This window comes from Ovis aries, chromosome X (genome assembly GCF_016772045.2).
Source record: "Ovis aries strain OAR_USU_Benz2616 breed Rambouillet chromosome X, ARS-UI_Ramb_v3.0, whole genome shotgun sequence".
NCBI lineage: Eukaryota > Metazoa > Chordata > Mammalia > Artiodactyla > Bovidae > Ovis > Ovis aries.
In genome coordinates this window covers 129,799,785-129,943,963 of record NC_056080.1, presented here as the reverse complement: position 1 = coordinate 129,943,963, position 144,179 = coordinate 129,799,785, and the positions used below count along the sequence as shown (strand labels likewise).

The following is a 144,179-nucleotide window of genomic DNA, read 5'->3' as shown; positions in this document are numbered from 1 at the left end:
TATGGAAGTGAGAGTTGGACAATAAAGAAGGCTGAACATCCAAGAATTGATGCTTTTGAACTGTGGTGTTGGAGAAGACTCTTGAGAGTCCCTTGGACTGCAAGGAGATCAAATTAGTCAATCCTAAAGGAAATTAACCCTGAATATTCTTTGGAAGGACTGATGCTGAAGCTGAGGCTCCAATACTTTGGCCACCTGATGCAAAGATCTGACTCATTGGAAAACACCCTGATGCTGGGAAAGATTGAAGGCAGGAGGAGAAGGGGATGACAGAGGATGAGATGGTTGGATAGTATCACCAATTACTCTGGGAGATGGTAAAGGACAGAGAAGCCTGACATGTTGCAGTCCATGGGGTCGAAAAGAATCAGACATGAATGAGCAACTGAACAACAACTGGTGGTCCAGTGGGTAAGACTCCACACTCTGAATTCAGGGGGCCCAGGTTTGATCCCTGGTCAGGGAACTAGATCCCACTTGCTACAACTAAAGTTTGTGCATGCTGAAACGAAAAGAAAAAAAAAAAAAAAAAAAGATCCTGCATACCAGAACTAAAAGATCCTACATGCTGCATCTAAAACCTGGATCAGCCAAATAAATAAATAAACATAAATAATTATTTTTTAAATACTACATTTAGCTACAGATATCAACCCATATTATATCCCCAATAATGTCATATGTATTCAGATATTATCACATATTTATAAGTATATACCTGTATTTTTATCTTGTCTTTTTCATTTAATATTACTTCAGATACAAATGCCCACATTTCAATATAGTCACCATGTTTGTCATTTTTAATAGCCCTAAGGCATTCCATATCATTGACATACATGATTTTGTTCAACCATTTACCTCTTACTAATTAATTGTTTCCAGTTTTTGATGGTTATCATAGAACTCCCATGAACAACTGTTCAAATTACTTTCCTTTGTTTTAAGGTTACAAATTGATTTCTTTTGTCTTAAGATTATTTCAGTTGAGATGTTTTGAGTATATTTCAGATTTTTAAGTCTAATTTATACCCTGCTGCTGCTACTGCTAAGTCGCTTCAGTCATGTCCGACTCTGTGCGACCCCATAGATGGCAGACCAGCAGGCTCCCCCGTCCCTGGGATTCTCCAGGCAAAAACAGTGGAGTGGGTTGCCATTTCCTTCTCCAATGCATGAAAGCGAAAAGGGAAAGTGAAGTCGCTCAGTCATGTCCGACTCTTAGCGACCCCATGGACTGCAGCCTACCAGGGTCCTCTGTCCATGGGATTTTCCAGGCAAGAGTACTGGAGTGGGGTGCCATTGCCTTCTCTGAATTTATACCCTACCTACATCTAAAGAGGTTCTAGATGGCTTACAATAAACGCACATATACAACTCAAGGAAATAAGTACATGGACACTAATAGGACAATTAAAATAGAGATAAAAAGATAACTAAAGGAAAAAAGATACACACGCCCGAATGTTCCTTGCAGCACTATTATAACAGCCGGATGTGGAAGCAACCTAAATATCCATCAACAGGGGAATGGATAACTAATATGTGATACATATATGCAATGGAATACTAGCCATAAAAAAAGAACAAAATACTGTCATTTGCAGCAACATAGATGGACCCGGAGATCATCCTACTGAGTGCAGTAAGTCTGACACAGAAAGAGAAATAGCATATGATATTGCTTATATGTGGAATCTCAAAAAAGCGTGCAAATGAACTTATTTATAAAACAGGAGTCACAGTCATAGAAAAAATGGATTTATGGTTACCAAAGGGGAAAGGAGGGAAGGGATAAATTAGTAGTTTGGGATTAACATATACACACTGCTATGTCTAAAATAGATAACGAACAAGGACCTACTTCACAGGGAATTCTGTTCAATATCTCATAATAACCTATGATAGAAATTAATCTGAAAAAGAATATACATACATATGTAAGAATGTGGATATTCTTGTATGCTCAGTCACTCAGTTGTGTCCGACTCTTTGCAGCCCTGTGAACTGTAGCCTTCCAGGCTCCTCTGTCCATGCAATCTTTCAGGCAAAAATACTGGAGCAGGTTGCCATTTCCTTCTCCAGGGGATCTTCCTGACCTAGGGATAGAATCCAGGGCTCCTGCTGCATCTCCTGCACTGCAGGTGGATCCTTTACCATTAGTGCTACCTGGGAAGCCCCAGGATATGTTTTTATATATAATATAGGGCTTTCCTGGTGGCTCACACGGTAAAGCGTCTGTCTGCAATGCAGGAGATCTGGGTTCGATCCCTGGGTTGGGAAGATCCCCTGGAGAAGGCAATGGCAGCCCACTCCAGTATTCTTGCCTGGAAAATCCCATGGATGGCAGAGCCTGGTAAGCTACTGTCCATGGGGTCACAAAGAGTTGGACGCAACTGAGCGACTTCACTTCACTTCATATATAATATAAATAAATATATATGTATAAATGAATCACTATGCTGTATACCTAAAACTAACACAATATTGTAAATCAACTATACTTCAAGTGAAAAAAAAAAACATAACTAAAAGGGTTTATAGGACTTCCCAGGAAGACCTAGTGGTAAAGAATCTGCCTGCTAATGCTGGGTTGGGAAGATCCCCAGGAAGAGGAAATGGCACCCCACTCAAGTATCCCCACTGGAAGAATCCCATGGACAGAGAAGCCATGGGGTCACAAAGAGTCAGCGTCAGTCAAGACTGAGCATCAGAGCAAAAGGGTTTACGTGAGGGCAACAGAATCTAAACCACACAATTCATGTTTTAAGATGGAATAATGATGCCCATGAGTTTAGACTTCTTAGTTTCTTCTTCCTTTGGTGGTATTCGTTTCTGCCCTACAGAGAACTTTTCCATGCCAAAAAATAATCCTTCTCTACTCTGTCATTTAAGGAAACAGAATATGACAGTGACTTGCTACCTGTGTATCTTTGAACAAGTCACTGAACTTCTCAGTGTTCCTCAGTTTTCTCATATGTAAAATGAGGATAATAGCTTCACCTATATCATGAGGCTGTTATGAGAAATAAATGGAGTACAACCTTTAAAAATTGTGAATTGCTATATTGTACACCTGTAACCTATATTAAAAAAAAGATTTCTATACATAGTCTTGGCTAGTTAGCACCATTATTGAGAGGATTCTATGAATTGCCTAGTATAATCATATTCTCTGTACTTTCCAAGGGCCTTTTAGAGAAACCCACAATAAAAGTTTAGCACCAATATTTCTTTTTATAAAAGAAGTAAATTAGTTAATATTTTCAAATCACTTAAAGTGGTGCCTCAGTTCAGTTCAATTCAGTCACTCAGTCATGTCCGGCACTGTTTCCACTGTTTCCCCATCTATTTCCCATGAAGTGATGGGACCAGATGCCATGAGCTTTGTTTTCTGAATGTTGAGCTTTAAGCCAACTCTTTCACTCTCCTCTTTCACTTTCATCAAGAGGCTCTTTAGTTCCTCTTCACTTTCTGCCATAAGGGTGGTGTCATCTGCATATCTGAGGTTATTGATATTTCTCCTGGCAATCTTGATTCCAGCTTGTGCTTCTTCCAGTCCAGCGTTTTTCATGATGTACTCTGCACATAAGTTAAATAAGCAGGGTGACAATATACAACCTTGACGTACTCCTTTTCTTATTTGGAACCAGTCTGTTGTTCCATGTCCAGTTCTAACTGGTGCCTCAGTACATAATAAATATTTTTAAGTGTTTGTGAATTAAATAAAACGATGAGACCTCTATATTTATAAGACAAAGAATAAAGAGAAGTGAGGGAGAAACATTTAAAGCCAGAAACACAATTCTATTCAGAAATGCATGCCTCAAATGGATACAAGATAAAAGACCAAAAGGTGACATAAACAAAAAGTCATCTTTGTAGAGTTCCTTTTGATGGAATAATCAGGCTTGAAGCTTTGTAGTAGTAGCTGTTTAGAGGTAGAAGTGGTTTGGTAATATCAACTTTGAAATGGGGGAGTGATTTTAAAATAAACATATACAATAATTCTGTTCTTAAAATAAGTAAACTTAATTGGTTTTGGAACATCTCAAATGCCTGCAACTCATCCAAAAATCATTCTTCTTCCAGAAACAGTGTTTGGGGTTTCTAGTGAAAGAGTTCCGAATTTTTCTAGGAGATATTTCTTCTTCTCCTCTAAAATGAGATTTCCTCTTTTTTAAAAAAATCTGTTGAATCTCTATCTCATGCCACTACCAAAATAAATACCAGATGGATTAAAGATTAAAATATAAAGAAAACTAGTTTCAAACCAGTAAAAAATATATGCGCATGTTATATAATCTTAGTATGGAGAAAATATTTCTAAGCATAACCCCAAGGACAGAAAATCCAAACAAAAAAACTGATTTACTATCTAAATACTGTTCATACTGTTCATGGTGTTCTCAAGGCAAAAATACTGAAGTGGTTTGCCATTCCCTTCTCCAGTGGACCACATTCTGTCAGACCTCTCCACCATGACCCGACCATCTTGGGTGACCCCACACATCATGACTTAGTTTCATTGAGTTAGAGAAGGCTGTGGTCCATGTGATCAGATTGGCTAGTTGTCTGTGACTGTGCTTTCAGTCTGTCTGCCCTCTGATGCCCTCTCTCAATGCCTACCTCTTACTTGGTTTTCTCTTACCTTGGATGTGGGGTATCTCTTCACGGCTGCTCCAGATAGGACACTGAAAGATGAACTCCCCAGGTCGGTAGGGCCCAATATGCTAGTGGAGATCACTGGAGAAATAACTCCAGAAAGAATTAAGGGATGGAGCCAAAGCAAAAACAACACCCGATTATGGATGGGACTGGTGATAGAAGCAAGGTTTGATGTTGTAAAGAGCAGTATTGCATAGGAACCTGGAATGTTAGGTCCATGAATCAAGGCAAATTGGAAGTGGTCAAACAGGAGATGGCAAGAGTGAACATCAACATTCTAGGAATCAGCGAACTAAGATGGACTGGAATGGGTGAATTTAACTCAGAAGAACATTGTATCTACTACTGTGGGCAGAAATCCCTTAGAAGAAATGGCATAGCCATTATAGTCAAAAAAAGAGTCCAAAATTCAGTACTTGGATGCAATCTCAAAAATGATAGAATGATCTCTGTTCATTTCCAAGGCAAACCATTCAATATCACAGTTATCCAAGTCTATGCCCCAACCAGTAAAGCTAAAGAAGCTGAAGTTGAACAGTTCTATGAAGACCTACAAGACCTTCTAGAACTAACACCCAAAAGAGATGTCCTTTTCACTATAGGGGACTAAAATGCAAAAGTAGGAAGTCAAGAAACACCTGGAGTAACAGGCAAATTTGGCCTTGGAATACAGAATGAACCAGAGCAAAAGCTAATAGAGTTTTGCTAAGAAAATGCACTGGTCATAGCAAACACCCTCTTCCAAAAACACAAGAGAAGACTCTACACATGGACATCACCAGATGGTCAACACCAAAATCAGACTGATTATATTCTTTGCAGCCAAAGATGGAGAAGCTCTATACAGTCAGCAAAAATAAGACCGAGAGCTGACTGTGGCTCAGATCATGAACTCCTTATTGCCAAATTCAGGCTTAAATTGAAGAAAGTGGAGAAAACCACTAGACCATTCAGGTATGACCTAAATCAAATCCGTATGACTATACAGTGGAAGTGAGAAATAGATTTAAGGGACTAGATCTGATAGACAGAGTGCCTGATGAACTATGGAATGAGATTCATGACATTGTACAGGAGGCAGTGATCAAGACCATCCCCAAGGAAAAAAAATGCAAATAAGCAAAATGGCTGTCTGAGGAGGCCTTACAAATAGCTGTGAAAAGAAGGGAAGTGAAAAGCAAAGGGGAAAAGGAAAGATATACTCATTTGAGTGCAGAGTTCCAAAGAATAGCAAGGAGAGATAAGAAAGCCTTCCTCAGTGATCAATGTAAAGAAATAGAGGAAAACAATAGAATGGGAAAGACTAGAGATCACTTCAAGAAAATTAGAGATACCAAGGGAACATTTCATGCAAAGATGTGCTCAATAAAAGACAGAAATTGTAGGGACCTAACAGAAGCAGAAGATATTAAGAAGAGGTGGCAAGAATACACGGAAGAACTATACAAAAAAGATCTTCATGACCCAGATAATCATGATGGTGTGATCACTCATCTAGAGCCAGGCATCCTGGAGTGTGAAGTCAAGTGGGCCTTAGGAAGCATCACTACGGCTTGGGGCTGGTGCATGGGGATGACCCAGAAAGATGTTATGGGGAGGGAGGTGGGAGGGGGTTCATGTTTGGGAATGCATGTAAGAATTAAAGATTTTAAAATTAAAAAAAAAAAAGAATACAAAATATAACAAAAACTAAAGATAATTTAAAGAAAACACCATTCCCATTATCTTTGAAATTCTAAGAATGATTCATTACGATCCCAGTCTCTTTCCTCCTGACAGTTGTAACCAGTAGCCTGAAATATGTTTAATAGTCCATTGCTTGCTTTTATCATTTTATCACATATATCTCCAAATAAATACAAATGTGATGTGAAAGGAAAAAAAAAAAAAAAAACTAGTGGGGATGATGGAATTCCAGTTGAGCTATTTCAAATCCTGAAAGATGATTCTGTGATAGTGCTGCACTCAATATGCCAGCAAATTTGGAAAACTCAGCAGTGGCCACAGGACTGGCAAAGGTCAGTTTTCATTCCAATCCCCAAAGAAAGGCAATGCTAAAGAATGCTCAAACTACCACACAATCGCACTCATCTAACACGCTAGTAAAGTAATGCTTAAAATTCTCCAAGCCAGGCTTCAGCAATATGTAAACCGTGAGCTTCCAGATGTTCAAGCTGGCCTTAGAGAAGGCAGAAGAACCAGAGATCAAATTGCCAACATCTGCTGAATCATCGAAAAAGCAAGAGAGTTCCAGAAAAAACATCTATTTCTGCTTTATTGACTATGCCAAAGCCTTTGACTATGTGGATCACAATAAACTGTGGAAAATTCTAAAAAAGATGGGAATACCAGACCATCTTATCTGCCTCCTGAGAAATCTGTATGCAGGTCAAGAAGCAACAGTTAGAGCTGGACATGAAACAATGGACTGGTTAAAAATTGAGAAAGGAGTACGTCAAGGCTGTATATTGTCACCCTGCTTATTTAACTTATATGCAGAGTACATCATGTGAAAATGCCGGACTGGATGAAATTCAAGCTGGAATCAAGATTGCCGGGAGAAATATCAATAACTTCAGATACACTGATGACACCACCCTTATGGCAGAAAGGGAAGAGGAATTGAAGAGCAGCTTGATGAAAGTGAAAGAGGTGAGTGAAAAAGCTGGCTTAAACGTCAACATTCAAAAAACGAAGATCATGTCATCTGGTCCTATCACTCCATGGCAAATAGATGGGAAAACAACGGAAACAGTGACAAACTTTATTTTTTGGGGGGATCCAAAATCACTGAAGATCGTGACTGCAGCCATGAAATCAAAAGACACTTGCTCCTTGGAAGAAAAGCTATGACTAACCTAGACAGCATATTAAAAAACAGAGACATTACCTAGCCGACCAAGTTCCATCTAGTCAAAGCTATGGTTTTTCCAGTAGTCATGTATGGATGTGAGAGTTGGACTATAAAGAAAGCTGAGCGATGAAGAATTGATGTTTTTGAACTGTGGTATTGGAGAAGATGCTTGAGAGTCCCTTGGACTGCAAGGAGATCCAAAGAGTAAATCCTAAAGGAAATCAGCCCTGAATATTCATTGGAAGGACTGATGCTGAAGCTGAAGCTCCAATACCTTGACCACCTGATGCAAAGAATTGACTCATTGGGAAACACCCTCATGCTGGGAAAGATTGAAGGCAGATGGAGAAGTGGACAACAGAGAATGAGATGATTGTATGGCATCACCAACTTGATGGGCATGAGTTTCAGTGAGCTCCAGGAGTTGGTGATGGACAGGGAAGCCTGGCGTGCTGAAGTGCATGAGTTGGTCCCCAAGAGTTGGACACGACTGAGCGACTGAACTGAACCAACTGAATTAAATGTTTCAGTACAGTAATGGAACTAGGTACTCTCATAACTTGCTGGTGATAGTAAACATCACATTTTTTTTTTAACCACTGAATTGTACACTTTATTTTATATACTTTAGTTTTTGGCCAAGCCTCAGGGCATGTGAGATCTTAGTTCCCCAACCAGGGATCCAACTCGTGCCCCCTGCTTTGGAAGGGTGAAGTCAACCACTGTACCTCCAAGGAAGTCCTATAAACATCACTTCTGGATGAATGGAAATACAGGATAAGCAAGAGTCATATAAAATGTATATATCAATTGACCTAAAAGTTCTATTCCTATGAAACTGTCATAAGGAAATTAGCAATAATAAGCACAAGATGTTCACTGCTGAGTACATATAATTTAAACAGCTATATGACCACAGAAGAGTAGTGCGTGTTCAGTCGCTCAGTCCTGTCTGACTCTTTGCTTCCCCATAGACTATAGCCCACCAGGCTCCTCTGTCCATGGACTTTTCCAGGAAAGAATACTGGAGTGGGTTGCTATTTCCTATGCCAGGGGATCTTCCCAACCTAGGACTGAATCTTGCAACTCCTGCATTGGCAGGTGGATTCTTTACTGATAACATCACCCGGGAAGCCCCACACAAGAGTGTTGTTCAGTTGCTCAGTCGTCCCCTTATTCTCCTTCCTTCAAACTTTCCCAGCATAAGAGTCTTTTCCAATGAGTCAGCTTTTTGCATCAAGTGGCCAGAGTACTGGAACTTCCCCATCAGTCCTTCCAAAGAATATTCAAGGTTTATTTCCTTTAGGATTCAACAGAAGAGTAAACACACCTTTAAAGATTATATGATTAAAAATGGGAAAATATACAAGATTAACTGCTAAAAAGAAAAAGACTAGGAACAAGTATGAATTGGAAGGATGAGCTGTTCTCAAGTCCCTGATTAAAAAGGTTCGGTGCTCTTCTGTTGTTCTTAAAATAAATTTTAAAATCCTTAGCCTCCGCAGTCTGTCTAGTCCTTGCCTTAGACTCCATCTCATCATCCACCACATTCCTCCTTTCCTGTCACCTTAGCCTTCTTTCCAGTCCCAGAACATGGGTCAGCAACCTTTCTGTAAAGGGACAGAGAATAGATATTTTAAGCTTTACAAAGGTGCCTCCAGAACTATTCAATGGGGCAACTATTCAACTCTGCAACTGTGCACAAAAGCAACCATGGTCATTATGTATAGGAAGCAACGTAGCATGCATGCATTATATCTCTGAGCTTTACAAGAGAGCCAACAAATCTTTGCTCAATAAATCTTTCCTGAATGAATGAGTGGATGAATGAATGACATGTACCAGATGGTTATCTTTGAGTAGTAGGATTTTGGGTGATTTCTGGTTTTCTCATTTTTGCCTAAATATGTTTTCTGTCTTCTGAATTGCATTCAAATTGCTTTCATAATTAGGAAAATAAAAACAGAAAATGCAAACTTTTGAAACATCGTAAAGCAATGCATCAATCTGAAATGATCATATAGGAATAAGAGACTGAATAAATTCATGACCAGAATGGGTGGAGTTACTCTAGAGGGTCTCTCCAGAAGTGGTTTTCAAGCCAGGTCTTCAAAGTGATTGTTGTATGTAAACTGGTAAAGGGGTAAATAAGGACACAGCAGGTGAGGTGACTAGGATGTACAAGGTCATAAAAGTAGGAATTAACACGTGCTTCTGTAATGTTACACGAAAATGGAAATGGAAAATCACAAAACCAAAAAATGTCGATGAGACCAAAAACAAACAGCATACAGGAGGGTTAATGGTTTCCACTAAACTTTTCCCCTTTTCTGTTCTTCATCTTGCTTTTGAAAGTGTACAAAACGGCAAAACCCTAAGAGTGCCCCTGATGCACTTTCTAAAGAATCCAAGATAATTCACATTTCCAATCAAACTTGAATGCTCTAGCTTAGCTGGGGCTCCATGGAGACATGTGTTCCCACCTGGGTGACCCATAAAATGAAATCTCTCACTAGAGAGCACTAGTGATAATTAAGCTACGTTTATAAAGTGTACTGGAATGACATTTTCCCACAGAGTGGCTTCAGGTTCCTCTCAGCTCCTTGAATTTCAGTTCTTACTCTTTATCTATCAAAAAGAATCACTCCCAGCTAAGAATGCAGCAAACATTTTGACCAAGTACTTATCTGCACAACCACAAAACCAATATCATCAGTTAGGGGAAAACAATTTCCTCTGGCAAGTAGAGACAGCCTAATTGCTTAATCTGACAGGTTATTAATGGTTCAAGCCAACCAGAAGCATAATGGATATGGATAGTCACTGGCAGGTTGGACATTTGATGCATACAGTATTGCTGGAAATTACTTACATCAAGGGTTGCAACTGACCATTAGAGTAAACAGTCCAATCTCCGTAGGTTTCATTAAATAGTTCTATCAACTTGATAAAGTAGAAAGTCAGAAAGTTAGCCCATTAACCATAGCTCTAGGAAAAAAAAAGGCTAACAAGGTGGAGGATATTTACAGTATTTATGTTCCAAATCAAAGTGAAAATAGATCTCCTCGGCAAAATTGTATTCTGGGTGTAGCGGACAGTTTTTCAGCTCCTTTCTATTTGGATGGTTGGGGAACAAGGCCTGGACTGAGCCATTATCTGGAAATGACTGTGATTTGGAGGGAGCTGACAGTGGCATTGAGTTTGGTGTTCCAGGATATTAAGGGTATAATTCATTACTCACTAGGCACTTCTGGAGAAAAGTCTGAGTCCCAGCCAAAGCAGGCACGGTTTCCTCATGCCCCATCTCCCCTTTACAGAGATGGGCTAACATGTGGAAGGAAACTGCAACTGCCCCCAGCAACTCCCCAGTGGGTGCTGAAAGCAGCCCTGAGCCTCACGTGGGTGGAGAGGACTCTGAAGAGGCATAGGGATCCCAAGAGTCCTGGCGGAGCTTGTTGTTGTTGTTCAGTAGCCCAGTCATGTCTGACTCTATGCAACCCCATAGACTGCAGCACGCCAGGCCTCCCTGTCCCTCACCATCTTCCAGAGTTTGCCCAAGTTAATGTCCACTGAGTTGGTGATGCCATCTAACCATCTCATCTTCTGACACCCTCTTCATGGCAGAGCTATCACAGGGGAAATAATTCACAGCACCCTGGGAGTGCCAACCTACACTCTTTCTTCTCATACATTAATAAACCTCTTCCCTGTGCAATAACAAAAGACTGGCAAGTCATACAGATTAAGCTGGATAAAAAAAGAGAAATAGCTCTATTAAGCACAATGGAATAGAAGAGAGACTAAGAACCAAAACAGCAAGAACAGCAACAATGAAAAGAAGCCCTCTTTTCTCTTAGGGAGGCCTAGTGAGGGTTTGAGAGCAGTTAGCCCTCTTTTCTCTTAGGGAGGCCTAGAGAGGGTTTGAGAGCAGTTATGGTGAAACCTAGCAAGGCTACTGCTATAATCCCCCAAGACAGATGATGTAAACCTGAACTAGAACAGTGGCAAAGGAAGTGCAGATGGAGAAGAGGGGATGGGAATAAGAGATGTTTAGGGAGCAGAATCAACAGGACTTAGTTACTCACTGAGTAGCGGGGCAGTGAGGGAGGAATCTAGGATTGTGATGCTAACACACATAACACACAATCCTTCAAATAAAATAGAGTTAATATTTATAAGGCACTTGGAACAGTGTCTGCTACATAACAAGAGTTATATATGATCACTGTTGTCTTTGCAGCCAAGCTGGAAGTGTGAAATGCCAGACTAACTAGGATGTGACAGAAGTCCCACATTCAAGAAGAAACTCTACAGGTCTGTGATGTCAACAGTTTGCACTGAGCCCCCCTCCTATAACTGTCCTCTCTGACAATCGGGTGACTAGCTGTGGATTGGGGTTTCCCTGATGGCTCAGTTGATAAAGAATCCACCTGCAACACAGGAGACCTGAGTTCAATCCCTGGTTTGGGAAGATCCCCTGGAGGAAGGCATGGCAACCCACTCCAGTATTCTTGCCTGGAGAATCCTCTTGAACAGAGGAGCCTGGCGGGCGGCAGTCCACAGGGTCGCAAAGAGTCAGGCACAACTGAGTGATTCAGCACAGCACAACACAGCTGTGGATTGGGCTGTTGCTGGTGTAACACCACTAACCAACATCATTACACTCTCTGCTGCTAAGTTGCTTCAGTCATGTCCGACTCTGTGTGATCCCATAGACGGCAGCCCACCAGGCTCCCCTGTCCCTGGGATTCTCCAGGCAAGAACACTGGAGTGGGTTGCCATTTCCTTCTCCAATGCATGCAAGTGAAAAGTGAAAGTGAAGTCGCTCAGTCAGGTCCGATTCTTAGCAACCCCATGGACTGCAGCCTACCAGGCTCCTCCATCAATGGGATTTTCCAGGCAAGAGTACTGGAGTAGGGTGCCATTGCCTTCTCCAATTACACTCTCTACCTTGAACCAAAACTTCCCTGGTAGCTCAGCTGGTAAAGAATCCACTTGCAATGCAGGAAACTCGGTTTGATTCCTGGGTCGGGAAGATCTTCTGGAGAAGGGATAGGCTACCCACTCCAGTATTTGGGGGCTTCCCTGGTGGCTCAGATTGTAAAGAATCTACCTGCAATGCAGGAGACCTGCGTATGATCCTTGGGCTGGGAAGATCCCCTGGAGGAAGGCATGGCAACCCACTCCAGTATTCTTGCCTGGAGAATCCCCATGGACAGAGGAGCCTGTTGGGCTACAGTCCATGGGGTCACAAAGAGTCGGACACAACTGAGTGACTAAGCACAGCACAGCACCTAGAAACAAGTGCTTTTACATGTCATTTCATCTGACCCTCAGAACACCAGGAGGTCGCCAGAAGTGTGGTGCTGGCTCGTCACATCACCATGCTTAGTGCTTTCTGCAGTTCCAACGCAGGCTCTGTAGCCAACACTATTATTTTTTCCCCTCATTATCCCCCATGGAACTTGGAAGGTTGTCTCAGGTGGTCATTATGGCGTCTGTGCAAGCTCAGTTGCTCAGTCGAGTTCAACTCTGCAACACCATGGACTGTAGCCCTCCTGTCTCTCCATCCTTGGGATTTCCCAGGCAAGAATACTAGAGCGGGTTGCCATTTCCTTCTCCAGGGGATCTTCCCAACCCAGGGATCAAACCCACATCTCCTGCATTGGCAGGCAGATTCTTTACCACCAAGCCATCTGGGAAGGCATTATGGCAGCAGGGTTTAAACTACTGGCTCTGGAAACTAATGACCTGGACTTGAAGCCCAGTTCCACCACTGTGTGACCTTGAGAAGCTAGTTCATCTCTCCAAGTCTCAGATACCTCATCTGTAAAATGGGAGTAATGACAATGCTTTCCTCAGAGGAATTCTGGGAGGATCAAGGGAAATGATGCACATAAGACCCTTAACACAGGGTCTGGCTCCACACCCAAGAAATGAGAGTTATACATAGTATTGCTTGAATGTATAGAAGCATGATTAATAGAAAAGAATTTCAAATAGCAAAGGCAAGAGTTATGGTGCAAAATCACAGAGATATTTTTCCATCAGAAAGATAGTTCGAACAGCCTGTACACGGAAAGAGATTTGCACCACTGTAGGCCTAGTTCCAGGAAAGGAGCAGAGAGCTATCTCTGAGGGTGAAGAGGAAAAGATATGAGGGAAGAACAGCCCAAAATAGATTCAGGAAGCCGTTGCTTGGCCTGGAAACCTGAAAACTCCGAAATCAGCTCCTCTGAATATTATTTCCCGATTCAAAAATGTGAGCTCGATTACGTTAGGATCAAAAAACTCTGGCATAAGCTGCAAACAGCTGGGCTCTTGCTATAAATTCCCTGCTGTGACCAAAGCATAATGAAGTCGGGGCTTTTTCATGTGCATTTATTTTTAACCCACAAGAGAAAAATATAGCTTTAGAAAGTGAAGAAATGCAACTGCCCATGTTATAGTCTATTTAAATCTATTTCAACCAGAAATGGCATGCTCTTGCCAGTCAAACCTAAATGACTTTGCAAGCATCCCAGTCATGCCAAAAGGGGGCATACAGGCTTAGCAAAAACAAGATTGCAGCCGTGAAAGGCCAGAAGCGTCCACTTCTCTCCTCCAAACCCTGAGTCTGGGCTGCTTACCATCACCTTTCTGCAGTGCTCTGAAGAGGCCCTCAAATAGCTCGCCAGGGGGCAGCTGGGCTTGGCAGGCAAGGAAAGACACTAAGTATCAATAAATGCATCTTCTGCCTCACTCGGTAGAATCCTTTGGTAGCTGCCAAGATAGAATTGTTGAGGATTTGCATCTTTTAATCTATTATCTTTCTGGATCACAAAGGATCTATCAATGAGCCATTACAGTGTTGAAGCATGCTCTGGCTCTGGGAGGACAGGGAAGGACGAGAACAGAACCCAAAACAGCAGTGGCACAGCACTGCTTTAGACTTGAGGAAGGACTTAAACAAATTGGCCACTTAAAACCAACTGCCTGAGATTCCCTGGTGGTCTCTGCAAGGGCCAGTGAAAGGAATCTGCCTGCCAGTGGAAGGGACACGGATTGGATCACTGGTCCGGGAAGATCCCACATACCACGGGGCGATGAAGACTGTGTGCCACAGCTACTGAGCCTGTGCTCTAGGGTTCATGCAACACAACTGCTGAGCCTGCTTGCTGCAGCTACTGAAGCCCATGTGCCCAGAGCCTGTACTCCACAACCAGAGAAGTCACGGCAATGAGAAGCCCCTGCACCTCAACTAGAGAGTAGTTCCTGCTAGCTGCAACTAGAGAGAGCCCGGGCATAGAATAAAAGACCTAGTGCAGCCAAAAATAAATTAATTAAATAAAGGAAAGCCAACTGCCTGAAGTGAAGGGCTGCTTTGCCAATTCAAAATATTTGCCCAGGGACTTCTCTGGTGGTCCAGTGGTTAAGATTTCATGCTTTCACTACATGGGGTATGAGTTCGATCCCTGGTTGGGGAACTAAATCCAGCATGCCACAGGGAATGGTCAAAAAGTGAAAAAAAAAATCACCCAACAGGATACTGACCATATTTTTCCTTCATCTCACAGTGATTTAAAAATAGTGAGGGCTGTCCCTACCAAACAAACAGTTTATGGTGACAATTTAAACAGTTTTCTCAGTTTGATATTACTGATTGGCTGAACCACATATAAACTGGTATATAAACTGATATATAAGCTGGATCCTGTTCTGGTAGCTATTTTTTAATGGATCATACCTCACTTCTTCAATTATGCTGTAAGCTTGTAGAATTCTGAGGTGGTGAGAGTAGGAACCCTTGTCTTGTTCCTGACTTTAGGGGAAATGCTTTCAATTTTTCACCATTGAGGATAATGTTTGCTGTTGGTTTATCACATATGGATTTTATTATGTTGAGGTATGTTCCTTCTATGCCTGCTTTCTGGAGGGTTTTTATCATAAATGGGTGTTGAATTTTGTCAAAGGCTTTCTCTACATCTCTTGAGATAATCATTTGATTTTTAATCTTTCGATTTGTTAATGTTGTGTATCACATTGATTGATCTGTGAATATTGAAGAATCCCTGGGATAAAGAACACTTGGTCATGATGTATGATCTTTTTATTATGTTATTGGATTCTGTTTGCTAGAATTTTGTTTAGGATTTTTGCATCTATGTTCATCAGTGATATTGGCCTGTAGTTTCCTTTTTTTGTAGCATCTTTGTCTGGTTTTGGTACTAGAGTGATGGTGGCCTCATAGAATGAGTTTGGCAATTTACCTTCCTCTGCAATTTTCTAGAAGAGTTGGAGTAGGACAGGTGTTAGCTCTTCTCTAAATTTTTGGTAGAATTCACCTGTGAAGCCATCTGGTCCTGGGCTTTTGTTTCTTGGAAGATTTTTTACTACAGTTTTGATTGTTTTGAGGCGGATCTCTTGTAAACAGCATATATAAGGGTCCTGTTTTTGTATCCATTCAGCCAGTCTTTGTCTTTTGGTTGGGGCATTCAACCCATTGACATTTAAGGTAATTATTGATAGGTATGATCCTGTTGCCATTTACTTTGTTGTTTTGGGTTCAAGTTTATAAACCTTTTCTGTGTTTCCTGTCGAGAGAAGCTCCTTTAGCATTTGTTGAAGAGCTGGTTTGGTGGTGCTGAATTCTCTCAGCTTTTGCTTGTCTGTAAATGGTGCCCACTCTCACCACTACTATTCAACATAGTTTTGAAAGTTTTAGCTACAGCAATCAGAGAAGAAAAAGAAATAAAAGGAATCCAGATTGGAAAAGAAGAACTAAAACTCTCACTGTTTGCAGATAACATGATCCTCTATATAGAAAACCCTAAAGACACCACCAGAAAATTACTAGAGCTAATCAATGAAAAGAGTAAAGTTGCAGGATTTAAAATTAACACAAAGAAATCCCTTGCATTCCTATACACTAACAATGAGAAAACAGAAAGAGAAATTAAGGAAACAATTCCATTCACCATTGTAATGAAAAGAATAAAATACTTAGGAAGAAATCTACCTAAAGAAACAAAAGGCCTATATGTAGAAAACTATAAAACACTGATGAAAGAAATCAAAGAGGACATAAATAGATGGAGAAATATACCATGTTCATGGATCAAAAAATCAATATAGTGAAACTGAGTATACTACACAAAGAAATCTATAGACTCAATGCAATCCCTATCAAGCTGTCAACAGCATTTTTCAGAGAAGTAGAATAAATAATTTCACAATTTTTATGGAAATACAAAAAACCTGGAATAGCCAAAGCAATCTTGAGAAAGAAGAATGGAAAGGGAGGAATCAACCTGCCTGACTTCAGGCTCTACTACAAAGGCACAGTCATCAACACAGTATGCACAAAGACAGAAATATAGATCAATGGAACAAAATAGAAAGCCCAGAGATAAATCCATGCACCTACGGACAGCTTATCTTTGACAAAGGAGGCAAGAATGTACAATGGAAGTGGTGCTGGGAAAACTGGTCAACTACTTGCAAAAGAATGAAACTAGAACACTTTCTAACACCATACACAAAAATAAACTCAAAATGGATTAAAGATCTAAACAGAAGACCAGAAACTATAAAACTCCTAGAAGAGAACATAGGCAAAACACTCTCTGACATAAGTCACAGCAGGATCCTCTATGACCCACCTCCTAGAATATTCGAAATAAAAGCAAAAATAAACAAATGGGACCTAATTAAACTTAAAAGCTTCTGCACAACAAATGAAACTATAAGCAAGGTGAAAAGACAGCCTTCAGAATGGGAGAAAATAATAGCAAATGAAGCAACTGACAAACAAGTAGTCTCAAAAATATACAAACAACTCCTGCAGCTCAATTCCAGAAAAATAAATGACCCAATCAAAAAATGGGCTAAAGCACTAAATAGACATTTCTCCAAAGAAGACATACAGATGGCTAACGGACACATGAAAAGATGCTTGACATCACTAATTATCAGAGAAATGCAAATCAAAACCACAATGAGGTACCATTTCACGCCAGTCAGAATGGCTGCGATCCAAAAGTCTACAAGCAATAAATGCTGGAGAGGGTGTGGAGAAAAGGGAACCCTCTCACACTGTTGGTGGGAATGCAAACTAGTACAGCCACTATGGAAAACAGTGTGGAGATTCCTTAAAAACTGGAACTAGAACTGCCATAGAACCTAGCAATCCCACTGCTGGGCATACACACTGAGGAAACCAGAATTGAAAGAGACACATGTACCCCAATGTTCATCACAGCACTGTTTATAATAGCCAGGACATAGAAGCAACCTAGATGTCCATCAGCAGATGAATGGATAAGAAAGCTGTGGTACATATACACAATGGAATATTATTCAGCTATTAAATAGAATGCATTTGAATCAGTTCTAATGAAGTGGATGAAACTGGAGCCTATTATACACAGTGAAGTAAGTCAGAAAGAATAACATCAATACAGTATATTAACACATATATATGAAATTTAGAAAGATGGTAACGATGACCCTATATGCAAGACAGCAAAACAGATTCAGATATAAAGAACAGACTTTTGGACTCTGCGGGAGAAGGCGAGGGTGGGATGATTTGAGAGAATAGCATTGAAACATGTATATTATTATATGTGAAATAGATCACCAGTCCAAGTTCGATGCATGAAACAGGGCACTCAAACCCGGTTCACTGGGACAACCCTGAAGGATGGGATGGGGAGGGAGGTGGGAGGGGGGTTCAGGGTGGGGGACACATGTACACCCATGGTTCATTAATGTCAACATATGGCAAAAACCACTACAATATTGTAGAGTAATTCACATCCAATTAAAATTAATGAATTAATTTTTTTAAAGAAATATGGAAATAGTAACAGAAAAAAAAAAAAAAGAAGTCTGAGGTGGTATCTTCTGCTTTCGAGATAAGTCACCAGAACCAAAAGTCTGTGAGGCATTGAAAACAATCTTTGGGAGAGCTGAGATCAAATCTTGGTTCTGTACATAGTAGGTCTATCACTTTGACTTAGTTTCAAGGTATCTCTGGACTCCATGTGGCTCAACTGTGTAAGAGACTTTTATAAGGGCAGGTAAGTGCTTCTGAACTGGAAAAAGTGAGCTTGGGATCCAAGAAGCCATAAAATGCATATGGACCCATCCAGAGCATTCATTTTACTCAAACAGGGATCTTAATTTTTTCATTTCTTCATTCACTCATTCAACAAATATTTACTGAAAGTGTGCCATGTCCTGGGCACTGTAACTATAACAGTGAGCAAGACAAACAAGTTGCCTGCCCCCACAGAGCTTATAGTCTAGGGGAAAAATACAATAAATAAGAAAAATTAATAAACAAGATGCTTTTAGGTAATGAGACAAGGTGACATGCTAGAAAATGACCAGATGGTTAACTTAAACTGAATGGCAAGTGTGATGGACTGAATGGTGGCTACCTTGCAAAAGATCTGTCCACCCTGAACCTCAGAATGCCACTTTATTTGGAATAAGATTCTTTGCAGATGTAATTTAGGTAAAGATCTCAAGATGAGAGCATCCAGGATTAACATGGGCTCTAAACCCAACAATGAGCTTCCTTGTAAGAGATAGAAAAGCAGAAGACAGACACAGAGGAAGCTCCTATGTAGACCATGTGAAGACAGAGGCAGAGATTGGAGTGGTGTTCCCATGAGCCAAGGAACAACTGGAACCACCAGAAACTGGAAAGAGAAACAAAGGATTCTCCCCTAGAGACTTTAGAGGGGGTTCAGCCTGGCTGACACCTAGACTTTAGACTTTGAGCCTTCAGAACTACAAGAATAATTTTCTGTTGTTTTAAAACAATTGTGATTTGCTATGGCAACCCTGTACGCAAGTCAGGAAGCAACAGTTAGAACTGGACATGGAACAACAGACTGATTCCAAATAAGAAAAGGAGTACGTCAAGGCTGTATATTGTCACCCTGCTTATTTAACTTCTATGCAGAGTATATCATGAGAAACACTGGGCTGGAAGAAGCACAAGCTGGAATCAAGATTGCTGGGAGAAATATCAATCACCTCAGATATGCAGATGACACCACCGTTATGGTAGAAAGTGAAGAAGAACTAAAGAGCCTCTTGATGAAAGTGAAAGAGGAGAGTGAAAAAGTTGGCTTAAAGCTTCAACATTCAGAAAACGAAGATCATGGCATCCAGTCCCATCACTTCATGGCAAATAGATGGGGAAACAATGGAAACAGTGGCTGACTTTATTTTGGGGGGGCTCCAAAATCATGGCAGATGGTGACTGCAGCCATGAAATTAAAACATGCTTACTCCTTGGAAGGAAAGTTATGACCAACCTACTGCTACTGCTGCTATGTCACTTCAGTCGAGTCTGACTCTGTGCGACCCCATAGATGGCAGCCCACCAGGCTCCCCCATCCCTGGGATTCTATAGGCAAGAACACTGGAGTGGGTTGCCATTTCCTTCTGCAATGCATCAAAGTGAAAAGTGAAAGTGAAGTTGATTAGTCGTATCCAACTCTTAGCGACCACATGGACTGCAGCCTACCAGGCTCCTCCATCCATGGGATTTTCCAGGTAAGAGTACTGGAGTGGGGTGCCATTGCCTTCTCCGATGACCATCCTAGACAACATATTAAAAATTAGAGACATTACTTTGTCAACAAAGTTCTGTCTCGTCAAGGCTATGGTTTTTCCAGTAATCGTGTATGGATGTGAGAGTTGGAGTATAAAGAAATCTGAGCACCAAAGAATTGATGCTTTTGGACTGTGGTGTTGGAGAAGACTCTTGAGTGTCCCTTGGACTGCAAGGAGATCCAACCAGTCCATTCTAAAGGAGATCAGTCCTGAGTGTTCATTGGAAGGACTGATGTTGAAGCTGAAACTCCAATACTTTGGCCACCTGATGCGAAGAGCTGACTCATTTGAAAAGACCCGGATGCTGGGCAAGATTGAAGGCAGGAGGAGAAGGGGACAAGAGAGGATGAGATGGTTGGATGGCATCACTGACTCAATGGAAATGAGTTTGAGTAGACTCCGGGAGTTGGTAATGGACAGGGAGGCCTGGTGTGCTGTGGTCGCGAATAGTTGGACACGACTGAATGACTGAACTGAACCGATGGCAACCCTAGGAAACATACACCCAGAGATCTCCCTGAGGATATGAGTTTTTAACTGAACCTTAAATGATAAGTAGCGCTTCCCTGATGGTCCAGTGGTTAACAATCTGCCTTGCAATGCAGGGACACAGATTTGATCTCCAATATGGGAAGATCCCACATGCCACAGGGCAACTAAGCCCAAGCACCACAGCAACTGAGCTTGCGTGCCACAGAGCCCATGCTCTGCAACAAAAGAGGCCGCTGGTCTCTGCAACTAGAGAAAGCTCATGTGTAGCAACGAAGACCCAGTGCAGCCAAAAGTAAATAAATAATTTTAAAAAAAAAGATGATGAGAAGTAGTCAGCAGAGGATGAGATGGTTGGATGGCATCACCAACTCAATGGACATGAGTTTGGGTGGACTCTGGGAGTTGGTGATGGACAGGGAGGCCTGGTGTGCTGTGGTTCATGGGGATGAAAAGAGTCGGACACAACTGAGCGACTTAACTGAACTGAGGTCAGCTATAGGGAGATATGGAGAAAGTGTGCTCCAGACAGAGTAACAGAACAAAGTCCTGAGGCAGGGACAAGCTTTGACATATTCAAGGAACAGAAATAAGACCATTATGGTTGGACATAGAGTAAGAGGAAAAGAAACTGATGAAAAGGAAGGTCATGCAGGGGTGGGAGGTCATAGCAGAGAATTTGGGGTTTATTCTACATGTGATGGGATGGTTTCTAGCTTTCCATCACATTTAAAATAAAATCCAAATTCTTTAATGTAACTAAAAGACCCCCCAAGATTTGGCCTATGCTTCCCACTATCCTTGGTGCTTCCTTTGTTCCATCCTCAAAGCTATTCCTTTCCTTCAAAGTATTTTCATTTTCTGTTTCGTCTGTTCTGCAATGTTCTCCCAGATCTTTGCTTGCTTGGCTCCTTGAAATTATTTAGGTGTCAGCTCACATGTTATGTTTTAGAGAAGTTTACTGCACAGCCAATGACTCTTTTGATTAACTCTGTTTTGTTTTTTGTTTTTATCATTTCACATCACTTTTGAAATGATCTTATTCATCTCTTTAGTTGTTTGATGTCTATCATTCTTATGTGATTGAAAGTTCCATAAAGGCAAGAGTATTTGAACTGTACTTTTAGGAGTCAAAGGAGTTTGCCCAGTGTATACATGAGAAAAGGGAGATGTGCCAAGAACTGAAAAACTAAAACCATCTCTTCAGAACTTCTGCAGTAAAGAGAAAGAGGGTAAGGTGAGGGAGATGAAGAATGGTGGGAGGCGAAACAGTTGCATTTTTAAAAATATCACTTTCACTATCGAATTGTAGTGAATGTAAGACAAGAGACCATTTCTTTGCTCAAGAATATGTATTGACCACCCACTATATGGGAGGTACAATTTGAGATCTCCTTGAACAAAATGTAAACATTTCTTTTTCCTTTTAGACTTTGTAGTCAAGTAGGGACCAGCTGTGTAGGTAGATGATGTTGTTGTCTTACTAGAAGTGAGACAGGGGAGGTGGAGAGGTGGCTGGATTTGGGATGTATTTAGGGGGGAGGTGGAGTAGATAGAACTTAATGGTGGATAGGATGGTTTGGGATCACTCCCTCCACAAAGTTTTCCCTGGACCCCCAATATTAGATTAGGTATCACAGCACCCCAACTTTATTCTGTTGATACACATTCTGTACTATAAATATTTCTTCACTTATCTGCCTTATCTGGACCTTATTACATTATATATCAGAACCCGTGGCACAATGATTGGCACAAAACAAGTACTCAATAAGTGTAATAAATAAAAAAACATTAATAACAATAATAGTTATTATTATTAAATGAATTTACTAAATATATAAGCCAGGTCCTTTACTAAAATATTCATTGTCCATTCAGTGGAAATCTCTTTTAGTCTGCTGTGGTTTTATTCTGGTCTTTGTTTGATACAAAAAATTCCTTTCTAGATTGATATGATAACAGCTTCTATTTAAACTAAGAAAACATTTGTGAAAAGACTGGAAAATTACATTGCCTCATTATGACAGTCACCGCTGATTAAACATAACACGTCACAAAATTAAAAGTTCAAGATTATAAATGTCGTGTCAGGGAGCACATTTATAAGAAATCAAATATTCAATCAGGCTATTATGACAGTTAAAAAGTCAGTGGCCAAGAACACACCACATATTTAGGTAATGGTCAATGCATTTCTATAGCACTGGTCATAGCTCAGAAAAATTTAGAAATAAAAATTTAGAAATAAATTGCAATGTAATTCAAAGTTTCAGAATCCCAAACAGCCACAAAATTCAACAAGAGTCAAAGGAAAAAAAATATCATATGAATCCATACACTGGAGCCTAGAAAGCAATGACTATTACTGTTATTTTTAAAATCATCTCTCTACATTCCTAATTATCAATATGCAGTACTATAGAACTCCTCCAGTTACCCAGTGGAAGTTTAAAGCTCAGTGATCAGGGACTGATATTTGGTGATTGGTTTCTTCCTCTCTTTTTCTGGCCACACCATGTGAGCACACGGGATCTTAATTCCCCAACCAGGGATCGAACCTGCATCCCCTGCATTGGAAGGCAGAGTCTTAACCATTGGACGGCAGGGGGAGAAGTCCACATCAGTTAGTTTCAAATCTACCTTTCCATTATAAATGACTATTTATAAACGGCTTTAGGTTCTCCAGTACTTGTGCGTCTTCTTTCCAAAATCAAGAACTGCATGGAAACATGTTAAGTCTGATTGCAGTTGCCAAAACAACACTAAAGAAACAAGGAGTTCAGTTATGTGCCACTCGAATCTTCTACCCTTTTCTCCAGCTAAAGCTTCCAAAGCACTCTCCTCCCTTATGAGCAACCATTATTTTACAAGTTAGGTATCCAAGTAAGGGATCACTTGGCTGTTCCCCAGTGTCACACAGCAACTAAACTACAGCTGAAACTAAGCCAAGTAGTCCTGGTTTCTGATTACAAGAAAGAATTAGGGGAAAAAAAAACCCTAAGCTTTCAATAATCAAGATTCTCACATATCAAAATATTCCCCTGAAAAATGCCCACTTGTCTCAGCCCAAAGTTCCTGAAACCCCACACCTTCTATAACAGATTCCTAGACTGATCAGCGAAAAGGGGATGGTTTCTCCAAGAGCCTTGTTTTTTGTCTCACCCCACAAGTGAAAGTCCCATGAGCCAATAGGAAACTTGACCTTGTCTTCATGTGTGCTTTTCAACATTAATTATTCTGACATCTATGTATGAAAACCTGTGGTCAAAACAAAGGGACACCATGCTCATTGAGAAGGACATAACAATTTTTCTGATATTTCCACCCTAAACACATAACCTGAACCTTACAATGAAGAAACATCAGACAAATCCAAATTCACTGACATACTATAAAATAATTAGCCTGAATTCCTTAAAATATCAAAGTTGTAAGAAAAACAGAGCTGGAGAAATCAGGCTCCTTGACTTCAGACTATAAAGCAAAGCTACAGTCATCAAAACTGTATGGTATCAGCACAAAAATAGAAATATAGATCAATGGAACAGTATAGAAAACCCAGAAATAAGCCCCCATGCTCCTGTGGACAAAGGAGGCAAAACAACACAATGTTGGAAAGACAGTCTCTTCAACAAATGGTGCTGGGAAAACTGGACAGCCATATGTTAAAAAAAAAAATGAAATTAGGTCATTCCTTAACTCCATACACAAAAATAAGCTCAAAATGGATTAAAGACCTAAACGTGAGATTGGACACTATAAAATTCCTAGAGGAAAATGTAGGCATAACACTCTGACATAAATCACTGCAACATCTTTTTTGATCCATCTCACAAAATAATGTAAATAAAAGCAAAAGTGAACAAATGGGACCTACTTAAATTCAAAAGTTTTTGCATAGTAAAAGGAACAATAAACAAAATGAAAAGACAATCCACAGTTTGGGAGAAAATATTTACAAAAGATATGACTAAGAAGGGATTAGTCTCCAAAATTTGCAAATAGCTTATGATGCTTAATGGCATCAAAGTTAAAAAAACAGCCCACTCAAAAAATGAACAGAATATCTGAACAGACATTTATCCAAAGAGGACATACAGATGGCCAATAGGCAGATGAAAAGCTGTTCAACATTGCTAATTATTAGAGAAATAGAAATCAAAACTACAATAAGATGTCACCTCACACCAATCAGAATGGCTATCATAAAAAAAAAAAAATTCACAATAGGGAACAAAAGCCAGTGCTCTGTGACAACTTAGAGGGATGGGGGGAGGGAGGTGGGAAGGGGGTACAAAATGGAAGGGACACGTGTATACCTATGACTGTTTCATGTTGATGTATGGCAAAAAAAAATCACAATATTGTAAAGTAATTATCCTACAATTTAAAATAAAATATAAAAAAAATCCACAACTACAAATGCTGGAGAAGGTGTGAAGAGAAGGGAACCCTCTCGTACTATTGGTAGGAGTTTAAATTGGTACAGCCACTATGAAGAACAGTATGCAGGTTCCTTAAAAACCTAGAAATTGAGCTACATATGACCCTTCAATCCCATTCCTGGGCATATATCTGGAGGAAAAATATGATCCAAAAAGATACACACACCTCAGTGTTCATTGCAGCACTGCTAACAATAGCCAAGACATGGAAGCAACCTAAATGTCCATCAACAGAGGAATGGATAAAGAAGATGTGGTACATGTATTCAGTGGAATATTACTCAGCCATCAAAAAGAATCAAACACTGTCATTTGCAGCAACACAGTATAACCTATAAAGTGTTATACTGAGTGAAGTAAGTCAGACAGAGGAAAAATAATGTATGACAAATATCATCCCTTATATGTGGAATCTAAAAAGGCATGATACAAATGAACTTACAAAACAGAAAGAGACTCAGACTTGGAAGATGAACTTATGGTTGCTGGGAGGAAAGGATAGTCAGGAATTTGGGGAAGCTCATGTACACACTGCTATATTTAAAATGGATAACCAGCAAGGAGCTATTATATAGCTCATGGGACACTGCTCAATGTTAAGTGCCAGCCTGGATAGGAGGGGGCTGGGTACATATATGAATGGCTGAGTTCCCTGCTGTTCACCTGAAACTACCATCACATTGTTAATTGGCTATAACCCAATATAAAACAAAAAGTTTAAAGTTTGAAAATAAAAATAAAATATCAAAGTTATAAAAAAAATCAAACTTGTGAAAGGCTAAGACTGGGGAACTATTTCAGATTAAAGAAGACTAAAGAGACACAACAACTGAATGTAATGAATGATTCTGGATTGGATCCTGTACTTATACTGGATTGCCTAAAAGTTCATTTCAGTTTTTCCATAAGATTTTACAGAAAACCTGAAAGAAATTTTTGGCCAACCCAATATTTTTTATAAAGGACATTGCGGAACAATTTGAAAATTTGAATCAAGTCTGAATATTAGAAAATCGTATTGTAGCAATGCTAATTTCCCAGTTTTAATAACTGTAATATGAATATATACATGAAATTTTGTTTAGAAAATAGACACTTACCTATTTAAAGATAAAAAAGCATCGTGTCTGTAACTTATTCTCAAACAGATCAGAAAAAATACATATTATAATCAAAGAGAATTGTGGAAAGGAAAAGTTGTCTGCCATTCCAGTAAACAACAAATGTTGCCCACGATCAAGCCAACAGCTACTATGGCAGCAGGAAAACCCTAACCCTCACCCCACCCATGAGGAGGATTCAAGATGTCAGGATGGAGAAAAATAGGAAATATTCTGTGTTCTAGACACTGGCCCTAGATGGTTAAGATGTATATCTAAGAAACAATTTCAATGAGCCCAGATTCTTGCATATTCCCATACATAGTAAAGCACTAAACTGATTAACTTGAGATGTCTGTTAATGGATGATTGGCAGTAATCCTTTAATGTTCGACTACATGTTCTTTTTCTTTTTTTTTTTTTCTTCCCAGCAAAAAACTCATATATCCTGGCTCCTCCTTTACATCTAAGCAGTTCCTCAGAGCTATCTGAGAGGCTGTGTTATCTTCCTTAGTAAGGTCCCTAAACAAACTTCAACTTTTTTAGATTGTGCATTTTTGGCCACAAACAGACCCAGAGCTGACTTCTCCCCTTCACCTTAACTCTGCAAGGATCCAAAGCCTTGGTACCAGCAGAGGCCCCTTGTGCTCATCCACCTCCTCAGAGAGTCCAGAAAAATTTGGGCAACTCCCTCCTGATTCCTAGATCTACCATTTATTGGCTGATGACCCTGAGTTTTATTTGGCAGTATATAACAGGTACCTGCCCCCCTCCCAGCTGAAAGATACTGGGGAGATTTTGCTCAGTTGAAAGACAGAGTTGTCTACCCCAGCTGAAAGACACTGGGCAGGTTTTATTTTGTACATACAGAATTAATACTTACAAGTACTTCCCTTAAATGGAAATTAAAGGAAATCTTGTCCTAGCCCTAAAAAGGACCAAACTGGGATTCTTTTGACATTCCAAAATTAATACATTTTGTGGGCACAACTAAAAGAAACTGACGTAATAAAACATCTTTTCGGAATTCTGTCCTTAAAGGAACAAAAGCCCTTCTAGGAGAAACTTACATTTCTCTCCCGGTGACTTTGACATGCAAATATTCTACCTGTTCTTAGGCATTTGCTGTGTTTTGGGAGCCTGGTCTCTGCCCTCTGGAAGGTACATATACGGTGTACATTTGGCAGCTAGTTGAAGAGACTGAGATTCTGAGCAGTCTTTTTTGTCTGGCTGTGCCAACTCCCAGGGAAATTTGTTATAAGAGGTCCCAGTTCCTAAGTGGCCTTGATCAACCTAAACTTCATTGCATCTACCTGTACAACAAAGGCCCTATATTTTCTTAGACTACTTCTGGGTGTAAACTTTCTAGATCTTGGGGAGGCTACTGCCTTTGCACTCTCTTGTGGGGATGGGATGGATGCCTATTACACAATACTGGTTTGAGTCACTCTTAAGATACTACTTATCAATGGCCAGACGATGGATCCTTTCAGTTGAAGAAACTTCTAAATTGGTAAATATCTAGAGCTTTCATTATAAACACCTGTTCCATGAAAAAAACAAATTAGAAAGTAGATACAAAAACAACATAATCACTAACCTAAGAACTCCATTAGTTGAAAACAAACAAAAATCGTTTGGGAAGTCTTATTTGTGGTCTTAGCTTCCCATTAATGACTCTTTTAGATGATAATAAAAACATTAGATTGCTAGACTGATTAACAGGGGAGTAAGAAGAAACTGCAGGGAAAGTCTAAAGACTTGTTCCCAACAAGGTGGAAATTTTAAAGGGACTCATCTCAAAAGCACAAAAATCTTTAAATGGTTATTAAGAAATGGGATGGGCTTTCCCCACGGCTCAGTGATAAGCCTGCCTGCTAATGCAGGAGTTGCAGGAGATGCAGGTTCAATCTCTAGGCCAGGAAGATCATCTGGAGGAGGGTATGGCAACCCACTCCAGTATTCTTTCCTGGAGAATTCCATGGACAGAGTAGTCTGGCAGGCTGCAGTTTATAGGATCACAAAGAGTGGGACACGACTGAAGCGACTTAGCACACACACATGCAAGAAATGGGATAAATAAAATAGACAGCAATGTGATTGAAACAAGGTTTTGATACAACACTACCTAAGGTTTGATGGACCAAAGGGTCCCCCTATTTGTCACCAACATTAAAAGGTCCCAAACAAGTCTGCTCTATTTACCTCACATAATATTTAAATCTAAGAAATAACTTAGATTTACTTTAATAGACTATTCTATGCCACGAAGCACTGTGAGAAGGAGGTGATGCAGAGTTCAAAATAAACCTGGAAAGACTATTCCAGGGATTCTATGCCAATAAGCTGGAGAACTGGCACCCTGGAGGGAAGAGTGCCATCTCTACACAAGTTGCCCTGTCGGGTGCCTACCAACTTGCCAAGCACCAATGCCTGTCCCGAGATATTTGGTCACAGCGCCAACGTCTATCCAAAGTCATTGCCGCAATATTACATTTGGCCACCTGAGGGCGTGCTAAAATTACTTTCTCTAACTCAGGGATTTCTAGGCAGTGAGGAGGGAGGTATGGGGGAGGTAGGTGTATGTCCCAGGCGTCTTCAGGTTCCTTTGCAGACTTCTGATGGGACAGAGGGACTTCCCTGATGGCTCAGTGGTAAAGAATCTGCCTGCAATGGCAGGAGACCCAGGTTTGATCCTTGGGTTGGGAAGATCCCCTGGAGAAGAGAATGGCTACTCTCTCCGAGGACAGAGAAGACTGGTGGGCCCCAGATGGGACAGAAAAGTGAAGGGGTGGTAGTTCTGACCTTAGCAAAACTGTGTTGTCTTCAGAGTTCAGCTTCAGTGACTTCTGCCTGCAATACTGGCCCCCTTTTGCCTTATTGTCAGGGTGCTTTCTAAGCCCCTACACCCCTTTCTCTTTTCCAGATATCTAGAGCCCTCTTGATCTCTTTCACCTTCCTCCAAAGGTTCTACTCAAGACCCTCATTCCCACTCAGGGGTAAGACTGATAATGATGATAATCACCATAGCAGAATGTCACTACTATAGGAAACTGATAAGGATGATAACCACAATAACAGAACAACCTAGAGAGGCGAGATAGGGAGGGAGGTGGGAGGGAGGTTCAAGAGGGAGAGGATATAGGTATACCCATGGCTGATTCCTGTTGATGTATGGCAGAAACCAACACAATATTGTAAACCAACTATCCTTCAATTAAAATAAATTATATATATATATTTTTATATAAATTTAAATATATATATATATTTAAAGAGAGAGAGAGATCTGAATGTTGACAGGAATCCTTGTCTCAAGCTATAGGATTAGGCTCAGGTTAGAAGTACAGACCTCAAAACTGGTAGAGGAGAATATGGTGGTCCATAGGAGCCTGTATTTCTCTCCTAGAATCAGACTTTGAGTGCTGAAAGGAAGAGCCTGGTTATCACCCAGCTAGGCAAGGAAACAGGGTGCCTGGGATTTGTGAGGCTGGGGGAGGAATATTTGAGCTTCAGGGCTGAAAAATCAGATTCTAGAAGGGTGCTGGCTGGATGGCAGAAAAGCAGGTGCGCTGAAGAACAGTCGCCAATAGCCAACTTAGCAAATCCCCAGGGTTATCACAATCTTAAAAAAAAAAAAAAAAAAGGCTGACTAATACAACTGTAAAGCAAAAATTTGTGACTCTTATTGTAGTTTTCATTCGTATAGCCCCTAAAAGCAGAGTTCTCTATTTTAAAGCAGAGAGGAAAGCTGGGTGTGACAGTTAAGACTTCTGGGAGAATTAGTGGAGATTGAAGTCAATCAAAAGGAACACTCAGTCCCTAGAATAACGTTCTTTTGAAACATCTAGTGCCAGCCACCTATTTTAAGAGGACTTGATTACTGATACTTCTGAAATCACAAATTTAAAAACTTGTAGACTTATCTGTTTATTCATTCAATAATTATAGACCTAGGTTTTAGATGTCTTTTAAGAACTCCTATACCGACCAGTTTTAACTTGTCTCTATGAACGAACTTTAGAAATTATCCATCAAATTCTGAGCCCCAAGCCAGTCTGTCTCTGCCCCAGTTCCCACTTTCCAGCCCAAATTAAGTTGCCATCCTTCCGCAGTTTGTCACTTTGCCCCCAGTAAGACAAACCAATGTCTTTATTCACCCAAAATAGTGAAGTTATATGTGTGCCTCTTTCATTAAGGAATCTGTACTTTGTTGTAATTGGGTTCTCTGTGCTCCACGCATATCTGGCACTGTTTTTCTTTTTTGAATAAGTAAATGAGTAAATACATTTTTGTGTGAGTTTGTAGTGTTTTTAAAAGGATTTGTGAAATAACGCACCAACTGAAGCTGGCAAATATCTTTCACACACTCAAATCTGTAACATCAAATGATTCTTTCAGTAACTTAATTTAAAATCACTTTTTTAAAAAATATAGCAACTCAAATAGCTAAAATACTGTCAAAGTCGACCATTAGAAATGCACTTGCTTCTATACTAAAATTTCCCAATATTATACACATCATACCTTCCAATCAACTTACAATTGATTTGAAATAAGTATACCCTTAAAAGCCACAGCATGAATATTCCTTTATGCCTAAAAGCAGTGAGTGTCCTGTTAACAAACAAAATCACCTACAACTTGCCTCAAGAGTGAAAATGAAAGTCACTCAGTCGTGTCCGACTCTTTACGACTGTATAGTCCATGGAATTCTTCAGGCCAGAATATTGGAGTGGATAGCCTTTCCCTTCTCCAGGGGATCTTCCCAACCCAGGGATTGAACTCAGGTCTCCCACATTGCAGGCGGATTCTTTATCAGCTGAGCCACCAGGGAAGCCCAAGAATACTGGAGTGGGTAGCCTATCCCTTCTCCAGGGGATCTTCCCGACCCAGGAATCGAACCAGGGTCTCCTGCATTGCAGGCAGATTCTTTACCAACTGAGCTATTAGGGAAGCCATTGATATAAATTGTCACAGCATCTATGTGTAAGCCAAGCTGTGAGGTCCCTGTGCTTTTCCTTGTCCTCTCCCTCCTGTCTGCCAAGAAGACACTGCTTATCTTTCGGGACTCAGCTCAAGAGTCACAGCCCTCTATGAAGCCTTTCTTTTTTATAGACCTTTTCCCTCCGCCGATAAATTTGGCCAATACTGCCCTCTGCTCATCCCCCTGAGGTGCCACTGCAGACTTCACCCTGTGACATTTGTCTGTGCATGCGTCTGTCCCTGCTGCCCAAGGTCCAGCTGTATTTGTCTTTGTAATTCCTCTTCCTTGTTCAGTACCTGGCAACCTACAAGCTCTCAGTACATGCTCATATATTTGTGTGTTTTCATAATTAGATGGTTTCCCACTTGTCTGTTCCTTAATTCCAGCCTTGTAATTGATGCTACACTGAAAACGTGAGCCATTAGGACAAAAACATGATTGTCCAGCAGAGGGAGCCCCACAGCCCTGATCAGCAGGGAGTAGCCTGGCTGACTGGGACCTGCAGTCTGGGCTTCAATCTTTCCCAGTGCCCCCTTTCCCCTCCTCAGGAAAACTTGCCTAATGGCAAGCCCAGACAATGTTGGAACATAGCTGGAAGTTGGAAGTACGGTGCCAGTCGCGGGGGTCCTTCCAAAAAGAGATGTGTTCAGTTTGTGAAACAACAAGCAGATGATGACATCAGCAATGAGCACTAAGGAGGCACCAACATCCCCAAAAGAATAAAAATTACTATGGTTCTTGTTGTTGTTGCAGATAACATGATGCGAGGACAGCTTATGTGTCAGTCGCTCTGCTAAGTGTTTTGCCTATGATGTACTCGTCAAAATAACCCTGTAAGTTAAACCTCCACTTTTTCACAGATAAGGAATCTAAAGCTCAGAGAGGTTCATGGAACTTGTTCATTCATCTTGATAGTAAAGGATGGAGCCAGGATTCAAAATCCAGTTTGTTTCAGGCAGAGCCCAGACATATATCTATTGCGCTCTGCTGCCTTCTGTAGGGAGATACTGAAAGCCTTAATTCAGGGAAGAAACTGAGACAAGGAAATGTGGTTAAATAGGAAAAAAGAACATGGGTTGGTTTCTGGACAATTGATGTTTTTAGAAATTTAGTTAATGCACCACCCAAAATTATGTCTCATACCACTGTTTGGGAAACACCGACTTTATTTTTAAAGGGGGGGGGGGGTTGTTTCCAGAAGGTTCCACATTCAGTTCCAAATATATTAATGTAAACTTAGCACCATTAAAGATGCTACTGCTGAGTGTTTATTGGACTAATGGGTTTCCATGAATACAGCTTTGAGAGGACAGGACACAGGGCAGATGTCAAGATCAAGGGAAGTCTTTAAGATGCCATCAGGGAAAATACTCTGAGTGAACTAGAAAGACCTATAACAAAATCAGTGTGCTACTCAGAAGCTAAACCCAGGCTCCCATCTCCTGATACCTGATTCTGCTCAGAGGTCCCTGTGCCCAGCTGGTCCAGAATGAAAGATGCTGGAGGGAAAAGTGTCGCTTGTAATTGCCTCTGTGTAAGAATTAGAATATGATATAAAACTCAGATGGTAAAGAATCTGTCTGCAATACAGGAGACCCAAGTTCTACCCCTGGGTCAGGAAAATCCCCTGGAGAAGGGAATGGCAACTCACTCAGTATTCTTGCCTGGAGAATTCCATGGACAGAGGAGCCTGGCAAGCTACAGTCCATGGGATCAAAAAGAGTCGAACATGACTGAGTGACTTAGCACATAAGAGAAAAGAATCCGAAAAAAAAAAAATACTGAGATATATATGTATGTGTAACTGAATCACTGTCCTGTATACCTGAAACTAACACAACATGATAAATCAACTATACTCCAGTATAAAATAAATAAAATTTTAAAATAAGAATTAGGGCTTGAAGCTGGTATTCCATTATTGTCTTATGATATTGGGCATCTGTTTCATCTCTAAGGGTAGCCATATTGCAGTATGCCTCATCCCAAGGAGGTCTGATTCCCATTCAGAAATTATTTCCTCATGGAAGAAAAAGGCAACAAGGAGGACCCCATATGTGCCCAAGCAGAGCCCCTGTGGAGGTAACTTGCGAGATTTGTGCACCCATTCTAACAGACATGTGGCAACTCAGCAGAGTAGAAGGTTGCCAGTTGTAATATTTGCCAACCCAACTGGGGTCACCAATGTTTATGCAGATGGTATAACCTTCTGTCTCAGAGTGATTGGAGATGTATCACAGGGACACAAATTCCTGCCAAATGCACTCTTCCCAAAAGAAGCCTGAGATAAATGTTCTACAGTAAACCTTACCTAGCAATGCATATTCCAGGGGCCCCTCAGTCTTTCACTGTGAAATAGAAGGGAGCCTGATTTGTGGATCTTCAGATCAAGCCCACTGCTGCTGCTTGAAAGGCCAGTCTTAGTAAAGGTATAATTGGCACATCAAATGGGTGATCACATGGATATTATTGGTCAGTACAAGGCTCTAGTTAAAAGGTAATGCCCTTTGAAACTGATTAAAAAAAAAAAAAAAACATTTAGGACACAGCGCAAGTACCTGGTATGGGGTAGGGAGGAGGCTGTGGCGGCTGGGAGCCTGGCCAGGAGCTAGCAGAGGAGCAGAGCACAAGGCCTCCCCGCTGCCAGCCACTAGGGGGCGAGGGAGGGAAACATTTAGTAAATGATAGTATTGATGGCACTTGAAACGGCAAAAGCCCATGAAAGAGGCCCTCGTGTAACCCATAGTGGGGAATGCTGCACTCCCAGTGGAAATCCCAGCCACTAGGGCAGCCCAGTAGGAGAGGGGCGTGTCTCTGGGAACAGACATCTGTTCCCACAGCCTGGACTTCCCAGGAGTTGGCCTGGCTTGTCAGTAATGAAGGACACATGCTGCAAAGCCGGGAAGAGGATGGCTCCTGCTTACAGGAGAGCCAAATTCTCCCTACTCCATAGAAGCCCGAGCAGGGCTTCAGGACTGGGTCTCCCACCAGCCAAGAGACAGAGTGATAGGTTTCACTAAAGTGTTGAAGCAAGCCTTTACCTTTTTGTTTTTCTTTTCCGTTCCCCCCCCATTTTATCCATCCTATAAAAAATCTCCAACCTTGTTAAGCTAACCAGATAATTAATCTGAATTAGCACTAGGGGATTCCTGAATCACGGAACACAAATGCTTAAAATAAGTGAATTGCCTCATTAGCTTAGGAAATGTTTTCTTTAATGGGATGGATAAAACACGGGTGAATGGTAAGAGGAGATGCTTCTAGCTCAGCTCCCAAGAAGACTACCATATCTTACAGACTTGAAGTGGAAAAGGAAGATAGTAACCAGAGGAATTACAGCCAAAAGATGGAGGTTCACAGCTTCAACTGGAGCTGACATGTACAAAGAACATGCTCAGGGAACCCTGCCAGAGAATAGGAAGCTTCCATCTTATTCTTGTACAGTAAGACCCCTACATAAAAACAAGTTCTATTCTGAGAGTGCATTCATAAGTCCAATTGGTTTGTAAGTCCAACAGAGTTATCCTAGGTACCCAGCTAGCACAATCGGCTATATATTAAGGTACTGTAATAGGTTTATAATACTTTTCACACAAATAATACATAAAAAACAAACACAAAAAAATGTCAAGCTGTTACGCTTGGTTCTGGACATCCTGGGCTCGAAACATATTGTACTGCTGGACTCTATACAGTAGTGTAAAGTACACAACCACTAATGCCAGAGAAGCTGAAGTTGAATGAAGATCTACAACACTTTCTAAGAACTAACACCAAAAAATGATGTCCTTTTCATAATAGGGGACTGGAATGCAAAAGTAGGAAGTCAAGAGCTACCTGGAGTAACAGGCAAGTTTGGCCTTGAAGTACAAAATGAAGCAGGGCAAAGGCTAATAGAGTTTTGCCAAGAGAATGCACTGGTCATAGCAAACACCCTCTTATAACAACACGAGATGACTCTACACATGGACATCACCAGATGGTCAATACTGAAATAAGGTTGATTGTATTCTTTGCAGCCAAAGATGGAGAAGCTCTATACAGTCAAACAGGACTGGAGCTGACTGAGGCTCAGATCATTAGCACCTTACTGAAAATTCTGGCTTAAATTGAAGAAAACAGGGAAAGCCACTAGGCCATTCAGGTATGATCTTAATCAAATCCCTTATGATTATACAGTGGAAGTGAGAAATAGATTTAAGGGTCTAGATCTGATAGACAGAGTGCCTGATGAACTATGGATGGAGGTTCATAACACTGTACAGGAGAAAGGGATCAAAACAATCCCCAAGAAAAACAAATGCAAGAAGAAAAAGTGTTTGTCTGAGGAGGATTTATAAATAACTGAGAAAAAAAGAGAAGTGAAAGGCAAAGGAGAAAGGGAAAGATATACCCATCTGAATGCAGAGTTCCAAAGAATAGCAAGGAGAGATAAGAAAGCCTTCTTAAGTGAACAATGCAAAGAAATAGAGGAAAACAACAGAATGGGAAACACTAAAGATCTCTTTAAGAAAATTAGAAGTACCAAGGGAACATTTCATGCAAAGATGGCACAATAAAGGACAGAAATGGTATGGACCTAACAGAAGCAGAAAATATCAAGAAGAGGTGGCAAGAATACACAGAAGAACTATACCAAATATGTCCTAATGACCCAGACAACCATGATGGTGTGATCACTCATCAAGAGCCAGAAATCCTGGAGTGTGAAGTCAAGGGAGCCTTAGAAAGTATCGCTATGAACAAAGCTAGTGGAAGTGATAGATTTCCAGCTGAGCTATTTCAAATCCTAAAAGATGATGCTGTGAAAGTGTTGCACTCAAATATGCCAGCAAATTTCGAAAACTCAGCAGTGGCCACAGGACTGGAAAAAATCAGTTTTCATTCCAATCCCAAAGAAAGACAATGCCAAACAATCTTCAAACTACTGCATACTTGTGCTCATTTCACATGTCAGCAAGATAATGCTCAAAATCCTTCAAGTGAGGGTTCAACCGTACATGAACCTAGAACTTCCAGATGTAAAAGCTGAATTTAGAAAAGACAGAGGAACCAGAGATCAAATTGCTAGTATCCGTTGGATCACAGGAAAAGCAAGAGAATTCGAGAAAAACATCTAATTCTGCTTCACTGACTACGCTAAAAACATCTGCTTCTGCTTTATTGACTACACCATTGACTGTGTGGATCACAACAAACCATGGAAAATTCTTAAAGAGATGGGAATCCCAGACCACCATACCTGCCTCCTGAGAAACCTGTATACAGGTCAAGAAGCAATAGTTAGAACTGGACATGGAACAACATACTGAATCAAAACTGGGAAAGGAGTACAGCAAGGCTGTATATTGTCACCCTGCCTATTTAACTTCTATGCAGATGACATCACGTGAAATGTCAGGCTGGATGAATCACAAGCTGGAATCAAGATTGCCAGGGGGAATATCAATAGCCTCAGGTATGCAGATGACACCACCCTCATGGCAGAAAGTGAAGAGGAACTAAAGAGCCTCTTGATGAAGGTGGAAGAGGAGAGTGAAAAAGCAGGCTTAAATCTCAACATTCAGAAAACTAAGATTATGGCATCCGGTCCCATCACTTCATGGCAAGTAGATGGGGAAACAATGGAAACAGAGACAGACTTTATTTTCTTGGGCTCCAAAATCACTGCGGATGGTGACTGCAGCCGTGAAATTAAAAGATGCTTGCTTCTTGGAAGAAAACCATTGACAAATGTACACAGCATATTAAAAAGAAGAGACATTACTTTGATGACAAAAGTCCGTATAGTCAAAGCTATGGTTTTTCCGGTAGTCATGTACAGATGTGAGAGTTGAACCATAAAGAAGTCTGAGCATGGAATAATTAATGCTTTTGAACTGTGGTGCTGGAGAGAACTCTTGAGAGCCCCTTGGACTGTAAGGAGACCAAAGCAGCTAATCCTAAAGGAAATTAACCCTGAATATTCTTTGGAAAGACTGATGCTGAAGCTCCAATACTTTGGCCACCTGATGCAAAGAGCCAACTCATTGGAAAAGACCCTGATGCTGGGAAAGAGTGAAGGCAGGAGGAGAAGGGGACGACAGAGGATGAGACGGTTGGATGGTATCATTGACTCAGTGGACACGAATTTTAGCAAACTCTGGGAGATAGCGAAGGACAGGGAAGCCTGGCCTGCCACAGTCCATGGGGTCACAAAGAGTCAGGCACAACTGTGCAACTGAACAAAAACAAAAACACAATCACTAGTAGAGGATGGACACACATCACAATGTACACCAGATATGTGGCGTAATTGGACATGTGAACACACATTCACATCTTTGAAAGTTCGCAACTTAAAGGTTTGTAGGTAGGGGACTTACTGTATTTCTTAGCCCATGACAGGTCCCCCCCCATCACTACAGAAAACCCCCAATGTTGACAGCATCCTAAAATGTTTCCTGGACTTCCCTGGTGGCACAGTGAATAAGTATCCACCTGCCCCTTCCCATGCAGGGGATATGGGTTTGATCCCTGGTCCAGGAAGATTCCACATACTACAGAACAGCTAAGCCGGGATGCCACAACTACTGAGCCAGCACACTAAGCTGCAACTACTGAGCCTGTGTGCCACAGATCCTGAGGCCCACACACCTAGAGCCTATGCTTCACAACAAGAGGAGCCACTGCAGGGAGAAGCCCATGCACCACAAGGAAGAGTATGGTCCACTCACCCCCAACTAGAGAAAGGCCACACAAAGCAACGAAGAGCCAGGGCAGCCGAAAATGAATGAACCAATGAGTAAGTAAATACATTTTTAAAAGTCAGTCCCTTTTAAAAAATAAAATGAAATGGTTCTAGACAAACAAATGTGCACCTGGGAAATATGAAAGAGAACCTGTTTTAAAAGTCCCACACCTGTTATTCACCCTGCTTGCAACAAACCATCTACAAACCTCAGTTCATGACTCTGGCTCCTCCTTAGCAGGAGCCTGTACTCAACTCATTGGAATAAGAGAAAAAGATCCCAAATCTGTTTCATGGGGGTAAATAAGAGCACAGCTAAAATGAGTTACAGTTCCCATTTTCACCTGCCTCCCCCCAAAACACCACCATCTCCAAAAGTATAAATAGAACTGCCCTTTCAGTGCCCCCATCAAAAATTTAAAAAAAAGTTTTGTCTGTCCAGCAAGCATATACAATGTTAATACTTCAACAATAGACTTTTTCCATTCAGTTCAATTCAATTGTTCAGTAGTGTCCACCTCTTTGTGACCCCATGACTCGCAGCACGCCAGGCCTCCCTGTTCATCACCAACTCTCAGAGTTTACCCAAACTCATGTCCATCGAGTTGGTGATGCCATCCAGCCATCTCAACTTCTGTCGTCCCCTTCTCCTCCTGCCCCCAATCCCTCCCAGCATCAGGGTCTTTTCCAGTGAGTCAACTCTTCACATGAGGTGGCCAAAGTATTGGAGTTTCAGCTTCAGCATCAGTCCTTCCAATGAATACCCAGGACTGATCTCCTTTAGGATGGACTGGTTGAACCTCCTTGCAGTCCAAGGGACTCTCAAGAGTCTTCTCCAACAACACAGTTCAAAAGCATCAATTCTTCAGCACTCAGCTTTCTTCACAGTCCAACTCTCACATCCATTACATGACCACAGGAAAAACCATAGCCTTGACTAGATGGACCTTTGTTGGCAAAGTAATGTCTCTGCTTTTTAATATGCTATCTAGGTTGGTCATAGGAGAAGGCAATGGCACCCCACTCCAGTGTTCTTGCCTGGAGAATCCCAGGGACAGGGGAGCCTGGTGGGCTGCCATCTATGGGGTTGCACAGAGGTGGACACGACTGAAGTGACTTAGCAGCAGCAGCAGGTTGGTCGTAACTTTCCTTTCAAGGAGTAAGCGTCTTTTAATATCATGGTTGCAATCACCATCTGCAGTGATTTTGGAGCCCCCCAAAATAAAGTCTGACACTGTTTCCACTGTTTCCCATCTATTTCCCATGAAGTGATGGGACCAGATGCCATGATCTTAGTTTTCTAAATGTTGAGCCTTAAGCCAACTTTTTCACTCTCCTCTCTCACTTTCATCAAGAGGCTCTTTAGTTCTTCTTCACTTTCTGCCATAAGGGTGGTGTCATCTGCATATGTGAGGTTATTGATATTTCTCCTGGCAATCTTAATTCCAGTTTGTGCTTCTTCCAGCCCAGCGTTTCTCATGATGTACTCTGCAAATAAGTTAAATAATCAGGGTGACAATATACAGCCTTGACATACTCCTTTTCCTATTTGGAACCAGTATGTTGTTCCATGTCCAATTCTAACTGTTGCTTCCTGACCTGCATACACATTTCTCAAGGGGCAGGTCAGGTGTTCTGGTATTCCCATCTCTTTCAGAATTTTCCACAGTTTATTGTTCTATAGATTTTTTGAAAGGTGTATATCCAAAATTACTGCAGATGGTGACTGCAACCCTGAAATTAAAAGACACTTACTCTTTGGAAGGAAGGTTATGACCAACCTAGACAGCATATTCAAAAGCAGAGACATTACTTTGCCAACAAAGGTCCGTCTAGTCAAGGCTATGGTTTTTCCAGTGGTCATGTATGAATGTGAGAGTTGGACTGTGAAGAAAGCTGAGTGCTGAAGAATTGATGCTTTTGAACTGTGGTGTTGGAGAAGACTCTTGAGAGTCCCTTGGACTGCAAGGAGGTCCAACTACTCCATCCTAAAGGAGATCAGTCCTGGGTGTTCATTGGAAGGACTGATGCTGAAGCTGAAACTCCAATACTTTGGCCACCTCATGTGAAGAGTTGACTCATTAGAAAAGACCCTGATGCTGGGAGGGATTGGGGGCAGGAGGGAAAGGGGTCGACAGAGGATGAGATGGCTGGATGGCATCACCGACTTGATGGACATGAGTTTGGGTAAACTCCTGGAGTTGGTGATGGACAGGGAGGCCTGCCGTGTTGTGATTCATGGGGTCACAAAGAGGTGGACAGGACTGAGTGACTGAACTGAACTGAACTGAACTGATACATTTTGAATTCATCATCTGTGTACCTTTTTCGTGTTCCTTGGCATCAGCAATCTACAATTACTGCCCAACCCTCAAGAAAGCAGGGAGAGCAAACCTTTGCAAATTTCTGGGGTCCTGGAGGTTAAGTCTCGACCTCGACCCTTGAGGGCCAAGGTTATCCATCTGTATCAATACAAATGATACAAGGGCAAGTTTAAGTACAGATATAAATATCTGGAGTACTCATTTTCCCCTTAGGTTTTTACTCTGTATTCAATTGCCTCTGTTGTTTTTGTTCAGTGACTAAGACATGTTGACTCATTTGCGACCCCATGGACTGTAACCTGCCAGCCTCTTCTGTCCATGGGATTTTCCAGGCAAGAATACTGCAGTGGGTTGCCATTTCCTTCTCCAGGGGATGTTCCTGACCCAGGGATCAAACCTGTGTCTCCTGCACTGGCAGGCACATTCTCTACCACTGAGTCACCAGGGAAGCCCCATTCAACTGCCTACTAGATACAATAGACATCTGGAAAGCCCACAAACAACCCAAACGCACAACATCCACAATCAAATTCATCCTCTTTCCCCAAAACTTTGGTCCTTGTGATATTCCCCTCTGTAAGAGGTGTCATCTTCTGGCTCAAGCAAGAAACCCAGAAATCATCCTTAACACTTTCCTCTTAATCTCTATATTTAGTCTATTACTTCTACTTCAAAAACAAACCTCAAAGCTAGTTTCTTCTCTCCACCTCCATCACCTCATTCAAACCATCACCTTCTCTCACCTAAATGACTACACATATCCTCATTGATCTGCCCGCCTGAACAGGTTCTCCATACATCCAGTGTGATTTTTAGAAAACACATATCAAATCACGTTACCACTCTATTTCAAATCCCCCAATGAGAGACATATAGTGTTCATAAGTTGAAAGATTCAACATAGTAAAGGGGCTAATTCTTCCCAATTTGGTATAGAGGTTGAAAGCAATTCCTAGCGAGATCCCTTCAAGATTTTTACTTTAAACATATAAAGTGTTAGTCACTCAGTCATGTCTGACTATTTGTGACCCCTTTAGCCAGCCAGGCTCCTCTGTCCATGAAATTTTCTAGGCAAGAATACTAGAGTGGGTAGCCATTTTCTTCTCCAGGGGATGTTCCTGACCCAGGGATTGAACCCATATCTCCTGCACTGCAGGCAAATTCTTTACCATTTGAGCCACCAGAGAAGCCCCAAACATAGAAAAGCTTGTTCTAAAATTTATATGGAAAGGCAAAGGAACTAGAACAGGTCAAACAATTTTTTAAAAGAATAAAGTGAGAGGGATCAATCCACTTGATTTTCAGACATAATTAGAACAATCAAGACTGTGTGGTATTAGCAGAGAGACAAACACATATCAATAAATAAGAAAAGCAGAATAAAGATGCCAGAAATAGATGCACACAAGTATGTCCATGGGATTTCCCTGGTAGCTCAGACAGTAAAGAAATTCCCTGCGATGCAGGAGACACAGGCTTGATCCCTGGGTTGGGAAGATGCCCTAGAGTAGGAAATGACAACCCACTCCAGTATTCTTGCCTGGAGAATCCCATGGACAGAGGAGCCTGGTGGGCTACAGTCCATAGAGTCACAAAGAGTCAGACACGACTGAGCTTAGCACAGCAAATACACACAACTGATTTTTGACAAGCATGCAAAAGCTCTCAAATGGTGATGGAACAATTGGATATTCACAGGCAAAAAGATAAACCTCAGCTTCAACTTCACATCTTCTACAAAAATGTACTCAAATGGATCACAAATTTAAAAGTATATCATAAAAGTGTAAAGCTTTTAGGACGAAAATAGGAGAATGCCTTCAGGGTCTGGGGTTAGGCAAAGAATTCTTAGACATAGCATGATCCCTAAAGGGGAAAACTGAACAATCAGATCTCATCAAAATTAAAAACTTTTAATGGATGAAGGTGGTCAAAAGGTACATACTTCCAGTTGTAAGGTGAATAAATACTGTAAATGTAATGTACAACATGATGGCTACACTTTACAGTGATGCATGGTAACCTTTAAAAATCATGAATCACTGTACTGTACTACACCTGTAACATAATACTGTACATCAACTATACTTCAATTTTTTTTAAAAGAGTGCTACATGATAAATTTGAAAGTTGTTAACAGATTAGATCCTAAAAGTTCTCATTACCAGGAAAAATTTTTTGTAACTATATGAGGAAATGTGTGCTAATTAAATATATTGTGGTAATCATTTCATAATACATGTACATTGAGTCATTATGAAGTACAACTTAAACTTATACAGGGCTATATGTCTATTACATCAGATGGGGAAAGATATACCAATCTGAATGCAGAGTTCCAAAGAATAACAAGGAGAGATAAGAAAGCCTTTCTTTCTTATCTTTCTTCAATAATGCAAAGAAATAGAGAAAAACAACGGAATGGGAAAGACTAAAGATCTCTTCAGGAAACTTAGAGATACCAAAAGGAACATTTCATGCAAAGATGGGCACAATAAAGGACAGAAACGGTATGGACCTAACAGAAGCAGAAGATATTAAGAAGTGGCGGCAAGAATACACAGAAGAACTATATTAAAAATATCTTAATATCCCAGCTAACCACGATGGTGTGTTCACTCACCTAATGCCAGACATCCTAGAGTGTGAAGTTAAGTGGGCCTTAGGAAGCATTACTATAAACAAAGCTAGTAGAGGTAGTGAACTCCCAGCTGAGTTATCTCAAATCCTAAAAGATGATGCTGTGAAAGTGCTGCACTCAGTATGCCAGTAAATTTGTAAAATTCAGCAGTGGCCACAGGACTGGAAAAGGTCGGTTTTTGGAGGGAGGGAAAGATGGCGGAGGAATAGGACGGGAAGATCACGTTCTCCCTCACAAATTCCTCAAAAGAACATTTCAACGCCGAGCAAACTCCACAAAACAACTTCGGTAGGCGGGCAGAGGACATCAGGCAACCAGAAAAGCAGACCATTGTCTTCAAAATCAGCATCCCCCCTCCCCACAGCGCGACTGAACTAGTGAGCCTAAAAACCAGCAAACAGAAGAAGTTAAACAGAGGGAACCACCTTGGAAGTGAGCCCACACGGCCCATAACATCAGAGAAGAGCCAGATATATTTTTAATTTTTAATATTTTTAAAATCATTCTTTTTTTTTGCCTTTGCATTTTTTTCTTTTTTCCGAGCTTTTTTTAATTGTTAAATCATCTATTTCTCCTCTAATTTTTATTTCTATAACCTAGTATTACTATTTTTAAAAAAAAAAGACTTTTTTTTTTAAGGCAAACACCATATATACTCTTTGGATGGTTGTTGGTGTTTTGTTTTGTTTTTTTGTTTGTTTGTTTGTTTTTAATAATTCTTTTTTTTCTTCCTTTTCCTTCTGCTTTTCTTTAATATTGTATCTTTGAAAATCCAACCTCTACTCCAGATTTTTAATCTTTGTTGTCAATTTTGTACATTTAAAAACCCAAACTTCACTACCCAAGTTTACCTGAGAGCAAGATTACTGGCTTGTCCACTCTCTCCTCCTCTGGCCTCTCTTTTTCTCCACCAGGTGGCCTCTGTCTCTTTCTCCCCATCTCTTCTCTATCCAACTCTGTGAATCTCTGTGTGTTCCAGACGGTAGAGAACACCTAAGGAACTGGTTACTGGCAGGATTTGTCTCTCTCCTACTCATTCTCTCTCTTATCCTCCTGGTCACCTCTGTCTACTTCCTCCTCCTCTTCCCGTATAACTCTGTAAATACCTCTGAGCGGTCCAGACTATAGAGCGCACATAAGGAAGTGACTACTGGCTAGCTTGCTCTCTCCTCTCTTGATCTCACCGCATCTCATTCCAGTTACCTCTAATTACCCCCTCCATCTTCTCTTCTCCTTGTAACTCAGTGAACCTCTGAGTGTCCTCAAGGTGGAGAAACTTTTCATCTTTAACCTAGATGTTTTATCATCGGTGCTGTATAGATGGAGAAGTCTAGAGGCTACTGTGAAAATAAAACTGAAAACCAGAAGCAGGAAGCTTAAACCCAAAGCCTGAAAACATTAGAGAACTCTTGAATTCAGGGAACATTAAGCAATAGGAGCTCATCAAAAGCCTTCATACCTACACTGAAACCAAGCTCCACCCAAGGGCCAACAAGTTCCAAAACAAGACATACCACGCAAATTCTCCAGCAACACAGGAACACTCCCTGAGCCTCAATATACAGGCAGCTCAAAATTATCCCAATACCTTTGATGTCTCATAACCCATTACGGGTCACTCCACTGCACTCCAGAGAGAAGAAACCCAGCTCCACCCACCAAAACTCCAACACAAGCCTCCCTAACCAGGAAACCTTGACAAACCACTGATAGAACCCCACCCAAAGTGAGGAAGCTCCATAATAAAGAGAACTCCACAAATTATCAGAATATAAAAGGCCACGCCAAACGCAGCAATATAACCAAGATGAAGAGACAGAGGAATACTCAGCAGGTAAAGGAACAGGAGAGTTGCCCACCAAATCAAACAAAAGAGGAAGAAGTAGGAATCTACCGGAGAAGGAATTCCGAATATTGATAGTGAAAATGATCCAAAATCTTGAAATCAAAATGGAAACACAGATAAATAGCCTAGAGACAAGGATTGAGAAGATGCAAGAAAGGTTTAACAAGGACCTAGAAGAAATAAAAAGAGTCAAAATATAATGAATAACACAATAAATGAGATCAGAAACACTCTGGAGGCAACAAATAGCAGAATAACAGAGGCAGAAGATAGGATTAGTGAAATAGAAGATAGAATGGTAGAAATAAATGAATCAGAGAGGAAACAAGAAAACGAATTAAAAGAAACGAGGACAATCTCAGAGACCTCCAGGACAATATGAAACGCTCCAACATTCGAATTATAGGAGTCCCAGAAGAAGACAGAAAGAAAGATCATGAGAAAATCCTTGAGGAGATAATAGTTGAAAACTTCCTAAAATGGGGAAGGAAATAATCACCCAAGTCCAAGAAACACAGAGAGTCCCAAATAGGATAAACCCAAGGCGAAACACCCCAAGACACATATTAATCAAATTAACAAAGATCAAACACAAAGAACAAATATTAAAAGCAGCAAGGAAAACAACAAATAACACACAAGGGGATTCCCATAAGGATAACAGCTGATCTGTCAATAGAAACTCTCCAGGCCAGGAGGGAATGGCAAGACATACTTAAAGTGATGAAAGACAATAACCTACAGCCCAGATTACTGTACCCAGCAAGGATCTCATTCAAATACGAAGGAGAAATCAAAAGCTTTACAGACAAGCAAAAGCTGAGAGAATTCAGCACCACCAAACCAGCTCTCCAACAAATTCTAAAGGATATCCTCTAGACAGGAAACACGAAAGGGTGTATAAACCCGAACCCAAAACAATAAAGTAAATGGCAACGGGATCATACTTATCAATAATTACCTTAAACGTAAATGGGTTGAACGCCCCAACCAAAAAGACAAAGACTGGCCGAATGGATACAAAACAAGACCCCTCTATATGCTGCTTACAAGAGACCCACCTCAAAACAAGGGACACATACAGACTGAAAGTGAAGGGCTGGAAAAGATATACCACGCGAATAGAGACCAAAAGAAAGCAGGAGTGGCAATACTCATATCCGATAAAATAGACTTTAAAACAAAGGCTGTGAAAAGAGACAAAGAAGGCCACTACATAATGATCAAAGGAACAATCCAAGAAGAAGATATAACAATTATAAATATATGCACCCAATATAGGAGCACCACAATATGTAAGACAAATGCTAACAAGTATGAAAGGGGAAATCAACAATAACACAATAATAGTGGGAGACTTTAATACCCCACTCACACCTATGGACAGATCAACTAAACAGAAAATTAACAAAGAAACGCAAACTTTAAATGATACATTGGATCAGTTAGACCTAATTGATATCTATAGGACATTTCACCCCAAAACAACGAATTTCACCTTTTTTCAAGTGCTCATGGAACCTTCTCCAGGATAGATCACATCCTGGGCCATAAATCTAAACTTGATAAATTCAAAAAATCGAAATCATTCCAAGCATCTTTTCTGACCATAATGCATTAAGATTAGATCTCAATTACAGGAGAAAAACTATTAAAAATTCCAACATATGGAGGTTGAACAACACACTTCTGAATAACCAACAAATCACAGAAGAAATCAAAAAGAAATCAAAATATGCATAGAAACTAATGAAAATGAAAACACAACAACCCAAAACCTGTGGGACACTATAAAAGCAGTGCTAAGAGGAAAGTTCATAGCAATACAGGCATACCTCAAGAAACAAGAAAAAGTCAAATAAATAACCTAACTCTACAACTAAAGCAACTAGAAAAGGAAGAGTTGGAGAACCCCAGAGTGAGTAGAAGGAAAGAAATCTTAAAAATTAGGGCAGAAATAAATGCAAAAGAAACAAAAGAGACCATAGCAAAAATCAACAAAGCCAAAAGCTGGTTCTTTGAAAGGATAAATAAAATTGACAAACCATTAGCCAGACTCATCAAGAAGCAGAGAAAAATCAAATCAATAAAATTAGAAATGAAAATGGAGAGATCACAACAGACAACACAGAAATACAAAGGATCATAAGAGACTACTATCAGCAGTTGTATGCCAATAAAATGGACAACGTGGAAGAAATGGACAAATTCTTAGAAAGTACAATTTTCCAAAACTGAACCAGGAAGAAATAGAAATCTTAACAGACCCATCACAAGCACGGAAATTGATACTGTAATCAGAAATCTTCCAGCAAACAAAGCCCAGGTCCAGATGGCTTCACAGCTGAATTCTACCAAAAATTTCGAGAAGAGCTAACACCTATCCTACTCAAACTCTTCCAGAAATTGCAGAGGAAGGTAAACTTCCAAACTCATTCTATGAGGCCACCATCACCCTAATACCAAAACCTGACAAAGATGTCACAAAAAAGAAAACTACAGGCCAATATCTCTGATGAACATAGATGCAAAAGTCCTCAACAAAATTCTAGCAATCAGAATCCAACAACACATTAAAAGATCATACACCATGACCAAGTGGGCTTTATCCCAGGGATGCAAGGATTCTTCAATATCCGCAAATCAATCAATGTAATTCACCACATTAACAAATTGAAAAATAAAAACCATATGATTATCTCAATAGATGCAGAGAAGGCCTTTGACAAAATTCAACATCCATTTATGATAAAAACTCTCCAGAAAGCAGGAATAGAAGGAACATACCTCAACATAATAAAAGCTATCTATGACAAACCCACAGCAAACATTATCCTCAATGGTGAAAAATTGAAAGCATTTCCCTAAAGTCAGGAACAAGACAAGGGTGTCCACTTTCACCGCTACTATTCAACATAGTTCTGGAAGTTTTGGCCACAGCAATCAGAGCAGAAAAGAAATAAAAGGAATCCAAATCAGAAAAGAAGAAGTAAAACTCTCACTGTTTGCAGATGACATGATCCTCTACATGGAAAACCCTAAAGACTCTACCAGAAAATTACTAGAGATCATCAATGAATATAGTAAAGTTGCAGGATATAAAATCAACACACAGAAATCCCTTGCATTCCTATACACGAATAATGAGAAAGTAGAAAAGAAATTAAGGAAACAATTCCATTCACCATTGCAACGAAAAGAATAAAATACTTAGGAATATATCTACCTAAAGAAACTAAAGACCTATATATAGAAAACTATAAAACACTGATGAAAGAAATCAAAGAGGACACTAATAGATGGAGAAATATACCATGTTCATGGATTGGAAGAATCAATATACTGAAAATGAGTATACTACCCAAAGCAATTTACAAATTCAATGCAATCCCTATCAAGCTACCAGCCACATTTTCACAGAACTAGAACAAATCATTTCAAGATTTGTATGGAAATACAAAAACCTCGAATAGCCAAAGCAATCTTGAGAAAGAAGAATGGAACTGGAGGAATCAACTTGCCTGACTTCAGGCTCTACTACAAAGCCACAGTCATCAAGACAGTATGGTACTGGCACAAAGACAGACATATAGATCAATGGAACAAAATAGAAAGCCCAGAGATAAATCCACACACATATGGACACCTTATCTTTGACAAAGGAGGCAAGAATATACAATGGAGTAAAGACAATCTCTTTAACAAGTGGTGCTGGGAAAACTGGTCAACCACTTGTAAAAGAATGAAACTAGATCACTTTCTAACACCGCACACAAAAATAAACTCAAAATGGATTAAAGATCTAAATGTAAGATCAGAAACTATAAAACTCCTAGAGGAGAACATAGGCAAAACACTCTCAGACATAAATCACAGCAGGATCCTCTATGATCCACCTCCCAGAATTCTGGAAATCAAAGCAAAAATAAACAAATGGGATCTAATTAAAATTAAAAGCTTCTGCACAACAAAGGAAAATATAAGCAAGGTGAAAGACAGCCTTCTGAATGGGAGAAAATAATAGCAAATGAAGCAACTGACAAACAACTAATCTCAAAAATATACAAGCAACTTCTGCAGCTCAACTCAGAAAATAAACGACCCAATCAAAAAATGGGCCAAAGAACTAAATAGACATTTCTCCAAAGAAGACATACGGATGGCTAACAAACACATGAAAAGATGCTCAACATCACTCATTATTAGAGAAATGCAAATCAAAACCACAATGAGGTACCACTTCACACCAGTCAGAATGGCTGCGATCCAAAAATCTGCAAGCAATAAATGCTGGCGAGGGTGTGGAGAAAGGAACCCTCCTACACTGTTGGTGGGAATGCAAACTAGTACAGCCACTATGGAAAACAGTGGAGATTCCTTAAAAATTGCAAATAGATCTACCTTATGACCCAGCAATCCCACTGCTGGGCATACACACCGAGGAAACCAGAATTGAAAGAGACACATGTACCCCAATGTTCATCGCAGCACTGTTTATAATAGCCAGGACATGGAAACAACCTAGATGTCCATCAGCAGATGAATGGATAAGAAAGCTGTGGTACATATACACAATGGAGTATTACTCAGCCGTTAAAAGAATTCATTTGAATCAGTTCTGATGAGATGGATGAAACTGGAGCCGATTATACAGAGTGAAGTAAGCCAGAAAGAAAAACACCAATACAGTATACTAACACATATATATGGAATTTAGGAAGATGGCAATGACGACCCTGTATGCAAGACAGGAAAGAGACACAGATGTATAATGGACTTTTGGACTCAGAGGAGAGGAGAGGTGGGATGATTTGGGAGAATGACATTCTAACATGTATACTATCATGTGAATTGAATCGCCAGTCTATGTCTGACGCAGGATGCAGCATGCTTGGGGCTGGTGCATGGGGATGACCCAGAAAGATGTTATGGGGAGGGAGGTGGGAGGGGGTTCATGTTTGGGAATGCATGTAAGAATTAAAGATTTTAAAATTTAAAAAAAAAAAAAAAAAAAAAAAAGAAAAGGTCGGTTTTTGTTCCAATTCCAAAGAAAGGCAATGCCAAAGAACATTCAAACTACTGCACAGTTGCACTCATCTCACAGGCAAGCATGGTGAAGCTCAAAATCCTTTAAGTTAGTCTACAACAGCACATGAACTGAGAATTTCCATATGTACAAGCTGGATTTAGAAAAGGCAGAGGAAACCAGAAATCAAATTGCCAATATCTATTGGATCACAGGAAAAGCAAGAGAATTCAAAAAAAAAAATCCACTTCTGCTTCATTGACTATGCTAAAGCTTTTGATTATGTGGATCACAACAAACTATGGAAAATTCTTAAAGAGATGGGAATCCCAGACCATCATACCTGCCTCCTGAGAAACCTATATGCAGGTCAAGAAGCAACAGTTAGAACTGGACATGGAACAACATACTGAATCAAAACTGGGAAAGGAGTACAGCAAGGCTGTATATTGTCACCCTGCCTATTTAACTTCTATGCAGACGTGAAATGCCAGGCTGGATGAATCACAAGCTGGAATCAAGATTGCCAGGGGGAATATCAATAGCCTCAGGTATGCGGATGACACCACCCTCATAGCAGAAAGTGAAGAGGAACTAAAAGCCTCTTGATGAAGGTGGAAGAGGAGAGTGAAAAAGCTGGCTTAAAAGTCAACATTCAAAAAACTAAGATCATGGCATCTGGTCCCATCACTTCATGGCAAGTAGATGGGGGAACAATGGAAACAGTGACAGACTTTATTTTCCTGGGCTCCAAAATCACTGCGGGTGGTGACTGCAGCCATGAAATTAAAAGACACTTGCTCCTTGGAAGAAAAGTTATGACAAATATAGACAGCATATTAAAAAGCAGAGACATCACTTTGCTGACAATGGTGTGTATAGTCAAAGCTATGGTTTACCCAGTAGTCATGTATGGATGTGAGAGCTGGGCCATAAAGAAAGCTGTGTGCCACAGAATTGCTGCTTTTGAACTGTGGTGCTGGTGAAGACTCTTGAGAACCCCTTGGACAGCAGCAAGATCAACCCAGTCAGTCCTAAAGGAATTCAACCCAGAATATTCATTGGAAGGATTGGCGCTGAAGCTGAAGCTCCAGTACTTTGGCCATCTAATGTGAATCACCAGCTCATTGGAAAAGACCCTGATGCTGGAAAAGATTGAAGGCAGGAGGAGAAGGGGGCGACAGAGGATGAGATGGTTGGATGGCATCACCGACTCAATGGATATGAGTTTGAGCAAACTCCAGGAGATGGTGAAGGACAAGGAAGCCTGGCATGCTGCAGTTCAGGAGGTCACAAAGAGTCAGACACGACTGATCTACTGAACAACAAGTCATTATGCAGTATATCTTAAACTTATATAGGGCTATATGTCAATTACATCTCAATAAAACTGGAGAAAATAAATTTTAAAGAACTTTTACTCTTCTGAGACTTCCCTGGTGATCCACTGACTAAGACTCCATGCTCCCAGTGCAGAGGCACTAGGTTTGATCCCTGGTCAGGGGACTAGGTCTCACAGGCTGCAACTAAGCTCAAAGATCCTCCATGCCACAACTAAGATTCTGCACAGCCAAATAAATAATTTAACAAAAAAAAACTTTCAATCTCCCAAAGACCCTGCTGAGAGCATCAAAAGACAAACTAAGAGAAAGCACTTGCAAATGACATAACTAGTAAAAAAAAAAAATCTAGAATATATCAATATATAAAGAAATCTCAAAACTCAACAGGAAAAAACAATACACCTAGAAAATATGCAAGAGGCATGCACAGACCTGCAGAGGATACAGAGATGTCAAATAAGTACATGAAAAGCTGTTCAATATCATCACCCATAAGAAAAACAGCAAATTTTCTTAATGAGATATCCACAATGAGGTATCACTGCATACCTATCAGCATGGTTAAGAAAAAAATGTTGGTGAGGATACGAAGACCCTCTATTAAAGATATTGGTAGGGGTATAAACTTGTATAGCCACTCCAGAAAATTGTTTGGCAGTTTATTAAAAAAAAAAAAACTAAACATACAACTACCAGAAGATCCAGATATCGAATACTTGGGGATTTCTAGCAGTGAAATGAAACTGATGCTCACACAAAAACCTGTACATGAATGTTCATAGCATATATATATGGAACTTAGAAAGATGGTAATAGTGACCCTGTATGCGAGACAGCAAAAGAGACAGAGATGTAAACAACAGACTTTTGGACTCTTGGAGAAGGCGAGGGTGGGATGATTGAGAAAATAACATTAAAACATATATATTACCATATGTGAAACAGATGGCCAGTCCAGGTTGATGCATGAGACAGGGCGCTCAGGGCCGGTGCACTGGGATGACCCTGAGGGATGGGACGGGGAGGGAGGTGGGAGGGGTTTCAGGATGAGGGACACATGCAAACCCATGGCTGATTCATGTGCATGTATGGCAAAAACCACCACAATATTGTCAAGTAATTAGCCTCCAATTAAAATAAATAAATTAACTTACAAAAAAAAACCTCTCCAACCCCCCATTACTCTCAAGATGAAACCCAGACTCCTAAATATATATATTTCAAAGCCCAAGTCTAACTCTGTCTCTTACTAGCTGTGCAAACTTGAGCAGGTCAAACTCTCTCACCTTCAGTTTTCTCATTTATTATAAAGTGGAAATAATAATGCCATAAGAATATGTAAACTGATGCTCATAAAAGCATTCTTTAAATTAGGAACTTCTAGACACACACAAGGAACTATTACCACATTTCAATCCTGGCTCCCATGTCTCCCCTAGTTCATCTCCAGCCAACTGAACTATTTTCTGGCCCACAAATACGCTCTTTCTGTGTCATCTTCGTTTTGAGCTATCTGCCTAGACTCTCTCTCCAATCTCTGAACTCTATCCACTGAAATTCTTCCCACAAATTATTCATGCCCAAAAATGTACTTGTTATAAAATAGGGGGAAAAAGGGGGAAAAAAAGTTTACCACTGGGGAAAATGATTAAGAAAACTGGTAATTCAGAATAGTGCTTGAAATCTATTCATTCATTCAATACATATTTATTGACCATCCAAAACACATCAGGCAGTTTCCTTGACACTGAAATATAAAAGTGTGTATGGTTGGCAATAAATATTGGTAGAATGAATGAATGAGAGAACACATGAATGAACAAGAAACTGTCATACTCTACAATTTAAAAAGTTTAAAGTGTAAGAAATAATTATGATATAATGGTAGATAACTAAGATAAAATATCAGATAGTTAACTGTAATACAGAACTTGTAAAAAAACACATAAAAAAAAAAAGAAAGTTGTTGTTACCACATAAGGATGATAGGCAAGGTTATGGGTGAGTTTATATGATTTGATGTCATTTGTGGCTTCTTTGGGAGAAGGCAATGGCTCCCCACTCCAGTACTCTTGCCTGGAAAATCCCATGGACAGAGGAGCCTGGCTAGAGTCCATGGCATCACAAAGAGTCAGACACGACTGAGCATGGACACACACAAGGTAGACTGCAAAGTACTTTCCTAGGTCATAGGAAGGATGCAGATGGTCATGAAAAGTTTCCCTCTGAAGGACCCCTACGCAGCAGTAGGGAGCAGACCTTTAGAAGCTTGAGTCCAGGATGCCCCAGGTAGTGTAAAGATTCATGCATCAGCGCTTGCAGCCATTACCAGCAGTCATTCTACAAACTTTCTGGGAACACTGACCAAAGAGATTGGGCAGAGTTTTTAAGTTAATTTTTATTGGAGTGAAATTGGGTCGAATTTAAAGAAACATCATAGAATTTTATTCTTGACTCTTGGTTACAGCAAAAAAGGCCCAGCGTCTGGACTGGAATTTCATGTGCAAAAGATTCAGTTCCATAGTACAAACCTGAAGGGTATGTGGTGTTTCAAGACAGGATAGGAAATGCAAATATCAATCACTTTTACTGCCACATAAAATTGCAAGTAGTAACAGACATCTATCTCCAGGCTGTCTTTCCTTCCCTCCCATCCTCTCTAAAGGCTAGGACTACATATGCAAATCGCCTCAGAGAGTTTTCCTCTCTGAGGAAATACAGACAGTCTTAAGAGTCTGAAGGAATTACAGAAAACTATGGTTCTCGCAAAGGTAGGTATGAAACACCTCCATATGCCCCTTATATCTATGCTTATTCTTTTTTTAAGAAGCCAAAGTTTTGGCTTTTGACATAAATGAATAATCTATGTATGATAATTAATAAAAACTGACATCACATCACTGGTGTTTCATCAGAAGCCACCCCACTCTTCCTGTCAGTCTTTTTTGTGGTGGATTATCAGGGATACTCTATAGAAAATTTTGGTCAAGGACTGAAAATATTTCAAATGCCTAGCTAGAGTCCTCTGTAGGGAAAACTAAGAATTAGAAACCACACAGTGCTATGAATGGGCTCCTATAGGCCTTAAGGAGCCCCAAATCCCTCCACCCCACCCTCACTGCTGGCCTCAGCTGAGATAGGTGGCCCCACCTGCAGCAGAAATGTAATCTATAAGTACAAAATGTCCATGATGGTACAGCTTTCTTGACTGCTAGAGTCCTTAAAACACATCTAGAGATTGATTCAGTTTACAGACAGAATCAAGATTCCTGGTCTTCATTCAAGGATCATTAGTTCCTTCACAAAGGGAGTGTTGCCCCTGCAGGACTCCTCATGGATAGAGTGGTTTAACTAGAAATTTGGTTTTCAAGAGTGCATCCCTGTGTAAAACCTACTGAGGCCGCATCAGCAAGTCAAACTTCAGCAAGGAGATGGCAGGCAAGTGTGCCATCTTGGTGTGGTAGTGCCAACGCCACACCTAGGTCACCTCAAGCTGCTATATGGGGATATCAGATCCATTTTATCCTAGCATTGAGCTCCTGAAGGCTGGTGCCTGATGCCTCCTAGTAAGAGAAATAAAATACTGATTCATGCTACAACATGGATGAACTCAATATTATGCTAAGTGAAAGACACAAAAGGCCAATATGATGATTCCATTTATATGAAATGTCCAGTGTAGGTAAATCTATAAAGACAGAAAGTAGACTCATGGTTGCCAAGGGATGGGGAAGGTGAAAATGGGGAGTGAGTGCTTAATGGGTACAAATTACCTTCTGGAGTGATGAAAATGTTCTGTAACTAGATAGTCATAATGATTGCACAGGATTATGAATGTACTAAATGCCACTGAATTGAACATTTTAAAATGGTTAATACAGTAAATTTTACATGATGTCTATTTACCACATAAGAAAAAAACATTCATCTTTTAGTTCCATTTCTAGAAATTCTATTTGGTTCTTTCTGATATTTATTTATTAATATATCTTCCTTGTCTTTTTTATATCCTTTCATTTATTTAAACATGTTTCTAAGTCGTTTGCATCTGATAGTAACTTTGGAGATCTACACCTTTAGTTTATTATTTGTGCTGATAGTGGCTTTTTAAAAAACTGTGTGTATGTTTGGCTAGCTTTATCTGTGAGGGTCTTGTTAAAGGCTGAGAAGTAGACTCCTCCAGAAAGGATCAGATTTGCTCCTGCCATATGTCTGGATTTGCCACTAAAAATGAATTGGGCTATGCCGATAGTATTCATTTGAACTCCAAAACCACATGAGGGCAGGCTTGTGATTGCAAACAACAAAGGCCCCTAATAAGAAAGTGAAAAGAAAATTTACATTTTGGGGAAATGGTAGAAAATATTTGCAAATCATAGAGTCTAGTATTCAAATATATAAAGAACTCTTCAACTCTACAACAAAAAGACAAACACCCAGTTAATAAACAGGCAAAAGCACAAATAGAAATTTCTCCAAGGAAGATATACAATGGCCAATAAGCACATGAAAATATGCTCAACATCATTAATCATTAGGAAAATGTAAATCAAAACCATAAGTGATACCACTTCACACCCACTAGGATGGCTGTAATTTTTAAAAACCCTGAAAATAACAAAGGTTGGCGAGGATATGGATAAATTGGAACCCTACCTTGCTGGTAGGAATGTAAAATAGTGCAGCTGCTGTGGAAAACAGCTTGGTGTTCCCTCAAAAAATTAAACATATGACCCAGTTACTCCAGTCCTAAATGTATACCCCCCAAATTGAAAACAGATATTCCAACAAAACTTGTACACGACTGCTCATAACAATCAAAGCAGTGTTATTCATAATCACCAAAAGGTGGAAACAACTCAAATGTTCACCAGATGCAAATGCATAAAGAAAATGTGGTCTATCTGTACGATGGAATACAACAATCATAAAAATTGAGGTACTGATACATGGCACAACAGAGATAACTTCAGGTGAAAAAAGTCAGGCACAAATGTTCACAAATTGTATGACTGCACTTGAGTGAAATACACAGAATAGGGAAATCCATAGAAAAAGTACATTAGTGTTTAACAGGGGCTCCAGGGAGGGGGCCTGTGAAATGACTGCTAACGGGTATGGTCTCTTTATGGGATGATGAATATGTTTTTGAATTTGGTAATAGTAATGGTTACACAACACAGTGAATATACTATGACTGAAATGACCGGAGAAGGCGATGGCACCCTACTCCAGTACTCTTGCCTGAAAAATCCCATGGGCGGAGGAGCCTGGTAGGTGCAGTCCATGGGGTCGCTAAAAGTCGGATACGACTGAGCGACTTCACTTTCACTTTTTCATGCATTGGAGAAGGAAATGGCAACCCACTCCAGTGTTCTTGCCTAGAGAATCCCAGGGACAGGGGAGCCTGGTGGGCTGCCGTCTATGGGATCGCACGGAGTCGGACGACTGAAGCGACTTAGCAGCAGCAGCAGCAGCGGGGGCTGCTAGTTGCAGGCAAGAGGCTTGAGCCAGAGCAGGAGGAGGTAGAGACCCCTGGCACTCAAGATTTTTAAAGACTGCCCAATAGCCTGCAAAATACCTTTCACCCTCCTCCACTCCTCCTGGAATCGCACCATTATTTACTCCTTTGAAATAAGACAGCAAGAACATGTTGAAAAGTACACAAACTCGCTCGTAAGCCTGTGGTCAAGTTGCCGGGCTTCCCTGGGGCTCAGTTTTCTTTGTTAAAAAAAGAGAGAGAGAGAGAGAAATAATAATGGTGGTTGTAAAAAAAGTAAAAGTATGTACAGTGTCGAGCACGGGACTTTTTTTTTTTTTTTTGCCACGCGAAGCGGCTTGTGGACACGACTGAAGCGACTTTGCAGCAGCAGCAAGCGGCTTATGGGAATCTTCCCGATCTTACTTCCCCGACCAGCGGTGGAACCTGTGCCCGCTACAGTGGCAGCACGGAGTCAACCACTGGACGTCCAGGAAAGTCCCAAAGAAGTGATTCTTATAACATGAAGGACGTTAAAACGTCCTGGGACACCTGCAAATACTTTTTGGCCGAAGAACCAGTCTTCATTCGTGGCTTAGCCCCTTTTAATTTATTGGACACACCCGTAGGGAAAACAGCTCAGTAGTATAATTCTAGATAAATGGAGGGAGCGAAGAGGAGCAGAAATGGTAGTGGGGAATGCCTGCACTTCTGCCAGGTATACAGTACCGCCCCGGAATTAGGCGCGCTTTGGGCGCCTGCAAAGCGGCGTTCCTAGATGCGCAGCAACCTAGCACAGCAAATGTTGCCTGCGCCAGGAGCTGGTGGAAGGGGCCCGTGCAGCACAGGCATTCTTGGATGCACTAAGCACTTGGCAGGTTTTTACACTTGAACTCTGACGTGAGTTCATTACTAAAAATCTTGTCATTGGAGCTTTCATAAGAGGCGCGTGGGACATCTTGCAGCTTTCATCTGAGCACCTGGACTGCGTTGCAAACCCAAACAGTAAACTCCAGCTCCCAAAATGCACGGTGGGATCTGATTTCACAAACCCCGTGCAAAAAAAAAAAAAAAAAAAAAACGGGCAAACAGCCTCCAAGCTTATCATTTTGTCTTAACCACTAGCCAGATTCTTGGACTTTGCGGATTTTGAGCGCGAATGGAGCAGAATCATATAGTCCCATCCATTCCACCAACTTCTGCTCCGAGCCCAATGCAAGAATAACTTCATGCTACTTTGCTTGGTTTGCTGGGGGTTCCGCGTCGTCCCTACCCCTACCTCTCCACCTTTTCCTCTGGGAAAACAAACCCCTCGGCATTGGCGAATTGCACGAGGGTTGGGCGGATGAATATTGCCCAAACACTTCTCCACGAGCGCTCCAGGAGCCGAAGTTTTATGCACTCCACCCCTGACCCCAAATGGCTTTTGCAATCCAGCGCAGCCCCTTCCTCCAACCAGACATTTCGTCCAAGTTGGAAGCAGTCAATTAAACTACAAGTTGGAGTCACGGTTCCCCGAACAAGAGTATCCACTACCAGCACCACTCTCACACGCACTCGCCCTATTTTACTTCCACGCCCTACCCCCCACTGCACACACATCGGGCCCCACCTACCCCCACCAGAGGCAATGTGAAACCTACTAGGGGGCGTCTATCTGACTCCAGCGGGTACACTTTGAACTCGCGGAAGGCAACAAAACCTCTATATAAGGCGCGCAAGCCCCAGTATCGGCGCCAGAAGAGGTCCCGGCGCCAGAAGAGCACAGCTCGAGACCGCTGGTCCCAACTCGAGCCCAGATCCTCGGATCGCCTCACACCCAGCGCAAAGTCTGCAGAAGCGCAGGCTTTCATCGACAGCAATCAAAGCATGGACAGCAGCCACTTTGACATAGGATTCCACAACTTGGGAATCGACGAGGACGAACTGCATGGTTAGTACCTAGACGGCGATGGCAGGTGCTTCGGCAAATCCCAGAAAAGGAACTTTCCCTGGGAAGGGCAGGTGGACACTGCACAGCAGCTCCTCCTCCAACACGGCCCCGGCCCCCTCCAGCTCGCGCACTGTGGGCTCCAGGCCCCCCTGACCCAGTCTCTCCCTTTTGCTTTCCTCTTTTCCCAGATGTGGAACCTACCCTGATCTCGGAGGTTTTAAACGGAGTGGAAGATGAAACTCGGTCCTCACCTGAGCCCGGAGAAGCAGCTGCAGCCGCAGCCGCAAACTACTTTGGCAAGGCCGGCTCCAACCTCCTGGACGACGAAAACCGCGAGACCGAGGAAAGCCGTGACGACGACGAAAACCGTGAGGCCGATGGAAACCGTGAGGGCGGTGAAAACCGTGAGAGCGATGAAAACCGTGAGGGCGATGAAAACCGTGAGGGCGATGAAAACCGTGAGGGCGACGGGGGCGGTATTGAGCCCCCGCCGCAGCAGGAGGAGCCGGACCCCCTGGCCATCCAGGGGCCCCAGGTTGCGGCGAGAAAGCAGCGCCGCTGCCGCACTGTTTTCACCCAGTTGCAGCTGCTGGAGCTGGAGCGAGTTTTCCACCACATTCAATACCCCGACGTGTTTGCACGGTAAGTGGCTGGCTCCGGAGACGCCCAGTTCTTCGCTGGCCCGCGCGCCATCCAGGACGCCTTAGGTTCTTCCCCAGGACCCTTCCCCCTCCTCTCCCGGGCCAAAAGCCACTTTAGAGGCTCGAGGGTGCCCTAGCTCGCGGGGGTTGGAGCGAACCCTGCAGAGCTTGCAGGGGTGCAAGAGAGGGCCGGGAGTAGGGTGGAACAAGTAAAGCAGGGCAGATTAATATTGATTTAATTTAAAATCTTGGTAATTTGCTCATCGTGGGGTTTTGCATGCATTTTTATATTTTAAATATTGCAGTAAAACTTCATCGTGATTACTCCGCTTTTTCCACGCCATTTAAATTTTGCGCACGAGGAGAGCGCCTCCTAGCGCTCACCCTGGTCTCTCGGCCCTGCCACGTGGAGCGCTGTTTCCAGGCGGCAGAGTTTTGACCGTTAAAAAGCCCGGGCAGGAGCCCCCTAGAGTACGAAGTGGTTGTCGCTCAGTCGTGTTGGACTCAGCGACCCCGTGGGGTGTAGCCCGCCAGGCTCCTCTGTCCGTCAGGCTCCTCTGTCCGTGGGATTCTCCAGGCAAGAATGCTGGAGTGGGTTACCATTTCCTTCTCCATTGAGTACGAAGGGGAAGGCCTATTCTGTCCCGATAGGAATGGGGCATCAGGAAGAATCGGTGTGAGGTTTATGGGCGCCCTTTCTGGTTCCATTGTATATGTCCTTCGCCCTTGATTGCTTGGCTGATGCGGCTTGAAGTTTCTCCACGAGAGTTCACCGCTCCCTTTTACAGTAAACAGAAATACTTGGGTTTAAAACGGCGCTTTTTTTTGCGGGGGAGGGGGGATTGTCGTTTTAGTTATTTTTACGGAGGGATCTCCGTAAAAGTGAAAAGATTTTCAAGTTCTCTGCTGTTGCACAAATGGAAAAATTAATTGAGTCATATTGAAGTAACAGGCACATTACCAGGAATTTTAATATGTATTCCCTTTTTATATTTTAATTAATGGGTGAGTTGTCCACGGGAAGACCCTCTCTAAGTAAACCATAAACCGTATTACAGAAAATTGTAATTAACAGAAATGTAAATGATATATTTTATCCACAATTCCAAATACTGAATTTGCACTTTTCCCCCGTCAGAGAGGAGATTGCAAGACGTCTGAATTTGGCTGAAAGAAGAGTGCAGGTTAGTAAATCTTAATTTTAAGATTGGCTGGGCAGCCATTCTAAAACATGCTTTAGGTTTTGTCCTGAAAACTCTCAATTTGGTGTGCTTTGTTGTCTTTTCCATACAAACACACACAGGGAAAAACGTAGAACACAGACCTCTCTCCTCTCTCTACACACATACACACACACACACACACACACACACACACACAGTTTTTTTTCCAGTGAATAAAGTTCATCTTCTAACACTGGCATCCTTTAGGGAGGCTGTTGCTGCTGCTGCTGCTAAGTTGCTTCAGTCATGTCCGACTGCGACCCCATGGACTGCAGTCCACCAGGCTCCTCCACCCATGGGATTTTCCAGGCAAGAGTACTGGAGTGGGTTGCCATTGCTTTCTCCGATATGTATGGATATAGACGTATATATGGATTAGATATATATGTATATCTATATATACATATATATCAGATGGCTTAGTTGTTTTGCCCTAGAGCATGAGTGTGAGTTCAGGGCTTCCCTGGTGGCTCAGCCATAAAAAGCTCACCTATCAATGCAGGATAGTTGGGTTTGATCCCTGGGTTGGGAAGATCCCATGGAAAAGGAAATGGCAACCCACTCCAGGATTCTTGCCAGGAAAATCCCATGGACAGAGGAGCTTGGTGGGCTATAGTCCATGGAATCACAAAAGAGTCGGACATGACTTAGGCATTAAACAACAACATATGTGAGCAGTGATGGAAATACACCGTGCATCTGTCAGTGGTGTGCAGAAAAGCAGACCACTGGGCGCTGGCATCCTAATTCCACAGGCTGGACCAACAGTCAGGCCTGGTCTCAGAACGAATCTGACAGACAAGGTAAGCCCAGAGGAAAAGTTTGCTGAATTGTTTTTCCTCGTCCTTTGGTTTACATAGTCCTCTCAATGGATTTCTGAAGGGAATATGAGCCAGAAAACACAAGTAAGGAAAAATACAATGTTCTTATATATTTCTAAATACTGCAGCATGATTTCCCCCAAGAAACTTAATAGATGCTTCCTCTACCCATCGTGTGCAAGTATGACAGATGTTTTATGAAACCAGTATTGGGAATATGGACCTAATATTGGCCCATACTAAAATTTGCCATCCATGAGATTTTGGCTATGTTTAGGGAGATTAGACCCCAGGTATGTTTTAATCCCTCCAGAATGAGCTTTATTACAGTGGCCTTCTTCAGACTGTATTTGCATGTAGTATAAGGACACATAATCCTAAAATGGGAGAGAGAAAAGACAGCTTAAAACTTGCAGTTTGGGAAGATCCAGAATAATTAAATACAAGGTAAACCCCATCACCTGCTATGCTAATAGGAAAGTAAAGTCTAATTGATAGCTTGTTTGTTTGTTAATGATTGGTAAGCATTTAGAGAGGAGCCTCTTTTGTGACCCTTGTCCCCACAGGACTGGACATGATTGGACCTTTCTGCCTTAGGAATGAATGATGGGATTGGGGTCTCCTGGTTAAGGAGTAGAGCTGGCAGGACCTCGGGTACCCTAACACTCTGGGTAAACAGTGGCTCTTGTCTTGCAACCTGAAACTGAAGCTAGAACCAAATAAGCTGCCCTTGTCCTGAGCCCAGGAAGGTTTGGAGGGTAGGGCAGATTGGAGCATACAAAATTGACAGTGATGCCAACAGGGTATCTTATCTGGGGAAAAGGATTTGGGGTTTAGTGATTTTGGTTTAGTTAAGCTAAACTTTCCTTAACACTAACAGCTAAAATATCAAGGCAGTGTCCAGGACTTTATCAACTCTCGTGTTGCTGAAGCAACAAGCAAGACAAGCCACAAAGTCCGTGGGCCTCCCATGATTGAGCCTCCATTGACATAGCATCTGCTCCCAGGCATGGACATTAACAGCAGGGACCTGGTGCAATTCATCAATTAGGCCTGCATACAAGACTTGGAAAAAACTCATTAAGGAATGTTAAAAATGAGAGACAATTCAATGTGCCAAAGTCTGGACTAGGCTTGGCTCACTAAGGATTAACTGAGGGAGGTGAGCTGTTTACTTTCCTAACAGAGTTTAGCAATAAGGAAATAGCTTCTGCTGTGGCAGTGTAAAATCTCAATGGCAGATTTGCATGATAGGTGTTTTCTAGTATGACATTAACTGTTCAGTATACTAAAGCCATCTCTTTTTTTCCCTCTGATTGAAGGTTTGGTTTCAAAACCGAAGGGCCAAATGGAGAAGATACCAGAGGGCACTGATGTTTAGAAATGTGCACCCTATTGCCTTCGGCCACCCTATGGGGGTAATCTTTAATGGGCCCTATCATGTATTCCCTGCTAGGCAGCCTGCATGGAGATACATTCCTGCAGTGCCACGTCCAGGCCTGCCCCCTGGGCTGCCCCCACCACCTGTGCTACCTCCACCTCTGCCACCCAGGCCATGGAGGATGCCTTTGCCTTACCCGGTACCTGTGCCTCACTTTGGTCTGGCCCCTGTAGGAGTGGCATGGGCCCCTGTCATCAACGGTCATTTTATAGGCCCCTATTTCTGAATATGTTATTCAGACAGTTTTCCACAGGGTGTTTCTGCTACATATACATTGTGCACAACAAATAAAAACCTGTTAAAATAACTGCGTAAATGTGTAAAATGAGTGCCAGTTACTTTGGGAGGGCACATGGTGTTTCCGATAAAGAGACAAATTAGGAATATATTGATTGTGTCAAATGGGCTAAGTGGGTGTGTGTATGAGAGTTGCTGCTGCTGCTGCTAAGTCACTTCAGTCGTGTCTGACTCTGTGCGACCCCATAGAGGGCAGCCCACCAGGCTTCCCTGTCCCTGGGATTCTCCAGGCAAGAACACTGGAGTGGGTTGCCATTTCCTTCTCAAAGTGAAAAGTGAAAGTGAAGTCACTCAGTTGTGTCCGACTCTTAGCGACCCCATGGACTGCAGCCTACCAGGCTCCTCCATCCATGGGATTTTCCAGGCAAGAGTACTGGAGTGGGGTGCTATCGCCTTCTCCAACGCGAATTGCTAAGGCAATGCAATTCAAAGAGAAGGTCAAAGATGCTTCCTTCCATAATGTAATGGGTCTGAGTCACTATAATAGGTTATGCACATCAGAGTCCTCCCAGTGCCTGTAACAGGTTTACACTGACCACATGTTCTCCCCACAACCCCATCTGCACCCTTCCCCTTTGGGAGCGTGTACATATGCAAGATGGGGAGGTATGAGCCATTAGTGAGGTACAGTGTGTTTTCAAGTGGGGACATATTCTATTCAAGGAGCTCAATAGCCATGGACAGAGGAGCCTGGCAGGCTACAGTCCATGAGTCACAGAGTAAGACATGACTGAGCACACACATGATGGAATGGGAACCATTCTGGTTCTAAGACACAAGAGGGGGCTCCATTAAGATCAAAAAAGGGCTCTTGTTTTCTCACACTTGCTCCCAGCCTGAACAAGTCTATTATTGTAGCATCCTCAGCTCAGAGGCAGACGATCACACTTTTTATTTTGTCACACCCGACATCCAAGAGATGGTCCCTTGAATAGTGCTCCAAAATAGGCACTCATTATAAAGAGCCCGCCAGGCTCCTCTGTCTATGGAATTCTCCAGGCAAGAATACTGGAGTGGTTTGCCATGCCCTCCTCCAGGGGATCTTCCCAACCCATGGATTGAACCCGTGTCTCTTGCATCTCCTGCACTGGCAGGCAGATTCTTTACCACTATGCCTCCTGGGAAGCCCTAAAAAGAAGCAGACTTTCGCTTTGCTCGTAATGTCTTCATGTAAAACTGCCAAGTGATAAAAAAAATGGGAGGTGGGGAAAGGAGGCCAGGTCCATTATTTTTGTTTATTTTTGTGTTAGAATCTGCTTTTTATTGTAGAAATCAACTTTAGCAGGGACTTCCCCAGTGGGCTAGTGGCTCCCAATGGAGTGACTCCACATTCCCAATGTAAGGGGTCCAGGTTCGATCCCTGTTCTGGGAACTAGATCCCACATGCCACAACTAAAGATTCCACATGCAGCAACTAAGATCTGACACAGCCAAATAAATACTTAAGAAACAATAATTATTTTTTTAAAAAGCTTTAGCAATATTCATAAACAGTAAAAGGATGCTAAGATGTGAACATTAAAGACTGTCACATCTTTTGGAAATAATCAGAGACATGCATACACCATTCTGCCCTGAAAAGAAAAATAATTATCCATGGACAAAATATTTCTTAGACATTTTTTATAAGTTACCTGATGTTTAACATCATAACTCTATCCTAAGCACTGTTTTGCTTCTTTTTTTGCAGGCCCACTATTTTTAAAAAAATACTTTCTTTTCAGTTGACCTTATGCTTTTGATCAAGTTCTCCTAAAGTACAGTGACTTTATGAATAGTCAAGCTGTAAAATGACTTCAGTGACTTCAGACAGGAGTGTCACAGTGACAGGAGAATTTCACAGGGGGTGGGTGGGTTGGGGAGAAGAGGCCTATCAAAGCTGAGTTTCCCAGTTGTTACATGTTCTAGTTTGGAGGGAGACTTTATTTTCCAGGAAAAGCATATGACTTTCATAGTGTTGTCTAATACTTTTCTTTCCTTTCTTCCTTCCCTTCATAGATACGGATATCAAACATCAGTAAAGGGGTTGTATCAAATGTGGGACTCTGCAGCAAGCATGTCATCGCTACTGTAGAGGCCCCAGTCCCTGTTTGGAGTGAGGGACATCCAGGATGTGACAGTGCATGCCCATTGCCATCTTCACCCAATGATTTTGAAATAACCATCTTCATTTCTCATTTTTGCCCCCTTTCCTTCTTGTTCAGAGGTTAAAGCGTCTGCCTGCAATGCAGGAGACCTGGGTTCGATCCCTGGGTCGGGAAGATCCCCTGGACAAGGAAATGGCAACCCACTCCAGTATTCTTGCCTGGAGAATCCCATGGACGGAGGAGCCTGGTGGGCTACAGTCCACGGGGTCGCAAAGAGTCAGACACGACTGAGCGACTTCACTCCTTCTCCTTGTTAAACAACAGGTTCCTCAATGCTTTAAGTCCTCTTGGAACTACAGGGTCTGTAAAAATCAAAGCTCCAGGACCCCATACAGACTTGCCATCTCAAGACTCAAATAGTACCCAGGGTACAAATCCTACAGTTTACTCTCAGATCCAGTCTGACAAACAGACAGGACATTTTTTCATCTCAGTCTGCCTCAAAGAAGCAAAAAAGTAAATACCCTTTCCCATAAGCGGAGGTCTTCAAAAGACAAATATACTATTTTTAAAAATATATATATATATTTCTTCCAGGTGCCAGATGATTTAAAGAAGAATGGTGGTTATGAGGAGGGAGGTGGCGGGGGGGGTTCATGTTTGGGAACGCATGTAAGAATTAAAGATTTTAAAATTAAAAAAATTTAAAAAAATAAAAAAATAAAGAAGAATGGTGGGATGGGGGCAGAGGAATATGCAAAATGTTTCTGGGTATGATAGGTTCCCCTCAGTCTAGATTTTAAAAGGGAGAGGTCTTTTAAAATAATCTCACAAAGAACATCCTCTTAAGCGCATTTCAAAAATCTCCAAAGCATAGATCAGAAATTACTTATCCTAATATAAGAAAGGGGCTTCCCTGGTAGCTCAGACTATAAAGAATCCACTTGCAATGAAATTATTTTGATGTATTAAAAATTATTAGAAATTGACTATGGGCTAATCATTTCATTTACCTGAGACAGATGGTATGTAAAGACATAAAGGTGGCAGCTTTGGCTGACAAGTTTTTTAAAATAACTTTATTTCTTTATTTTCGGCTCTGCTGGGTTTTCATCGCTGCACAGGCTTCTCTCTAGTTGCGGAGAGCAGGGGCTACTCTTGTGGTGCACGGGCTTCTCATTGCGGTGGCTTCTCTTGTTGTGGAGTATGGGGTCTAGGGCAGGCGGGTTTCAGTAGCTGCAGCGCATGGGCTCAGTAGTTAAGGCCCCTGGGCTGTAGAGCACAGGCCCAATAGTTGTGGCACATGGGCTTAATTTCTCTGCAGCATGGGGGATCCTCCCAATTCAGGGATCGAACCTGTGTCTCCCACATTGGCAGACAGATTCTTAACCACTGAGTCACCAGGGAAGCCCCGGGCTGACAAGTTTTAAAAACATAATCTCAAAAGAAGTATAAGAGCTTCAGTATTTTACAGTAATAATTCTGGATGTGCTCTTTCTAAAGTTATTTCACATTGATAAACACATGACAACTTTCACAATAGTCATTTTCATGGTCAAATTAAGCAGACAGAAGGTATGAGGTATTTGTGGGAAAAGAAAGGTTTTGTTTTTGGTTTTTGTTTTTGTTTTTTTTTTTTTTAACTAGAATTAGATTTATGTAACCTGGATCGTGTTTCAAACAAATCTAGCCAAAACCTTGGAGGTCCAACTTGGAAGAGCCTAAGAATCAAAATCTCAGCCATCCTTCAGACTACAAGTACTTAGGGAAAGTGGGCGCAATAGGGAAAGACTAGGAATAATTATTTGGTTGAGAATACAAGGATCTTCCTTGAGATTGGTGTGAAAACTGCCTTTTTCAACAAAGAGTTACACTGCTGTGAGTGCATTTTTGAAAGGAGAACAGAGTTTAATCTAAATTGTTTCCAAAAGAACAATTGGGCCTTTGCTTGAATTCCTAACATAGGGTAATATGCCTAAAGTGGGCATGCTCTGAGCACATATATATATATATTCTGTTTTCCCACTCAGACATTTAGTGCCGGTGTGACTCTCAGAATTGATGAAAGCCTGAAAGTAAAATAATGGTGTAAAATGCAAGAATTCTTCCCTGTATTTTCTGATTGGGAGATCCTACTTTGTCTAATTTGAGTCCTGTAACCCAAGGCCTTCTATTGATGGAAGTGGAGAAATTGGCATAAAGTGGTACATATATATACTACCATGTATAAAATAGATAGCTAGCGGGAAGCTGCTATATAACGCAGGGAGCCCAGCTTGGCACTCTGTGCTAACCTAGAGGGATGGGATAGGAGCGGGGAGGGAGACTCAAGAGGGAGGGGATATATGTGTATATATTATATATATATATGCTGTGCTGTGCTGTGCTTAGTCACTCAGTCGTGTCTGACTCTTTGGGATCCCATGGACTGTAGCCCACAGGGTTCCTCTGACTATGGGGATTCTCCAGGCAAGAATACTAGAGTGGGTGGCCGTGCCTTCCTCCAGGAGATCTTCCCAACCCAGGGATCAAACCCAGGTCTCCTGCAAAGAAGGCGGATTCTTTACCAGCTGAGCCACCTGGGAATCCCCAGATAAATATTGTGTGTGTGTGTGTGTGTGTGTGTGTGTGTGTGTGTGTATATATGTGTGTGTGTGTGTGTGTGTGTGTGTGTGTGTATATATATATATATAGGTGATTCACGCTGTTATACAGCAGAAACCAACACTGCATTGTAAAGCAATTTTCCTCCAATTAAAAAACAAATTTAAAAAATGTCTAAAAATTGCAAATAGAGCTGCCTTATGACCCAGCAATCCCACTGCTGGGCATACACACCGAGGAAACCAGAATTGAAAGAGACACATGTACCCCAATGTTCATCGCAGCACTGTTTATAATAACCAGGACATGGAAGCAACCTAGATGTCCATCAGCAGATGAATGGATAAGAAAGCTGTGGTACATATACACAATGGAGTATTACTCAGCCGTTAAAAAGAATTCATTTGAATCAGTTCTGATGAGATGGATGAAACTGGAGCCGATTATACAGAGTGAAGTAAGCCAGAAAGAAAAACACCAATACAGTATACTAACACATATATATGGAATTTAGAAAGATGGCAATGACGACCCTGTATGCAAGACAGCAAAAAAGACACAGATGTGTATAACAGACTTTTGGACTCAGAGGGAGAGGGAGAGGGTGGGATGATTTGGGGAAAAAAAATACAGAAAAAATGAACTGGTACATAGACAGGGATTCTCAAACCTTGAGTGGACGGACATTTGCTGGAGGCAAATTATGCCACAACATAACCCTCATCACATACCCTCCTTCCTAAGAATGCTGCACAAAATTATCATTTGGGGATTCATTTAAAGTTTTCCTGATGCTCCCAACTAGTCAAGGGAACAGAACATCCCAAAGAGAACAAACCCTTGCCTCAGATAGTTCCTCTTCTTAGTGGATACTTTCTCATTTTCTTTTAATGTACTTCCACACAAGGTCACATTAATTTGGCAAACGAGACAAACATTCACAAGTCCTGCAGGCAAAAGACAGTGATGTTTATTGTTTCCTTCACTGTGCCAAAGCTTTTAATTGGCCCCATTTGTTTATTTTTATTTCCATTACTCTGGGAGGTGGGTCATGGAGGATCTTGCTGTGGTTTATGTCAAAGAGTGTTCTGCCTATGTTTTCCTCTAAGAGGTTTATACTTTCCAGTCTTACATTAAGTCTTTAATTCCTTTTGAGTTTATTTTTGTGTACAGTGTTAGGAAGTGTTCTAATTTCATTTGTTTGCATGTAGCTGTCCAGTTTTCCCAGAACCACTTGTTGAATAGACTATCTTTTCTCCATTGTATATCCTGCTTCCTTTGTCAAAGATAAGGTACCCATAGGTGTGTAGGTTTATCTCTGGGCTTTCTATCTTGTTCCATTGGCCTATATTTCTGTTTTTGTGCCACTACCATATTTTGTCTTGATAACTATAGCTTTGTAGTGTAGTTTGAAGTCAGGAAGGTTGATTCCTCCAGCTCCATTCTTCTTTCTCAAGATTACTTTGACTATTCGGGGTCTTTTATGTTTCCATACAAACTGTGACATCTTTTGTTCCAGTTCTGTGAAAAATATCATTGGTAGTTTTTTATAAACAAGGTGAAAAGACAATCCTCAAAATGGGAGAAAATAACAGCAAAGAAACAACTGACAAAGGATTAATCTCCAAAATATGCAAGCAGCTCATAAAAATACCAGAGAAACAACCCAATCAAAAAATGGGCAGAAGACCTAAACATACATTTCTCCAAAGAAGACATACAGATGGCTAATAAACATATGAAAAGATGCTCAGCATCACTCATTATTAGAGAAATGCAAATCAAAACGTCAACAAGTTATCACCACCAGTCAGAATGGCCATCATCAGTAAATCTACAAACAATAAGTGCTGGAAAGGGTGTGGAGAAAAGGGAACCTTCTTGCACTCTTGTTGGAAATGCAAACTGATACAGCCACTACAGAGAATAGTATGGAGATATCTTTAAAAATTAGGAATAAAACGACCATATGACCCAGCTATCCCACCACTGGGCATATACCCTGAGAAAACCATAACTGAAACATGTACCCCAATGTTCATTATAGCACTATTTACAATAGATAGGACATGGATGCAACCTAGATGTCCATCAACAGTTGAATGGATAAAGATGTTGTGGTACACATACACAATGGAATATTACGCAGCCATAAAAAGGAATGCATTTGACTTAGTTCTAATAAGATGGATAAATCTAGAGCCTATTGTACAGAGTGAAGTATGTCAGAAAGAGAAAGACATGCAAAGTATATTAATGTATATCTAGCATACATATCAGAAGGCAATGGCACTTGACTGAAGCAACTTAGCAGCAACAGCAGCAGCAGCAGCAGCATACACATGGAAGCTAGAAAGATGGTACTGATGAACCTATTTGCAGGACAACAGTGGAGACACAGATAGAGAGAACAGACTTGTGGAGACGGGAGTGGGGGTGAGGCAAGGTGAGGGTGGGACAAATTGAGATAGTAGCATTGAAAGACGGAAAAGGCAATGGCACCCCACTCCAGTGCTCTTGCCTGGAAAATCCCATGGGCAGAGGAGCCTGGTAGGCTGCAGTCCATGGGATCTCGAAGAGTTGAACACGTCTGAGCGACTTCACTTTCACTTTTCACTTTCATGCATTGGAGAAGGAACTGGCAACCCACTTCAGTGTTCTTGCCTGGAGAATCCTGTGGACAGAGGAGCCTGGTGGGCTGCTGTCTATGGGGTTGCACAGAGTCAGACACGACTGAAACAACTTAGCATGCATGCCTGCGTTGGAGAAGGAAATGACAACCCACTCAGTATTCTTGCCTGGAGAGTCCCAGGGATGGAGGAGCCTGGTAGGCTGCTGTCTATGGGGTTGCACAGAGTCGGACACAACTGAAGCGACTTAGCAGCAGCAGCATTGAAAGACATATATTACCATATGTAAAATTAGTCAGTGGAAATTTGCTGTATGATGCAGAGACCTCAAATCTGGTGTTCTGTGACAACCTAGAGGGATGGGATGCGATGGGATGGGGTGGGAGGTGGGAGGGAGATTTAGGAGGGAGGGGACATATGTATACCTATGGCTGATTCATTTTGATATATGGCAGAAACCAACACAATATTGTAAGCAATTATACTCCAACTAAAAATACATGTATATTTTTAAAAAGACAGTGATGACAGTCATTCCATGCCCCTCTTCCCAACTGAGCACTTTCTTCTTCTGAAGGACATTCAGCTAAGAGGAAGAGTCCCTGGTATTCTCTCTGAACTGGAAGGAGCTTTCACTGTCTAGCCCACTCCCTTCATTTTGCATATGAGGAAACACAGGTCCCCAGAGCAGTGGAGTGGCCCACCTTGGGTAGCATGCATGGTTCATGCTGGAGAAGGTCAGCCTCTGGGTGGCCACGGCCTGCCCCAGGCCCAGGATTTCCTGGCCAAGGGCAGCACACACAAGTCCAGGTTCACCTCCTCCATGCTCATCACCTCTGTCTGTCCAGAACTCTTTTCCTTCAAGGGACTATGAACTCAAGGCTCCTTCCCAAGCTTTGGCACTGGGCCATTTTACCTCTAGGAAAAGTAAGCAACCTCCCCTGAAAGTATGCAGTATCCTGATGTCCACTCTTGAACACAGAACAGCAGGACCTTGAGAGAGTGATGCAGTTTGTACCCTCCTCACAAAAGGCCAAGTGTGCTTCCACTACAATAACCTTCATTTCCCCCAATCCCCTGGCGAAACTGTGCCTGCCAACTGGCAGCACAACACATAAGCCACAGCCAGTTCTGGGCTTGTGTTGAATTAACTTTTTTTGTAAAGTAGGCTAATAGTTTGGAAACTGTCATTATGCAATTAGTATTCATTTTGAAATGTGGTTATTTGTGCTTTGCCTTGATCCATGTCACACTCTCTCCTTCTCAGATGTCACCGCAATGCTCTGGGGCAGGTACCCAAAGTGCAACAGCGTAAATTTAATTTTCAAATGCACCCCAATGGTCTGTATGCCTCCCCGTGCAAAGCGTAGATCTTAAGGAGACTGTCTGGATTCCCAACATTTACATGCAAATATTTCTGGACTCTAGGAATACAAAAACTCCCTCTGAAAGCATGCCCCGTTGTGCTTTACACACAAGGGGACACAAATGATTGAAGAGGTGACATCCAGACATGGGCAGGATAATTGATACACCTGGAACCTTCTGAAGCACAGCCCCCAGAAAAAAACTAATGCTTCTCTGAGAAGTGCAGAGCTGGAACCTGATTTTAAATTCTTGGCCCAAGAATCTTGGTTTAGGGGGTGGGGAAAAACAGGGGGCAGAGTAGAGATTAAGGAATAGTCTGAGCAGTTCCCCTTGAAAGAGAGAGACAGAGATGAAGCAAAAGATGCTTTGAAGTCAGCAGTGGATAAAGAGGCCTTGGTGATGCGTGTCCATGGCTGAGCCCTGAACTATTGCTGGGGGGCAGGGAGCTGTGGAGTCAGTGGGCACTGGAAGCTGGGTAGTGTCTCTGGGAGGTAGCCAGTGGGCACAAGGAGGTGGCCCTGGCCAGCTGAGCTTTACAAAAAAAAAAAAAAAAAGGAAAAACAGAACTCAGGTTAATATGCAGATCAGTCCTTAATAACTCCTTTCATACTCCTCATCACAAGGTAAAATAAGGGGGCCCCTCTTTCTCCTTTCCTCTCATCTCCACATTCCTTTAACTCAAACGATCACCTCAAGGGATCTCACCAGGATTGAAATATTCATGAGGAAAGAAGGAAGGTCAGCACAGAGAGGAAGCCCTACTACCGTGTGGTCACCCTGGCCCAGGCCCCCAGCCCCAGCACCTTGGGGTAAAACAAAAACACCCAAGGTGGTTCTAGATCTCCATTTTATCCTGAAGAACTTTCCAAGGATGTCCAGTGAATTCCATAGGTCCACCTACTATTTCTTTTCTTTTTTTTTTTTTTTTTACTTTATTTTACTTTACAATACTGTATTGGTTTTGCCATACATTGACATGAATCCACCACGGGTGTACATGCGTTCCCAAACCTGAACTCCCCTCCCACCTCCAACAGGGAGTCAGATAGAAATATTGCAGGGTGCTAAGTTGGTTTTTCTATTGTTTATTTAACACAAAGGCTTAGACTTCAGGCATCTGCATGGACAGATCTGTTCTTGCATTAAGTGCAACTATTCTATATCCTCATAACTTTCTCGGCTTAACACTCTGTTTAAGAGTTTAATTAGGTCCCATTTGTTTATCTTTGTTTTTATTTTCATTAATCTAGGAAGCAGATTGGAAAAGACCTTGCTGCAATTTATATCAGAGAGTGTTCTGCCTATGTTTTTCTCAAAGAGTTTTCTAGTATCTGGCCTTCCATTTAGGTCTTTAATCCATTTTGAGTTTATTTTTGAGTATGGTGTTAGGGAGTGTTCTGATTTCTTTCTTTTACATGTAGCTGTCCAGTTTTCCCAGCACCACTTATTGATAAGACTGTCTTTTCTTCATTGTATATTCGTGCTTCCTTTGTCATGGATTAGGTGACATAGGTGTGTGGGTTTATCTCTGGACTTTCTATCCTAATTAAACTTAAAATCTTTTGCACAGCAAAATAAACCATAAATAAGACAAAAAGACAACCCACAGAATGGGAGAAAATATTTGCAAATGAAGCAATCGACAAGGAATTAATCTACAAAATACACAAACAGTACATACAGCTCAATATAAAAAAAATCCAAAAATGGATGTAAGATCTAGACATTTCTACAAAGAGGACATACAGATGGCCAAAACTCACATGGAAAGATGTTCAATATCACTAATTATTAGAGAAATGCAAATCAGTACTACGATGAGGTATCACCTCACACAGATCAAAATGGCCATCATCAAAAAATTTACAAACAATAAATGCTGAAGAGGGTGTGGAGAAAAGGAAACCCTCTAGCACTGCTGTTAGGAATGTAAATTGGTAAGCCACTATGGAGAACAGTATGGAGGTTCCTTAAAAAAATTAAAATATGATCCAACAATCCCATTCCTGGGCATATATCTGGAAAAAAATAATAATTCAAAAAGACACATGCACCCCAATATTCACTGCAGCAGTATTTACAATAGCTAGGACATGGAAGTTCTCTGAATGTCCATCAACAAAGGAATCGGTAACAAATATGTGGTACATATATACAATGGAATATTACTCAGCCGTAAAAAAGAACAAAATAGTGTCATTTGCAGCAACATGGATGGACCTAGAGATCATCATAATAAGTGAAGTAACTCAGGCAGAGAAAGACAAATATCATATGATAATGCTTATATATGGAATCTTCAAAAACCAATAAAAATGAACTTATTTACAAAACAGAAATAGTCACAGATGTAGAAAAAAACAAAGTTATGATTACCAAGGGGAAAGTTGTAGGGAGTGATAAATTGGGAGATTGGGATTGGCATATACACACTGTTATACATAAAATGGGGCTCCCCAGGTGACACTAGTGGTAAAGAATCTGCCTGCCAATGCAGGAGACATAAGAGACACTGGTTCCATCCCTTGGTCAGGAAGATGCCCTGGAGGAGAGCATGGCAACCCACTCCAATATTCTTGCCTGGAGAATCCCATGGACTGAGGAGCCTAGCAGGCTAGTCCATAGGGTTGCACAGGGTCGGACATGATTGAAGAGACTTGGCATACACATACATAAAAAAGATAAGTGACAAGGACCTACTATCAATATATGGCACAGGGAATTCTACTCAATACTCTATAATGACCTACATACATAGGAAAAGAATAAAAAGAGTGGATACATGCATATGTATAACTGATTCACTTTGCTGTACACCTGAAAATAATATAGCACAGTAAATCAAACTGATACAATACTGTAAAGTAATTTAAAAAATAATCTATTAGCCACAGATCAGAAGAATCTTAGAATAAATAGATAATCAGGGAAATGTGCTTTATATGTAACTGGATTATACTACAGATTCCATTCTGGAAATAAACCATAAAAATTATTAAAATAAAAAAATTAATTTTAAAAAAGGAAGAATGATCAATCCATTCATTCCAAACAGAAAGTAATGAAGCTGGTTACTAGCTGTGATCTTAGTAAACATGTGGGACATGAAGAGATGAGGAAGTCATCTTCACAAGTCATGAGGTTGCTATCCTGGCAACAAGTAAAGTCAAGGTCAGAAACCAAAGTCCACCCTACTCCTCCTTATCATTTTCTCCCCTGTGAACCATAAGGAACCATTTTTGCCTCTATTTACTGGCAAAAATCAAACAATATTTTTAATAACTCTGTTAATACCTCCCCTGCTACATTTCAGGAACCTCTGCACAAGTATAGTGTGTTCTCCCAAATAACAGCTTTATATTATCCACCATGTGTGTGTTAGTTACTCAGTCATGTCTGACTCTTTGTGACCCCGTGGACTGTAGCCCTCTAGGCTCCTCTGTCCATGGAATTCTCCAGACAAGAATACTGGAGTGGGTAGCCATTTCCTTCTCCAGGGGATCTTCCCCACCCAGGGATCAAATCCCGGTCTCCAGCACTGCAGGGAGATTCTCTACCATCTGCGCTACTAGGGAAGCCCTATTATACTCCATCCTCTCAATTGAATAACATCACCTTTCCAGGGTTCAGTTTATCAGGATTCTATATTTATTACAGGAAAAAACAAATTGCCAGGAAAGTCTTTTTTCCCTCTTCTCTTTAAAAGTCTTTTTTTTTTTTTAAATTTTCCTGTTTTATTTTTCCTGTTGGCTTCACTGTGCTCTGCTTTTTATAACCATTTAGGGAAAGTCTCAGGGGTCAGCATGTGCATGCTCAGTCGCTTCAGTCATGTCCGACTGTTTGTGACCCCATGGACACCAGGCTCCTCTGTCCATGGAATTCTCCAGGCAAGAATACAGGAGTGGGTAGCCATTCCCATCTCCAGGGGATTTTCCTGACCCAAGGATTGAACCTGAGTTTCCTTCACTGCTGGCAGGTTCTTTACCATCTGAGCCACCAGGGAAGCCCTTATATTCCTTATTTACACAGTAAGCTTCCCAGGTGGTACTAGTGGTAAAGAACCCGCCTGGCAATGCAGGAGTATTAAATGCAGGTTCGATTCCTGGGTCTGGAAGATCCCCTGGAGGAGTTCTTGCCTGGAAGTGTTCTTGCCTGAAGAATCCCATGGACAGAGAAGCCTGATGGGCTACAGTCCATGGGGTCACAGTCAGACACAACTGAGGGGACTTAGCTTGCCCACACAAAGAGCACCTGAAATTTCTGTCCACTGAGTACCCTATTTTCTTATTCCTCCATTTCACCAATGATGTTGTTTTACATCTAACAACAGTGAAAAGTGGTGTGCGTGCTAAGTCACTTCCACTGCCTTTTCTTTACATTAAACTGTTTCTCTCTCTCTCTCTCTCTCTCTCTCTCTCTCTCTCTCTCTCTCTCTCTTTTGACCACACAGCTTGTGGGATTTCAGTTCAAAGACCAGACCAGGGATTGAACCCAGGCCCTCAGCAGTGAAAGCTCAGAGTCCTAACTACTAGAGTGAGCAGTGTGTGCTTAGTCGCTTAGTCCTGTCTGGCCGTCTGTGACCCCATGGTCTGTAGCCCATGGAATTCTCCAGACAAGAATACTGGAGGGCGTTGCCATGCTTTCTCCAAGGGATCTTTCCGACCCAGGGATTGAACTTGCGGCTCCTGCCTTGCAGGTGGATTCTTTACTGCTGAGCCACCAAGGAAGCCCCTAAAACAGATTAGTGGTTAAAATCTTTTTTTAGTCTTGCAATCGCTTAAACAATTAATGGCATAATTGGAAAGGACAAAGATGATTCCATCCTCTGGGCTGAGCTGAGATTCCACTGGAAAACCCACTCCACCCCCTCACCAATCCCCACTCCCCCGCAACCCCCACCCCCAAACCCAGCAAGCAAGCCTCCACTGGTTGCCTGCACCTGCCTGCCAATGCGCTCTGGCCGCCCCTCGCTTCCCATTGAAGAAGCACAGGAAACCAGGTAAGCACCTGGCTACTCAGAGGGGGTGTTTTTCCTGGAACTAAAGTTCTTACCACCAACCTTGTAGCACGTGGACCAACCATTTTTGCAAAGTTGGCTTTTATAGGCAATCAACACGAAAACAGACTGATTTCATGAAGGTCAACCAACAAGTTTCCCCACTGAAAACATTCTTTTTTTGTTTGTTTGTTTAGCAATTATGTTTCTTTTTTTTTTTTTTTAGAAATTTCCCACAATTGCCCTCCCACGTCACAAAACTTTTCTGATTAAACTTAGCTCTTGAATCTCACCCTGTTGTTTCTGCATAGAGGATATCCAATAGTGTGGTCAATTGTTTTTTTCCTTTAACATCATTTCATAAATATTTTTCCATGTTTGATCACATTCTTCACATGATCATTTTAATGTTTGCATTCATGTATTGGAATTTACTTATAGTTTTTCCCCTTGGTAGATAATGAGAAATCAATAGGTATTTGTTGAATTAATACACATCTTTTGGGGATCACAAAGAGTCAGACACAACTGAGCAACTGAACTGACTGACTGGCTTGTGGGCATAGGTAGATGTATACAGAAAGGGTTTTTTTTTTTTTCAACATTATTTTCTCAGGCTTAATTTATGGGCTTGGAATATATCGATCAGAGAATAAGAATTTTTTCATTACTCTAGTTACATATTGCTGTAGAAGGCGTTTTAGTTAAAAACACAAGGTTTGGACTTCAACAAAGTTTGATTAAGCTGCTTCTGCCTATGCTGGCCATCTGAGGGTTGACTGGTTACCTCACCTCTCTGAGTCACAGATTCCTCCATTATTAGATGAGAGAAACAGTCTCCCTGCACAAAAGTGCTATGAGGAAGGTGAGTTGGCTACTGTGGTTATTACGATCACCACTTCCAACAATACGTGTTTTCCCCCACCTTACGAATATTGAGTTTTACCTTTCAGAACAATTAAGTAGGTATAAATTGGTACATTTTTTGCATTTTTACTTCCTTGTCCCATGAAAGTGAAAGTTGCTCAGTCGTGTCTGACTTTGTGACCCCATGATCTATACATTCCTTGGAATTCTCCAGGCCAGAATACTAGAGTGGGTAGCCTTTCCCTTCTCCAGGGGATCTTCCCAACTCAAGGACTGAACCCAGGTTTCCAGCAATGCAGGCAGATCTTTTATCAGCTGAGCCACAAGGGTTTAACTTTTTTTTTTCAAGTATTGATTTATGCTATGCACTTTTTGTTCTGCGAATTGTCTATCCTCTTCCCCACAGTTGGAATTGTACATTATCAAATAATTGTGCTAATGAAGAGCTGTCTAGGGGACTTCCCTGGCAGTCCAGTGGTTAAGACTGCACCCCTATGGCAGAGGGGGTGCAGGTTCAATCCCATTAGGGATCCTGCATGCTGCCTGGCATGGCCAAAAAAGAGTTGTCTCTTTTAGCCTTCAGATTTGATTTTAGCTGATTTTAACTCACTGAAAATCCCAGCTGAGATCAGTTGTGCCCTATGGTAGGAGATGTATAGTTCTAAGTTGTTTTTTTTTTTTTTTTTCTGCATTGCTAGCCAGTTGTTCCAAAGTCCTTGCTTACTAAAAGTATTTTGCTCATTGTTTTAGGGTGCATATTTGACATCTGTTAATGTTATATATGCTAAAAGCTATTTACAACCTCTCTCCTCTGCTCCGTTGATAAATATTTCACCTTTAAGCCAGCACCACAGTCTTAAAGATTATTGCTTTTTAGCCTGCTCTAATTCATGGTGAGATGAATCTTGCTTATTACTGCTAAGACTATTTTTTGGTTTTCTTGCTTATTTTCCTCTTTTAATCAAAACCATGTTAAAAAGTTAGAAAATCACTGGGAACAAATTGTCATGTTTACAATTATGCTGTTTTTCCATTCAAGAGCAGATGTATAGCAGGCCATTTTCCATTTTATAAATCACACCTGAAACTTAAAATAGTCTGCAAGTATTGGTGAAGTCCCACAACTATTCCCTAATTTAGTCTCTCTTTAGAAAGAGGAGCCAGTTCTCTTTCTAACATTCAGTAGCTGTAGTAAGCAGAATAATACCTCCTCCCAAAGATGTCCATAATCCTTGGAACTTGTCATATTCCCTGGAACTTGTGAATATGCTATGTTACATGCCAAAGGAGATTTGAGGCAGAAGATAGAATTAAGGTTGTTAATCAGTTCAGTTCAGTTCAGTTGCTAAGTCGTGTCCGACTCTTTGTGACCCCATGGACCACAGCACACCAGGCTTGCCTGTCCTTCACCAACTCCCGGAGCTTACTTAAACTCATGTCCATCGAGTCAGTGATGCCATCCAACCATCTCATCCTCTGTCCACCTTCTCCTCCTGCCTTCAATCTTTCCCAACATCAGGGTCTTTTCCAGGGACTCAGTTCTTCGAATCAGGTGGCCAAAGTATTAGTTTCAGCTTCAGCATCAGTCCTTCCAATGAATGTTAAGGACTGATTTCCTTTAGGACGACCTGGTTGTATCTCCTTGCAGTCCAAGGGACTCTCTAGAATCTTCTTCAGAGGCATCAATTATTTGGTGCTCAGCTTTCCTTATAGTCCAACTCTCACATCCATACATGACTACTGGAAAAACCATAGGTTTGACTAGACGGACTTTGTTGGCAAAGTAACGTCTCTGCTTTTTAATATGCTGTCTAGGTTGGTCATAGCTTTCCTTCCAAGGAGCAAGCGTCTTTTAATTTCATGGTTGCAGTCACCATCTGCAGTGATTTTGGAACCCCCCCCCAAAAATAAAGTCTGTCACTGTTCCAATGTTTCCATTGTTTCCCCATCTATTTGCCCTGAAGTGATGGGACCAGATGCCATGATCTTAGTATTCTGAATGTTGAGTTTTAACCCAGCTTTTTCACTCTCTTCTTTCACTTTCATCAAGAGGCTCTTTAGTTATTCTTCACTTTCTGCCATATAGGTGGTGTCATCTGTTTATCTGACGTTATTGATATTTCTCTTGGCAATCTTGATTCCAGCTTGTGCTTTATGCAGCCTGGAATTTCACATGATGTACTCTGCATAGAAGTTAAATAAATAGGATAACAATATACAGCCTTGACATACTCCCTTCCCAATTTGGAACCAATCTGTTGTTCCATGTCCAGTTCTAACTGTTGCTTCTTGACCTGCATACAGATTTCTCAGGAGGCAGGTCAGGTGGTCTGGTATTCCCATCTCTTGAAGAATTTTCCAGTTTGTTGTGATCCACACAGTCAAAGGCTTTGGCATAGTCAATAAAGCAGAAATACACATTTTTCTGGAACTCTCTTGGTCTTTCAGTGATCCAAAGGATGTTGGCAATTTGATCTCTGGCTCCTCTGACTTTTCTAAATCCAGCTTGAACATCTGGAAGTTCACAGTTCACGTACTGTTGAAGCCTGGCTTGGAGAATTTTGAGCATTGCTTTGCTAGCGTGTGAGATGAGTCCAATCGTGCAGTAGTCTGAACATTCTTTGGCATTGCCTTTCTTTGGGATTGGAATGAAAACTGACCTTTTCCAGTCCTGTGGCCACTGCTGAGTTTTCCAAGTTTGCTGGCATATTGAGTGCACACTTTCACAGCAGCATCTCTTAGGATTTGAAATAGCTCAACTGGAATTCCATCACCTCCACTAGCTTTGTTTGTAGTGATGTTTCCTAAGGCCCACTTGACTTTGCATTCCAGAATGTCTGGCTCTAGGTGAGTGATCACACCATCGTGGTTATCTGGGTCATGAAGATCTTTTTTATATAGTTCTGTGTATTCTTGTCACCTCTTCTTAATATCTTCTGCTTCTGGTAGGTTAATCAGCTGACTTTAAAGTAAGGAGATGATCTGGATTATCTGGGTGGGTCCAATGTAAGCACAAGGGCCCTTAAAATTAGAAAGAGGAAGGCAGAAAGGTAGGTGAGAATGATGAGATGTGAAAAGAACTCTGAATGGCCTTGCTGGCTTTGAAAATGGAGGTGGGGGCTGCTGCTGCTATTAGTTGCTAAGTCATGTCCAAGTCTTTGCCAGCCCGTGGACTGTAGCCCACCAGGCTCCTCTGTCCATGGATTTCCCCAGCAAAAATACTGAAGTGGGTTGCCATTTCCATCTACAGGGGATCTTCCCAATTCAGGGATCAAACCCGAGTCTCTTGCTTAGCAGGCAGATTCTTTACCACTGGGAAGCCCTGTAAACTACTAAGTTGGTATTAATTATCTTTAGCAACTTTAGCAAACTAGTATATTAGCTAAGTGAAAGCTGTGCAAGTATTGTCCTTATACAGACCCTTGTGCTCTCTGCCCTTAACCTTCTACCCCTGAGGCCAGTAAAAATTAGCAGGCCTGTCCTTGGCCCCTACCTTTTGGCTCCCAGAACATAGGAGATATCTTTCCAAAAATTAGTTGCTTCTGTTCAGTATATTCTATAACCACTTTGTTTAGCCCACCTACTTTTGTTCTTCACCCATGATCCCTAAAATACTTGGGAATCTGCTAATAACTGGGGGAAAATGAACAGGAGAGCTTGAAAGTACCCTCCTATTATACCATCTCCCCGGGATGGGGCAGGGGGAGTTGGTGAGTGATCAAATTTATAAAATGTTTACACCATCCCATGACTTTCTCAAACATACATCTTGGCCCTGCGTGTCTGGTTCATGGAGCAACCGCCTGCTTTCTCTTATACAGTTGGGTTCTGTGGCCTAGCACTCCAGTCCCCACCATCAGTGATCCTGAGCAGAGGCCCACGAGGGGTCACCGCTGAGGCCTGCACCAGGGCGCATGCAAGAACATGATAGCCATTCCCTCCAGTGGCTCGCGCATGGTCACTCGTGACTACTACCATCACCTGTGCTCCACTTCCAGTAACAGCTCCTGGGGAAGCCACCCCCCATTTCCCCAAAGCAGACCCAGGACACTAGTGCGCCAGCTGTTCCTTCGGGAAGTCCACTCTCCCATTCATGGCCACAGTGTTGGCGTTCTCAGAGCACTCAGAGTCTGCCCAGGCTTCCACCGGCATGATCACCTGTGACCTGGCTCGGGAAGCCGTGGGGAAGCAGCAGCCCAGCGGCCAGCCTGGCAAAACCAACTGCAGGCCCCTGTCCTGAGTGATCACCACCAACTGCCAGGCTTCCTTCCAAGGTGCTAGGCTCATCAGAACCCTCCCCTCCTTGTCCCCTCCCCAAGACTAAGCAGGTTGCAGCCAATGGAAGCAGTTCAGTTTTTAATATCAAAACAGCAAAACATCAAAAAGGAAGTCGAGAGAACCCCACTCTCTACTTTTTCAAGCCGCAGGAGAGCCTTCCTTACAACCCATAACCCTGTGCCTTGCATCAAGTAAACAATAAACTCCAGGCAGTCAGCACACACACAAAAAAATATACATCTTCACTTTCAACTCCAGAAAAGATTTCCCAGAATCATCTGACTCTAGTTTTCAAGTGTCTGAGAAGTTAGTTCTTAGGATGAAAAGTAAAGAAGCTTTATGGATGACTGGATTTAAAATTTCCTCATCAAACCTGTTGTGTCTTTGACAATTAAAATGTTTAGAATTAGAAGGAAAAATGCTTTCATCTCAAAGTAAAAAGTATACTTTCATTTTACTTCCCATGTAAAGATGTATAGAAACACCAAGTCATGAACCAGATATTGCTGGGTAGCATAAGATGGGACCAAGCCTTTTGCTAAAGCACATTGATAGATGTACTATATTATAAACCATCGCCCTTTTGGTGGCTTTTATTTATTGAGTCTTTATTCTGTACCAAGTAATATGCTAAACAATTTAAATGGATGATCTTATTTGACCATCCTGTTAATCCTAGGACTTGGTTACCATTATTTCCATTTAAAGATGAGGAAAATAAATATATAAATAAATAAAGATGAGACAGTTGTTGCCCACGGTCACAAAATGAATAAAAGTTAGGATAGGAAGTCTGTCTGACTCTAAAGCCTTTGTTCTGGCAAGATTAATACAATGGTGAAGCGCTTGGATGCTAGTGTTAGAGCAATCTGGCTTCCAATCCTAGCTCTGCCAGTTGTTTATTCCATCTGTTTGTTCCTGGGAAAGTTACATAATGTCTATGTCTTCTGCATTCTTCTCTCTAAGGTTGGAATAATAGAGAACTGATGAGAGGAATAGATAATTTATGTACCTAGCATAGCCTCTAGCCACAGAGTAAGCACTCAGCAAAGACACACTACTATACTTCCCAGGTGGCTCAGTGGTAAAGAATCTGCCAGCAATGCAAAGCAGGAGACATGGGTTCGATCCCTGGGTAGGAAAGATCCTCTGAGAAGGAAATGGCAAACCACTCCAGTATTCTTGCCTGGAGAAGTCCATGGATGAAGGAGCCTGGTGGGCTACAGACCATAAGGTTGCAAAGAGTCAGACATGACTTAGAGACTAAACAACAACAACAAATTAGCCTATACTGTCTCCTATCATCATATATGCCTTTCATATCACCACCTTTCATATGCGGCACAACAGAAAGAGGCAGGTAGTCTGAGTTCTTGTGACAGCTCTGTTACTATCTCTAATTTGAAGAGTTCACTTATCTATGTTATAGATAACCCACTGTGTCTATGTTGTTTCATACAAAGTGTGAGAGCAAAACTCATCCCCATCTACACAAAGCTGTTCTAGGGAGCAAGTGAAATCAGACATATTTTTTAAAAAAATTCAGAAAAGTATAAAAGGATAAAGATATTATGCAGACATAAGTAACCATTCCATCTATTACTTTACAGAGAATGTAATATCCTTTTCGTATTTCTACTCCCATTCCCCTTTCCTAGTCCAACCCTTCTTAGTCTTATTTCTCCTCAAAGAAAGAGAAAGGATCAGATGGATAAGAGAATTAAAAAGTTAGAGTGGATGTTTGATAATAATAAAGAATTGGTCATGTTTTGGCTGTGATAGTAATACAGTAGATCTGTTTATTAAAAAGGTTTTTTAGAGACACATATTGAAATATTTGCTGAAAAGATGATACTGTGTCTGGATTTGTTTCAGAATAAATCCAGGCATAGGGTAGCAGTATTGGAGAATGAGTGAGGGCACTGATGTATCAAGATTGGCCTTGAATGACAGTCATTAAAACTGGATGGTGTGTGCATGGGGGCTCATCTTATTATTCTCTCTACCTCTGTATATGTTGGATTTTTTTCCATAATAAAACATGAAAAAAAAAATCAAGGGTTGCAAAGTCACATGCTTACAGAGTCAGGCAGGTAACATAAATGAGTGAAGCAAACAGGATAGAAACTGTGGAAACTGGGAAAGAATATGTCTCACCCAAAGTGGGCGGGGGTCCTCAGCTCCAGCTGACTGTTACTGGATGGGGTTGGGCTGCCAGATTTTCCAAATTTTTCAAGAGAAGCGAAAAATAAAAAATTTTATATGAACTCTTCCAATCCTTAAGTGTTGATAACTCATTCAAATATGTTTTATAGATGCCATGCTGGCCAACTAAAATCTGAGAACCAGATTCAGCCTGCAATTGCCATTTGTAACATCTACCTACAAGGACAACTTCAGGCAATTTTCACAACTCGGAAGCAGCAGAAAAGTGATAAAAAGCTCTTCCAAATCAACAAAATTAGAATGCCATCGTTCTGCCCTGATCTTCCTCATTACAAGTTCTGCTCCTATATATGCTTTATTCTCCATCCTCTGTTCCTATCTGTGAGTTTGTCTAACTTTATCTTTTACTCTTTTTACCTAGTTCCGATCTCAAATCCCTAACCATTGAGAACCAAGACATCTTGAAGTTCCAAACAAGAGGCCTCTTGATAACAAACGAAGCTTTAGGCCCCACCTGACCTGACTCTTCTTTCTGACACATTTTGCTGCTCTTCTGCGTGATAAGCAGGTAACTTGGGAGAGTCTTAAGGAACACTGTGCCCCGAGGGGCAAGAGAATGGACTGGTAAAGGCAAGGTGTCCTAGCAGAGGTGCAGCTCTTGTGTTGTCCACGAAACCCGAAGTATTCATTCCTGGCTGACAACCCACAGGGTAGGCATTTAGTGTGTGTTTCCTGGTCATGGCGAGAAGGGAGAGGGTGGATCTATTCTGAGACCTCCACTCTCCCTCCCTCACTCCTTCTCCTGTAACTACAAGCTTATGAGATGTCTGGGGGGATGATAAGTACACAGTGGATCTAAGAGATAAGGGCAGGTTTTCTGAGAAGCAATGTTTAAGTCGACATGAGAAGGATGAGTAGGAGTTAACCAGGTGGAGAACAGATAGAAAATATTTCAGGCAGTGAGTGAGGACAGTGTACACAAGAGCCCCAAGGTATGAGAGCAGTTGGCACTTTTGCGGAATTGACAGAAAGCCAGTGTAGCTGCAGAAAGGAGGAGAGTGGCTAGAGACGGAGCTAAGGTTGCAGGCAAGGGCCAGATGATGTAAAGCCTTGTCAGGTCCAAACTGAAGAGCCCAGTGAATCCAGGACACTGTGCTGGACGCCATGGAGGCTATAGACACAGTGCAGACCTGGTCCCTGCCTCCAGGAGCAGACAGTAGCCAGCGGGATATTAGGCAAGGGCCATTAGGGCTGCTAAAGAATGTTATTTGGAGTTATCGAGGAGGAAGTGATCACTCTGTGTGTGTGTGTGTGTGTGTGTGTGTGTGTGTGTGTGTGTGTATCCGTGGCTGTGCCATGTAGCATGTGGATCTTAGTTCCCCAGCCAGGGATCGACCCTGTGCCGCCTGCATTGGAAGCCCAGAGTTTTAACCTCTGGGCCACCAGAGAAGGCCTAGAAGCGGTTACTTCTGAATGGAGGAAGAGAAGAGGCGACAGTTACTTGAACCCTGAAGGATAAATGGAATTTCAACAGAGAACATGGTCAGAGAATCTCTGGCAGTGGGCGCAACCTGCACAAGGGAGCAGAGGCAAGGCAATTCAGAGCATACTGGGGAGGAAAGGAGAGTAAAGCTGAGGGTGGGAACAGACTTTGAGAAATGATGCTATTGTGCAGTAGAGCTTTGGTGGGAGGGGGGCGCCTAGTATGCCAAGCTATTTTGTCTTCATTCTGTTGGTAATGGAGAGTTACTGAAGGCTTTAGAAAATCTAGTATTGGAGGGAACAGTAATTTACTGGGAAGTCATTCCTTTTGGTCTTTAGATCACTTGCCTTCTGTAAGCACCGGCAAATAAAGCTGGGTCTAACAGAAAATGAGTGTGATAATATCACTTTTTAAACACTGTTAACAGAATAGAAATACAATAGAGACATATATAACAAACAGTTCCCAAAGGCATTCACGTTTTCATACTACCTCAAATCATGTTAGCATTTCAATTTCTACTAATACAAGGAACATTATTCTTTAAAAAAAAAAAAATAGGGAAAACAACAACAACAAAAAAACCCCTTAACTTTTGCAATGATCTCAGCAACTAAGTTAGGAAGAAAGCCAGGCTACTTACTATCTCCAGTTAAAAATATTTAGTGCAAATTTTTGGAACCTTCCATGAACTGCTGAAACACACAGTTTAAGCATTCAAAAATCGGTTTAATTACCATATTAGCAAACTGGAAAAGAAAAACCATTTCAATAGATGCAGAAAAAGCATTTGGCAAAATATAACCTCCATTCCTGAGTAAAACAAACAAACAAACAAACACCCCAGGGATAAATGGTAATTTCTTTAATCTGTAAAAGACAACTATGAAAAATCCCCAATTAACATCATGATGGTAATAGACTGAATGCTTTCTGCTTAAGGACAGAAACAAGGCAAGGAAGTTCAGGGAGTTGAAGGTATAGTCTCAATTTTCTCTGTGAAGGAGACATTATCCTCTGCCTATGCCCAATTTTTTAACTCTATCAGTTTGTTATTGTTCACAGATATTTGAAAGACTAACAAAGAAGAAAAAGAAAACTTGGCTTTGGGTAAGTAATGTAAAGCCCAATTCATCCATTAGAATCGCTTGCTCTGCGGTAATTCACGAAGCATCACCATGCCAAGCACTACACATAATGGGATATGCACTTCGAGGATTTCAGCTGTAATGAAGCAATAGTTCTCAAACTCTGGTATGCATCTGAATCATCTAGGAATACTAAAGTTCATATTTCTAGGCCCTAACTCCAGAATATCTAGTTCAGTAGGTCTGGAGTGGAACCTGGGAGTCAGAGAATCTATTTTTTTAAAAGCTTCTCTCAATTCCTGGTACTGATGCAGGTGGCTCCTAGACTCCATTGGATATATACTGTAGTAAAGACATCACAAATATTTTGCTATTTTGCTATTTGCTATTTAGGTTGCTTTATTTTGCAACCTGATTTTGCTATAAGGACACTGGATGATGACACTACTGAAACATTCCAGCTTCGGGGTTATGTGTTTATAGCATCCTAAGCCACAAAGACATACTCTTCAAACTTTCTCTACCCCTGCCTCCCAGTACCCTACTCTCTTCTAGGCTTCCTCCCTGTTCTCTGGCTGCCCACTTGACAGTTTGATAAAGACCAGCTATGTATTGAGATATGTGAAATTCCCAGAGGGAGAGGCATTTGGGGGACCCCACCCTGCTGAAATCATATTTGTTTCTGCTTCTCTGCCCTCTTGGCCATTCATTCCTTCTCTCCTTAGCCTCTAGGATCATCTCTCTTTATCATCAGGGCTGTCTATGTACAAAACAATGGATCACATTGTAAGTGTAATTAAGGCCATTAAGGTCAAAAATAATTCCATACAGTGAAAAGATAGCACTGATAAGCTAACCCAAATTACATTTGTTTCCTGTCCACATTAATTTGTTTTGCGAGTGCAGAACACAGTTGAAAGAACAACATGCTGCCTGACAGGCCCTGAAAATCAGCACTTGCTGTGAGTAATTTAAATTGAGCACTATTACCATTTACAGATTGATTCTGCTTAAAATCAATAACAAGGGAAGGTCTCAAAGCTTTAAGCTGATACTAATCACGTTGGTTCAGTAACTCCTTGTAGTTAAGTTATATATATTTCTTCCTTCGTCTCTTAGTCATTGTAGCCTCTTGAGTGCCAAAATGATCTTTAAATATTTTGCAAGTTCTCCTTTCTTTCCCGTCCCTGTCATCTAGAAATTTTTGTGATAGAAAACTTTCCTTGGAGAGAGTTGATCACAAGTTCAAGGCAGGGGTGGAGGAGGAAAAAGCAGCTAATAGAAATACATATTAAGAACAATATACGTCTGGTGCCTAAAGTAACTTTTTAAGTCCCCATTTTATTTTATTTATTTACTTTATTTTTTGCTGTGCTGGATCTTCGTTGCTGCACAGGCTTTCTCTAGTTGAGGCTGCTTTTCATTGTGGCGCCTGTGCTTTCATTGCAATAGCTTCTCTTGTTGAAGAGCACGGGCTCTAAGGTACATGGGCTTAGTTGCCCTGAGTCATGTGGGATCTTAGAGGACCAGGGATTGAACCCATGTCCCCTGCATTAGTAGGCAGATTCTTAACCACTGGACCACCAGGGAAGTCCCTAAGGTAATTTTATTATGTCATATTGACAACTTCTGAAGGAAATGGCAACCTACTCCATTATTCTTGTCTGGGAAATCCCATGGACTGAGGAGCTTGGTGGGCTACACGCAGTCCAAGGGGTAGCAAAGAGTCAGACACGACTTAGTGACTAAACAGAAACAACATTGACATCTTCTACTATCAACACAAGTCTTAGAATGAATATTGGTCTTGGAAGAACACTGCTTCAGTCTCCCCTTTTCAGACAGGAAAATTGAGATCCCAGCAATTTGAGTTTTGCTTTCTTCTTCCCTCTTGTCCTCCTTCCTGCTACCCTTCACTTGCCTCTGAGCCAGCCTAGACTCTAAGGTTAGTCATTTAAGTCATTTAATATCTAGAAGCCAGGAACCCCTGACCCTTTTGACCTGCTTTGTCAGTCCCCCAAACTGGGGAACCCCACTGTTTGCATTTACTAAGTCTTCCTTGACTCACTCTCTGGGACTTGCATCAACCCACTGCCAAATCTAATGATTCTACTTCAGCAATAGTTTCCAAGTCAACCCATGCCTTCCTGATTCTTGGTAGTAGTTTAGTCACTAAGTCGTGTCTGACTCTTGTACCCCAGTGGACTGTAGCTTGCCAGGCTCCTCTGTTCGTGAAATTTCCCAAGCAAGTAGAGCAGGTTGCCATTTCCTTCTCTGGAGGATCTTCTCAACTCAGGGATCAAACCCGGGTCTCCTGCATTACAGGTGGTCTCTTAACCAACTGAGCTACCAGGAAAGCCCTCCTAATTCTCACTGCCAACAGTCAGTTTCGGGGCTTATTCCTTTTCCCCGAATTATTGGCACAGCTTCCTAACTCTTTCCTCCCACCATTTCTTTGTCTCCAGTCTTATCTTCACTGCCACCCTCAATGGAGCTAGAAGACTAATATTCCTAAAACCAAGTCATCTTATGACAACTTGGCTTGAAACCTGTCAGTGGCTCCTGATAATGGACTATGCAAAGCCCTGAGTTCTTGGCTTGATATTCAAGTCCTGCTCGAAATTGATCCTTGTTTATCCAGACTCATCAACTCTCCTTGCTGTACCATATGTCCCATACGAGACTGCCAGCCTTTTCCCAAAAGCACTCAGGTTTTCCCTTATCCCTACCTTCACTATTTTGGGGGGGCTGTGCTGGGTCCTCGTTGCTGCATGCAGGTTTTTTCTAGTTGTGGTGAGCGGACGATACTCGCTAGTTGCGGCGCATGGGCTTTTCACTATGGTGGCTTCTCTTGCTGTGGAGCATGCGCCCTAGGGCCAATGGGCTTCAGTACTTGTGGCATGCTGCCTTAGTTGCTCCGCGGCATGTGGAATCTTCCTGGAGCATTGGCAGGCAGATTATTAACCACTGGACAACCAGGGAGGTCCCTCACCTCCACTATTAATTTTTCTAAGTGAAGTAAATTCGCTCAGTCGTGTCCGACTCTTTGTAACCCCATGGATTGTAGCCTACCAGGTTTCTCCGTCCATGGGATTTTCCAGGCAAGCATACTGGAGTGGACTGCCATTTCCTTCCCTAGGAGATCTTCCCGACCCAGGGATTGAACCAAGGTCTCCCGCACTATAGGCAGATGCTTTACCGTCTGAGCCATCAGGGAAGTCCCAAATGTTTCTTTGAGCCCCTCTTTTGGGTGGGAGGGGGAGGGGGAAGGCAAGAATACTGAGGTGGGGTGCCATTCCCTTTTCCAGGAGATCTTCCTGACCCAGGGATTGAACCCGGGTCTCCTGCATCGTAGGCAGACGCTTTAACGTCTGAGCCACCAGGGAAATCTAATTTTTCTAAGGACTGGTTTAAATGTTTTCCCTGCAAAATAGCACACTAGAAAGTTTTCTTTCTCTTTCATAGCATTTAATTATAATACATTTTTAGGAAAATTTTTTGATTATTTTATCCTTCCTACTCAAAGTATAAGCTTCTTGACAGTGTGAATCATCTACTTAATCTCTAATTCAAGCAAAACTCATCATTGTAGTATGCAGCCACTGGAGCAGATTTGTGCAACGAAAATACAATATGAGCCACATATGTGATTTAAAATTCTCTAGTAGCCATTATTTAAAAGTTAAAAGATATAGATGAATGTAATTGTAATCATATATTTAAATTCATATCAAAATATTAACATTGCAACATGTAATAATATAATTGAAATATTTTATATTCTTTCACACTACATCTTTGAAATCAAGTATGTATTTTTAAAATTTATTTTTATTGTGATAACATTGGTGTATAACATTACATACGTTTCATGTGGACAACCTTATATTTCTACTTCTGTATATACTACAGCATGCTTGTTGTTGTTGTTATTCAGTTGCTCAATCGTGTCTGACTGTTTGTGACCCCCTGGACTGCAGCACACCAGGCCTCCCTGTCCCTCACCAGCTCCCGAAGTTTGCCCAAGTTCATGTCCATTGCATTGGTGATAACATACAGACATCTCATCCTCTGATACCCTCTTCTCCTTCTGCCCTCAATCTTTCCCACCATCAGGGACTTTTCCAATGAGTCACCTGTTTGTATCAGATGATCAAAATATTGGAGCTTCAGCTTCAGCATCAGTCCTTCCAATGAGTATTCAGGGTTGATTTCCCTTAAGATTGACTGGTCTGATCTCTTTGCTGTCCATGGGCTGCTCAGGAGTCTTCTCCAGCACCACATTCAAAGGCATCAATTCTTCGGTGCTTCGCCTTCTTTATGGTCCACTCTCACAAGCATATGTGACCACAGGGAAGCCTTGACTATACAACCCTTTGTTGGCAGAGTAATGTCTCTGCTTTTCAACACACTGTCAAGGTTTGTCATCTCTTTCCTGCCAAGAAGCAATCATCTTCTGATTTCATGGCTGCCATCACTGTCTGCAGTGATCTTAGAGCCCAAGGAGAGGAAATCTGTCACTATTTCCACCTTTTACCCTTCTATTTGCCATGAAGTAATGGGACCAGATGCCATGATCTTAGGGTTTTTTTTATATTTAGCTTTTTTTAAGAAGTGAACCCATATGGATTTTATTTTTTTTACAGTGTAAACCATTTATCATTTATTATTATTATTTTTTTTTACTTTACAATATTGTATTGGTTTTGCCATACATCAACATGAATCCTCCACGGGTGTAAATATGTTCCCCATCCAGCCAGCTCTTTCACTCTCCTCCTTCACCCTCATCAAGAGGCTCTTTAGTTCCTCTTCGCTTTCTGCCATTAGAGTGGTATCATCTGCATATCTGAGGTTGTTGATGTTTCTCCCACCTATCTTGATTCTGGCTTGCAACTTATCCAGCCTGGCATTTCTCATGATGTGCTCAGTGTATAAATTAAACAGGATGACAGCAGACAGCCCTGTTATACTCCTTTCTGAATATTGAACCAATCAGCTACTCCATACAGGGTTCTGACTGTTGCTTCTTGACTTGTATTCAGGTTTCTCAGGAGACAGGTAAGATGCTCTAGTAGTCCCATCTCTAAGAGCTTTCAACAGCTTATTATGATCCACACAGTCAAAGGCTTTAGAGTAGTTGATGAAACAGAGGTAGATGTTTTTCTGGAATCCCCTAGCTTTCTCTATGATTCAGTGAATGTTGGCAATTTGATCCCTGGTTCCTCTTCCTTTTCTAAATCCAGCTTGGACATCTGGAATGTCTTGGTTTGCTTAATGCTGAAGCCTAGCATGCAAGATTTTAAGCATGACCTTACTAGCATGGGAGATGAGTGCAACTGTCCAATGGTTAGCACATTCTTTAGTACTGCCCCTCTTGGGAATTGGGTTGAGGACTGACCTTTTCCAGTCCTGTGACCTCTGCTGGGTCTTCCAGATTTGCTGACATATTGAATACAACACCTTGATAGCATCATCCTTTAGGGTTTTGAATAGTTCTACAGGAATTCCTAGTCAAGGCTATGGTTTTTCCAGGGGTCATGTATGGATGAGAGAGTTGGGCTATGAAGAAAGCTAAGTGCCGAATAATTGATGTGTTTGAACTGTGGTGTTGGAGAAGACTCTTGAGAGTCCCTTGGACTGCAAGGAGATCCAACCAGTCCATTCTGAAGGAGATCAGTCCTGGGATTTCTTTGGAAGGAATGATGCTAAAGCTGAAACTCCAGTACTTTGGCCACCTCATGTGAAGAGTTGACTCATTGGAAAAGACTCTGATGCTGGGAAAGATTGGGGGCAGGAGGAGAAGGGGATGACAGAGGATGAGATGGCTGGATGGCATCACGGACTCGACAGATGTGAGTTTGAGTGAAGTCCAGGAGATGGTGATGGACAGGGAGTCCTGGCGTGCTGCGATTCATGGGGTCACAAAGAGTTGGACACGACTGAGCGACTGAACTGAACTGAACAGGAATTCCATCACATCCACTAGCTTTATTAACAGCAGTGCTTCCTAAGGCCCACTTGACTTTGCTCCCCAGAATATCTGGCTCTGGGTAGCTGACCACACCATCGTAGTAATCTGGTTCATTAGGATCTTTTCTGTATAGCTCTTCCATGTATTTTTTCCATCTTTTCTTGATCTCTTCACATCTAGTAGGTCTCTACCATTTATGTCCTTTATTGTGCCCATCTTAGGGGAAAATATTCCCTTGATATTTTCAATTTTCCTGAAGAGATCTCTAGTCTCTCCCCTTCTGTTGTTTTCTTCTAGCTTTATGCACTGTTTAATGAAGAAGGCCTTGTCTCTCCATGCTATTCTTTGGAACTCTGCATTTAGTTGGATATTTTGCTTTCTCCCTTGCTTTTCACTTCTCTTCTTTCTTTAGCTTTCTTTAGTAAAGCCTCCTCAGATAACCACTTTGCCTTCTTGCTTTTATCTTTTGGGGGGATGGTTTTCTTTGCTGCCTCCTGTACAATATTACAGACCTCTGTCCATAGTTCTTCAGGCAGTTTACTATACCTAATCCCTTGAATCTATTCATTTCCTCCACTGCATAATCATAGGGGTTTTGATTTAAGTTGTACCTGGTTTACCTAGTGGCTTTCCCCATTTTCTTTAGTTTAAGCCTGAATTTTTCTATGAGAAGCTGTTGATCTGAGCCACAGTCAGCTCCAGGTATTGTTTTTGCTGACTGTATACTATGTATCACTCCATCTTCAGCTACAAGAATGTAATCAATTTGACTTTGGTATTGACCATTTGGTGATGTCCATGTGTAAAGTAGCCTCTTGTGTTGTTGAAAAGGATATTTGCTATGACCAGTGCATTCTCTTGACAGAAATCTGTTAGCCTTTGCCCTGCTTCATTTTGCTCTCTAAGGCCAAACTTTCCTGTTACTCCAGGTATCTCTTGACTTGTTACTTTTGCTTTCCAATCCCCAGTGATTAATAGGACATCTTTTTTGGTATTAGTTCTAGGAGATCTTCTAGGTCATCATTGAACTGATCAGCTTCTTCGGCATCAGTGATAGGGACATAGACTTGAAATACTGTGATATTGAATGGTTTGCCTTAGAAATGAATCAAGATCATTCTGTCATCTTTGAGGCTGTACCCAAGTATTGCATTTCAGACTCATTTGTCTGAACAGTATTGCATAGGAACCTGGAATGTTAGGTCCATGAATCAAGGTAAACTGAAAGTGAGCAAGCAGGAGGTGGTAAGAATTAATATTGAAAAAAAAAAAAAGAATTAACATTGACATCTTAGGAATCAGTGAACTAAAATGGAAAGGAATGGGTGAATTTAATTCAGATAACCATTATATCTACTACAGTGTGGCAAGAATCCCATAGAAGAAATGGAGTAGCCCTCATAATCAAAAAAAGAGTCCAAAAGGCAGTACTAGGGTGCAACAGCATGCTTACCCCTCCAAGAAAATTTTGTTTCCATCTGTCACCATACAGTTGATCTCCTTTACCAATTTAACCCTCTCCACCCTCCCTCCCCTCTGGTAACCCTGCTACTCTGTTCTCTATATCTGTGTATTTCTTTCTGTTTTTTCCTTAATTTTGCTTTTGTTTTTATATGACTCATATGATTAAAATCATGCAGTGTTTGTCTTTCTCTGACTTACTTCACTTAGGCTAATACCTCAAGGTTGATCCATGTTATCACAAAAGGTAAGATTTCATCTTTTTATGGTTAACAAGTATTCCGTGTGTGTGTGTGTGTGTGTGTACGTGTGCTTTTCTTGTTGTTCAGTCACTATATTGTGTCTGACTCTTTTTGACCCCATGGGCTGCAGCATGCCAGGCTCCTCTATCCTCTACTATTTCCCAGAATTTGCTCAGATTCATGTTTATTGAGTCAGTGATGCTAACCATCTCATCCTCTGTCATCCCTTCTCCTTTTGCCTTCAATCTTTCCCAGCATCAGGGTCTTTTCTAATGAGTCACCTCTTCACATCAGGTGGTCAAAGTACTGGAGCTTCAGCTTCAGCATCAGTCCTTCTAATGAATATTCAGAACTGATTTCATTTGGGTTGACTGGGTTGATTTCCTTGCAATCCAAGGGACTCTCAAGAGTCTTCTCCAACATCACAGTTCAAAAGCATTAATTCTTCAGTGCTCAGCTTTCTTTATAGTCCAACTCTCACATCCATACATGACTGTTGGAAAGATCATAGGTTTGACCAGATGGACCTTTGTTGGCAAAGTTATGTCTCTGCTTTTTAATATGCTGTCTAGTCTGGTCATAGCTTTTCTTCCAAGGAGCAAGCGTTTTTTAATTTCATGGCTGCAGTCACCATCTGCAGTGATTTTGGAGCCCAGAAAAATAAAGTCTAACACTGTTACAATGTTTCCACAGTTTCCCCGTCTATTTGCTCTGAAGTGATGGGACCAGATGCCATGATCTTAGTTTTCTGAATGTTGAGTTATAAGCCAACTTTTTCACTCTCCTCTTTGACTTTCATCAAGAGGCTCTTTAGTTCTTTGCTTTCTGCCATAGGGTGGTGTCATCTGCATATCTGAGGTTGTTGATATTTCTCCCGGCAATCTTGATTCCAATTTATGCTTCATCCAGTCCAGTGTTTCTCATGATGTACTCTGCATATAAGTTAAATAAGCAGGGTGACAATATACAGCCTTGACATACTCCTTTCCCAATTTGCAAGGAGTCTATTGTTCCATGTCTAGTTCTAACTGTTGCTTCTTGACCTGCATACAGATTTCTCAAGAGGCAGGTCAGGTGGTCTGGTATTCCCATCTCTTTCGGAATTTTCCAGTTTGTTGTGATCCACACGGTCAAAGGCAATTAGCATAGGGGTGCAGGTATCTTTTATTTTTATTTATTTGTTTATTTTTATTTTTGGCTGTGCTAGGTCTTCCTTGCTGTGTGTCGGCTTTATCTAGTTGTGGTGAGTGGGGGTTACTCTTCATTGTGGTGCTCAGGATTCTCTTGTTGTGAAGCACAGGCTTGTGGAACACAGGCTGCAGCAGTTGCAGCACTTGGACTCAGTAGTTGCAGTATGCTGGATCTAAGGTATGCAGGCTACAGTAGTTTGGGCACAGGAGCTCATTAGTTGTGGCTTGTGGGCCCTGGAGCATGCAGACTTCAGTAGTTGTTACTCACAGGCTTAGTTGATCTGCAGCATATGGAATCTTCCTGGGCCAGGGATAAAACCCGTGTCCTGTGCATTGGGAGGAAGATTCTTATCCATTGCACCACCAGGAAAGTCCCATGTATCTTTTTTTTAGTATGAAAATTTATTTTTAATTGGAGAAAGGCTCCAATTATATATATATATAATGTGTAAAATAGATAGCTGGTGAGAAGTTGCTATATAAAACAAGGAGTCTAGCCTGGCGCTCGGTGAGGGCCATATATCTTTTGGAATTAACGTTTTTATATTCTTTGGATAAATACCCAGAAATGGAATAGCTGGATCGTATGGTAGTTCTAATCTTAATTTTTTGAGGAATCCCATACTATTTTCTATAGTGGCTATACCAATTTGCATTCCCATCAATAGTGTATGAGGCTTCCCTTTTCTCTACATCCTAACCAATATTTGTTATTTCTTGGTTTTTAGATAGTAGCTGCTCTGACAGGTATGATGTGATATCTTACTGTGGTTTTGATTTGTATTTCCCTAGTACTGAGTCTTGGGCATTTTTTATGTGCCTGTTGGTTATCTGTATGCCTTCTTTGGAAAAATGTCTATTCAACTCTTCTGTCCATTGTTTAATTGGGTTATTTGTTTGTTTTTGTTGTTTAGTTGTATGAGTTCTTTATATATTGTGGATACTAACTTATCAGATATGTGATTTGCAAATATCTTCTCCCCTTCAGTAGATTGTCTTTTTTGTTTTATTGATGGTTCCTTTGTGGCTCAGATGGTAAAATGTCTGCCTACGATGCAGGAGACCTGGGTTCGATCCCTGGGTGGGGAAGATCCCCTGGAGAAGGAAATGGCACCCCACTCCAGTACTCTTGCTTGGAAAATCCCATGGACGGAGGAGCCTGGTGGGCTACAGTCCATGGGGTCGCAAATAGTCAGACACGACTGAGCAACTTCCCTTCCCTTGCTGTGCAGAAGCTTTTAAGTTTGATGCAGTCCTATCTATTTTTTGCCTTGCGTCTCTTGCCTGAGTAGACATATCCAGAAAAATTGCTAAGACCAATGTCAAAGAGCATGCTGCCTATGCTTCTAAGAGTTTTATGGTTTCAAGTTTTTCATTCAAGCTTTTAATACATTTTGAAGTGATTTTTGTGTATAGTGTAACATAACCATCCAATTTCATTTTTTTTGCATGTGGCTGTGCAGTTTTCTCAACATCTTTAATTGAAGAGATGCTTTTTTTTCTCCATTGTATGTTCTTTGCTCTTTTGTCATAAATTAGTTGTCCATATATGTAAGGATTTATTTCTGGTATCTCAATTCTGTTCCATTGATCTATATAACTGTTTTTCTGACAGTATCATGCTGTTTTGATTAGTATGGCTCTGTAATATAGTTTGAAATCAAGGCATGAGATACCTGCAGCTTTGTTCTTTCTTTGCAGCATCTCTTTGGCTTCCCAGATGCTCTGACTCTGTGACTCCCTGGACTGTAGCCCACCAGGCTCCTCTGTCCATGAGATTCTCCCAGCAAGAATACTGGAGTGGGGCGACATTTCTGAAAGGTCAGGGCAAGGTCGGGCGTGTTGAGGCATGCCTGGGCATGCCCGGGCATGTGGTGACATGTCCCGGCCGAGAGTGCTGCAGACAGGCCCTGGAGGCGGGCCGACAACCAAGCCGTCCAATCAGGGGCCGACACAAAGCCCTCGCCGTCCAATCAGGAGCTGACACGGAGCCCTTGGACACCAATCACTGCTGAGCCCACGTTTTCTTCCTTATATGGGAGCCCCTGCCCGGGCTATAAAACCCTTCCACACCCCTCACACCTCAAAGACTCTGCAGACTCCCTTTACTCTGCAGACTCCCTTTGCTTCGCAGACCCCCCTCGCTTCGTTGCTTACCCGCCCCCGGGAGTTCTGCCCGAGAGCGACCGCCCAATAAAAGGCCCTGATCAACGGTCCATAGGGGTGGCTCCTTCTTCCCACGGCGTTTCTTACAATTTCCTCCTCCAGGAGATCTTCCCCACCCAGGATCAAACCCATGTCACTTAAGTCTCCTGCACTGGCAGGAGGATTCTTTACCTCTAGTGCCACACCAGAAGCCCATTAGTATGGCTTTGTAATATAGTTTGAAATCAAGGCATGAAATACCTGCAGCTTTGTTCTCTCTTCTCAGGATTCCTTTGACTAGTCAGAGCGTTTTGTGGTTCCACATAAATTTTAGAGTTTTTGGTTCTATTTCTGTGAAAAATGTCCTGTGAATTTTGAAACTAATTGCATTAAATCTGTAGATTGTGTTTTAGGTAATGTGGACACTTAATAATATTAATTCTGCCAATTCATTTGTGTCATCTTTAGTTTCTTTCAGCAGTGTCTTATAGTTTTTAATGTTACAGGTCTTTCACCTCCTTGGTTAAACTACCAGGTGTGTATTTAAAATTTACAGCACATCTCTGAAGTAGTTACATTTCAAGTGCTCAATAGTCCCTTGTGGCTAGTGGCTATCAAATTGGACAGTGAAGTTCAGCAGTCTTGCTGCCTAAGTTCAAATCCCAGCTCTATAATTTATAGCTGTGTAATCTGGACTAATTGCTTTAATGCATATATACCTCAATGTGAATATCAAAAAATAAAATGGGAACAATAATTGTACCTGCCTCGTAGGGTGCAGTAAAGATAAATGATAAAATGTGAGTAGAAGGCTTTAGTGTTATCATCTTTGTGGTTATCGGAGCATCCAGAGAACATCCATGGTTTCCAGCTAATGAATGTTTATAGAATTGAACTGAATTCTGCTCAGAGTTCCTCAAATAGCAGAGGGATTAAAAAATAATGCTTTGACAGATGAACGGATAAAGAAGATATAGTACAGATATACAGTGGAATACTGCATGCATGCATGCTGAGTTGCTTCACTTGTGTCTGACTCATTTTGACTCCTTCAGGGGATAGTCCCAACCCAGGGTTTGAACATGAGTCTCTTATGTCTCTTGAATTGGCAGACAGGCAGGTTCTTTACCATTAGTGCCATCTGGGAAGCCCACAATGGAATACTACTCAGGCATAAAAAGGAATGAAATAATGTCATTTGCAGCAACATGGATGCAACTAGAAATTATCATGCTGCTGCTGCTGCTAAGTCACTTCAGTCCTGTCCGACTCTGTGCAACCCCATAGATGGTAGCCCACCAAGCTCCCCCGTCCCTGGGATTCTCCAGGCAAGAACACTGGAATCGGTTGCCATTTCCTTCTCCAATGCATGCAAGTGAAAAGTGAAAGTGAAGTTGCTCAGTCGGGTCCGACTCTTAGCGACCCCATGGACTGCAGCCTTCCAGGCTCCTCCATCCATGGGATTTTCCAGGCAAGAGTACTGGAGTGGGGTGCCAGTGCTTCTCCTCCTGAGGAACTAGGCTGTTGCAAATCTCCAGCGAAGCCAAATGCTCTAGGCTGCAATTGCTCACATGTGCCATTCTTCACAGACCTGCTCTCAGCTGATGGAACCTCCTTGTAACCCTCCTCTCATCCCCCTCCCACCAGGGTGGCCCACAACCAATGACTGACTAATATGAGGCATAAAACCCCGCTCCATCTTGCCTCAAGTGGGTGTAATTCTTCCATGTGGTTTATGCTCCAGTTCCATGTGGGTCAGGCCCCTGGGCTAGATGTGACCTGACACACATCTTGTTTGTCTTGTTCCTTTTCTTTTCTATTTCACTCTTTCCATTGCCTGTTTCCCCCCCAAAAGTGCTCCCTCAGTAAATGCCTGGAAGCCAACTTCAGTCTATTGGTGTCAATACTCTGCTGTCATCTTCCCAAATCATTTTCCCATTCATCTCTGGGGACTGTTCAGACCCATGCTCTGGGCTGGGTGTGCTATTGTGCTGAAAGTGGGCTGAGGGGCTGACTAAACAAATGGGCTCTATCGAAGTGGCCATAATTATCATACTAAGTGAAATAAGTTGGAAAAAACAAATACCATATATTATCACTAATGTGTGGAATCTAAAGTGAAAGTGAAAGTTGCTCAGTCGTGTCCGACTCTTTGCGACCCCATCGACTATACAGGTCATGGAATTCTCCAGGCCAGAATACTGGAGTGGGTAGCCTTTCTCTTCTCCAGGGGATCTTCCCAACCCAGGGATCAAGCCTGGGTCTCCCGCATTGCAGGTGGATTCTTTACCAGCTGAGCCACCAGGGAAGCCTGTGGAATCTAAAATATGACACAAGCTAATCAATCTATGAAACAGAAACAGAACTGGGGACATAGAGAGTACACTGGTGATTGACAAAGGGGAAACAGTTGAATTGGGAGTTTGGGATTAGCAGAAGCAGACTGGAATATATAGAATAGACAAGCAGCAAGGTCCTACTGTATAGCACAGGGAACTGTACTCAATATCCTGTGATAAACCATAGTGGAAAAGAATAGGGTGAAGTCGGTCAGTCGTGTCTGACTCTTTGCGACCCCATGGACTGTACAGGCTCTTTCATCCATGGAATTTTCCAGGCAAGGATACTGGAGTGGGTTGCCATTTCGTTCTCCAAGGGATCTTCCAGACGCAGGGATTGAACCCGGGTCTCCCACACTGTAGGTGTGGAAAAGAATATGAATATATATATATATATATATATATATATAACTGAGTCACTTCACTATACAGCAGTGATTAATACATTTTAAATCAACTATATTTCAATTAAAAAAATATTGGCATAAGTATGCTTATGGATCCTTCACGTTGTTGTAGAGCAGAAATTAACACAACATTGTAAACTGATTATCCTCAAATTAAAAATAAATACTTAAAAAAATCAAACATATTTCAATTAAAAATATTAGGGATATAAGGATACTTATGGCTGATTCACATTGTTGTATGGCAGAAACCAACAAAACACTGTAAAGCAGTTACCTTACAATAAAAATAAAAATAAATCTTAGGGGGGAAATTAATTCTTTGGAGTGAGAGGTCATAGTTTCAAACTCTAGTTCTCCTTCTTAGCTCCATTCATGACTCCACTCCTCTCACCCCGTCATTCCTCTAGTCTTTTCTGCTCTGTAAAACCTATGCTCCTTTATCTCTGGACAGGAAAAGCCACTTTGAGATTGATGCTTACTCCTTGGAAGAAAAGTTATGACCAACCCAGATAGCATATTCAAAAGCAGAGGCATTACTTTGCCGACTAAGGTCCGTCTAGTCAAGGCTATGGTTTTTCCTGTGGTCATGTATGGATGTGAGAGTTGGACTGTGAAGAAGGCTGAGCGCCGAAGAACTGATGCTTTTGAACTGTGGTGTTGGAGAAGACTCTTGAGAGTCCCTTGGACTGCAAGGAGATCCAACCAGTACATTCTGAAGGGGATCAGTCCTGGGATTTCTTTGCAGGGAATGATGCTGAAGCTGAAACTCCAGTACTTCGGCCACCTCATGCGAAGAGTTGACTCATTGGAAAAGACTCTGATGCTGGGAGGGATTGGGGGAAGGAGGAGAAGGGGACAACAGAGGAAGAGATGGCTGGATGGCATCACTGACTCGATGAATGTGAGTCTGAGTGAACTCCGGGAGTTGGTGATGGACAGGGAGGCCTGGCGTGCTGTGATTCATGGGGTTGCAAAGAGTCGGACACGACTGAGTGACTGAACTGAACTGAACTGTAGGAACCATAGGGATGTAAGAATGAAGCATAGTGGGGAAGACAAGTAAACCCTGAAAAATGAAGAATGTCGTACAGGCTAAAGCTCCTTTAGATTACTTCCTTCCTACTTTATGGGCATTAAAAAATAGCTTTTGCTTTAACAAAATAAACCTTGGTTCCATCTTTTGTGAAACTGAAAACCAAAGCAAAATAATGCAAGCTGTGTGAGGGCAGAGATTGTGTCTGCTTATTTTCCACTTATCCCCTATGCTTAACACAGTGCCTAGCATATAGTAGGCATCCTATTGCTGAACACATAGATGAGGAAGCAGGAGCTGAGTTTTCCTTTGCAGGATAACAAGGACGCAACAGGAAGTCATTTCATTGTATATTTCATAAGTAATGCATTAGTTGTCTATTGCTGCATAACAACATAACCCCAAAATTTAGCAGCTTAAAATGACACACATTTATTATCTGACAGTTTCTGTCGGTCAGGAATCTGGTCATGACTTAGATGGGTGTCCTGAGCTTAGGGTCTCTCACAAGGCTGCCATCATCCCAGTGTTCTACTGAGAAGGATCCATTTCCTAGCTCACTCATGATTGTTGGCAGGATTCAGTTTCTCATGGGCTGTTCTATCAAGGCCTCAGTCCCTTGGTTCCTTGCCATGAGGGGCCTCTCTGCTGACATGTCACAGCATGGCAGCTTGCTTCATCAGAGTGAGCAACCAAGAGGACAAGAGAGGGCACAAGCAAGATAGAAGTCACAGTCTTTTGTAACCTAATCACTCACAAGGTCCAGCCCACACCTAAGGGAAGGGAATTATAGAAAGGAGTGAAGCACCATGATCTTTGGAGACCACATCAGAATGTGAGTGCTACAGATGCTGAGTAGACTGGTTGTTTTGAGTATAGGTAAATGAAAAACTGCATAGATGGTGAAGCTGGAAAGTAGGCTGGAGTTAGGCCAACCGTGGAGGTTCTTGGGATGTCCTAAGTTGTCTGAACTTTGTTCCGATGCTAGCTACTCAAAATGTAATTCATCAATCAGCAGCATTCTTATCACCTAAATACCTGCTAGAAAGACAGAAGCTAGGGCTCCTATCACAGACCCACCAAATTAGAGTCTGCTATTTTAACTAGATCCCAGCTACATCAAAGTTTTAAAAATGCTGCTTTTGTTTCTGATAAAGAGAAAACAGCTTTTGTGAAAAGACTGAACATGGAAGAGGAGGAATGAATCAAAGATGACTACATTTTTTGAACATACAAATAGGATTGTCTGCTTATGGCATTAGGAGATTTACAGAAGAATATGGCTGACCCTCAATATCAGTGATTCCCATACTTAATTCTGCATTAGAGTCACAAGAAGCTTTTAAAATGCTCCTTGGATAAATACTGATTCCAGGGCTGGAGCATCATGTAGTGCCGAAAATAAAGTGCTCAAAACACAAAAGGATAGGAGTAGGTCAGAGGGATGCTGGAGCCAAGCTTTAAGAGTTCCCAACATCCAAAGCTGGAAAAATTTGAGCAACAAAATAAATAATACGGTATTATGTTATAATCCAAAGTATAAATATCCATGAATCCATACTGATATAAATGACTGAATAAATGAGAGGCCAATATCCAGGTGCTTAGTCCCTCAGTTGTGTCTGATTCTTTGTGACCCCATGGATTGTAGCTTGCCAGGCTCCTCTGTCCATGGGGGAAGTCTCTAGGCAAGAATCCTGGAGTGGATTGCCATTACCTCCTCCAGGAGATCTTCCCAACCCAGGGACTGAATCCAGGTATTGAACCCAGGTCTCCCACACTGTAGGCAGATTCTTTACCATCTGAGTCACTAGGGAAGCCCAAAAGGGATCCAGTAATGCAGGCAGAAGTCACTGCAGGTGAAGGCCCAGTGAGGCACCAAGGGAAGGTCATGGTCAAGTATGACTGCAAGGAGCTACAGAAGCGTCTCAACCTGGAGAAGTGGATCTAGGAGCAGCTTGAAGACTGCCCGGCCCCTGTTTTTCCCTCCTCCCTAACCCCTACCCCAGGAAGAGGAGATTCCAGAGCTAGAAATCGATGTGGATGAACTGGACATGGAGACCAATGATACCTCGGCTACCAGGGTCAAGGAGTTGCTGGTTGACTTACAAACCCACTGAGGCCCTCATCTCTGGCCTGCTGGACAAGATCTGGGGCATGAAGAAGCTGAGCACACTCTAGAAGAAGTAAGGGTCCTCGACCCAGGTGAACAGTGGCTCCTACAGGACAATTGCTGGTCCCCTCCCCCAACCTCATAGCAACAGCATTGAGGTGGGGGGGGTGGCCTGCGGCCAGGCCTGGTGCCATGTCAGGGCTCCCTATACTGCTGGCCCAGGGGCCTCTTCTTTGCCCTCAGTTTTTCATTTGGGGAGTTTATTATTATTCTTATTAAACTGATGGGATTTTGTGTTTTCATGTTTACTGCAGTGTGGGCCTTCTATGCCTTTGGTGCAGCTAAAAAAATTCATGTTGATAGTATGTACACTTCAGGATAATGAGAATGGCACCTACCGTCTATGGTGTGTGCTCAGTTGCTCAGTCGTATACAACTCTTTGGGATCCCCATGGACCGTAGCCTACCAGGTTCCTCTGTCCATGGGATTTCCCAGAAAAGAATACTGGAGTGAGTTGCCATTCCCTTCTACAAGGGATCTCCCTGACCTTGGGATCAAATCCACATCTGCAATGGGAAGCAGATTCTTTACCACTGTGCCACCTGGGAAGCCCACCTCACCTCTGTTGTAATCCTCTCCGAATCTCAAAACCTCAGACAAACCCAAACTGAGGATGACATTCCACAAAATACCTGACGAATTCATCTTATATTTGTCAAGACCATGAAAAACAAGTGAAGACAGAAACTGTCACAGATAGGAGAAGCTAACGAAACACGATGATTAAATGAAAGAGGGATCCTGGATTGGATTTTGGAATAGAAAAAGAACATTAGTGGAAAAACTAATGAGATCAAATAATGAATGAAGAAATAATAAATCTCTAGTTAATAGTAATGTACCAATGTTGATTTCTTAGTTTTGACAAATATACCATAGTTATGGAAGATGTTAACATTAGGGCACCGGGTAGCAGGTATACAGGAATTCTCAGAGCGGTCTCTACAACTTCTCTGTAAACAGACTTATTCCTAAATAAAATGTCCATTACAACTCAGTAGATGTCCATGCCTCACTGTCTGAGATTCTGATTCACTATTTCTGGGTGAGGGGGGACAGGTGGTTAAATACCATTATTTTCTAAAAATTCCCCAGATGATTCTGGTGTGGGGTCCACACTTTAACTACTGCTCTGTACCAAACTCTTATGGTGATTTCTCTCAAACCACTGTGAAAAGTAACCACGTGATACAAAGCAGTGTTATACAGTGCAAAGAGCACTAGTTTACAGCTCAAGAGACTTAATCCTTCATCTACCATCATTCAGCTATAGAACCTGGATAAACCACTTCATCTCTCTTAGCCTCAAGCTTCTCATCTGCAAAATAGAGACTAATGACCATTACATGAAATAAAATCTATAAAATCTAAAAATGTTTCCAATATGTTTACTATTTTAAAAACGTTTAACATTATTTATTTGTGGCAGTGCTGGGTCTTCGTTGCTGCATTGGCTTTCTCTAGATGCAGAGAGCGGGCACTACTCCAGTTGTGGTGCTCGGGCTTCTCATTTTGGTGGCTTCTCTTGCTGCAAAGCACTGGCTCTAGGTGCTCAGGCTTCACTATTTGCAGCACCATGGGCTCAGTAGTTGCAGCTCACAGGCTCTAGAGTGTGAGTTTAGTCGTTGTGGCACTGCCCCGCAGCATGCAGAATCTTCCTGGACCAGGGACCAAACCTGTGTCCCTTGCATCAGCAGGCAGATTCTTAACCATTGGACCACCAGAGAAGTTCTCAATTTTTCAGATTACCATCTAGTTCTGTTATCGCCAACTTAATAAATAATTCCATGAAATCCACAGATGTATAGAACAGTCTTTTGGACTCTGTGGGAGAGGGAGAGGGTGGGACGATTTGGGAGAATGGCATTGAAACATGTATAATATCATATAAGAAATGAATCACCAGTCTAGGTTCAATGTAGGATACAGGATGCTTGGGGCTGGTGCACTGGGATGACCCAGAGGGATGGTATGGGGAGGGAGGTGGGAGGGGGGTTCAGGATTGGGAACACGTGTACACCCGTGGCAGATTCATGTTGATGTATGACAAAACCAATACAATATTGTAAAGTAATTAGCCTGCAATTAAACTAAAAAAAATAAGTCAGAGCTAATATATCTCAAATTAATAACATCCACACTTCATGATATTACCATATACCCAGTCCAATGATGCTGTCATTGCCCCCAGATACTTTGGGACTCCTTTAATATAGATAGAAGCCAGTTTTTAGGCCACAAAAGAAAGTCTTTTAAAATCACACCTCATTGACCAAATGTAGCCAGCTTTGTCACCCATGTTTAACCACCAGACAGTCCTCTAAATGACCCTTGGTTATTTCTAAAAGCCAAAACTGCCCTAAAGGAACAGAGCCTGGGCCATTAGGGGAAGAAAATTCATTTGAGAACTTGATAAAAAGATACACAGTCCTCCCCAGAAAAATATATGAGCATGCAAAAAAAATTTGCCAACAATTTGGATCCCTAGACTTTAAAACTCCCAATCTGGGGAGATAAATATTTACGATTACTAAGAAAATCCAAATGTTCCGAAAAGACTCAGAAGAAATCCTTTGGAGGCAACTTCTCTGAAGGAAACAAATACACAACAGAAAAACACTGTGCTTGGGGTGTAAATAAACATCTTAAGATTTGGGTATGTCACTAGTTTGGAGCAAAAAAATCACCTTCCTCTTAATGTCAATTTCCTCATTTGCAAAATGCAGAAAAGAGGATTGTGCTACCTCAATGGTTCTCCATGAGTTCATGGAGCAGCCTCACAATCACCTAGGAGGTCATTAAAAGTGCCTACTGAATCAGAAACTTTGGGAGTGGGGCCCGGCCATCTGTGTTTTAACAAGCCCTCCAGGGGATTCTGATGTACACTCGTTTGAGAACCACCAAGCTAAATGATCTCAAGTCTCTTTGAGCCCTCAAATTCTACAATTTGGAAAGTATAAACTTCAATAATTCAAAATATAAAACCAAAACCAACAGTTTCAGTCACATATCTGTTAAAAGATTTTCTGAAATTAATTTCTAAGGGAAAAAGAATAAGAATCTTTACTTTTGCCTTATATCCCCCATAGTACCCATGCATACCTATTTACAAATACTGGGCATTCATATATTTACCATGTGGTCCAATTTGGCTGAAAAAGAAAATTCTTTGACCCAGAGGTAGTTGAGAAGAAAATACCTAGTTCAATTTATCTTGTAAAGTTATTTTCCCTACCTTCTACCTGTAATCCAAATTATTCCATGGTTTTATTAGCAAAGTAGTAGGGAAAACTGGACTTTATTTTAATCTAAAAGCAATACATATCTTGTTTTCACTGGAAATATACTCAAGACACACCACCAGGACTTATCAAGCAATAATAATTATTCTTAGTGCTAACAAATGACCTCAACGGTTTTATGATTTAGTGAGAGAGATATTAAAAAAGAAAACCTACCACGTGTGTTTGTTTAGCATGAAGACTCAGTTTGTCTCAAAATCAGAAGGGAAAGCAATTGATGTTAACTAGTGTTCTGACTGCAGCCATGAAATTAAAAGATCCTTACTCCTTGGAAGAAAAGTTATGACCAACCTAGATAGCATCTTAAAAAGCAGAGACATTACTTTGCCAACTAAGGTCCGTCTAGTCAAAGCTATGGTTTTTCCTGTGGTCATGTATGGATGTGAGAGTTGGACTGTGAAGAAGGCTGAGCACCAAAGAATTGATGCTTTTGAACTGTGGTGTTGGAGAAGACTCTTGAGAGTCCCTTGGACTGCAAGGAGATCCAACCAGTGCATTCTGAAGGAGATCAACCCTGGGATTTCTTTGGAAGGAATGATGCTAAAGCTGAAGCACCAGTACTTTGGCCACCTCATGTGAAGAGTTGACTCATTGGAAAAGACTCTGATGCTGGGAGGGATTGGGGTCAGGAGAAGGGGACGACCGAGGATGAGATGGCTGGATGGCATCATGGACTCGATGGACGTGAATCTGAGTGAACTCCGGGAGCTGGTGATGGACAGGGAGGCCTGGCGTGCTGCGATTCATGGGGTCGCAAAGAGTCAGGCACGACTGAGTGACTGAACTGAACTGAACTGAACTAAGGCTGATGGTAATGGGTTTGATTTCAAACAAGTAAACCAGATATTTAATCTTAAGGAATTATTTTAATAAGTATGGTGATATCAGTTATGTTTAATATAGAAGTGCCATTATCTTTAGAAAAAAAATTGATACTGTAATATTTAAAAAATGAAGAATACCTGTGAATTTTACTATCATCAAGTATTGAGCTAAGGTGAGTGGTTCAGTTCAGTTCAGTTGCTTGTGTCCAGCTCTTTGCGACCCCATGAACTGCAGCACACCAGGACTCCCTGTCCATCACCAACTCCCGGAGTTCACTCAGACTCATCTCCATTGAGTCGGTGATGCCATCCAGCCATCTCATCCTCTGTCATCCCCTTCTCCTGCCCCCAATCCCTCCCAGCATCAGAGTCTTTTCCAGTGAGTCAACTCTTTGCATGAGGTGGCCAAAGTACTGGAGTTTCAGCTTTAGCATCATTCCTTTCAAAGAAATCCCAGGGCTGATCTCCTTCAGAATGGACTGGTTGGCTCTCCTTGCAGTCCAAGGGACTCTCAAGAGTCTTCTCCAACACCACAGTTCAACAGCATCAATTCTTCAGCGCTCAGCCTTCTTCACAGTCCAACTCTCACATCCATACATGACCACAGGAAAAACCATAGCCTTGACTAGGACAAACCCTTGTTGACAAAGTAATTTAGTCTCTGCTTTTTAATATGCTATCTAGGTTGGTCATAACTTTCCTTCCAAGGAGTAAGTGTCTTTTAATTTCATGTCTCCAATCACCTTCTGCAGTGATTTTGGAGCCCCAAAAATAGAGTCAGCCACTGTTTCCCCATCTATTTGCCATAAAGTGGTGGGACCAGATGCCATGATCTTAGTTTTCTGAATGTTGAGCTTTAAGCCAACTTTTTCACTCTCCTCTTTCACTTTCATCAAGAGGCTTTTAGTTCTTCTTCACTTTCTGCCATAAGGGTGGTGTCATCTGCATATCTGAGGTTATTGCTATTTCTCCTGGCAATCTTGATTCCAGCTTGTTTCTTCCAGTCCAGCGTTTCTCATGATGTACTCTACATATAAGTTAAATAATCAGGGTGACAATATACAGCCTTGACGTACTCCTTTTCCTATTTGGAACCAGTCTGTTGTTCCATGTCCAGTTCTAACTGTTGCTTCCTGACCTGCATACAGATTTCTCAAGAGGCAGGTCAGGTGGTCTGGGATTCCCATCTCTTTCAGAATTTTTCAGTTTAGTGGATGGGGAGGTAAAAGGAACAAGACTGGCCATGAGAGAAGTGTTGAAGTAGATATGGTATATGGGGATGCATTTTGCTCTTCTACTCGAAATTTTTTAATAAGACAAAGCAGAAAATATGCCAATTAAATTATCTGCTATTTTGAGTAAAAAGCATATAGTGGGATCCTGCCAACCAAATGAATAAACTGGAATTTTAAAGATGTTATTCCTCCATTACAAGGGAAATAGTGTACTTAAATTTAGTATCTATCAATTAAGAAACACAGATAATGTACTAAAACATCCCACTTACCATGAGATTTAAACTGATAGTGAGGGAGAGGTAGAGACTGTCAGACCTACGTTAACAGTGATTCTCTTAAAGCTCTGACATTACGAGAAAAAAGAAGCACTCTAAGGGATGATTCTGAAATAAGCACAGTTTTTTTTAATAGACTCTTTAAAAATGTATGTCCTAGTATTGTCACTTAGGACTGATTTTGCATCAGAGAAGGATGAACTCAGAGAAATCTCCATGGTAGCAGTTTTTGCAACAATCAAAACAGAAACTGGCACCTAATTTCGACATCATTCAAACATTAAATTATATTCATAGTCAAGTGAAATTGTCAATATTTGAGAAATTTCTCCATTAAACCATCAGGTTCCCACCTTAGACAGTGGCCTTAAGGAAGTAGACAATGAAATGCAGCCCACTCTTCCTCTCATAACAATCACTTACAAATAGTAACTGTGGGCAGCAGTTTTGAGTCAATGATTACCGTTCACTGGTAAAATGATGATAGTGGTCACTACATAAAGCATCAAATGTCTAGATCTGTACTATCCAACAGATCTGTGATGATGGAAATGTTCTATATCCTGTAGTTTCCAATGCAGTAGTCTCTCACCATATATGGCTACAGCACTCTTGAAGTGGTGCTCATGGGACCAAGAAGCTAAAGTTTAATTTTCATTCACTTAAATAGCTACCTGTGGTTATGGGTTACCATAATAAACAGTATATACAGTTTTAGAGTACCTAAGAAACACATACAGATAAACACACACATTTCACTTAATATCTGACTCACATTTATTAAAAATTGAAATTACAGAAAAGCATGAATAATATTGGCTTTATTAAACAAGCTTAATTAACTTACCTTTGACTAACAAATCAAAGCACTTAATATCACAAAAGGAATTTTGAGCATGAGGTCAATTCCAACCTCTGAAGTTAAAAACAAATGAAAAGCAGCCAAGACATTTTCCAAAGGAGAGAGCAACCACAGATCTCCCTCTAGTGGCAAGAGATAAAGTTGCTGCTGAAAAGCTGAACTGCTTCCGTACCAATACATAAAACTGCTCACAGACATTACTTTTATATAACTTAAGAAAACTCTAGAAGGAAAATAGATCTGGTTTGCGTAAACAATGTTAGACCTAATCTTCACTTACTATGAATTCTAATGTCTCTAGAAATCTGATCTTTCCAGGAGAAAAGAGATTTGCCAGTGACATCTGGGGAATTGGGACTTACACAAAACAAAAGCTACAGAGCCTTAACCAAACTGAGCAAAAGAAAAGAGAGAAATTTTTCTCTGTTGACAAATGTTCTAGGATGGGACATGAAAAGGAGTAGATTCAGAAGTATAAAGTAGTAAGCAGCAGTGGGTTTGTAAAAATCCATGGTACATCAAAAGAGACAATTTAAAATATTACAAGTTTTTCATAACCAAAACACTTTTCATTCTTATAATCAGTTTCAAAAGACAGCTCTGCCACATTGCCATTTTAATTACAACCATACATACTATATAGATTTAACTACTGAATGACTACTTTCAAGTACAAGAGGAAACTCAAAATAGAAGTGACTTGTGTTACAGCTATTGTTTTTCCCTAACAGCTTCAGGAAAAACAGCTTTTATATACACTGAAGTAAGTACAGAATGTACAGAAGACAGATATCTATATACAAAAGTGCATTAATACAGTAATACATTTAGCAGAAATACAGGAAAAAAATCCTGGTTAACAATCTGATACATTACAGTATTTAAGACTACTTGAAGATTCTCCAAACCAGTCAACTTCCTACTTGCTTTGGTTATGATATTGATGCTACATAACTAACCTTTGAAACTAAAACAAAAAAATTGAAATTTTTAACCATCTGTGAAATGTTTTACATATACTTGTGTTTATTCTTAATAGCTTTTGAAAACAGTTCTATAAAACTCCCAACACAAAGATTTAGAATGGATAATACATATATCTAAATTAGAGTATTCAAAGAGGAAATTAAATTGATCCACTACAGGAACAGACACGGTCTGCTCCATTCCTAAAAGCCTCAGCTTGGTAACCTAACCTCAAAGTCTCAACTTAAATCCAATTGGTCAGCTACTATTAAAGAGCAAGCAGCTCCACAAAACAAGCCATGGCTTCAGGCCACTGTTCCTTAGAACAATTCACAATAGGTAAGTGTTAACTTGTCATTTATACATATTAATTCTACAACTACCTTTATATAGTCAAAATGCATATGTATAATTAGACTACTCTCTGCATATGTATAATTAGACTACTCTCTTCTTTTCTACCCCCATCCCTCACCACAAAAAAAAGAACACAGATTTCCACAGGTTCCATTGACCACAAAAGATGTAACAAAGAAATCCAACAATACCTATTGAAATCAGAGAAGACCAAATCAGTTTTTCCAAGTTCAGTATGGATATCAAATGAAAAAAATTAATTTACCATTATGTGATCTAGGTTAAAACATTAATAACCTTAATTTAAAATACAATTGTGAAGGGGGGCTGAAAACAAGTAATTTTCATATTAGAAAAAATATGTAAATAAAGTTTTAGTGAGTCAACTCGGCTATACCATGCAACTTCCTATTTTTTTGTCTTAAAATATTTTATTGAAGTATAGTAGATTTCTTACTCTTATTAATAATAGCCAGTTACTTAGAATTTGTAGAGTTCCTTCTAATCTTCTGGAATTTTCCAAAGAAATAAGAATTAAGCATTTCTAAGGAGCTATGTTCCAGATACTACACTGATAAGGATGCCTAGGTCTAAATCTCTCTCAGATACCTCCTACCACTTAGCATAATTTAATTGTAAAGATAAAACTTATCTTACTTTGTCAGACTTAAAATGAATCCAAAGTTATCACAGTACATGTGTATACAAATATTTATTTTCTACCTAATAGTCCTTTTAAGGATTAAACTTACCTCTAAGTTTAGACATATTGAATGTCAGTGTGCACAACATCAATACTATCATTTGACTGTAACTGGAAATTTTCCTATCAACCATCTCAAACTATAAACTGATTTTAAGTAACCCCTTCCCAGTTTGAAGCAAACATTTTTTCTTGTAAACAGAACTGTTAAGTTAAAAGGAAGAGGAATGTTATGCTATTACATAAATGAATATAAGAATCACTAAAGTTAACAAACAAATAAATTTGCTATATAATCTCTGCTTTTGAAGTACTTTTGCCTTGAAAATTATCTTTTCAGAGTTAACTCAATTTTAAAAAATATTCTTGGGAATTCCCTGGAAGCCCAGTGGTTATAACTCCATGCTTTGAGGGCCTAGTTTCAATCTCTGGTCAGGGAACTAAGATCCTGCAAGCTGCACAGTGAGGCCAAAAAATAAAATAAGTAAAATAAAAAATATTCTGTTTTATGAGTTTTATCAGGGGAAAAAATAAACAAATACATTAAACTATACTTTAGATGACTTCAATGTTCTATGACCTAGCTGGGCCAAAAATCAAGTTATATAAGTGAAACTTAAGATCTGAAGGTTTTCGTTATGTACTCTATTATCATTGATTAGTTCGATATAATGCCTTTGCTTACTGATATCCAAGAGCATGGGCATTTTATAAAATGAATTACAACATTTAGATTACTTTTGAATTTGGAAAAGCCTAATGTTGACGAAAAGTATAGAGTTCACCTTTAAGGCACAGGAAGCTATAAAGAGTAAGCCACAAACAAAAGACTCTATGCTAGAGAATCCTGGGAACAAGACTTTTCTATTTGTCATGAACTAACATTTTTGGCTTAAATATGAAGACATTTGCTAAATTTCACAATTTTTAAAGCTCATCAGAATCTGGATACCTTTATATAGTAGTTTAAAAAAATTTTTCCTTTATGAGGGGTTTTAGCACTTCTAAGAGCTAGATAAAATGAGATGTCTATCCAATCCACGGAGTCATCAAATTTCAAATCAGTTTCTGGCATTAATTCAGCAATATCTAGTTAACCCAAAGGACTGACAAAATGGACAAAACAGCCACCACTTAACTAAAAATGAGACAAGTCTCAAAAAATAAAGTTATTTTACTCTAAGTTCTTCTTGGGACAGAAGAACAGTATAAAGTCCTTTGTACTTCACTACACATTATACTACATTGCCTCACTTAAACTCAGTTGCAAAAATGTAGAAAAAAAATACGTCATTTTGTTTAAACTCAAGGTTTCTACTTTTAAAACCTGTGGGACTGACAGACTTCTACAAGATCTCTTTTCCCCAGTTTTGTTGAAATATAATTGACATACACACAAGATCCCTAATAAAATGTTCTGGATAAATGTGATGTGACTTCATTATGCCCTTAATTAAGAAGTCTTATTTTTTAATCATGCCCTCATGTAACAAGGCTTATTTTTCAAGGGAAAGACTTATTTGCTCTAATGTCAATTCTCTACAGTTGAGAACTGACAATGGAGCAATTAAGTCTCACATTTTTATTAGTTGGTTAGTCGAGGTTTATACTTTTAAAGAAAAAAATTGAGTTGGATTTGTTTTAAATTGAACTTAGAAAGAGATCAGACTAAATTTATTATTTATTCTAAGAAAGAAATAATTCAAACCTGAATTATCTACATGAGGCATTAAGACCAAAAAAAAAGTATAGCACATTAACAAAGACAAGAATTTTTTGTCTTTTTCTGCTGTTTTATTGGGGGGGGTAGGTAGAGAAAGACTTTGTAATCTCCCTCTTTAATCATAAGCAAACACAAATTGCTTAAATTTTTTTTCTGTTCTTTATTTCAATCTCTTCCAAGCCACCTTACTGAGCTATCTCTAATTTATGATATCATAAAGGCTGTGCATCCAGATTTGCACATTTCATGGTGTACTTTACTATAAACACTCAAACCTTTATAAACTTTAAAAATTGGCTTTGTGGCACTTTGGTAAACTTGCTTAACAGTGACTTAAGTTAAATCTATGGTAATAAGACTGTGATTATTGGGAGAGTACAGGAATTGGTCTTATTAGGATCTTCTTTTACTGGTCACTGTCAAGTAAATTGTTTCCAAGTATTTAACAGATACATGCTGCTCTATGGTCTCCAAAAGGGGCCTGTTTTCCTTGAAGAGTAACTAAAGAGAACAGGCAGTCATTCCCTGGAATTTTGCTTTTGCTAAGAGCAGGTAGAGAATTCAGCTGTATTTGCTCTTCTATCTACTCTTTCTGTATTTAGAAGGGAAAACACAACAAGGTGGACCCTTTCAATCTTCCTCAAGAGTATTCTGGGATTTATCCCCAAGTTCTCTTTGGGCCCTCTAAGTTAGTCAGAAGCACTAAAGAGGGGGTAAGAGGAAAGTCAGAGGGGGTACTCCAACTGACAACCATATACACATATATACTGTTATTTCAGTAAAATTTTAAAGTATGAATTTAGTAGTCTTCAAAATGTTACAACCATATCACAGACCTCAGTATAGCTGCGATATATCAATTTTTTCCCTTAGTTTCAATTCTTTAACTTTTGAGGAACCAAAATAAAGTAAAAATTTCAAAACATATGATTGTAAGCAAAGGTTATGCTGAGAATTAAGAATTCGCAGCTGAGAATTAAGAATTCGCAGCTGAGAATTAAGGATCTACGTTGTTAATCTTTTTAATGGATTACTTGATATGATACAGTGCAAAAAAAGTAGGAATCTATCAACCTCTAACTCTAGACTTTAAAAAAATATTGACAACTCATCCTACAAAATCATGATTACCTCCCAAGTTTCCACAATAAAAAGAAAATCATGAAAGTCAGAAAGCAGCTTGATTGTCAGTAGTATCAGTTTCCATTTTCTTTAACCCGTGTGAATGTTTAAAGATGTGTGGGAAAATAAAAGGAATCACACTACTTATAATGTTCATGATAACAAACTCTTCACGAAAACATTTAGAGACTCAATGATTTCACATTTAAAATTAGAGTACTATTAGTAGCCAAGAAGCAAAGGTTTTTTAATATCTCACTGCTCAGTGTATTTCTAGCGATTTACAGAGTTTAGCAGAACTGTAAGGGTTTTCTTGAGTTAATTTTGAACATTAACTTGTTCACATGCCATAAAGCTGTTACACCAAATATTTAAAAATTAGAGCTGTGCTGAAAATAAAAAAACCTACAAAAAGAACTTGACAGAGATGTTTCTTGCCTTTAAGACAGTGTCACAGCCTAAAATTTCAAAAAGCAGTGAAAAGTAGAATTGGTTGTTTTGCTTGCTGGATTTTTCCATTTGAATATTAATCAATGTAGCATTAAGTCTAAAATTCAGCTACTAGTAACATTATTTTCTCAGTAGTCATCACTTGCAGAAAGGATTCTGAATATACATAAACTGAAAAACAAAAACAAACCTAACAAAAGATGTTAGGGCCTATTTTTTACACATTTGAGTTAAAATGAATGAAAACAAATAAACCTAATGAAGGCACTATTGTAAACAGCAATCCACATTCTACAACCTCAAAAAAAAGACGTCCACTAGGAATTGAGAATTATGCTATGGCCCTTTAGAAAAACTAAGAAATCATAACATTAAGAAGAAAATGAATTATGATCTCTACACATTCTATACTGACATAATAAATTATCTGTCAGCAGTACCTTGAAATCTCCTAAACTGTTAAAGTACTAGTCTGAAAAAGCCCACTTAAGCACTCTGAAGTTTAAATAGTCAAAACATTTACTAAATCAGTGGTTCTTAAAACTAGAGTGTGTGGCAGAATAATCTAGTACCTGTTGAAACACAATGCTATGCCCCTCCCGCAGCATTTCTGACTCACTAGGTCTGGGGTGGGACCCAAGAGTGAGCATTTCTAATAACTTCTCAGGTGATGCTGAAGCTACTGCTCCGAGGACCATCTGCTGAGAACCACAGACCTAAATTATGAACGGTACGTCAGCACAGCCCTAACCAAAAGTTTGGTCAAGATGCATGTAAACAAATAAGGATAGAATAATGCTTAGAAACAATGCCGATAAATTCACCCTTATTACATCAAAACATCTACATCTGCTTCATGGTCTTCCTCAGTCACTTTCAAGGACAGCACTTCTTCATTAAGGAAGAGCCCACTGAGCCTCTCCTTCCGAGCCTGCCTCTGCTCTTTCAGCTGCCTCTTGCGTAAGGCCTTCTGTTGTAACTTCCGCTGTTTGGATCGCTTCTGTCAAAATAAAAATTTCTAAATCAGTGAGATTCAGTTCTGGCGTACCCACCCCAAAGTACTGCATGGATCAAACTCGATATTTTCTGAATAGAGATGTTCAAATTCCTCTGCAGTACAATCCTGGTTCTAGTAAGTGAGCCATTAGCTTAGACATGAAAACAATTTTTCAAGATTCTATATTTACGGTATTTGACTAGGAAATCTTCTGATTAGGAAGGTTTGAAACTTGATCATTTGACTAGTTATGGATAACCAATCATTTATAAGGCTTTTTTATATTAAATTAATGTACACTGGTGTCAGTGCAGAGGAAACATGCAGTGAACAATAATGAATACAAATGTGGAGAACACTGTCAAAATCTCTAATGCTTATTCTTTGAAGGTGCCTTTCATCCAAAAGCATTAGCAATTTTACAATGGCTGGGAAAGAACCATGTCTTTTTCATATTAAGCAAATGCCATCTTTTAAGCCCATTAGAAACCCAGTGGGTACTCTATTTCTTGCCACTGGTGAACTGATGCCAAAAAAGAATGACCACATACACAGAGGAAACCCTTGGCAACCAACAAAGCTGGCTATGTTTCTGCTACTTTGGTTAAGAACCAAGTAAAGAATCACTTTCCAGGAAAAGTCACCACTGGGTTCCCAAGAGTTATAGAGATACCCTTATCATCTGTAAGTTGGCTCCACACTGTCACCACTGCAAGGAACCCAACTTTCCCACTAAGTATCACAGAACTATTCTATATACATTTAAACTTTCTATTTTTTATGCGTCCAAAAATACTATACAGAGTTTTTTCAACTGTGAAAAGAGTTGTCAGAAATTAGAGAAAGCATTATTACATTTTAAAAAGAGCTACAAAGAAACATTCATGGTTAAAACTTTAAGAAAACATTTAACACACACACAAGACATACGGGACATTTTTAGGAGCTAATAGACAGCAACATCAGCAACCTAGTGAGATCTGCTTAATAGTAAGTTGCAGTCAGTATTGCAATATTGAGACTCACTCATTATTTCCATCAATTTATCTTACGTAAAACAGACACAAAAATCAGATAAAATTGAAGGTAATATGGCTGTGGGTCAAAACAGCATTTCAAAGCACTCAGTGTAGAGGGCTTTGTTCAACAGCAGAGAATTCTGCTTGCTCAATTAAAATCAAAACCCACAGGCATCTATAGAGCAGGATAATTTTAACTCTTCAAGAACTGTATATGAAGGAATACTAATGTTAATATTGAAAGGTAAAGTTTTGTATTGATTAGACGTTTTACTTTTGAATCCCGAATCCGTTCTGCTGCACTTGCAGACAAGTTGCTGTCACTGTGTGCTCGACTCATGTTGGCACTGGAGTTTGAAGCAGAGTTTCCAACACTGGACCCACTGCTGCTTGCAGAACTGACCATGCTGGCACTGCTGCTGCTGGCACTGGCACTGGCGCCGCTCACTCCACTGGTGCTTGCACAACTAAAGTTGCTTCTCTTCCAGGCCTCTCTTGTGGGCCGTAGGCGAGGGCTATGCTCCTTGATATAGTTTCTGACCTTGGAACAGACAGACAAAAACTGGTTAGTATCGTACCTTGATGTTCTGCCCTCAAAATAATGGAGAAAAGAAGAATATTGTACTTAAGGATTGTCAAAAGTGCTACAGATGCATATAGGTAAACCCGAAAGGCAAAAGAAATCTCTAAATGAAGAAACAAGTACCAGGAAAATTCTGGTGTTCAAAATTCTAGAATAAATGTTATAAAGCTATATTTTTTTAAGTATATAAAATATAATCAGTAAATGATACGCTACTAGCTTCCAGAATTTAGGAGTGTAAGAAAATAACACTAGAAACAGAAACAATAAAATAGATAAGAGTAGACATTTTTTAAAAGGTTGCCACTTAACTATGCTGCTGATTATATTAGAGTGTTTCCTAGATCTTAGTAGGGGCCCATAATACCTGTCTTCAAACGCAAGGCATCAATTTACCATACTAGTAAAAAATGGGCTGGAATGTGAAAAATTATATAGTCTGTCTGTTGAGAGAAACACAGAGAGAAATTTTTCATAAATGATGACAAATACAAAAAATTAAAATGTTCACTCAAGTATAGCTCTCAATAATATTTTGATTCTGTCAACTGGTCTTTTGTAAGATGAGTTAGAATAAATCTATACCTTAGCATAACAACTCCTTAAAATGTGATGTCAAATTTCAAAACCTATATAACTAGAAAGTAGGTTCTAGATTCAAATGATCCCAGAAAGGTATGGTCACATGAAATGTACATAAAACCTCTTAAAACCACATGTTCTAATATTACATTTCACAGCAGTGATTTTGACCTTAATTATCTATATATTTATATACGACTATTCAAGTCATATATGACTATTCAAGTATAAAAAGCAGAGACATTACTTTGTCTACAAAGGTCTATCCCATCAAAGCTATGGTTTTTCCAGTAGTCATGTATGGATGTGAGAGTTGGACTATAAAGAAAGCTGAGCACCGAAGAACTGATGCTTTTGAACTGTGGTGTTGGAGAAGACTCTTGAGAGTCCCTTGGACTGCAAGGAGATCAAACCAGTCCATCGTAAAGGAAATAAGTCCTGAATATTCATTGGAAGGACTGATGCTGAAGCTCCAATACTTTGGCCACCTGATGCGAAGAACTGACTCATTCGAAAAGACCTTGATGCTGGGCAAGATTGAAGGCAGGAGGAGAAGGGGACGACAGAGGATGAGATGGTTGGTTGGCATCGCCGACTCAATGGACATGAGTTTGAGTAAACTCCGGGAGTTGGCAGTGGACAGGGAGCCTGGTGTGCTGCAGTACATGGGGTCGCAAAGAGTCGGACACAGCTGAGCTACTGAACTAAACTGCTTCAAGTATACATGTTATAAAACAATGGTATTTTTAATAGCTGTAGAATCTGTATTTTCTTTACATACCTGCTTCAGTTTTTCATCTGTGAGACAGTTAAGTTCAATAATAAACTCACTGTCAGTAGGGGAGATTTGAGCAGAAGGATCAATTATTTTAATAATATCAAGTTGTTCCCGAAGACCCATCTCAGTACTGACTTTACGACTCAGATACTCAATATATTCCACCTATATGATGAAAAATTATAATAAATAAGATGAATGCCAAAACCTCTGATCTTTTAGTGTGCAACTTATAATATGCTTAAGTATCAGAAACACTTATTTTCCCCCACAAAACAATTAGAGCTCAAATTAACATTTACTAAGCACTCTACATTAATCCAGTAGCTTTAAGTTAGACAATAAATGAAATGTCACATATTCTCCACATATACACTTTTAATTAAGAATGTCAAGATCTCTACCTGTTCATCGTTTGTCATTGCACTCCAAGGAAGTTCATCTAAATTCCGGTGCTTGTTTTTCTTTTTAGGAAGCAGGCAAGGTGAACTTGGAATACTGGGTATGACATCAGAAAGTACATCACTCCCGCTGGCAATGTCACTGCCAGGTAACTTTATAAAAATAAGGAGAAGGTAGGGAAAGAAAAATTAAAAGCAAGAGTTTAAATGCCATGTTTCATATTGACTAAAAATTACTTTAATAAAAGTCTAATGACAAATACTGAATCAGGAGACATTAACTCTGATCCACTCTTATTTTAGACAAAGCAGCAACATCAACATACTCTTTGTATATGCAGTCAGTTATTCAATGAGCAGTATTTTCCAAAAGCTTAAAATCACAATTGAAGCTTATTAAAATGCTAACTTAAGAATCACTCATCATTAAGCTTTTAAATTCATGTGAATGCAGGCTAGGGCCCAAACAGCATAATGAATAAGGAGCACTAGTCTCTATCTCAAGAAACCTGAGTCATCTGCCACTATCTGGCTCTTTGTCAAACACTGTGGTAGACATACTGCCAAAACAAAGACAAATAAATCATAGCCCTTGTCCTCATGACTGTATTAATAACCTCAAGACAACTACAATAATTTAAAATATGTTGTTAATATGTATCCATGGCACTGTAACAGGTACACGGAATCTAAAGGAGTCTAAGTCATGGTCCTTACACAAGAACTTTATATTCTACTTGGAAAGATAACACAGTAGCACAAACATATAATTATATAACATAACAAACAACAAATGCATGTTTGAGATGACAAGCCATCAATGGAAATACCTAGCAACAAATTGAAGCTGCAAGATTAAAGCTTAGAGAACTACTAGGGGACAGGCACTGGGGAGACAATTGCATAGAAGAGATGTATGAAGCCACAAAAAGGGGGTGAATCACTCTGCAAGGTGATCATGTTTACAATGAAGTAATCTAAATGAGCTATTCCCCCTTAAAAACTACATTTTTACTTTGATAGTCATTGATGAATCCAAGTACATAAGTGACATCCAACAATCTATGACTTCCTTCAAAATCTCATTAACTGACACTGCTTGAATGGTTCACCCTTAGCCCAAATGTCAGTGTAATAGTCAGTATTAAGAATGATTGCTGAATGCATGCACAAAGACCATCTTTTTCCGTTTTTAACATCAATAAAACATTTTGCTATTTCCCCTTTGAAAAACTTCAAATCACAAAATTACTATGTTAAAGATCCTCCTGGGGTTCCTAAAACAAAATGAGGTACTCCTTATCAGGTGAAAGGGCTCCCCTACTTAAAACTACTTTGATTAACCAGGTAGAGAAAGGAACTTTCAAAATATCTATACTCTCAAAACATAAGAAAAAAATTCATCTAAATCTTTACCAAATATCTGTTAAGTGCCAGACTACATGCTAAGCATTTTAATTTGTCCCTTTAATTCTGTTTACATAGTTGTTGGGGGGTGGGTGGTAAAAAACAGGCAATTAATGGTTCTTTGGCCATTTTCTTTTTCTGGGGAGAAGTAAAAGATCCCAGAGTTCAAATCCCAGCCCCACTGCTTACTAGCTGTGTGATCTTGTAGAGGTTAGTTTCCTTCTTTGAGCCTCAGAGTCTTCAGGAAGTTATGGTTACTATCATCCATCTCAAAGGACTGTTGAGAGATTATATGAGGTAACATGCCTGGCACATAGGTGATACTCAATAAATTGAATTGTGTCGTTTTTTCTGTACCTTGCCATGGTTTTAAAAAGAAAAGAACATAAACTCTGAGAATACTTCATGTTGCTTAAGTGGCTGGGTTAAGTTTCGCATGTTAGTCTCTAAGAATGGCAGCATGGGGAAAAGGAAGAGGCATTCACACAAAGAGAATAATAAAACCATAGGTAGAAGGGGAAAAAAAAAAACCAACACAGGACGAGATTAAGAAGACCTATATAATTAAAACAGAAAATCAGTGCTAGGGATTTAAAAGCTTTACAAATGAACCAGAGCTGTTATATGATATAAAGAAGTAGGCCAATAACATTTCTAAATAGAAGTAATAATGAAATTGGTCTTGAAGGAAGATGAGTTAAAAAGCAGTATGGGGGCTTCCCTGGTGGTTCAGTGGTTAATAATCCTCCTGCCAATGCAGGGGACATGGGTTCAGTCCCTGGTCTGGGAAGATCCCACATGCCTTGGAGCAACTAAGGCTGTGCGCCACAACTACTGAGCCTGTGCTCTAGAGCCTGAGAACCACAACTACTGAAGCCCTTGCACTGGAGAGCCTGTGCTCTGCAAGAAAGGAAGCCAGTGCAATGAGAAACCTGCACACCTCAACAGAGTTGCTCCTGCTCGTTGCACCTAGAGAAAGCCCACGCCCAGCAATGAAGACCTAATGCAGCTAAAAATAAATAAGTAAATAAATATTCTAATAAAATATAGTATGGGAACAAAATAGAGGAAAGACTGGAATTAGGAAGCTCTTGTTATGATTTGGGCCTAGATCTGATAGAGTGCCTGATGAACTATGGAATGAGGTTCGTGATATTGTACAGGAGACAGGGATCAAGACCATTCCCACGCAAAAGAAATGCAAAAAAGGCAAAATGGCTGTCTGGGGAAGCCTTACAAATAGCTGTGAAAAGGAGAGAAGCGAAAAGCAAAGGAGAAAAGGAAAGATATACCCATTTGAATGCAGAGTTCCAAAGAATAGCAAGGAGAGATAAGAAAGCCTTCTTCAGCGATCAGTGCAAAGAAATAGAGGAAAAGAACAGAATGGGAAAGACTAGAGATCTCTTCAAGAAAATTAGAGATATCAAGGGAACATTTCATGCAAAGATGGGCACAATAAAGGACAAAAATGGTATGGACCTAACAGAAGCAGAAAATATTAAGAAGAGGTGGCAAGAATACACAGAAGAACTGTACAAAAAAGATCTTCACGACCAAGATAATCACAATGGTGTGATCACTCATCTAGAGCCAGACATCCTGGAATGTGAAGTCAAGTGGGCCTTAGAAAGCATCACTACCAACAAAGCTAGTGGAGGTGATGGCATTCCAGTTGAGCTATTTCAAATCCTGAAATATGATGCTGTGAAAGTGCTGCACTCAATACGCCAGCAAGTTTGGAAAACTCACCAGTGGCCACAGGATTGGAAAAGGTCCGTGTTCATTCCAATCCCAAAGAAAGGCAATGCTAAAGAATGCTCAAACTACTGCACAATTGCACTCATCTCACATGCTAGTAAAGTAATGCTCAAAATTCTCCAAGCCAGGCTTCAGCAATACGTGAACTGTGAACTCCCTGATGTTCAAGCTGGTTTTAGAAAAGGCAGAGGAACCAGAGATCAAATTGCAAACATCTGCTGGATCATGGAAAAAGCAAGAGAGTTCCAGAAAAGCATGTATTTCTGCTTTATTGACTATGCCAAAGCCTTTGACTGTGTGGATCACGAGAAACTGGAAAATTCTGAAAGAGATAGGAATACCAGACCACCTGACCTGCCTCTTGAGAACTCTGTATGCAGGTAAGGAAGCAACAGTTAGAACTGGACATGGAACAACAGACTGGTTCCAAATAGGAAAAGGAGTACGTCAAGGCTGTATATTGTCACCCTGCTTATTTAACTTATATGCAGAGTACATCATGAGAAATGCTGGACTGGAAGAAACACAAGCTGGAATCAAGATTGCCAGGAGAAATATCAATAACCTCAGATATGCAGATGACACCACCCTTATGGCAGAAAGTGAAGAGGAACTAAAAAGCCTCTTGATGAAAGTGAAAGAGGAGAGTGAAAAAGTTGGCTTAAAGCTCAACATTCAGAAAACGAATATAATGGCGTCTGGTCCCCTCACTCCATGGGAAATAGATGGAGAAACAGTGGCAACAGTGTCAGACTTTATTTTGGGGGGCTTCAAAATCACTGCAGATGGTGACTGCAGCCATGAAATTAAAAGACACTTACTCCTTGGAAGAAAAGTTATGACCAACCTAGATAGCATATTCAAAAGCAGAGACATTACTTTGCCAACTAAGGTCCATCTAGTCAAGGCTATGGGTTTTCCTGTGGTCATGTATGGATGTGAGAGTTGGACTGTGAAGAAGGCTGAGCGCCGAAGAATTGATGCTTTTGAACTGTGGTGTTGGAGAAGACTCTTGAGAGTCCCTTGGACTGCAAGGAGATCCAACCAGTGCATTCTGAAGGAGATCAGTCCTGGGATTTCTTTGGAAGGAATGATGCTAAAGCTGAACCTCCAGTACTTTGGCCAACTCATGTGAAGAGTTGACTCATTGGAAAAGACTCTGATGCTGGGAGGGATTGGGGGCAGGAGGAGAAGGGGACGACCGAGGATGAGATGGCTGGATGGCATCACTGACTCGATGAATGCGAGTCTGAGTGAACTCCGGGAGTTGGTGACGGACAGGGAGGCCTGGCGTGCTGCAATTCATGGGGTCGCAAAGAGTCGGACACGACTGAGCGACTGAACTGAACTGAACTTTTGTGATTTGGACCTGGACTAAGGTAAGCAAAAACAGAAAGAAAAATGGGAACAGAAATACAATTTACAAGACTATTTCATAACTGAATAGGTAAGGATAATAGTTAACTGGGGCTACCCAGGTGATGCAGCAGTAAAGAATCCACTTGCCAATGCAAGGGATGCTGGTTCGATCCCTGGGTCAGGAAGATCCCTTGGAGTAGAAAATGGCAACACGCTCCAGTATTATTGCCTGGAAAATTCCACAGACGGAGGAGCCTGGTGGGCCATAGTCCATGCAGTTGTAGAGAGTCAAACATGACTAAGCACACGGCACACAATAGTCAAATGACCATATGTGACCAGAAGAAAATTGGCAACATTTCACAGTCATACAACCCATCCAGGTTAACACACAGCCCTTAAAGACCTCATTTTTTTATGGCAAGAGACCTGAAGTAATGTTATATAGATCTTCTAGTCCAACACCTCATTTTATAAGTAAGGGAAAAATGATATCCAGGGAGGGTCATATGGTTAGTGGCAGCATCCAAATCAGGACACAAGTCCAGAACTTTCAACTATATTCGGCTGTCTTGCCTTGCAGGTGGTTTGGAATGAAAGAAGAAGGCAATTTGGGGTATGGTAAGTTTGTAGTGATAATGAGAAAACCAAGTACAAATGTTCTTTGAAATTACAATAACCATTTTTCAATACAATATAAGACATGTCACAAAGCAGAGTCTTTTTTTCCCTCCATGGAAACAGAGTAATTGGAAGTTGCATTACTGATTAAGGATTCAGCATCAGATAATGGGTTAGCATTAAATAATAAGGTCACTCAAGCGGAGATGTCAAGTAGCCAATTGGAGATATGGGATTACAGCTGCAGATGTACAGAAGAATCAACTGTATGGATTCCTGTGTATTTATTAGAGCAGCAATTTTCCATTTTATAACTGAATATATTTCAGAGTCAAAATGGTTAATAATTCTCATATTTTTCATGGACAACAATATTTTATATATTTATAGTAGAATCAGTAATTGTGACAAGGAGAATTAAATCAAACCTCTGCCATGTTTTCTGTAGCATGTAGCGAAATTTTATGAGTAAGCTCATTTCTGTAACAGCTGATGTGCAATTTCAAATCGTACCTCTATGTTTCAAACATGACAGCTGTATTACTCACTTTCTAAATTTTCAATACTTTCCTGCTCAATAATAAAATAATTTCTCAAGCTCTAAGACTAGTCAAATACATCTTTAACAATAAAAGGACTGCAAGCAAAGAAAACTATGTGCAAGGTAAAATGCTTTGATGCAACTTCAAATGCTAAGATGCTTTTCATTCTAAGGTTAAAATTCTGCCTTATCAGGTAGTTAGCATTTCTCTTCCGAGAGAATCTATGAATCATTTATATTTATTTTAGTAGTAACTGAAACATCTGTTTAGAAGAAAGATTTAAACATATGTAGATTTTAGTCACAACAGAGGTAATATGAATTTTTAAACTACAGTCAATGATTTTTAGCCTATATTAATCGTAACACATAATTTGTAATTATCTTCTAGGGTAATTTACTATTCATCTCTATGAGATCTCACAAAGACAAGAGAGCTTTTTAAACCTTTCAGCATATTTAAACAGCAAATATCCATGGTAACAGAGTACCTACACTCCAATTTCAGAAGTGGGAAAACACATTACTAAGGCAGGCCTTAGGTTGTTTCAACGTTGTAGTCAGTCGTGTGCATTAATGGTGAGTGGTTGGGGATAGTTTTCCACTCCACTCATAAAATGAATGAAGCAGTCAGCAATTAAGATTTTAAAACGCCTGCCATTTTGCAACATTATGGATGATAAGAACTCTAAATAAGTCACATGAAATAAGCAAAAAAGTAATAATAATTTCTCAGAATTATCTGAACTCCATCTGCTTACACTTTATTAAAAATCCTTATAGCTGGATAGTAAATACAAAATGTGCACTTCAAAAAAATGAGACAGTGGGAAGTAGAGGAGCAAAGAATGAGAATTTGTGATTTGCAGAGGCAAACTATTATATATAGGATGGATAAGTAACAAGGTCCTACTGTACAGCACAGGAAACTATATTCAATAGCCTGTGATAAACCATAATGGAAAAGAATATATACATATATGGGAGTGTGTATGTGTATAACAGTCACTTTGCTGTACAGAAGAAGTTAATACAATATTGTAATCAACTATACTTCAATAAAATTTTTTTAAATGAGGCACTGAAGAATAAAAAGGTATAATATCTAAACAAAAATGCATACTATGTTATTTATAATAGAAAAAAACTGAAACATATGAATAGAGGAATAAGGTTTCATAAGTTCTGGAATATCTAGTACAGGAATATTATTTAGTCATCAAATGAATAATTTAAATTTTACAAAAAAGTTTATACATTAAATGAAAATTTTTTATTACAGCATCTTATCCAGAAGAAAAGCGAACACTGCCCAATTCATTCTGTGAGGCAAAGTGATACAAAGGCATCACAAGAAAGGAAAACTACAGACCAATAACTCTTATGACTACCGATGCAAAAATGTTCAACAAAATAGTAGCAAATCAAATCCAGCAGCAATTTAAAAGGATTATATACCATGAGCAATTACGATTAATCCTAGGAATGCAAGGGTGAATCATTATTAGAAATCAATATACTACATCACACTAACAGAATGAAGAGAAGAAACTGCATGATCATCTCAACAGACATGCAGAAAAAGCATGTGACAAAATCTAACACCTTTTCAGATTAAAAACATAGAACTCGGAATAAAAGGGAAATGCCTAAATATGACAATAAAGAACATCTGTGAAAAACCTACAGCTAACTACTCAATAGTGAAGGACAAAGCTTCTCACCTAAGATAAGGAAAAAAACAAGGATGCCTGCTTTTGCCAGGGGTATCCAGATCTTCTCTATTTCAACATTATACTAGAGATCTCGTCAGGGTAATTAAGCAAGGGAAAAAAGTATCCAGATTGGAAAGGGAAAAACAGAACTATATATTCATAGATGACATGATCTTAAATACAGAAAACCCTAAAGAATCTATACACAAAAAATTATTAAAAATGAGTTCAGCAAAGTTTCAGGATACAAAATCAATATATGAAACACAACTGTATTTCTATACACTAGCAGTGAATAATCCAAAAAGTGAAATTAAGAAAACAACTCCATTTACAACTATATTGAAATAATAAAATGTTTAGGAATAAACTGAACCAAGGAACTAAACAACCTAATTAAGCATAGAAAACTATTTTAAAAATCACTGAAAGAAGTTAAAGAAGGCCTAAATACATTCTGGCCCATGTTTATGGACTGGAATATTTAATAATACTATTAAGATAGCAACATTCCCCAAATTGATCTACAGATTCAGTGAAATCTCTATCAAACTTCGAACTTCCCTTTTTGAAGAAGTGACAACCTGATCCTAAACTTTGATAAGAAAAGAACAAAGTTGTAGAAATCATACTTTCTGATTTCAAATCTTGTTACAAAGCTAGAGTCGTCAAATCATAAGGATAAGAATATCTTGCCATAGATAGATATATGAATCAGTGGAACAGAATCAAGAGTCCAGAACTAAACCTATATATGTCTATGACCAATTCATTTCCACAAAGGCACCAAGACCATTAGATAAGGAAAAAATACAGTCTTGTCAACAAATGGTGCTGGGACAACTGGATATCTACATTCAAAAGAATGAATCTGAAACTCCTACCTTATACCATATACAAAAAGTAACTCAAATGGACCCAAGACCTAAAATGTAGGAACTAATTAAAGCTATAAAATTCTAAGAAGGAAACAGATGAAAAAATTTGCATGATCTTGGATTAAAGGATGGTTTTAAAAATATGACATGATAAGCACAGAACTCAAGAAAATATAAATTGGAATTCTTTAAAATTAAATTTTTTGTGTATTAAAGGACATTATATCAAGCGAACAGACAAAATCAAGTGAAAAGACAACACACAGAATAGGAAATATTTTTGCAAATCATGTATATGATAAGGGTCTAGTAGTCATCATGTATAAAGTATTCTTACAATTCAATAATAAAAGACAACACAACTTAAAAATGGGCAAAGAATTTGAAAAGACATTTTCCCAAAGAAGATATACAAATAGTCAATAAGATAAGAAAAGATGCTCAACATCATTAGTAATTAGGGAAATGAAAATCAAAATCACAATGACATACAGTAGGATGGCTGTAATAAAAAAGACAGACAATATAAAGTGTTGGAAAGGAAGTGGAGAAACTGGAATTTTCATGTATTGCTAGTAGAAATGTAAAATGGTACAGCCACTTTGGGAAACATTTTGGCAGTTTCCCAAAAAAGTGAACATAAAGTTATCATATGACCCAGCAACTCCCAATGTATCTTCAAGAGAGTTAAAAATAAAAATCCATATGAAAACTTATACCTGAATGTTCATAGTAATATTATTCATAATAGCTCCAAAGTGGAAATAATCCCTCAGTTGATGATGAATTAAACAAAAAGTGATGTATCCATAAAATGGAATATTCAGTCATAGAAAGAAACTGCTATGGACTACATGCTTGTCACCCCCTAAATCTGTATCTTGAAGCCCTAATCCTCAATATGATATTTGAAGGTGGGGCTTTGGGAGGTAATTAAGCTTAGAAGAAGTCATGAGGGTGGAGCCCTTGTGATGGGATTGGTGACCTTGTAAGAGAACCAAAAGAGGATACTGCAGAAGACAGCATCTGCAAGCCAAGAAGAGCATGCGCACCAGAACCTGGCCATGATGGCATTGTGATCTTGGACTTTCAGATTCCAGAACCATGTGTTTGTTTTTTAACCCAGTCAATGATATTTGTTACAGGAGCCCGAGCTGACTTAAGACAGGAATGAAATACTCTTATGTGCTATAACACGGATGAACTTTGAAAACAGTGAAAGACCACAGACACAAAAGGCCACATAAAAAAAAAAAAAGGCCACATATTACATGCTGCCGCTGCTGCTGCTGCTAAGTCACTTCAGTCGTGTCCGACTCTGTGCGACCCCATAGACAGCAGCCCACCAGGCTCCCCCGTCCCTGGGATTCTCCAGGCAAGAATACAGGAGTGGGTTGCCATTTCTTTCTCCAATGCATGAAAGTGAAAAGTGAAAGTGAAGTTGCTTAGTCGTGTCCAACTCTTAGCGACCCCATGGACTGCAGCCCACCAGGCTCCTCCGTCCATGGGATTTTCCATGAGTACATTTATATTAAATGTCCAGATAGGTAAATCCATAGAGAAAGTAGAAGAGTGGTTGCCAGGTGACAGGGGGAAATTAGGACTATCCACTAACAGGTATGGGTTTCTTTTGGAGTGATGTAAATATCCTGGACTTAAATATGGTGGTGGTTGTACAACATTGTGAATATATTAAAATTTATGAATTATAGAATTATTAAAATGGTACCTTTTATCTCAATTTTTAACATTTTTTAATCCATATCATATTTATAACTACATATGAAATAGAAGCATTTGAAATAAAATAAAATACAAAAATAAAGGGGTTGTAGATTATTTCTTCCTCTTTAAAACCTCTTATTTCTCAGCATAGTATTGTTTATAACTAGAAAAAACTGAAATCAACCTAAATATTCATTATTAAGGGAGTGATTAAATTATGCTTCAGTTATTGAAAAGAATGAGATAAAGTAGTTGAAACAGCAGAGGTGACCAGGGATCAAACCTGTGCCCCCTGCAGTGGAAGCACAGAGTCTTAACAGCTGGACTGCTAGGGAAGTCCCTTTATGTGCCTTTTTAACACTGTGCAAACATACTGTATCTGTATAAGCTCTTAATGGTGGTAACCACAGCAGAGTTGGACTTGGAGACTTCTTTTTAATTTTATGCCATTCGGTATTATTTTACATTTTAATAAAAATTTTTTGAAATAAAATGTTTGATTCCTCTTTTGTAGAACAATTTCAAGTATCTAGAAGGCGATATTCAAGCATACAATGAATATAACAGTTGCTATATGCAAGGAAAGCTTCGTCAAATGTTATTGTCTTTTTTGTTGCTGTTGTTATTCTCTTTTACAATCAGAAAATGGATGTTGCAATAACATGATCTACATTTTCTGAAGGACTGTTTGGAAATGCTGCCTCATAATGACAGCAATTTGCTACAAAGCCATTTTCTGTGTTATAATGTGCCACAGAAGAAAAAACACTGTTAGGTGGAAAACATCTCTACATATGAAGAGAATACAAAATGAGAAATTATATTCCTAACAATGCAAAATTATGTATTATGGAGTGGTTTGTGATCTTATATATAATATGACCCTGGTGTAAAGTTATAAGGACATGAAGGCCATTTATTACTAAAGAGAAAATTTGCTTGGATTAATGCATAGAAAGGTACTGATGATATGTATATTAACAGGAACATTATACAAGTACTAAATTACATGAAAATGTACAAAAGGTTACCTGCAGCATGAGAAGCCTAAAAGGTACATTAGTAAAAATAAAGGATACATATTTCTAATTCTTAATGCTGTCAGAGAATCTCTAGGACTGAACAAAAATTGGGAGAAATTTACTTTGAGGTAGAAATGAAAATACTGAAACAGAAATTCATAATTCTACTTATGGAGTAATAAAGGTAATATAAGAAAAAAAAAACCTACCTGCCATTCAAATTCGCTATCTGACCAATCCCAGTATGTGCTAATAGAAGAAGAGACATCACTGCAGACACTCCCTTCAGGAAATAAATCAAAAGATGTGAACTCTTGATCATCTAATAGGGAATAGCAATCATCTTGGTCTCCAACAGAAACGGATGAAAACAGTTCTTCACTGCATTCTGAGCTGGCCACACTTGTTCCACAGGAAGTTAAGTTCCACCTTAAAAACGACACAAAATCAATCACAACAGAAACTACAGAATCCATACAATTTTTTAAGATACAAACAGTTCAGTTCAGTCACTCAGTCGTGTCTGACTCTTTGCAACCCCATGGACTGTAGCATGCCAGGCTTCCCTGTCCATCACCAACTCCCAGAGCTACAAACAAGATATATTTATTACATTTATGAGGAATATGAGCATATTTTTAGATACAATATACGATAATTATTTTCAAAAGAGCTCTATCTTTTAAAGATATATAGTAAAATATTTATGAATGAGTATGCCTGGAACCTATCTCAAAATTATATGGAAGGGACTGAGGAATGAGTACACGTTCAGTTGCTTCAGTCATCTGACTCTGTGCAACCTTATGGACTGTAGTCTGCCAGGCTCTTCTGTCCATGGGATTCTCCAGGCAAGAATACTGGAGTGGGTTGCCATGCCCTCCTCCAGGAGACCTTCCTGACCCAGGGATAGAACTTGCATCTCTTAGGTCTTCTGCATTGGTAGGTGGGTTCTTTACCACTAGCGCCACGGATAGGGGCATAGATAAAGTATGCTGCCATATGTAATTACTGAAGCTGCATGATGGGCATATGGGGTTCATTACACTATTCTCTACTTTCATATCTGACTGGAGCCAGAATGAATTCAAATTCTTGCTCTGTCATTTGCCTGCTGTTTGATCGGAAACAAAACAAATCTTCGCCAAGCCTGGGTCATCATATTTAAAATGCAGTTACTATGAACATTATATGAGAATGCATATAGAGCACTCAGTGGATATAAAATGTGCTCAATACATGCCAGCTATTATTATTATTTTTTTAATTATTGGTTTTAGGTTGCGCTGGATCTTTGTTGCTGTGTCCATGTTTCCTCTAGTTGCTGCAAGTGGGGGCTACTTCTCTAGTCACGGTGCATGGGTTTCTCATTGTGGTGGCTTCTCTTATTGTGGAATATAGGCTCTAGGGTGCAGGCTGAATAGTGGTGGTGCACAGGCTTAGTTGCTCTGTGGCAGGTGGATTCTTAACCACTGTGGCCGACCAGAAAAATCCACAGTTATTATTACTAAAGGAAGAGGGCAGTCAGTGCAGGGCAGACAAAAGTACCAACACAGTATACAGGCAGAAGCTTAAAGTGTTTCTTATATTTAAGTAACTTTTACAAATCATTGCAAATATGTTAGAATAAGAAAGGAGTCATGAATAAGATTAAAATGACCAATAATCCCAGTAATTAGCAATAACTGATCCATAATATTTTGGTACTTTTTTCTACATGCGTATGTATATTTTTACAGAATCACTATTGTGTGTGTATATAGATATTAGTACCCTATTTATTTTCACTTAACATTATATACTGAACATTTACCCAGCTATATTACTTGAAAACATTTTAATGCCTATATAAATAGTCCATTGATTAAACATAATTTATTATCCTTCAATAACAGGTACTTAGCTGTTCAAAATTCCATTTTTTGGTATTACAAATAATACTGAAATGAAACCTTTTTATTTATAATTATTTATCCAAACATATAATCTCTCAGGATAAGTAACTTGAAAGGAAATTACTAAATCAAACAATATGAACACTCCTAAGGGTGATAGTATACTTAGCCAAGTACCTTTCTGAAACATTGCATAAATTTACACTCCTTGCTGCTGCTGCTGTCGCTTCAGTAGTGTCCAACTCTGTGTGACCCCATAGACGGCAGCCCATCAAGCTCCTCCGTCCCTGGGATTCTCAAGGCAAGAACATTGGAGTGGGTTGCCATTTCCTTCTCCAATGCATGAAAGTGAAAGTGAAGATGCTCAGTTGTGTCCAACTCTTAGGAACCCCATGGACTGCAGCCTACCAGGCCCCTCTGTGCATGGGATTTTCCAGGCAAGAGTACTGGAGTGGGGTGCCATTGCCTTCTCCATTACACTACCTAAAGCAGTCTATAAAAGTGTTCATTTCACAACCTTAATAGCACTGAAATTTTTCGTTTTTAAAATTTTACCTGGTTGATAAGAGAAAAACTTTTTAATATCAATTTTATTTCTTTGACTACTGTCAAGAGCAAAATTAAAAATATTTATTAGCCATTATACTACAGCATTTTACAATGTGTTAGTATTTTTCTTGCTGATTTTGTTAAGAGTTCTTCATACAGTATGGATATTAATATTTTGTATTATTTGTATGCATGTCAAGAAGCAACAGTTAGAACTGGACATGGAAAAATGGACTGGTTCCAAACTGGGAAAGGAGTACGTCAAGGCTGTATCCTGTCACCCTGCTTATTTAACTTACATGCAGAGTACATCATGCGAAATGCTGGGCTGGATGAAGCACAAGCTGGAACCAGGACTGCTGGGGGAAACATCAATAACCTCAGATATGCAGATGACACCACCTTTATGGCAGAAAGCGAAGAGGAAGTAAAGAGCCTCTTGATGAAAGTGAAAGAAGAGAGTGAAAGAGCTGGCTTAAAACTCAACATTCAAAAAACTAAGATCATGGCATTTCGTCCCATCACTTCATGGCAAATAGATGGGGAAACAATGGAAACAGTGACAGACTTTATTTTGTTGGGCTCCAAAATCACTGCAGTTGGTGACTGAAGCCGTGAAATAAAAAGATGCTTGCTCCTTGGAAGAAAAGCTATGACCAACCTAGACAGTGTAGTAAAAAGCAGAGACATTACTTTACCAACCAGGGTCCATATAGTCAAAGCTATGCTTTTTCCAGTAGTCCTGTAGGGATGTCAGAGTTGGATAAAGAAAGCTAACCACCAAAGATTTGACACGTTTGAATTGTGGTGTTGGAGAAGACTCTTGAGAGTCCCTTGGACTGCCAAAAGATCAAGCCAGTCAGTCCTAAAGGAAATCAATCCTGAATATTCATTGGAAGGACTGATGCTGAAGCTGAAACTCCAATACTCTGGCCACCTGATACGTAGATTCATTAGAAAAGACCCTAATGCTGAGAAAGACAGAAGTCAGGAGAAGAAGGGGATGACAGAGGACTAGATAGTTGGATGGCATCACTGACTGTATATTATCTGTTGCAGGGTTATGCATTTTTCTTTTTTTTTTTTTTTGGTCTTGAAACCTACAAATCTGTTTTCTTTTATAAATTTCCACTAGCTTTATATTATTGAGATAATCTTCATTGCTTTGGCAGTAGCCTAGGAAATTAATCCTTAAGACATGAGTTAGTATATCTGATACTTATAAGGTACTTTACTTACCTATTATTAGGTTGTTTCTCATTCTTCATTAAATCCAGTTTTTTTTTCTTGAATTATGTATTTATTTTTTAATTTCCCCTCTTATTTTATATAGTTAATCTTAATCCCAAAGTTCTTGATTTACAAAATTTGGGCAATCTGACAATTTTATGGCACCTTTTCCTTTGTGATAAAGGTAGAGTATTTTAAAGCACTGAAACACACACAATATAAAACACTGAAACACAAACGCTAACCTAGTATAGTTCCATAATATAAAAGCAGATATCAAAAAACTTTTATTAATAGGCAAAAACTCAAAATTCATCTAAGAATCCTAGAATACATTTTAATATTACCTAGCTTTATCACACCGGAGAAGACAATGGCACCTCACTCCAGTGCTCTTGCCTGGAAAATCCCATGGACGGAGAAGCCTGGTAGGCTGCAGTCCATGGGGTTGCTAAGAGTCGGACATGACTGAGTGACTTCACTTTCACTTTTCACTTTCATGCGTTAGAGAAGGAAATGGCAACCCACTCCTGTGTTCTTCCCTAGAGAGTCCCAGGGACGGAGGAGCCTGGTGTGCTGCAGTCCATGGGGTCACACAGAGTCGGACATGACTAAAGCAACTTAGCAGCAGCAGCAGCTTTATCACACGCTTGCTAGGTAAACAGTATACGCATTTTTTTAAAAAGATCAACAAACCTGGTTGAATTAGGTAGAATTAACCTAATTGCTTCAGTCATGCAACAGGGCAATAAAAAGCCTTGAATGGCAATTACAAGTTCTGTCCTTTCACACACTCAACAGACATTTAGTCAGTCAGTATCTTCAAAGTGCCAAGCACTGTGTCATGTACTAGGAAAAGCTGTTAGGTAATTGTTTTAATAAGAATTTCTTCTCAGCTTCAAAAATTTAGCAGATATGTTTTTTTCTATGAATAATAATGACTCTCTTTTTTTAAAAAAAAAACTATGCCATACTTAATAATTGAAACATTGGGTCACTGACAAGGGAGTCTGGAATTTGTTTGATTTTATGCTCTTACCTTATGGCAAAATCAGGATGTTCCTCAGTTTTTCAGATCTGTAACTTTTAATAGATATTACAAAGTTCTGGGTATTCTTAGAAGCCTTAGCTCCTTGTTCTTTTCTTTTTTTAATTAACAACGAGGAAACTGATCTCATACTTGAAACAGTCATTTACAAACCGGAAAAACAGCACTTCTGAGTTTTCAAAAAATTCTCTTATCTTCTAATATGCAAATACTATTATTGTTGTTTTAAAACAATGTAGATTAAAAACCAAGTAGGAAGTACTTTCATCCACTGCCACTGGGAGTGTTATATTGGCATTGACATAATCTGTATATATAGATTTGGTAGATATGTGTATAAAGCAATTTGGTAGTGTATATATAAAGAGCTTTAAAAAGGTTCATTCCTTTGGACTCAGTAATTGCTTTGCTAAGAATCTATCCCTTTTCCCAAATAGAAATTTGGAAAAGAAGATGTATATATAAACTTGTCCAAGTATTATAATAGCAAATAAAAAAGGGGGGGGAGACAAACGCTCCCAAAACTAAATGAGTATAATCATTAAAATTATATTTTCAGACCATTTATTGGAAAATAAAATAAAAGTGTGAATAACCTGGTTACAAATTATATATATAGTTTGATCCTGGTTTTGAAAATTATATGTGTACAAAAAAAATAACAACATTAAAAGTAACAACAGGGAATTCTCTGGTAGTCCAGTGGTTAGGACTTGGTGCTCCCATTCCAGGGGCCCAGGTTCAATCTCTGGTCAAGGAACTAAGATCCTGCAAGCCTCATGGTATAGCCAAAAAAGGTAACATCATCAAAATGTTGACACCTGTTATCTGTTGTGAAAAGGATTATAAGTAGTCTTTATGGTTTTGTATATATGCCCACAATTTTTTCTAACGAGCTTTTATAACAGAAATTTAAGTGATGCTTTTAGACAGTTCTGTTGGCTTCAAATATGTAACGCAAGAGCACCAGGTACGTGTGCTCAGCACTGAACTCTTCAAACTTACAAAGCCCTTAAATCTTATTCCACTAAGAGAAAACTACCTAACACTAAGATCCTAGCCATAACCATGCAATTATTCACAAGGGAGACTCTCTCCATATCTCAAAAGAAAAATGTTGAGAAGAATCCACGAAATGGGGTTTAACTCAGTAACTAGGCTTACTGCCAAAATTTTAATTAAAAAAAAAAAGCTAAGAACACTTATCCGCAAGGCATTTCAGCAATAATATACAGATGAAGGGCTTTCAATGGCATTTTTGTAAAATTAAGAAAAGCACGTGCATCATATACATTCTTCTGAAGCCTTTCTCAGGAAGACCTAACCATTACCTCTGAGAATGAGAATCCAATGAGCACTGTGGAATCAAGTCCTACTGCCAATGATGAAAAGTCATTCCAAAGCCATCCTTTCTCAGTTAACAATCCCCTATCATCACTTGTATTCATCACTGGCGCCCTGCTAGAATTCCCATACAACCACCTTGACCTCTGCTACTCTCTGGAGCCCTAAAGGCCATCAGGGTCCCAAGTTAGAACAGATGACACAACCCCCTACTTTCATCCCAGCAACTTCAATTGTCTTGAGATCCTTACCCATCCCTCTTACCCCCTCTATAGTTTGGGAAGTAAACAACATTCCATGATATTTCTAAGGCTAATTCTTCCATTTAGCCTTCTGAGTTAATCGCATCCATCTCCTTGTCATCCCACCTGCTCTAGTATTTTTGATTTCTTCTTTTCCTATGGGCTTCTTCTAAGGAGCTAATATAACTATTCTTCGAAAATAAACACTAGACAAGGCAAAAAACAAAGAAACTTTCCTTTTTTCCCCAAATTCTCATCACATCTCCCTTTCCTTTCCCTGTTAAATTTATTGAAAAGTTTCCTCTATTCTCTCAACCTTTGTAACCCCCAGTTCCACTCCTATTGCACTACTGAAATTGCTGTTCTGATTACTCCCCAATCTACATTTCTAACCTGGGTACTTCTCCATAGCCTTATCCCCATCCTCAATTTGTTGCAACAAATCCCTAAATAAAATTCTTCCTGCCTCTGTAACATAGCTCACTTCGTGAAATGTGGTTCTCCCACCTCTAACTCACAGCTCTTCTGCACCTCCAATTTTCTAACAAGACAGGAAAACTGTGGGTGGAACAAAAGGCACCCGTAGTCTTGGGCTTTTTCTAGTTAATGGGGCTAGAAATGGGGCTCTGAAATCACAGAACTGAGTAACTAACTGCTGTATACAATACGTAGTTCATTTTGTATCCTGCCAATAGGGTGTAGCAAAGTGAGACACTGTCCTCCCACATGCTTTTCACAATTATTCAATGTCAAAGTACTGATGTACTCCTGAAAGAGGAAGAGACAAACACACTGAGTAGTTCATATTAACCTCCTTCATCTCACAATGATAGGATCTACCAATATCGCTATAATTTCTTCAATTTGCTAAAGGATATCCTTCATTTGATGACAATGGAAGTTACAGTGGACAAAGGCTGAAAGAAAATCCACAGTTACATCAGAAAAATCCTATCCTCCAAACCAAAAAAAAAAAAAAAAAAAGCCTTAAAAACTATATACATATATATTTTCATATTGACATTTTAATTTAAAAAAATGTTTTTGAGCTTACTGAAATTTATTTTATTCTCCCCAAATTCCAGACAAATCCAACTTGGTCATAAAATCCTAAAAGATACTCCTAGGAAAGTGAATTCTCAGAAAGTTGGCTATGTTCATGTTAATTTATTTTCCAGTGAACCTAGACCAGTGACACACCAATATAAGTCACAGGTGACTCTAAGCACAACATTCAAACTTAGGGATCATAAGTAATAGTGCCTTGACCCTCTTGGTTAATGAAGACTGCATAGATACCCCAGAGTCCAGTAAATGAGCAGGCACAAAATTGTCATCATCACAAGGCCCTTACCAATAGCACTATCTAAACAATCCCCACAGTTTTGTTATCAGGTAAGAATGAAGAAGCAAAATAAAGGTAAATCAATTATCTACCCACTGACAAGCTTTCTGTTTTCAATTGGACTTATTTTATAATGATTAAACCCAAGACACGGCTTCCCTGGTGGCTCAGACAGTAAAGCCTCCACCTGCGCGATATGGGAGATCTGGGTTCGATCCCTGGGTTGGGAAGATCCCCTGGAGGAGGGCATGGCAACTCACTCCAATATTCTTGGCTGGAGAATGCCCATGGACAGAGGAGCCTGGCAGGTTATGGTCCATGGAGTCTCAGACAGTTGGACATGACTGAGCAACTAAGCACACAGCAAACCCAAGACACAATATCAGTACTCAACTATTCAAATCTGAGTGTTGGATTGTTCCTTGAATTGATGAATAATGTGCTGTGAAGAAAAAAAGTGACCCACATGATTCTGAAATAAAAGAACTCCTTAAACTAAACTTTGCCCACATGTATGATTTAGCTGTTTGCTTCTCCCTAAAAAGAAATGACTGGAAGCTTATGGTCCTCTCAAATGCCACCCTGAGGAGGGGGAAAGAAGGCAGAACATTCCAGAAGGAAAAAAGATTTAAAAAGCAAGGTAGCCTGGGGCAGAAACATCAGCTGCTCTAAGAATTGCTAACTCTACTTTCCCTAAACTCAGCTGAGAAGAGTACAGAGTAAGATACACTAGACCTGCTGCTACCATTCCAAGCCCTATGAAAAAGAGTTGTTGTTTAGTCGCTAAGTCCTGTCAGACTCTTCATGACCCCCTGGACTGTAGCCTGCCAGACTCCTCTGTCCATTGGAGTTCCCAGCCAGGAATACTGGAGCTGGTTGCCATTTCCTCCTCCAGAGGATCTTCCCGACCCAGAGATTGAACCCTTGTCTCCTGGCATTGGCAGGTGGGTTCTTTACTGCTGACCCACCAGGGAAGCCCAGGGTAGGAGAGGGGGTCTTGAAAAACAGGCAGTAACTAGAAAAAAATAATGCTTGACTTGGAAAAACTGAGGTTGAACAAGAACCTCCCCCTCTATCTTCAACACCTCATTCTGGAAAATAACCTTGACCTTACCAAGGTCTGATAGACAAGGGGGAGAAAAACAAGGAGAAAATGGGGAGGAGGAGAGAGAACAGAACAGAACAATCTGTAAGAAATGTATTATTCACCGTTCTTCACTCCCCAACACCTCCACACATTTTGGGAGCATTTAACCCCTATCCCCACTCCCCTGCCCTCATCATTAGAGCAGGCTAATCCTGAGATCATTTAACTTTCCTGTGTATATGATTTACTCCAATGCTGCAAAACTTTAATATCAGATATGTGCACAAGTATTTTTATTTTCCAATGCAAACAATTCTAAGCACACTTGATTTCATAAATGTTACATTCATGCTATAGTCACATCCTGGGCTTCTGTGAGTTAGTCTAAGAAACTGCAACAACCATTTATAACACTGCAGCCATTAGCTCTGTTCCAAGTTTCATCATTGGCTCCAAAGGAGTAATCCTGGCTTTGCCAAACTCGGTTTTATGACCTTGAATAAAATCTTTTCTCTCTGGGCCCCAGTTTCTTCATTTTTTGTAACCAGGATTTGGAACCGTTAAAACAAACTTACCATGACTTCCTTTTCAAATGTGTACAGTGATGAACTATATCTTTATTTAACCGTAACACCTTGTTTCCAGACTATAACTTTCTTTTAGGTAACAAATATATTTTATACATTCCTAGCACTCAGCAGAAGCTCAGCAACTCTGTAGATTGATTTAAGGGATTGGTGGGGGGAGCATGCAAAAGGTGTTAGAATGTGGAAGGATTTGTTTGTGCTCATATTGTAAAATGGACCAGAAATCAGAACTAGACGCCTTCGCCTTAATTCAGCTCCAGTATTTTCCACAGCTGAATCCCTCTCTCCTTCCCTCCTCCCCCCTTTTGCTCCACACACCTTCCCCAGCCTGTTTGTACGCCCCTATACAGGCTTCCCTGGTGGCTCAGCAGTAAAGAACATGCCTGCCAATGCAGAGACTTAAAGAGGCTGGGGTTCGATCCCTGGGTCTGAAAGATTCCCTGGAGGAGGCCATGGCGACCCATTCCAGTATTCTTGCCTGGAGAAACCCATAGATAGAGGAGCCTGGTGGGCTATGGTCCACGGAGTAGCGAAGAGTGACATGAGCGATTGAGCATGCACATACACTAATATATATAATATGCACCTATGTTATAGGTTGGGGCTGTGTGGAAAACATCTTCAAATTCCCCACATTTGATATAACACAAATGTCTGCATGATAGAATTCTCCAGAACACTCCACCTTCTAATAAAACTAGTTAGAGGATGAAGAAATTTGTATAAGCAAGCTCATCCTACGCTTCGCTCCATCCCTCCACTGGCGGAGCAAACCAAAGGATGTGCTTCAGGAAAGAATCTTCCAGATTTAAGCTTATACATTTTGGCAGGGCCTAAAGCGCTAGGGCAAAGAGTTCATAGAGAAAGGAAAAAAGAGAATCATCTGGTTTTCTAGAGCTTCACTAAAAAATGGGAGGCGGGTTGGAGGTTGGAAACAGCGCTATAAGACGTTTAAAAAATAGAGAAAGGAAGATTCTAGCTTTTAAAGTGCCACCTTTCAAAACGTCGACTGATTTTGATTTTGAGCCTTCCGAAATCCTCTCTATAGCATACCGGAATTGGAAGGGGTTAAACTTTTGCGGGTGAATGGAAACAGGGAAGCATCTGAAAATCAAGGGTGGGGGTTTGGGATTCGCAGGGTACAGATGGGGCAGGAGGGGGAAGGGAAGAGTAGCTGGGTCAGAAGATGAATGGGGTGGGGGGAGAGAGTAAAATGCCGGCCAAAAGGAAAATCGGAGGGAAGGGGTGCAATAGGGAGGGGGAGAGGGAAGGAGCCCGGGAATGAGCGCTGGGCGGAGCAAGGTGGGGGAGGGGGCAACTGGACGCGCAGCCCCCAGGCTGAGGGCCAGGATCGGGGGGAGCCGGCGTCGCGCGACTGCAGTCAGGGGTGTGGTAAATCTGCTCCTGCCCTCAGCAGAGGATTGTACCTGTTGGTGTGGAAGCGGTGGAGCGGGTCCGTGCGATGGCAAGACGAGAGCTGGCAGCCGAAGTCGCTGATGTCCAGGCAGCCCGGCTCCTCGCTCGGGCAGGTGCCCACCCCACGAGGGGGTCCCAGAAGCGGGAAGGGCTCCTCGGGAGTTAGAAACTTCTCGTACGAAGTGGTGGCTGACGCCTCGTCGGACATAGCTGGAGATGGCCTGGCTCGGACTCCCACTCCGGCCCGGGGCTGCTCCCGCGCCGGCCCCTGCCCCCACTCTAACCTGTCCGCGGCCCACTGCTGCCCGGGAGCGCCTGGCGGCTCGCAGGGGCTGCTCCAGGCCTCCCAACCAGCGCCTCAGTGGCCTCTGCAGCCACCTCAGCTGTCGTCGCGGCTGCCCGACCTAGCCCAGCGTAGCGCCGCCGCCGCCGCCGCCACCCGGCCCGCCCACCGCGCTCGCCACTCGCGACTGCAGCAGTCTGCCAGGCGCCCGCGGGGAGGGGAAGGGCGGCGGGAAGCCGCTCCCTGTGCCCCCTGCTGGCGCGGAGGAGGAACTGAATCTCCGCCCGCCGCAGCCCGCGCCGCCGGCTCCGCCCCGGCCCGCCCCGCCCTTCGCGCGTCGAATCAGGGATTCCAGGGGCAGTGAGAGCCCGACGCTTCAGGCCAACCTCCTCCTCCACTTTCTCACCCTCGGCGGATTACTAAACCGCAAGCCGCAGTCCCAAGAAAAGGGACTTCGCCAAGGTCACACTACGGGTGCGTGAGAAAGAATCCGGAGGCTTTGGTTCCCAGCACACTCGATCACCCTGTCCCAATTCAACAAGAATTTATTGAACTCCTGCAGTGTGTGTGCCCAGCACTGTGCAATGGGCTGCAGGGGAAGAGGGCCAAGTAGGAAAAAAAATAGTCCCTGCTTCTCTCTTGATCGCCTAACCCCGAGAACTCTTCGCAACAGCCGGCGGGCTTCTTAGAGTTGCCGGGCACGTAATGCTCTTTTGTGCTCTGTGCTCTTGCTCGCATTATGCATTCTGCTTGGAAAGCCCTGCTTTTTCTCCACTGGTAATCCTTAAAGCCCCAGCTCAAACGTTACCTCCTCTGTGAAGCCTTCCCTGACTCCCAAATGAGACTTAGGCATTCCTACTCCTGTAGAAGATATAATACATTAAGGTGCTAAACGTCTTGAACTTGATAAATCAACTTATTAGGTGTCACATGCTTTTCTTCCTTCTTTCTCGTCTCTCATTTCTAGACAGTAGTTCCCGATCTTGGGCGTGTAAAATTTTTAAAAATAGTCGGAGGAAAACACAAGGTTACCGATTACTTATTTTACCAAAGACAATTTCTAAAACTACCTACTACTATTTTACAAAAGGAAGTACATTTTAATATAAAATGATAAGGCCATAATCTCTCAATTAAAAAAACATTTAATATATTTTATGGAAAAACATCACAATGATCCTTGAGGGAAGCGTAGAAGTAGATGGAAAGGAGAGGAACAGTGAAAGAATGCAGGAGGACGGGAAGGAGAAAGGGGGTTGGGAGAAGTGGGGAGTTGCCACATGAGCCCCAAACAGTGTCTTGTCCAGCAACTCCTCAACCGCTCCTTAAAATTTAAAGTCTTGCTTCAGTTATTTGGCTACCCTACTGCTGAGTATATCTTCTTTCACTCAATTTAGAGATCAAAGAACAGTGATGATCTATGATGGAGACCTATGGTCTCCAATGCACCCATTTTCAGGGGCCTGGATTGTGAGACAGAATGGCCCATACCTTAGTGCTCACCAACAAGAGACTTGATTGTCCAAATGAAGCAGGAGTCAAATGCTGCATTATAATGCAGGTACTCAGGTAATAGCACCAGAAAGTATTAGTAAGAAGCTAACAAAATTGTCTCATTTAAACATATTTATTTACACATACTATAATAGGACAGTGTTTTTCAAACTGGAATCCAATGACAGAGTCTGAGTTTTTCTACAAGTATGTTTTACATTCAGTTTTAGGCATATTCTGGAGTATCTGGATGACTGAATGGCAACAGCTGCCACATAATTAGGACATGTATTTGAGTCTGTTTTTAAAACCAAGTTGGCACAAAGTAATTCTGCTTTGTCATGAACTAGTGAGAAAAGATATGAAGTGACCCTCCTCCTTCAAGGATTACAACTGAAAATTTTTGTCATTTGAAAGTGGAAAGTGATGGGAAAGGAGAGTCCTCACAAGATGCACATACAAGCATGCTGAAAATCAAGAGTGCACACAGGCCAGTCGGTAGTATGCTTAGGTTTCTAAGGGCAGTTTTGTTTCAGCAAACATCATGTACCACATTAAATGAACATATTTAAAATTTGTGCAGAATTGGTAAATTGAATTTGTATAAGAGCTTTATGAACAGGAGAGTTCATATTTAGTTTTGTTTATATTTAGGAAATAGTAGTATAAAAATTAACATAAATGATTGGGTCTGAGAAAGTTTTTAAGAGTTCCCTTAAATATATTTTTCAGTTGAGAAACAGTGATAGAAATAATGACAGCCACACATAGAGAATGTGCACTCTATGTATAATGTTTACTTAAATATATGATCTAGGAGCTGATGACTGTTATGCATCCTTCCTTCTTGCTTCACTTCAATTTTCTTGGTTAGTTTCTTGGGGGTACCTAGTCTGAATGCATTTACCCAATTCATCCTTCCCTACCATTATAATGAAATGGAATAATTCTGATATGTATATATTAGTTCCTACATTCTTTGAGGGTCTGGGCCTGGAAGGCAACCCTGGAGT

At 40.6% G+C, this 144,179-nt stretch overlaps 3 protein-coding genes across 4 annotated transcripts; 2 read left to right on the top strand and 1 right to left on the bottom strand.

Moving 5' to 3' along the window:
• The first annotated feature begins 58,264 nt into the window (after positions 1 to 58,264).
• Positions 58,265 to 62,832, top strand: ESX1 (ESX homeobox 1). Its single transcript, XM_004022738.5, has 4 exons — positions 58,265 to 58,480; positions 58,669 to 59,122; positions 60,260 to 60,305; positions 62,488 to 62,832. Exons 1-4 carry the CDS (start codon positions 58,417 to 58,419, stop codon positions 62,830 to 62,832), a joined length of 909 nt encoding a protein of 302 aa, XP_004022787.2. The 5' UTR covers positions 58,265 to 58,416.
• An 18,547-nt stretch (positions 62,833 to 81,379) lies between these two features.
• Positions 81,380 to 81,739, top strand: LOC114111269 (pancreatic progenitor cell differentiation and proliferation factor-like). Its single transcript, XM_027962996.2, has 2 exons — positions 81,380 to 81,465; positions 81,498 to 81,739. Exons 1-2 carry the CDS (start codon positions 81,380 to 81,382, stop codon positions 81,607 to 81,609), a joined length of 198 nt encoding a protein of 65 aa, XP_027818797.1. The 3' UTR covers positions 81,610 to 81,739.
• A 28,091-nt stretch (positions 81,740 to 109,830) lies between these two features.
• Positions 109,831 to 141,795, bottom strand: FAM199X (family with sequence similarity 199, X-linked). Of its 2 annotated transcripts, none has more exons than XM_004022471.6 (6): positions 141,401 to 141,795; positions 130,856 to 131,075; positions 119,624 to 119,773; positions 119,223 to 119,384; positions 117,551 to 117,817; positions 109,831 to 116,260 (listed from the first exon to the last, which is right to left on the bottom strand). In XM_004022471.6, the coding sequence occupies exons 1-6, from the start codon at positions 141,595 to 141,597 to the stop codon at positions 116,090 to 116,092; spliced, it is 1,167 nt and encodes a 388-aa protein (XP_004022520.2). In that variant the 5' UTR covers positions 141,598 to 141,795; the 3' UTR covers positions 109,831 to 116,089. The 2 variants fall into 2 exon arrangements, with proteins under 2 accessions (XP_004022520.2, XP_042098005.1); XM_042242071.2 differs by having other exon boundaries at positions 117,680 to 117,817.
• Between the last annotated feature and the right edge of the window lie 2,384 nt (positions 141,796 to 144,179).

What these genes read in the sequence shown, in the direction of transcription:
- ESX1 (XM_004022738.5), top strand. Translation starts at nt 58,417, where the DNA reads ATGGACAGCAGCCACTTTGACATAGGATTCCACAACTTGGGAATCGAC. An exon ending in CGACGAGGACGAACTGCATG is followed by an intron (nt 58,481 to 58,668) that starts GTTAGTACCTAG and finishes CTCTTTTCCCAG; the next exon opens with ATGTGGAACCTACCCTGATC. An exon ending in TGGCTGAAAGAAGAGTGCAG is followed by an intron (nt 60,306 to 62,487) that starts GTTAGTAAATCT and finishes CTCTGATTGAAG; the next exon opens with GTTTGGTTTCAAAACCGAAG.
- LOC114111269 (XM_027962996.2), top strand. Translation starts at nt 81,380, where the DNA reads ATGATAGCCATTCCCTCCAGTGGCTCGCGCATGGTCACTCGTGACTAC. An exon ending in ACTTCCAGTAACAGCTCCTG is followed by an intron (nt 81,466 to 81,497) that starts GGGAAGCCACCC and finishes CCCAAAGCAGAC; the next exon opens with CCAGGACACTAGTGCGCCAG.
- FAM199X (XM_004022471.6), bottom strand. Translation starts at nt 141,597, where the DNA reads ATGTCCGACGAGGCGTCAGCCACCACTTCGTACGAGAAGTTTCTAACT. An exon ending in CACCGCTTCCACACCAACAG is followed by an intron (nt 131,076 to 141,400) that starts GTACAATCCTCT and finishes GTCGTTTTTAAG; the next exon opens with GTGGAACTTAACTTCCTGTG. An exon ending in CAGATGAAAAACTGAAGCAG is followed by an intron (nt 117,818 to 119,222) that starts GTATGTAAAGAA and finishes GTCTGTTCCAAG; the next exon opens with GTCAGAAACTATATCAAGGA.